We start from the raw sequence: 144179 nt of genomic DNA, 5'->3' as shown, positions 1-144179 counted from the left end.
CAATCACCTGAGCTTCATTCATTGCTCATAGGCATTCCAAAACCATGACATAGCATGTGAAATCAAGCATATGCATTGGTATATCACCCTAAATAGTCGATAAGCACCCAAGAAGCAATAGGCATGCATTTCACTAACAAAATGAGCTTCAACCCTAGTAATTACGGTAGCCAAATCTCTCTCAAAATGAGCAAGAATAGTGCTCAAATCAATTCCAAAAGGAGCTCAAAGCATAGGAATATAATTCACAAACATGGTAGCATCATATGTAGCCATGCGGCCATCAAAAGACCATGCCATTGATCATGAGACATTAAAGACAGGGGGCTAGCTTGTTATTATAGCCTATAAACTATAATGCAAAGTCAATATAGCTGAAGAATAACACTCCAATGGAGTGCTCAAGTAGCAACGGCCAATGCTAAGGGGTATGCCAAGGGTATAGAGGACCACCCAAAAGCTAGAGGGGCTACCAATGACAAAGGGGTTGCCAATGATTGTTGTGAGAAGCTTTCTAGATTGACCCAATCAGCAGAGGCTTGAGAGGAAGGGTTGCTCCATGTGTGCCATGACAAGGTTAGTTGGGGAGGGTAGGGAGGCACTTAGAGGTGCCCAAGAAGCCTTCAAGCAAGCTTGAGCAAGGGGGGAAGCAAGCCAAGCTTCAATGAGAAGTTGTAGGTATGGTTGCCCTATTTTTGCAAATTATCTACTATGACTGAGCTAAAATGTAGCTCAAGATCCAACTCAAGAGAGCTCACTAAAGCCCTATAGCATGTCCAAGCAAGTGGGGAATAGGGGAGGATCACAAATCATACCTCTTCAATCTGAGCTATGGCTACCATGAAAGGAACTACTATAGGTATTCAAAAGAGAGCTAAACGAACCAAGCTTGAGCTGACAAAGAAGAAAGCTCTGATATCAATTGAAGGGAGATGAGCCATGAAGTGGAAGCACAAAGCAAAAGGAAGAGCTATGGTGGAAGGAACAAGAGCAAGAGAGAGAGACACATGATATGGGAACTCCAACAATCACAATATGTGACAACCTTTATTCAAATATCACTGAAAGAATAAAAATTAAAGTGATAGTAATGGGTGCCCGCGCCACCTATAGTGTACATGTATGCGGGTAACTAATACACCATGCGGATACTATCATGTAACTAATACACATGCAGCTAGGCATAAGTGCCTTTATCCCCAACAAAGTGATCACATGTGATACGCATTCCAAGAATATATGAGGCATATCCCATGTTCTTCATCTCAAAGCTCTTCTTGAGCTGATTTTTCAAGGCATCTAGCTCATCATAAGCACTCCTGGCAATCAAGATATCATCGATATACAGGACCAAAATCATAAGGTTGTCATAATGGGCCTTCTTAATGTATAAATATAGATCCATATCACCACAGATTTATCCATGTGAATGCATGAAAGCATTGAACTTTGTGGTACCATTCCCTAGGTACCTGCGTAAGGCCATCAAGACTCTTTTCTCAACTTACACACTAGGTATTATGTGTCTTTTTCCTCAAAGTCCTTAGGTTGCTACATATAAATCACATCATGCAAGTCTCCATATAAGAAATTCATCTTGACATCCATCTAATAGAGGTCTAGATCAAGCTACACAATCAAAGCAAAACCAAGCGTACAGTAGTCATGTTGGTGATACGAGATAAGACTTCATTGAAATCAACACCATGCTCCTACTTAAAACCCTTAGCAACTAGTTTGGCCTTATAGACTAGCTTGGGGCATCCAGGGGTACTCTTTAACTTGTATATCCACTTGCATGGCACAACATGTTTTTCACTAGGAAAAGGAACCAAATCCCACATATAATATTTTAGTAGTAAGTCATGCTTTGAATCCATAGCCCTCTCCCAAGAGTGATTATCACCTCTGCATATGTCCTCATCGTAGATAAGAGACTCACCATCATCTATCACCATAACATAATCCATAAAGGGGGCAAACCGATTAGGCCGATGTCTATCTCTAATAGACCACTATAAAATAGGTTGTGGAGCCTATACCTCCTATCTAATATCATGGTCTTGGGCCATGGAAAGAAATAAAATACATTGCACCACCTAACGACTTACAAGGCATAGGTCCACAAATATCAAAATGAAAAAAAGCCAAAGAATCAACAACCAATGTATGTAATACAAGACTTCTTATGCAAGTTACGAGTTTGCCTACCATAGAGACAATGATCACAAGAATCAAAACATTTAAAGTTAAGGGATAGAAGATACTACAAATAGGTAAGCATTTTCATTTCCTTTAATGGCATGTGATCAAGGCAATGATGCCATAATGATACATGTGATATGCTAGCCAGTACCAAAACATGGTTGATAAATATGGATACAAGTAAGGATAAAGAGTACCAAACTTAGCACCTTGTGTCAGGACAAGATTCCAGTAGTAAGCTTCCATGTGGAATCGCCAAAAGATAAAATATAACATGTATCATGCAATTATCTAGCCTAAAGCAAGCTTTTTATCAAAGCCGAAACATGGCATACATGATGCAAAGTAAACATACTATCTAAAAAAATTACAATTGGACATCTCCAATACCAACAATATCCAAGGCCAAGTCATTACTATACCAATCTAATAGATCTTGTCATGCTACGATAGGAGTGAAACCATTCTTAATGAGAAATGGCATGAAATGAAGCCCCTAAATCAAGTAATCAATATTGAGCATAGGTAGATGAGATATTAGCCAATTGCAAAGCATAAAGATAAGAAGTTGCAAGTATATAGTCATCATCAGAATCAATCTACATGGCATTAATTTCTTCAATGTTGACACTAAAATAAAATGAAAATATGCACTCACATGCATTACACCGCCCTTAGGGATCCTCAAGTGGGATGCATTCGATGACCTTGATTGGTTGGCTTTATCTCTCAACTCCTAGCCCTTTTCCCATTTTTCCTCTACATTCATCCAAGGCACATCAAGATCAAGTTATACCCAGGGAGTTTTGGTTCATCCTAGTTAGCCCTATCTCCCTGAGTCACTTGTACTTTTTTCCTTTCCACTTCATTCATCCTAGTGCTAGAAGAAGAAAAATGGATTTTAAGTAGAAAAGATCCAATTGCATCAACTACTACATGTATTTGATCCAACAAAGAACCATGTGCTTCATCTCACCAAATGTATCTCTCTAAGATATTCATCATCAACAACTCCCTTTTTCCTAAACAAATCTACTTCTTTCCATCTTCATCAAGTTCAACATTCCTTGCTTCAATAGTTATCATCCTTAGAAAAATCCATGGAGTGGTCTTCTACCTCAGTAAGCACACAAAATGCAAAATGTTCTGCTGAGTGACTTTTAGAGAGCATATTTGCAAGATTCTTGTCAGCCAAGATCTTGACAAGCTCAACAGACTTATCCTCTACTATCTCCCTAATGAAGTGATAGTGCACCTCAATGTGCTTTGTCTTTACATGGAAGATCAAATTCTTCGCCAATTGAATAGCACCCATAGAATCCGAATGTTGTATATAGGAGTAGCAGTAATACCAAGGTCACCAGATGATCTAACCATAGGGCCTCCTTGCAAGCCTTAATGGAGGGTGCAACATACTTTACCTCACTAGTAGATAAGGTCGTGCATTTTTGTACCCTGGACATCCAAGAAACCTCGTCTCTAGCAAAAGTGAAGACATATCCAAAGGTGGACTTCCTACTATCTGCATATCTTGCATAGTTAGAGTGAGTGTAATCTATGACTATAGCATCCTAATCACCATAGCAAATGCTCATATCTATAGTGTCTTTCAAGTACATCATGATACCCTTCACAATGTCCCAATATCACAAGCCAAGTGTAGCTATATAGTGTGCCATTACTCCCGTTGCAAATGCTATGTTTGGATGAGTGGATATCATGGCATACATCAAACTAGCCATTGCAAATGCTTAAAGGATCTTGGCCATCTCACCCTTTTGCTCATCTGAATGGCAATGATCTACCTGACTGACCTTCACATGGAAGGGTAACGAATAGCCAATAGGCTTAACATCTTGCATATGGAAGCACTCAAGGGCCTTCTGTATATAGTCCTTCTATGACTACCCACTGCAAATGCATAAGGGATCTTGGCTATCTCAGTGTTTTGCTAATCGAAGTGGGGACGATCTACCTAATTGACCTTCACATGGGAAGGTAAAGGGTAGCCAATAGGCTTAACATCATGTATATGGAAGTACTCAAAGACCTTCTATATATAGGCATTCTAGGACAAGTAAAGGAGCCCCTTAGAGCAATCACACGTGATGTGCATGCCAATAATATGAGAGACATGTCACGTGTCATTCATCTCAAAGCTCTTCTTGAGCTAACTTTTCAAGGCATCTAGCTCATCATGATCTCTCCTAGCAATCAACATATCATTCACATAAAGTACCAAGATAATAAGGCTATTATCACTAACCTTCTTCCAAAGATACATAGATCCATATCACTATACATGTATATCCATGTGAATGCATAAAAGCATTAAACTTGTGGTACCATTCCTTGGATGCTTGTTTAAGGCCATAAAGGCTCTTTCTCAACTTGCATGCTAGGTATTTTCTGCCCTTTTACTCAAAGCCCTTGGGTAACTACATATAAATCTCATCGTGGAGGTCTCTATGTAAGAAAGTTGTCTTTACATCCATCTTATTAAGATCTAGATCTAACTATGTAACCATAGCCAGTACTAAGTGTAGGGTAGTCATCATGACTACAAGAGAGAAAACCTCATCAAATTTAACATTGTACTCGTACTTAAAATATTTTTGTAACCAATCTAGCCTTATATGTTAGCTTGGGGCATCTAGGGGTACTCTTTAACTTGTACACCCACTTGCATGGCAAAGAATACTTTTCATTAGGAAAAGGAACCAAATTTCACCTATGATTTTTCTAGAATTAGTCATACTTTGACTACATGGCCCTCTCCCAAGAGTAACTATCACCTTTATACATGGCCTCATCATAGGTAAGACAGTCACTAGCATTTGTCACTATAACGTAGTCTATGGAGGGTGCAAACCGATCTGGCTGACATCTATCTCTAGGAGATCATCACAAAAGAGGCTATGGGGTCTATATATCTTGTCCAACATCATGATCATGGGCCACTAGAACATTAGCTGCAAGCTATCTAGCTCATTATATGGTAACAAGAGGCTCCTCCTTAAATATCACTTTGCATACCTCAACTACCTACTCAAGGGGCCTATGCATCTTCTTCTCATGGAAAACAATATCATGGCTATGGATACCTCCCTAGCCTATGGATCCCATAGGAGATAGTACATCTCACATGTATCCCCATAACCAAGAAAGATGCATTTCACCGATTTTGGATCTAAGTTATTTCATTTATCCTTGGAAACATGGCAAAAAGCCTCACAACTAAAGATACACAAATGAGCATATGATAGACCATACCTCATCTCTGCAACTTGACAACTAATAGCAATGTATGTTTATCAAGTATATGGCAGTGGTAACTACATTATCCCAAAAACCTATGACGAGCTTGCTTGGCTAAGCATACTACCAGACTTTTTCCTAAATCGTCCTATTTATACGCTCTACAACACCATTCTAGAGTGGTTTGTGAGGAGCAATCAACTGATACTTAATACCCCACTCATCACAAAACTACTCAAATGTTGTAGAGACATATTCATCCCCATTATCTAACCTTAGGTATGTGAGCCTATACCTAGACTATTTCTCAACAAGAGCAAGCCAATGCTGAAAGATAACCAATACATTTGATTTCTACTCTACGGGATATGCTCAAACCTTATGTGAATAATCATCAATGAAAGTCACAGAGAGTACTTCACACCACCTAGTGATTGACATGGCATGGAGCCACATACATCAAAATGAACAAGAGCTAAAGGCTTAGCCATGGACATAATACTAAAATTGTTATGAAAATTATGTGTCTACCTGCCATAAAGACAATGATCACATAAATCAAAACATTTGTAATCAAGGGGCAGATAATACTACAAACGAGAAAGCATTTTCATTTGTTTTAAGGACACATGCTCAAGGCAAAGATGCCATAAAGATACATGTGGTATATTAGCCACACCCAAAACATGGTCAATAGACCTAGCTATAAGCAAGGGATAGAGGCTGCCAGCCTTGGCACTTCGAGCAAATATAAGATTTCTATTGGTAATCTTCCATGCATAATCACCAAAAGATATATGATACCCTGTATCATCTAACTATCCAAACAAAGAGTAGGCGTTTGGTCAAAGCTGTAACATGGTGTAAATCATGCAAAACAAAAGTGTTGCCTAAAGCAAAATGTAGTCTAAATTTAGCAATGCCAATTTCTTAATCTCACAAAATCTATCGTGCTTTGATAAGAATAAAACCAATCCTTATGTTAGGTAACATGAAAAGAAGCCACTGAATCAAGCAGCCAACACTAAGAAAAAGTGAACAAGGCATTAGCCAACTGACTAGCATCAAGAGAAGAAGCTACTAAGTTGTAATCATCATCAAAATCAAGCTCCATTTGTCTCCTCAATTTTCACATTGGACTTACTAATAGTAATTCTAATCATCAAACTTATCCTATACTTTACCCATTCCTTTTTTCCTTGTGCTTATCATCATGTATCTTATGGCATTGTAGCCTAATATGACCCTACTTCCCACAATAATGACATATAAGAGAGGTCTTACAACCATGGAACTTACTGTGTGACTACTCGTGAGATTGAGACTCTACTATGATGGTCATATTGCCCTTACCATCATGTCTACCTTAATAATCAATGCATTAGAAGTATGGGCTACATCCACATTCTTTCTATTTATCTCATCTGAGTAAGGTACCCTCAACATCCTAGAGTTTCAAACCATCCTTAGGCATATTAGCACACATAATAACATGGAAAGTGTCCCATAGCTCAGGAAGTGTCACAAGAAAGAACAAGGGAGAAAGATTATCCTTAAACTCAGTGCCCTACGAAGTCAAATAGCTAAAATTAGAGTGAAACTCATTCAAATGTGCAAACACACTGGTCCCTTCCTTCATGCAAAGGTCCATGAACTGTTTCAGTCAAACACACTGGTCCCTTCATTCAATCAATACATCTATGGAGCAAGACTTTGCTTATCATAAAGATTACATAACTTCTCCAATAACTGCCAAGCATTATGCTTAGGTGCTAGAACATTGAAATAGACCTCTTTTGATAATGAAAATATAATAGTGGATTTGCATAGCTCATCCAACTCATCCCAAGTATCCCGATCTATGCCTTCAGGCTTTACACTCTTGGTTTTCAAAGGCCTAGCCTGCTACTTATGAACTAGTACTGCTGGCCATATCTGTATCTTCTAATAGGTAAAGTTTATGCCATCAAGCTTTTCAATATAAAAAATAGCACTATCATTCAAAGAATCAGACATAATGTTAGTATACCAATGTAAAATCTAAGAGAATGGGCTATTATAATGGACTGTAAATCATATCTAAAACTAAACCAAAAACAAAGGAAAAATAGAAGGGAATACCAAAATATAGAGTTGTCCACCAACTACAAGTAATAGACTACAAAAGTATAATGTGTACTCTCTAAGACTATGCTGAAAAATTGTAATTATAGCAATGTTGAAATAAAGATAACTATATATGTTGATCCAACTGTGGGTAAATAGCCAAGAAAGCAAGCTTCCATTGCCAAGTACGTCCAAGTAACAACCAAGATACAAAAATGCAACTAGCAATGACTAAGCATAGACCATTGGTATAAGGATTGTTACAAACTCAAATTGTCCATAAGCTATACATCCCAAAAGCAGACACGTAATGGAAAAAGTGCTAACAAAGGTAGGTGTCGGTGTCCAAAGCATACAAACCCTCAAGCAAAGGTAATTGTATCTAATAGCATACACATGAACCAAGAGTCCCACTATCTCAAAGAACCAAGCTCTGCCAAGTAAGTACAAGAGTCTCTCCCACTAGAAGTAAATTCAAAATGTAAAAAGAAAGCAAAGCTCAAGTCATATACATCAAAGCATCCATGAAGCCCAAGCACATCACAATACTTTGAGGAGTATAAGTGTCAAATAAAGCTTCAGTACCTGTAAGTGACTAAGCATAAAAGCTCAAAGCAACTTATTAAAGCTGAAGTACATCAAGTATAGCTCAAATCCAAGTGTCAAATCATATCATAACAATATTGAGGCTCATATATCAATGTTCGACATCATTGTAGACATGTAGAATACCTGAAATACCATGTAGCCACAATAGACATTCAAAGTATGAAGCTCACTATTGTATGCTTGCTATCTAAACTATTATGATAGCAATAACCCTCTATAAAACTGAGCTAATCAAGCTTGAAATGATCCAAGTAGCATCCCAAAAGCATAACCATACCATCCAGGCACCAAAATAGCATCCATAAAGCATCAAAAGCATGCATTATGAAATATATCGATTGCTCTCTAAAGTAGAACTATTCTATTCTATATGAAACATAGAATATAAAACTACATAGAATCAACTCTATGTGCCTAAATCTATAGCTCTCATTGCGCTCTTCGTTTCTAGCTATAGAATGCTTGAATCCAATACTATATGCAAAAGTTATGGCTAAAATACAACCATGCTATGAAATTACCATAAATGTTCACGACTTCTATATGGTCTGTATCCACTCAAAATGGATAGAATGGTTGTCCTTTAGCTCAATAAACACTCAACAAGGCTTAGTTGAGCCCTAGCAAGCTCCTCAATAAGCCTGGAACAAGCTAAAAGAAGGGTAGACTCAATGTATATCTCCAATGAAACCTTAAGCTGAAGCTTTGAATCTGAAATAAAGCAAAGGATGAAGAAGCTCCTTGAATGGTTGGCTCTGATACCAATTGAAAGGTAGATCTCAAGTGGAAGTACACAAGAAGTAAGAGCTATGGTAGATAAAGAAAGATAGTAAGAGAGATATGTTGTATGTGGAAACTCCAACAATGACAATGTGTGATCAGCCTTCCCTTATTCAATAGTCACTGAAAGAATAAAGAATAAAGTGACAACGATGGGCTCCCACCAGCTGCAATGTATAGGTGTACAATTACATTGTGTGAAGTAAATATAGGAAAGTGTAAGCACATGTGCCTTTACCCTCAACACTTCCTTCTAGCCCTCGAGGGGAGAGGAGAGCATGTATATTATGGGATTAAAGGGTGGAATGACTTGAGTTACAGGACATACAAGATACTATGGGATTTGATATTATATATGAAGTCAAATTTTCACAGTTCCTAAATGCTTACTATTATTATGACTTACATCACTTCACGAGGGCTTGCCCAAAGAAGAATCAATTGAAGGAGGGGATGACAAAGGTGCTATGGGTCAATCAATTGAGAATCGGGATGAGCCTAAGAAAGGGATGACAAAGGTGCTATGGGTCAATCAATTGAGAATCGGGATAAGCCTAAGAAAGGGAGTTATTGGTGTGGGAAAGGTGAGGCAACAACATCCATGAGAATCAAAAGACTAGCAATGACACCCAAAATAAACATGGTTAGGCAGCAGCAAACAAATTAGAGAAACAAAAGTTAGAGTGGAAAAATGCAAAGCAAAATAGAAGTAGAGGCATAATCATGGTAGGGTTATTCCAAGTGTTTTTAAAATAGGAAATATGGTTCCTTGGAACCATGGTCAAGAAGGGAATGCATCTCAAACAAGTGATAAAGGGATAAAGGAAAATAAAGGGGTAAAAAAAAAGCTCAAGGATCTTGATTGGAAGATGAAGGGATTTACAAACTTATATGGGTTACTGAGAGAGCTAGATCCAAATATCTAATCAAATGGACAGAACATGAAAAAACTTTATAGTCATTAGTTTAAATGTAGAGGTCTATGTTCACCCCTAACAAACAAAAGGTGTGTCAAAGGATGATCAAGCTAAGAACCCAAGATATACTCTTAGGAGGCATGGCGAAGTAGTTGTCTCCTGAGATTAAACATATAGTACTAAGGAGTATACGATTCAAACCATTGCCCAATAATGATGACATGTAGAACTAAATGTGTGAGCAGGGCTTTCAAAAGCCTTCCTCCCTTTAACAGGTCATTTGAAAATTATTGTGGTTTTGTGAATCACATGAAGGAAAATTGGAAGACATTGTTTCAGAATTGTAGTGACCATGTGGAAAGGTGGAATTGTTGTGTTATTGCAATCAACAAATTGTGCAAGGAGCATGGAAGGATGTGAGCTAATTCGTCTTGAATCAAACTTTGAAACATTCATTAAGCTCAAAGACAATGTGGCTAACCACATTACTTGCAATCATGGGGATCCTCATCTTTGTCATCTCTTGCGAGATGAGAGATGAGAGTTTATAGGACTTTACCCATCGAGGTATAATTGAGATAAGAGATGTAGTCATAAGGGGGCATGTCATCAAACTTTATTTAAGTGTCTAAAAGTGAACAAAGAAAGGACACCATACAGTCGTTATAGAGGATGAAGGGGGCAGGTTGGTTAGGGAGGAAGATGAAATAGCTAGAGTTTTTGTGGAATGCCTATTAGTCATTATAGGCATTATCCTTTTCTAGTGGAAAGATATGAGAGAAGATTGATGGATATTTTGGATCCAACAAAAACTAGAGCTAATCTGGAGGTGGCACTTTTACTTAATAGATCATTCAATGAGGATGAAATCAAGTTTTCTTTGAGTACAATGAAGTATGATAAGGCATTGGAAGATAATAGAATTCAACCTAAGGTCTTATCAACATTGTGGGATGTTTGTGAATCGGATGTCTATGACATGGCTGACACAATTTGTACCTCAAGCACATGCTAAAGAATCATATGTAGGTTGGTAGCTTATTCTAAGGCGGGAGCAAAGAAGTAAGCTTTCATCTAACCAACCTTGGTTGATTATGTTGCATAGTTGGATTGGAGCAGCTAAAATTTAGGGAGGTGATTGGCTAAGATTCGATGTATGGGATATTATCAATTGGAAAGATACTAAGGTCAAAATAAAGTTGTTTCACAAATAGCACAAAAGTTGATGGAGTCATGGAAGAATGTCATGGCAACATTTGAATGGGGTAGAGATAAGAAAGGGAGAGTAGATGGATTGTTGAGCCGACAGAGTTGGTAACAATCAGCAGCCTATCAACACAACATGTGTCTAATTATAATTAATCTTGGCCTATCCAAACCCATTATTTGTATAACAGGAATTCAAAAATGGAAGGATATTTGGTGTCCAAGAGATCTAGCAATACACATCAAAGAACTCTTGAAGAATCAGCATGGCTTTGTTTGAGGACAAAGCCGATTGGCTATATGTAGTGTTGACAAAAAAGAAGGATGATTGCCTACTACACCTTGCAAAAGAAGGATGAATGGGCTATTACACAATACAAAGATCATAGAGATGCATTAAGGTGGTGGGTTTCCAAGAGAGGTAAACTAATCAATGCCTTAAAAAATAGAAAGGTTTTTTTATAGCTATGGAAATAAGTGGATTTTTGAAAGTTTAAAAGTGTTGGCAAAAAGAAGATCAAAGGGTTATGCCTAGGACATGAAAGAAGAGCTTGAAGGTAGAGTGGAAACCTACTCCCATCTATTTAAACTCAATCGCATGCTTTGCACAATAGTAATTAGACAAGTTCTTGACCAAAGGCAAGGCCAAACATGCAAGTATATCACCGCTATGCCAGTTTTTTCATAGTGCTGAAGAATCCACAAAACACATATTTTGGGATTGCATGTCAATTGGAAATCAAATGGTTTTGGGGGATAGGGGGAATTTAAATGACAAGTCTATGAAAGTATGGACAATCATTAGATCTAGAGCCATCAAGGTGACTAGGAATAATATTCTCTTTGGGAAAAGCATGAAGCTTGATCTAGCAAAAATTATATTTAGCTATGTTATAGAAGAATTGGTTGCCATTTTTGGCTTTTTGGGAAAATTTCTAGCATCTTCAAGCCTATCAAAAAAATGTTGCTAGAGCTTATCACATCTATATGATGCTATAACTATTCAAATATAATATAACTAGCTTTTTGCATTCAAGTATGTTATGTTGAACAAAATTCCTTGCATAGAGAATTAACGATGCAACTCTATTGCAAAGAAATTTGAATGATTTAGCTCCAAGTGGAGAGCCAAGGGCAATTGATGGTGTGAAAAGCACTATTATATCCATGCATATGCCTCCCACCAAACTTGATGCCAATCCCTCAACTTATTTTCCTTAATGCCCTTTGAGCCATTAGCCTTGCTCATTTTAAAAGTGTAAAAGGTCATCATTATTCCAACCTCTTGTTACATTCTTTGATGCTTGATTTCTCTTCTGAAGGAATATTACAATTGAATTTCTTTCGTGTGCGCGTGCACACGTGCACACATGTGCATGTTTGTGATAACAAAGAAACCATAAAGAAGACAAGTGCACAAGGTCATCATCATTACTCTAAACCCTACACATTCTTTAATTTTGTAATTCTATTATTAAAGAAAATTTGCAATCCAATAGATTTATTAATAAAGGAGAGCCAAAGATACAAGAAAGCTTTGGATTTTTTCCAAGCCTACATGGTTCTTGAACAATGAACCCCCCAAGATTTTCTTAAAATTTTATATTTCTTAATTGTTTTTGAAAAAGCAAGCTAGAAAGAGTTGATTAGCTTAGTAATAAATCCATTGCACATGTATAAACAACTTGGCATTGATGTGTTACATAGAATCTTCTATAGGTGGTGCATCAACCTCTCTCTCTCTCTCTCTCTCTCTCTCTCTCTCTCTCTCTCTCTCTCTCTCTCTCTCTCTCTCTCTCTCTCTCTCTCTCTCTCTCTCTCTCTCTCTCTCTCTCTCTCTCTCTCTCTCTCTCTCTCTCTCTCTCTCTCTCTCTCTCTCTCTCTCGGCACCGCCGCTTAAAACCCTCATTGTGCTTGATCCAGCTCTGACCTATCGAGACTGAGAAGTTGTGGAGAGTGTGTGATTGAGACTATCGTCACCAGCACCAGTGCTCAGGAGAATGCATAACTGAGACTGTTGTGGAGAATGTGCTCGGACTAAGAATGCAACCCTGTTGTCTCTCTCTCTCTCTCTCTCTCTCTCTCTCTCTCTCTCTCTCTCTCTCTCTCTCTCTCTCTCTCTCTCTCTCTCTCTCTCTCTCTCTCTCTCTCTCTCTCTCTCTCTCTCTCTCTCTCTCCCTGGCTCTTGGAAAGGACGTGGATAGCGTGTATAAGGCATGTGTAAGCAGAGAGGGTCTATGACATTGACGATATCTCCAAGCCGCCCTCAAATATATGATAAGAGGGGTGCCCTGGACTGCGCTGGTGCTTAAAGTCGTAACCCCATCCTTTACAGTTCAAAGCACGCTACCATGTCTTCTACAATTCATCTGTGCAAGTCTGTGGTTGTGCCTCGAGAGTTGGACTGTGTGGCAGCACTGACAGGGCTAAACTGCTAAGAAGCATACATGACTACGATTGGAAATACTAATGAGCGCCTTTCCTGGAGTGGACGATTTGTCGCATGCAGCAAAGCCAACTCAACAACCACATGTTCACCTCTCTCTACTAGCGTGTTGGAGCAACCATGTGTTGGAGAAATCTCACATGATGGGATATGGAATTTTTTGGCAGCACTTTAAGCATCATCAATGTAGAGAATCAAGAAATCACACACTTGGCTCTCTAGTGTCAAGCATTGGAAAGCAAGAATACACAGTTGGAATAGACTGTGGAGGAACATGCCAAGAGAACCACAGACTTGGAAACAAGTATGATGACACACACATGCCTGGAAACACCAAAAACATGGGCCAGAGTAATAGCACATACCCCCCCAAATGGAGACATGCATGTACTTCATGCAGAGGGTGGTGATGCAGTGGTAGATGATGTGAATGCAGGTGAACGTAGAGAAAGAGAAAAGTGGGCCCAAAACCTGGTTATTTGGGGATTTCCCGAAACAGATGATGAGAATGCACTGTCTCTTACTATGGAAGTCACAGAGTTTTTTGGTAAGCATTTTGCCATGGCAAATGTACCTATCTTTGGTACTTGATGTATGGGCAAGAAGAAAGATGATGGGAAGGCAAGAGCCATTGTATACACTCTATTGGATGCATGCAAGAGAACTATACTTTTAGACAGTAGTCGAGTATACCTCAAGGGAACACATTTTTATGTAAATGAGGATCGCACCCCCATGCAACAAGAGGAACGTCAGAAGCAATACAATAAACGAAAGAAATCTAGTGATAACACTTCAAAGGATGCATAGGGATGCGCGACCCATGGGAGTTGCACGCTTGTGAAGGTGTTGTTTTGGAATTGCGGAGGGTTTCCATGGCATAAAGGTGAAAGCATTAATGCTATGGTTGGTGATGCTGACATTGTGTTCCTCGCCGAGATATGGGAGCAGGAGACATGTAGAATTCCGGATATCCCAGGATACATATTTCATAGCGCATATCAGCCACATGTAGGAAAAAGAGGGCAAGGAGGAGTTGCATGCATATACAAATGTCATTTGGAAGGCATGATTGATGTATGTAAAGTAGACCAACATAAGCGGTACATATGGATTATGCTCAAGCACACTACACCGATGTACATTGCGAGATGTTACATTCCACATAAGGATTCCCCCTTCTATGCACGACATGAAGTGGATTCGCAAGAACCTTTTGAAGATTTGAGTATGGATGCATGCACATATATGCAACAAGGACATGTGATAGTCTTAGGTGACTTAAATGCATGTATTGGACGTATGCAATTTAAGCCCATAGCGCGTGATGAGCTAGATAAGGAAGAGTTGTGGATGTAGATGCATAGTCGGTGTAGACAATCTGAGGATATAGACATTAACGCTCGTGGATGTGCTTTGATGGATATGGTTAATGGTTTGCACATGCTGATATTGAATGGTATGAATTGTTCCCCCGATACTGAAGGATGCACATGCTATTCAGCTAGTGGAGGTTCTAGTGTGGTAGACTATGCAATGGTACACATGAATGATTTATGCATAATCAAAGAGTTCTGATTAGGTGGAAAACATCCAGAATTGGATCATATAGCTTTGGGCTTGACACTTGATATCTGCCACCATGTAGGACATGCAGGGGACACAATAGGTACTGGTGCATTCCGTATTGATATAGACAAGAAACAAGCATATTCTTATGAGCAATCTTACTAGGAGCACATGGGTTGATCTGAGAGATGCAATGTTAAATACATCTATAGAGGTTTTTGGGAAACCAAAGAGCAGTCACTAAAATATCAAAGGATTGCCATGCAAGAAATGGTTTGATGATGAATGTAAGGCTACACGTAGAAAGCTAAAAATCCTTCCCAAGGGACAAGAACGAAGTGAGGCAAAAAAACGATATAATGCTCTCACACGTAAAAAGCAAGGATGATATGTAGTGGACAAAGAAAGTGAAGATGCTAGGGAGTTTGAGAAATGTCAAAGGCAAGCATGGAGAAAATTGCAAACCAAATGGTCAAATGTTATGGGGGATCTTACAGATGTTGACATGCTATCGTATGTTGCAAAACTTTACATGCATAAAGGGGTACAACCCATCAGATGTGTACATATGGAACCATTTAGTACTCAGTTCACTTTAGAAACATTGGAGGCAGCCCTCAACAAGATGGCTAAAGGAAAAGCATGTGATACTTTGTAGTTGAATGTGGAGATGTTGAAATGGACAACAAAGGAGACAAGGCTATTTATGTTGCATGTGATACATCATGTTTTTGCATATGGTTTTCCCCAAGAATGGCAAGAGAATTGGGTACAACTGTTGTATAAGGGAGGAGATTGCAATTTGCTCACAAACTACCGCACAATTATGGTCAGTTCAGCCATGGCAAAGCTATTCAGCACTAATTGAGTAAATGGACAGAAAGTAATAACAAACGAGCTTATGGACAAGTAGGTTTTCACCCTGGTCATAACACCATGGACCATTTGGTTACTTTACATGTGCTTATGGATGAGAGTCAGCTTGAGAGAGCAACCTTGTATTGCTATTTTGTGGATTTTAAGAAGGCTTTTGACACCATACCAAGGGTTGGCTTATGGCAACGAATGCAAGAATTAGGGGTCCCAAATGATCTATTCATGGGAATTCACAGGATATATCAATGAGTGGTGTGCCGCCTCAGAGGTCGCAAAACGGGCTATCACAAGTATTTGAGAGTAATATGGGAGTCAAACAAGGTTTCTCGCTCTCCCCTACATTATTTGGTTTATAGCTAGAGGAAATACTTCTCACGGCTATGAATGAAGAGGAAGCCAAAAGCCCGCATATTGGTATGTTTGCCATCTTGCTCTTGTTTTATGCAGATGATGTGGTCTTCTTTACATGTACTAGGGAACGTATGCAACAGTTCATGGGGATTCTTGAGCGGTTTTGTCAAGATAGTGGTTTGACAGTGAATGTATCAAAAACAAAGCTAATGGCTGTGCGTACAAAGCAATCAAAGACCCCACCAAAAGTACATTATATGGACAGTGTATAAAGGCAGTATCTACTTTCAAATACTTGGGGATTGAGATACTTGTAGACCACAGATGGCATACATGTGTGGAGCAGTGACTAGCGACAGGGAAAAGCAAGTATTATCACTTTGAAAACGACTGCAATCGTACAGATACTAAATGCTGGAAAATACATTGTATGATTTTTGATGCATATGTTCTACAGATGGTATTATATGGAGTGGAAGTGTGGGGGGGGAGCATCTCCTCATCTGCATGGAACAACATTGAGAAGTTGCAAAAAGCTTTTATTCATAGACATTTGGGCATCAAAAGCACAACACCATATGTACTTATGCTTTTGGAAACTGGCCGTCGGCCAATTGAGGTACATGCTATGATCCAAGTACTGAGATATGCCACCCGAGTACGTCAAATGGATGACAGTAGACTCCCCAAATGGGCATGGGATGCTAGCACACACCTGCAGAAAACGTGGAAAAGTAAAGTGCTTTCAACAAGATGGGTGCTGGATATGTGAAAATGGTTTAAGGGTGGGGACTGGATAAATATCTAGAAAAGGCATCCGAAGATATATGCATGGACACATTTCAATCAGACCTCTTACGAACGTATCAAGTAAAACATCAAAGCAAGGGAGCAAATGGCAAACTTTCTTATTACATGCACACACGTAGGCAGAGGCACACACGCAGCCTACATAGCCAACCCACTCTCAGTGGTATTGTTAACCCCAACACGAAGAAAGCAGAAAGAAGTGGAAAAGACGCAGGGCAAAGGCGGAAAAAAGGTAGCCCGACTGAAGAAAGAAAAGGAGAAAAGGCCAAAAGCGCAAGGGCAACCTTAAAAGTCCAAGGCAAAGGCAAAAGGGGAAAGGCGCATTTTAAAATAAAAAGGCGCACCCTGAAATCTTGTAAAAGAGCACCGGGCTCTCACCCGTGCAATTTGTAAATGTAGACGGGCGGTGGAAAGGAAGCTAGGAAGATAGAAGGACAATGGGAAAAAGGGCCTAGGCTATGGCCGGCCATGTAAAAAGGGGAAAAAGGGGATGACCGCCCAAAAGGGATTTAGGGTTTTGTATATAAAGTTGAAAAGTGAATGAGAAGCTCATTCTTGTGTGTGGCCAAAAGTAGCTCTCCTCTTCTTCTTCTTTTTATTCTTGTTCTTGCTTGCTTGAGCTTGTGCTTGAGAGAGGGAGTGTGAGAGTGTGAGGGAGTGAGTGTGTGAGGGTGAGGGACTGAGGAGGAGAAGCTCTCCATCTTCTCCTCTCTTCTTCTCTTCTCTTCTCTTCTCTTGTCTTGCTCGCAGACATGGAGCTTGGAGTGTGGAGCTTGAGGATGGAGCTTGCTTGAAGCTTGCACGTGGATCGTGGAGCTACCGGAGTGCGCGGGAGAGGAGGTAACTCGAACGGCATCAAGGTAAGCTCACTACACCCGTAAGGTATGCATTGCGCGTCGGCTATGTGAGAGGTAGCCATTAGTGCTCGGCTTGGAATGCTTGAAACAATAAGCGGTCCGTGGGTCTTGGCGGTTGAGTGAAAGCTCCCACAGGTATTTAGACAGAGTATTGCACAACTTCGAACTCGATCACACACTTTATTGATCGAGACAGGTGCATGGAGTGGACAAGCAAGAGAGATGAGGTTATGCAAGCTGTGTGGACTACAGAGTGTAGAATCAGAGGAGCACATGATTATGACACACCCAGCATATGCACACATATGGGCTGACTTTGATATCCCTTTACAGGGGCCACTTCACCAGTTTCTGACCACTACTCCTATATCGAAGTTAGGGGCTCTCATTACCTGTATGTTACACTTTCAAGAGAACCACGCTGCATAGATCGCTCTTTCACCGTAGCTACCCTTTCCTACCATGGGAGAGGAGAATCATTGTATATTTGAAAAGGTCCCATGGGTCATAATTTAGCCTTCCGTGGACGATAATAAACTACCCTACTCTTCTCTCTCTCTCTCTCTCTCTCTCTCTCTCTCTCTCTCTCTCTCTCTCTCTCTCTCTCTCTCTCTCTCTCTCTCTCTCTCTCTCTCTCTCTCTCTCTCTCTCTCTCTCTCTCTCTCTCTCTCTCTCTCTCTCTCTCTCTCTCTCTCTCTCTCTATGCCATGATCAATTTGGTAATTGTCGATGTATACATTGTGTTAATGAATAGGCTCTTCATAAATCAATTATGGCAATTGTAAATTATCTCCTTGCTCTATCTTTGGCAATTGTAATTGTATCTCTTTGCTCTATCCCATGAATGTGAACTAATTCCAATTAGGAAAAACATTTTACCAACCCATTGATGGTGTCAATGGCAAAGGATTCAATACTATGGTTTTCTAAACCTTCACAATGAATCAAGGAGATATCTCTTTCCCTTTTCTAGATCACTAATAAGCTGTAATAAAAATTGACTTGACTAGTTTAGTTAGTCAATGCCTAGATGCCTTCCTTGATGAAGCATGGATCACATGGAATATGTGCATCAAGCCCAAGTTGCAATTAGACCAACTTGGGAAAGCATGAAAAGCTCTTCCCAATGGGTGCAACAGACCAGCACAAATAGCCAACTATATGGCTACCCATGACTTGCATATTCCACATGTTTAATGCATGTATTGTGGTGTTGCAAGTGTTCTATTAGGATCGATGCGAGGCTTTGATGGGACAAAGGAACCATCATGAGCTAGCTAACACAAAATGACTCAATAAATCATAATATGTGCCCTATTCAAGTTTCACATGATCCTCTGCTAGGTAGACCTATTTGCAAAGCATGAGATCTTATAAAGCATAGTGAATCCAAGAAGTCTTGAATTTTTCAATTGCTCATTGGAATGTCTAAGACTCAAAGACTACAAAAATACTCTCAACAAACTAATTAAGCTTAAACATGAGTCAAAGAACACTACTTTTTCTCTTAAGGCAGACTAGCGATCCCAACCATCATTCTTTGTCAAGCTGGCTAACCATGCAATGCATGGTTGCAAGCTTGCAAAGCTTGCAAGGCTAGTCCTCACTCGCTTTGCATTGATGTGAGAAAAGGAAAGAAATCATGATTTCCTATGGTCATGAAGAAAAAAGATGGGCATTGCACTGCACACAGTTTGCACAACATGACAACACACTTTGCTATTGACAACACACTTTGCACCACCATGGTTCAACGTTCACGTTAGTAGCAATAGATTATTACCATCTTGTTGTGTGAGATGAGTTGCTTTAGAGCATGTATGACATATCATCTCAAATCTAGTTACTAAGGATGACTTTGATACTTCTAAGCTTCTTGCAAATATTTGATCCATTAAAGGTCTTAATTTGTGCTTCCTCTAACTTAATGCATTGTCACATAGAAAATCTTCTTATATACAAAATGGGAAAACACAGATGGCAATGTGATATAAGTCACAAAGCACCATACTAAGACACACAAATGCACACACACACAACTTGAGTAAAGGAAGTTATCATGTTAATTGTTACACATGTGTGGTGTAGTAACACGACCAACATTTAAAAACTTTGAGCAACCTAAATGGCCAAGCATAAGAACCTTGCCATATGAATTTGGGTTATGTGAATCTATCCTACCTTTTAGAATTAGGTTAAATAAATATAAAAGACTCGACCCTTCTCTTTTCACCTTTGTGAGTTGCTAGAACCCTTCTCTCTCCCCAATCATGGCTAGTGTGCTTCTCCATCCTCCTACTTCCAATGTCATTGTCATGGTCAACTTGTATTATATGTAGGTAGCATGGCACTAAAAAAATACATTGGACAATGGTACAAGATGCATGCAACCAATGACTATGGGCCATGGTCCTAAACAACACCCACGCTATGCTCTCCTATGCCATGATTAATAAAAAATTGCAATAAAAGGACACTAGCTTAGAGTATGTCACATGTTGTTGTTATCCACATATGAAAGGGCCAATTTTCTACCCCTACATTTTGCTACATTACGAGTACATTACTAATAAATATGATTAATAAATAGTGTTGTGAGACAAACGGTCAATTTAAGCACAATAATGGTGCCATCATGCCGAGAATGTGATGTTCATCACCTAGCTATCATCACCATTGGTACAAAGCAACGAGAAGTGTGTTGTCTTGAGAAAATTAGCATCCCATCCCTTTGAATCTCCTATCAAGCCATAATTCTATGGATACGATGTAGTGAGGAGCATGATGAGTGAAGCTTTGTCATGAAGGTCCAGGATTTGAACTTCTTGCTCAATATTGATGCTTGATACTCGCACTTTAGTAGAAGTATTATTCTCATCATTGGGATCTAAATCTAAGTCAAGTAAGTAATTGAGCCATTGGGGTTTGATTTGGAACTATAATAGCCCATTTTGGTATTGATTTAGGTATCCATTATTAGTAGCTAGGATTGAAGCAAAACAATTTAGCTTTGGATGCTTGAAAATAGATCTTGACACATGATTTTATTATATGCAAGCATAGGGCTTGCTTAAGCAAGGAGTTAGCTTGCCTCTTAGAAGAAAAGGGCCTACTACAATCTCTAAAACAAAGAAAAGGGGAGAGAGAGAGAGAGAGAGAGAGAGAGAGAGAGAGAGAGAGTTGATGATTTGTTAAGATTGTAATGTCTATAAGCTATACGGCATATATTTTATCTCAAAAATCCTTTTCTACAACCTTTCTGATTAAGGTGAATTGAGCTAGAATAGTTTTCACATCATAGAAACAATATAAATATATTTTGTTCTTTTGCCTTAGATTAACAAACTGAAAATTTCCAAAAATGACTCCAAAAAGATTGATATGCATTGAAGAGTGCACAGGCTATTATGGTATCGCATTTATCATTCCAACGAGTACTTGCTTTTGTAGTTTTTTGGTCTTGTGGTTGACTATATCTTGGTTGTTTGGTATCCATTTGGGCTCTTGATTCTATTTATCCATTGTTTGCATTGTAGCCAATTGGTTTATTTTGAGTTTGTACTTGAGCATATCTTGAACATCTTGTATGTATCCTTTTTGGTTGATACTTTCTTGGTTACCATGGATAATGGCATGTCTCAAAGCTGGCTTTTGGATTTTGAGGCCTCGTTGCATGTTCTTCCATATAGAGAGTGGTTCTCTACTTATGATGCTAGCAAGGGAGGATGTCTTTACCTTAGAAATAACTATATATGCAACATTGTTGTCATTGGGGATATATACTTGTCAGTGCTGCCAAATGGATCTTTTTTTGTCTTATGGAATACACACATGTTCTCGACTTGACTAAATGTTTGATTAGTGTAGGAGAGCTCGATGATTGTGGTTACATAGTGATCTTTAGTGATTATGTGGTGGAAGATTTCAAAGGGAGCTCTCATGGTAGCCAAAAGGCCTAAATCTCGTACTTTTTATCCTTTGCATGTTTTTGGATTGAAAGACCATGTTGTAGTGTCACTAAACAACCATCAATTTCTCTATGACATCACCATTTAGGTCACATATCATTCATTAGAATGAAAGCTTAGTGTTGTTTGCATTATCTTCCATCTCTAAAAAATTTTGGTCTTTGTTTTTGTGAGCATTGTCTCTTTGGAAAGCAAACAAAAATGTTACATAAGAAAGATAGTGATAATAGAAGATTAGAATTTCTTGATTTGGTTCATAACGATTTATGTGGGTCAATGCCTATAGTTTCATTAGGAGGAGTTTTGTACTTTATCACTTTAGATAATGCCACTAGGAAGGTCTATGCTCACCCTCTTTATAAGAAGAGTGATGTGTTGGATGCATTTCAAAAGTTCATGGAATTTGTAGAGAACTAATCAAGCAAAAAGCTTATGTACTAGAGGATTGATAATGGTGGTGAGTACATTTCTCATGCCTTTATGGACTTTTGTGCAAGCCATGGTATTAAGAGAATCCTACTAAAAATGTGTGCTAAGAAGATAAACAAGACTATTTAAGAAAGGGTACGTAGTATGCTCTCTAATGTTGTTGGTCTCACTAAAGATTTTAGGTTAAAGTTGTGAAGGCAATAAAGTATTTCATCAATAGCTCTACTAGCAGGCCATTAGATGGTAAGATACAAGTGTCAAGATTGTGGGAGAGAAGGAAGGAGTCTCACTTGTAGCTTTCTTGCTTGCACAATGGGGGAATACACACAAAGGTGGAGGCTGAAAACAATTTTCCTATTCTTAGTTGTGTAAGCCAAAAGAACTCTAGTACAAAGAAATAGAAGAACCCTATATATGGGTCTCAACCAAACTCAACTAACTAAGGTGGTATACTAATTGAGCCACGAACTAGAGTAGATAACGATAGTTGTCATCTAGCTATTATTCATGGGCGGTGTACCAACCGCATCTGCAGCTAACAAGTCGGTGACATAAATGCACAACGGTCACCCTGGCATATCACGAGTGAAGCTCGATATCTCAACACTCCCCCTCGAGCTCAATCCCAATTCCTGCACACCAAGCAGGTCTCTGAACTTGCGCAGCTTCTCTGCATCCAATGCCTTCATAAATATGTCAGCTACCTGATCCTCTGTGCTGACATAAACTAGATCAATAAGACCTAGTAAAACCCACTCCCGCACATAGTGATAATGCACCTCAATGTGCTTTGTTCTAGTATGATAGACTGGGTTATTTGCCAAGTGTATACTACTCATGTTGTCACAATAAATGACAACTAGCCCATCTATAGGCTGATGCATATCATAAAGTAGCTTATGCAACCAAGCTACCTCACATGCAGCCATTGCTGTGCCCCTGTACTCAACCTCTGTGCTCGACAAGGCAACTGTAGGCTATTTCTTGCTGCTCCAGGTGACTGTAGCACTCCCAAAAGAGAACACATATCCACTGGTAGATCGTCTATCAGAAATACTACCGGCCCAATCAGCATCAGTGTATCCATGCAACTGTATCTGAACCCCAGTCTCATAAAGTAGTCCATACTGCAATGTGGACTTCACATACCTGAGTATGCATCTAGTCGCATCCAAATGCGGTTTCCTTGGAGCCTGCATAAACTGACTTACCAATCCAATAGCATAGCTCAAATCTGGCCTGGTAATAGTCATATAAATCAAACTTCCTACTATGCGTCTGTACATAGTAGGGTCTTCCAAAAGCTCACCTGCATCTGCGCTCAGCTTCACATTCTGCTCCAAAGGAACTGAAATAGGCTTACAGCCTCTCATCCTATATTTGGACACCATGTCCAATCCATACTGCCTCTGCAAGAGCCGTATCCCACTTGGTGATCTAATCACCTCAATGCCCAAGAAATAACGCAACTCTCCCAAATCCTTCATCTCAAACTTCTGCTTCAATAGCATTTCACATGAAGGATATCTTCATCACTGTCACCTGTCATAATCAAATCATCAACATAAATGACAATTAGCATAATACATTTCTCTGTTTTTCTCACATAAAGTGAAAAATCTGCCTTGGAAATCTGAAAGCCAATAGTGACAAGATACTGTCCTATCTTGTCAGACCATGCTCTAGGTACTTGCTTCAAGCCATACAAGGCTTTCTTCAACCTGCAAACAAACTCAAGATGAAAAGCATGCACATAACCTGGTGGTTGCTCCATATAGACCTCTTCTTGCAAATCACCGTGCAAGAAGGCATTCTTTACATCCATCTGATGTAAAGACCATCCCTTTGATGCAGCCATAGCAATGACTGCTCTTACGGTTGCCATCCTTGCAACCTGACTGAATGTTTCTTCATAATCAATGCCATATGTTTGTGCATACCCCTTAACTACTAATCTTGCCTTGTATCTATTCACAGAACCATCTGCATTGTGTTTCACCTTATAAACCCACTTACAATCAATTGCATTCTTATCTTTAGGCAAAGGTACTAATACCCATGTAGCATTTGCTTCCAAGGCATCCATTTCTTCATCCATGGCTTTTTCCCATTTTTCTTTTCCCATGGCTTGCTCAAAAGAAGTGGGTTCTGGTTCCTGTATCACTTTGATCATATATGCATAGTGAATGGCTGTAAATCCATCATATTTTAGCCTATCCACAGGATACCTAGCTCTGGTAGACCTGCGCAAAGTAGGTTCACTCCCAATTACAAACGTCCTATCCATTAAATAGGCCTCCTTCCTCTATAATTAGTTGAAGTGGTTCCATTGCCAAATCCTCCATCCCCTCAGGTTCTTAATTAGTAATTTCCTATTCCTACATATCTATGACTTGATATGGTAACTACATTTGTACTTTCCATATTAATACTTGAATTACATGTATCCTACAATCCATATCGAAATATTTACACTTAACTACAGGTATACACTTTTTCAATAATCGCATCTACCCCCTACTACATTCCTCATTAAGTCCTTGTCAACTTCATGATTCCTGTCTCCCATCTTACAACCTTGTCACTACATTTCACATATGTTCTGAGCCACTGGATTCACCATCCACATAAGAGTGACCTGCATTCACATCAAACATGGGCTGATCTACCTTCTCTTTTCCTTTTTGTGATACATGCATATCACTATCTGCATTGCTTTGAGAATATTCTCATGATCTCAATATGCCTGTCCATGGCGAAGAATGTGAACCACTGCTAGAGGACGCTCCAGGTCCACTAATATATTGTGACTGCTGCTGTGAATTCTGTGCAACATTACTATTTTGTGCATCTACATTATCAATCACATTTACTGGTTTATACCAGCTACTCATCTCATCAAAAACAACATCTATGCTCACTGTAAACTTACGAGTAGAAAGGTTATAGCATCTATACCCTTTTTGCTGTAGAGAGTAACCAATAAAGATGCACTTCTCAGCTTTTGGGTTCAACTTGGATCTCAACTCATCTGGCACATGAACATAGGCAATGCAACCAAAAATTTTCAAATGAGAAATATCTGGTTTCCTACCAGTATACCTCTCCTCTGGAGTCATGCCATGTATTGCTGCAGTGGGAGTCCTGCTCATTATGTAGACTGCTGTAGCAACTGCCTCAGCCCAGTAAAAATCTGGCAAGTCTTTTTCGTTGAGCATGGCACGAGATACCTCTCCAATATACATGTTTTTTCTTTCTGCAATTCTATTTTGTTGTGGGGTATGACTGCATGAATATTGTTGCTTTATGCCATGCTCCTGCAGGAACCTTGCAAACTCATTTGAGAGGTACTCTCCCCCTCCATCTGACCTTAGGCATTTTATTTGCAGGCCTGTTTCTTTTTCAACCATAGCTTTAAGAGTTTTGAAATGCCCAAAAACTTCACTTTTCTTTTTCATAAAATACACCCAAACTTTTTTGCTATAGTCATCAATAAAAGTAACAAAATAATGACAGCCTCCAAGAGATGCAGCTTTAGTAGTCCACATATCAGAGTGGATTAATTCCAATGGCTTCTTACTCTCTTGAACATGTCTAGGAAATGGTTTCCTTGCCTGTTTTCCAAATTGACAGGCTTCACATACCTTATGCATTTTTGCAACCTTGAATTTAGGCAATCCTGCAACAATATTTTGGATTTGCATTGATTTAAGTCGATGTACATTAACATGACCAATGTGTTTATGCCAGATATCAATATCTGCAACTACACGGTCCCATGTGCAAACATTGCTGAACTCAATTTAGGCATGTCTGCATCCAACGTAAACATTCTGCCCTTCTTCTTTCCTTTTGCTATCAAGCGACCTTTATTTTTCATATCCTCAACAAAGCATCCATGAGAATTAAATCTGACCTGCAAGCCCTGCTCAACCATTTGACCAACAGAAACCAGGTTCTTGGTGATATTCGAGACATGAAATACATCCAACAGGTAATTCTTTTTCCCATCCTGCATAGACAAAGGAATTTTTCCAATCTGCACAATAGGATGTGCAGTATTATCACCAATCTCCACAAATCATGGTTTTTCCATTTTCCTTGCATCCTGCATCCATTCTGCATGACCTGTCATGTGGTTTGATGCACCTGAGTCAATATACCACACATCGTTTCTTTCTTCTGCACTTGTCACAGAATTGGTTATGTGCTGCACCATAAACAAATGCTCATTTCTGTCATCACCATGTCTACTAGAAGATGCATAATTCCCTTGTTGCAATTTTCCATTCATGATGTCATTGTGCTTTTTATAGCAGTCTTTAGCCATATGACCCATTTTACCACAGTAGTAGCATTCAACATTGCTGTTTGCATTTTGGCCTCTTTGCCATCCACCACGACCTCTTTGGCTCCCCCTGCCTCTAGAGTTACCATGTCCTCCTCCATAGGACTGGTTTTTTTGAGTTTGCTGCATATTCTGATTTCTACCACGGCCTCTAGATCGGCCTCCTCTACCTCTGCCTCTACCTCTTCCAGCATTTGAGTAGAAGACAGCTTCTTTTGAAGTTCCTCCTGAAGAAGATGCACCACCATTTTTCTGCTCCTCAGAAATTAGAAGAGCAATCAACTCCTCAAAATCAGGAAATCTTTCACGGACGGAAATGGATGTTCAGAACTGTGCATAATCCTTTCCTAGACCATTCAAGGTCACAAAAACTAAATCATCATCTTCCACTGGCGACCCAATGGAAGCAAGTGCATCTGCAATCTTCTTCACCTTCATGTGGTAGTCATTGATGCTCATACTTTCTCTTTGCACATTGTGCAACTCTTGCTTGAGCTGCATTTTCCTGGCTTGTGTATTTGTGCTATATATTTTTGACAAAGTATCCCATGCCTCCTTTGGCGTACTTGCATCTTGAATATGCACAATCATAGAGTCTGAAATGCTGATAGACAGCCAGTACATAACTTTTCTGGCTCTCTCATGCCACGCTTTAAATGCTTGCATTTGCTGTTGATTGGGAACATCAGGAAGAACTGGTTCTTCTTCATTTCTTGCAACGAATTCCCAATATCCTTTTCCCATAAGGAAATTCGTCATTCTAAACTTCCATGCTTGGAAGTTGTTCTTGTCAAAGCTTTTCAGTGACAATCTGTGAAAGAGAATCAGACGCCATTACAGAACACTGCAAAAAATTCTGTCACTGCAAAGAACACAGCTTCAGCCTCACAAGGGCAAATATGCAAAACTGACGAAAGTGGTATTTGACCACACAGTCACTTGCTGGTGACGATTTTGCATCAACAGGCAACAAGGATGATTCTGTAACTCCCAATGTCTCTGCGCACAGGCATACGATGCAATTTCTACAGTAACTTTTCACCGACCTGTAGAACAGTGGTCGCACAACATAAAACAGGGCCTTTTCCTGAGTGCGTACAGAAAACTTCCGCCTCCAAAACAGGCCCCAAAATGGCCTCAAATAAAAAAAACAGAGCAACCGAGGGCTAAAGCCCTCGCCCGCAATATATACTACCCTCTTGCTACACTACGAAGGGTGTCTCAATCTGAGACAATGCACTCTTGCACTTTCCAGCTGTGCTACCTACATAGACTTGCTCCCAAAATAGAAAAATGAAAGCAATACTGGTCCTCTTACCAGAACACCGTGAACTTGGTTTGCTTTCTTGAGCTCCTTACCATGAACAAGGCTCTGATACGATGTCAAGATTGTGGGAGAGAAGGAAGGAGTCTCACTTGTAGCTTTCTTACTTGCACAATGGGGGAATACACACAAAGGTGGAGGCTGAAAACAGTTTTCCTCTTCTTAGTTGTGTAAGCCAAAAGAACTCTAGTACAAAGAAATAGAAGAACCCTATATATGGGTCTCAAACCAAACTCAACTAACTAAGGTGGCATACTAACTGAGCCACGAACTAGAGTAGATAAGGATAGTTGTCATCTAGTTATTATTCATGGGCGGTGTACCAACCGCATCTGTAGCTAACAAGTCGATGACATAAATGCACAACGGTCACCTTGGCATATCACGAGTGGAGCTCGATATCTCAACAACAAGATGAGTTATATTTGGTAAGAGACCAAGCTATGATTACTTGCATGCTTTGACTATGAGGCATTTATGCATATATCTAGGGGCAAGCGGATTAAGCTTGATCCCAAATCCAAGTAATATATCTTTATTGACTATGGAGAGTTAGGTGAAACGGGCTATCACTTACGAGATCGTAAATTTAAAAATATAGTATTCATCCACATGATGCCATTTTCAATGAGAATAAACTACACAAGCATCCCATTAAAATGGTTGAGATTTATTGAGTGGTATTTTAGGAGGATGGATATCTAGTACATGAGCATAATGTATGACCTATTCCACATGATGCAAGGCTTGAGCAGCTAACAAATGCTGAGATGAGAGTGCCATGTGATGTTGAAAAGTCTCATACATAGGTGGGATTGCTAGGGGCTTCTATTGAGCCAATTTTATGTAAGTCTATGAGGGTTTCTAGACCACTAGATAAATATAATCTGTCTCTAGACTATATCACACAATCAACAAATTATGGTGAGCCTTTTTGTTACTCACATGCTATGACTAGGGATGACAATCATAAGTGATAGAAGGCTATGTAATTGGAGATGGATTCTTTGGAAAATAATGCTACCTAGGAGTTAGTTCCTTTGCCTAAGGGCAAACATGCACTACCATGTAAGTGGATCTACAAGCTGAAGGCATCTCCATCTAGTGCATTATCTAAGTACAAGGCAAGACTGGTGGCCAAAGGATTTAAGCAAGAGAAGGGGATTGACTTTGATGAGATCTTCTCTCTAGTAGTCAAGATGATTACCCTTTGTAAGATCTTTGCTTTGGTTGCTGGAGAGGATATGGAGTTGGTTCAAATAGATATAAATATCACTTTCTTGCATGGGGACTTACATGATGATATTTACATGCATTAGCTTGAGGGGTTTGTTATGGAAGGCAAGGAGCAATTGGTGTGTAAGCTGCATAAGAGCTCACATAGTTCGTAATAGGTTTCCAAAGAATGGTATCATAAGTTAATACCTTTATGCATTATTATGGCTACACTAGAAGTGAGATTAATTACTACCTATATATTAGAAAGACTAGGGACGATAGCCTTACGATTTTGATCCTTTATGTAGATCACATGCTTACTATTAGGAAAATAATATATTCACTTTTATAGGTGGTGTAGTCTCTTAGGTCTCTTTATTCCGACCGTGTATGGCTTTATCTTCCCCCACTAAGGCAAAGTATATTGCAACCAACCACTAAGGCATGCAAAGAAGCTATATGGCTTATTTGCCTAATTGTGGGAGACTTAGGCATTGTAGGAGAGGTACCTCCATTGCACTATGATAGTTAGAGTGCCATTCATTTGGTATGGAATGCCTTCATTCAAAGATAAAGTACATTGAGGTAAAGTATCACTTTATCAAGGAGGTACTTGAGGACATGTACATTGAGCTTGTCAAAATTCATATGGGTGATAATGTTGCAGATCTTCTTATGAAGAATTTATCTTTGGAGTACTTTGCATACTGCAAAGTGTTGATATGCATTGGATAGTATCTTCACTTTCTTCTTATACTTCTACAAAGGTGCATTGGCTTTTAAGTGGAAAGTTGTTAAGGCAAATGGCCATTAGTAGCTGAGTATTGTATACAAACACATTGTACCATTCATTTTACACCCACATAAAATTATTGTGTTCTTCTCTCTCTGAAGTCTCTTGCACTCCTCACATTCCACCATTGCTTCCTTTTTAAGTGTATTTATCTTATAGTCATTAGGACTATATTTCCAAGTCTAAGATTGTTTATTGTATCTTAACATTTTTAATTGCCAACACACTTTACTATTCATTTCTACCATTCGGGAGTGCATATCCCAACATTAGACTTAATTCACATTTCTGATGTATTCTTAGTGCTTCAAATTATGAGATTGCAAAGAAAGAGGTGTATAAAGAGAGGAAAGCTAGAACACTTCCTAAACTTATTGAAAAAATGTATATGTTTCAATGGTGAAAGAAAAATGCATGCAATATGACTTATACAACTCAAAGAGATCTCTCAAAAGTGTTTTTAAAATGATTAAAACATTAAGATCTCTTGAACAACACCCACCACTTCATTACATGCAATACACATCCAAATGATATCAACTAGGTGAGAATAAGCACTAACATGACCACCTAGGTAAATGTCCACTCCTTCCACCACCTTCTACCAACTGCTTATACGTGCCACTAGCTTGAACCTTATTATTTATATATATATATATATATATATATATATATATATATATATATAGAGAGAGAGAGAGAGAGAGAGAGAGAGAGAGAGAGAGAGAGATTGAACATGCATATTAAAGCATATCAAAACTTATGGTTGGATTGGAAAGAGATTTAGTGGCCAAGATAATAATAAATGCTCATATACCAACCTTTTTCTTGTGATGTTTCATTATGCTCTTTTTCACTTGGGGCCGTAGTTTGAGTACTCACTTATTGTATTCATTCAAATTTAAGTGAACGATTGTTTTTTTCCTTTCCTAAGGAGATTTAAGATAACTGTCTCAGCATCCTTGTTTATATCATCCTCAGAATCACTTTTGAATATAATAACTTTTGCACCAACAAGTCCATTTTCTTCGCCATTAGACAAATCAATTAGGTGCTTTTCAAACAAATTTCTCCGTTCTAATATAGCTACTTCATCATCTTCTTGATTGTTTTTTATACACTAATAAAACTAGCATTCTGTGCGCGCTTCACGTGCACAGAACACTAGGCCGCTTCGCGGCAGCTTCACTGCCTCGAAGTGGCAAGCGAAATCGCATGGCAACTTCACTCAACAATCCATTTCTCATCTTTCTCTCTCCGCTTTTTCCTCTCTCTCTCTCTCCCCCCAAAAATTCCCTATGTCTAATTTTCTCTCTCTCTCTCTCTATTTCTTTGCCTTCTATTTTAGTTTTTTTTCCTCTCTTGGTTCTCTCTCTCTCTCTCCTTTTTTTCTCTCCCCTCTTTTCTTCTCTCTCTCTCCTTTTATTCTCCCCCTCTCTCCTCTCTTTTTCTTCTCTCTCTCTCTCTCATCTTTTTTTCTTTTTTTCTTCTTCTTCTCTCTCTCTCTCTCTCCTCTCTTTTCCTTCTCTCTTTCTTCTCTATTTTTTAAATTTTATCTTTTCTCTCTCTAGAATTCTCTCTACATGTTCTCTCTCTCTTCTCCTTCTTCTTTCACTTTCTTCCACCCCCCTCGGTCTCTCTTAAATTATGTAAATTTTATCTTTTCCTTATATATAATTCTCTCTTTATGTTTATATTCTCTCTCTTCTCCTCTCTCTCTCTCTCTCTCTCTTTCTGTCCCATTTTCTTCTTCTCCCCTTTCTCCTAATTTTCTTTTTTTTCTTCTCTCCTTCTCTCTTTTAAATTTTATATTCTCTCTCTCTCTCTCTCTTTCCCCCTCTCTCCTCTCTCCCTTCCTCTCTCTCTCAAAAAATATTTAAATTTTAAAAAGACTTTTCTCTATTCTCTTTTTCTCCATCTCTCTTCCTCTTTTCCTCTCTCTTCTTCTTATTCTTCTCTCTTTCTCTCTCTCCCCCTCTCCTCTCATTTCCTTTTCTCTTCTCTTTTTTTCTTTTTTTTTTCTTCTCTCTCTAATTTTTTTCTCTTTCTTTTAAATTTTATCTTTCCTTTCTTTATAATTCTCTCTGTGTTCAAATTCTCTCTCTTCTTTTTCTTCTTATTTTCTCTTTCTGTCTCTGTCCCCCCTCTCTCCTCTTTTTTCCTTTTTTCTTTTCCTCTCTCTCTCTCTCTTAAATTTTATATTTCCTCTCTCTATAATTCTCTTTCTCTCTATTCCCTCCCTCTCTTCTTTCTTTTTTGCTCTTTGTATATTTCTCTCTCTTTCTCTCTCTCTCTCTCTCTCCTTATTTATATTAAAAAAAGTTTTTTTCTTTTTTTTTCTCTTTCTTTTAAATTTTATCTTTCCTTTCTCTATAATTCTTTCTCTTCTTCTTCTTATTTTCTCTCTCATTTTCTTCTCTCTGTCTCTCTCCCCCCCTCTCCTCTCTTTTCTTTTTCTATCTCGCTCTTTCTCTCTCTTAACCCCTCTCTCTCTCCCTCCCTCTCCTCTTCTTTCTTTTTTGCTCTTTGTATATTTCTCTTTCTCTCTCTTAACCCCTCTCTCTCTCCCTCCCTCTCCTCTTCTTTCTTTTTTGCTCTTTGTATATTTCTCTTTCTTTCTTTCTCTCTCTCTCTCTCTCATTATTTTAATTAAACAAAAAGTTTAAATTAAAAAGTTTAGAGAGAGAGAGAGAGAAACTTTTGATTTAAAAAGAAGTTTGATTTAATTAAATGAGAGAGAGAGAGAGAGAGAGAGAGAGAGAGAGAGAGAGAGAGAGAGAACCTAGGCCCTACACATGAGAGAGAGGGGGGAATTTAATTAAAAAGGGAATGGGGTTTTAATTTAAAAAAAGGAGGTGAGAAGGAGAGGATTTAATGAAAAAAGAGAAGGAGAAGAGAAAATGAGATATTACACGTGAGAAAGAGAGGAGGGGAGGGGGTTTTGATTAAAGAAAAGAGGTTTGAAAAAGGGAGTAGGTTCGGGAAGCCCTCTGGAGGTTCAGGGATTTCCAATTCTTTAAGATAATTGTCTCAGCATCCTTGTTTATATCATCCTCAGAATCACTTTTGAATATAATAACTTTTGCATCAACAAGTCCATTTTCTTCGCCATTAGACAAATCAATTAGGTGCTTTTCAAACAATTTTCTCCGTTCTAATATAACTACTTCATCATCTTCTTGATTGTTTTTTATACACTAATAAAACTAGCGTTCACGCGCACAGAACACTAGGCCGCTTCGCGGCAGCTTCACTGTCTCGAAGCGGCAAGCGAAATCGCACAGCAACTTCACTCAACAATCCATTTCTCATATTTCTCTCTCCTCTTTTTTTTCTCTCTCTCTCTTCCCCCCAAAAATTTCCTGTCTAATTCTCTCTCTCTCTTTTTGCCTTCTATTTTAGTTTTTTTCCTCTCCTGGTTCTCTCTCTCCCCGCTTTTCTTCTCTCTCTCTCCTTATATTCTCCCCTCTCTCCTCTCTTTTCCTTCTCTCTCTCTCTCTCTCATCCTTTTTCCTTTTTTTTCCTTCTTCTCTCTCTCTCTCTCCTCTCTTTTCCTTCTCTCTTTCTTCTCTATTTTTTAAATTTTATCTTTTCTCTCTCTAGAATTCTCTCTACATGTTCTCTCTCTCTTCTTCTTCTTCTTTCACTTTCTTCCCTCCCCTCAGTCTCTCTTAAAGTATGTAAATTTTATCTTTTCCTTATATATAATTCTCTCTTTATGTTTATATTCTCTCTCTTCTCCTCTCTCTCTCTCTCTCTCTCTCTTTCTGTCCCATTTTCTTCTTCTCCCCTTTCTCCTAATTTTCTTTTTTTTCTTCTCTCCTTCTCTCTTTTAAATTTTATATTCTCTCTCTCTCTCTCTCTCTTTCCCCCTCTCTTCTCTCTCCCTTCCTCTCTCTCTCAAAAAATATTTAAATTTTAAAAAGACTTTTCTCTATTCTCTTTTTTTCCATCTCTCTTCCTCTTTTCCTCTCTCTTCTTCTTATTCTTATTCTTCTCTTTCTCTCTCTCTCACCCTCTCCTCTCATTTCCTTTTCTCTTCTCTTTTTTCTTTTTTTTCTTATCTCTTTAATTTTTTTCTCTTTCTTTTAAATTTTATCTTTCCTTTCTTTATAATTCTCTCTGTGTTCAAATTCTCTCTCTTCTTCTTCTTATTTTCTCTCTCTGTCTCTGTCCCCCCTCTCTCCTCTTTTTTTCTTTTTTCTTTTCCTCTCTCTCTCTCTCTCTAATTTTATATTTCCTCTCTCTATAATTCTCTTTCTCTCTATTCCCTCCCTCTCCTCTTCTTTCTTTTTTGCTCTTTGTATATTTCTCTCTCTTTTTCTCTCTCTCTTTCTCTCTCTCCTTATTTTAATTAAAAAGAAAGTTTTTTTTCTTTTTCTTTTCTTTTTCTTTTAAAATTTATTTTTCATTTCTCTATAATTTTTTCTCTTCTTCTTCTTATTTTCTCTCTTTCATTTTCTTTTCTCTGTCTCTCTCCCCCCTGTCTCCTCTCTTTTCCTTTTTTCTTTTTTCGTCTCGCTCTTTCTCTCTCTTAACCCCTCTCTCTCTCTCCCTCCCTCTCCGCTTCTTTCTTTTTTGCTCTTTGTATATTTCTCTTTCTCTCTCTCTCTCTCTCTCTCCTTATTTTAATTAAACAAAAAGTTTACATTAAAAAGTTTAAAGAGAGAGAGAGAGAGAGAGAGAGAGAGAGAGAGAGAGAGAGAGAACCTAGGCCCTATGCATGAGAGAGAGGGGGGAGGGGGAGAAGAAAAATGTTTAATTAAAAAAAGATTATTATCTTTCCTCTTTCTCCCCCTTCTCTCTCCGTCTTCTTCTTTTTATCCTTCTTCTTCTCTCTCTCTCTTTTATTCTATCTCTTTCTCACAGTGTGTGAAAAACTATGTTCGAAAAATTTTAAATAAAAAAACTTTTAAAATATTTAATTAAAAAAGTTTAAATTAAAAAGTTTAGAGAGAGAGAGAGTAGAGAGAGAGAGAGAACCTAGGCCCTACACATGAGAGAGAGGGGGGGAATTTAATTAAAAAGGGAATGGGGTTTTAATTTAAAAAAAGGAGGTGAGGAGGAGAGGATTTAATGAAAAAAGGGAAGGAGAAGAGAAAATGAGATATTATACGTGGGAGGGGGGAATTTAATTAAAAAGGGAATGGGGTTTTAATTTAAAAAAGGGAGGTGAGGAGGAGAGGCTTTAATGAAAAAAGGGAAGGAGAAGAGAAAATGAGATATTACATATGAGAAAAAGAGGAGGGGAGGGGGTTTTGATTAAAGAAAAGAGGTTTGGAAAATGGAGTAGGTTCGGGGATTTCCGAATCTATAGCTAAAATAATATAGTAATAAGATAAGATAAAGATTACCATGAACATAAAATAAACTTATTTATATATATGTACACACACACACACACACATACACACACACTCTCTCATATATATATATGAGAGAGATAGAGAGTATATATATAGAGAGAAGAGAGAGATAGCTAGATCTCTCTCTCTCTCCCTCTCTCTCTATATATATACTAGGCGCTCCGCGCGTAGACTCGCCTTGACGGGCGCGATTTTTGCGGGAGGGGCGGGTGCTGGATGCGTGGCACCCGCCCCCGCGTTCTCTTTTTTTTTTTGTGGGGGAGGTGGGGGGTTGCCGCGTGGCATCCACCCCTCACCTCTTGTTAACTAATAGTATGTATATATATATATATATGATACTCTCTCTCTCTCTCTATATATATATATATCTAGAAATAGATAGAGGGAGATATATATATATAAAGAGAGTATATATATAGCTCTCTCTCTCTATAGAGAGAGTAATACAGCCTAGAGATATAGATTCTCTCACGCATCGATAAAGGATCTGAAGGGTGATTTGCCTTCGGCAGGTTTAAAAAAGTGAGAAACACCCCCTCCCAAAAAGGAAAAAAGGCAAAGAATCAGCAAGTACGTCGTCGCTGTGTCTGCCCCCCGCCATAAAACAACAGCACTTACTCGTTCGGGCGGAGTCTTTGTCAAGCAGCGACATCAGACACACACACACACACTCACACAGACACACACACACACACACAGAGTCTCTCTCCATTCATAAGCTCAAACCCGTAGTTCTTCTCCTGCTAAGATAATAGCTCATAAGAGAAGGCAAGTTTGAGCTAAAGGAACAGCAAGTGTGGCAGAATGATGAAGCTGGTGAAGCGTCTAGTCCCTACCCTGCTTGGCTCTTCGCCTCGTTGCTACAGCAACCTTCCCCAGGACACTGTCTACGGTGGACCCACGCCCCAACTTCCTTCCAAGCGTGTCACCCTTCGTCACCTGGCATCCAAGTACTCCAAGCTTGAGCCCATCACCATGGTCACTGCATACGATTACTCCTCGGCTGTGCATGTGGACATCGCTGGCATTGATATCTGTTTGGTCGGTGATTCAGTGGGTAAGTCATTGATTTTTGTGATTCACATGCCCATCTACATAAGAGTATGAGATAGAGAAAATGCTTCAATAGTTGATGTTTGTGTATTAAAATTGAGCCTTCGATGGCGTGCCCAGTAGATTTTTTCAGAATTAGTGTTTATTATTATTATTATGTAGATATTGTATTCAATTTTGATGGAAGGTCATGTTGCTGATAGCAGTGGTAGCAAGCAAGCTAGGGCTTAGATCTTGTAGAATGTAGACTCTGTGAGTTGAAAAGTTGAACAGAGGCTTTCTCCTTAATGCATGTTTTTTTTTCTCTAATCAATACAATTCATTCCACTAGGCTCTCTGAGTGTTCTTTCTCCCCTCTCATACTCTCTCGTCACCTACACCCCTTGGAGGAGCTATCACCTAGCTTTAGAGGTGTCGCCCTACACTCTGGTGGTGTGGCCATGCTGCCCAGCCTGTCGCTAGTCTGCTGGTTGCTACCACTCTACCTTGGAGAATGTCACCGGTCCCTAGAGATCATCATTATCAATGCAGGCTTTGTGACTGCAGCTTGCATATTGCTGCTCTGGACGATAGCCAGCTGATGTCACCATGTCACCATGTTCTTCATCAACTGCTGATCATGGAGATGTGTTTCAACTAGCTGACCATTGCTTCTCAGAGGTCTGCATTTTTGCTCTTTCCATTGCTGTGGACAGGCCGCTGCCTGAAGGATTGCGTTTCGCTCCCTCCATTGCTGCCCACATCATCCCTTCTACTCTGTGAAGTCTACAGTGACATCCTATTGCTGGAGAACTGGGGTTTGCTCCCTCTACCACCCTTCATTAGTTGGGACAACACAGTTAACTTGGGCCACTTTGGCATCACCAACTCCTTGGCTCATGTCACCTCAGTCCTAGAGACCCAGAGGGCTGAGGTCATTGTATCTCATCCATCATTCATTTTCTGAGTTTCCAAGTTTATTTACTATTGGTGTTTGCTGTCTCCACTACAAACCCTATTGTTCCTTTACATGATCAAAGTCTTTTCCAAAATCATTATCCTGTGCATATTGCTCTTTCATCTCATCAAGATCACGAAGAAACACAACATAGATTGTTGAAACATGTGGCTTCCTTGACAAACCATCAGACACCAAGATTCTTATTTCCATCAACATGAACATCTAAAAGTGGAACATAGACAATAAGTTGGTCCATCTCATATGCTTCTTTAACAACTTGGATTGAGTAAGGATCTCAAATTGTATAAGTCGGCTCCAAGAAGAGAATACTTTTGAGTAGTAAGAGCATGGATAGCTGCCAAAAGCTCTTCGCTCGCAAGATTGCAGATTCTTTTCATCTTCATGCAAGATGTTTCTCTCATAGGCAAACAAATACCCATCTTGTATCAATAATTGCACCGATTCTATTCTCACATGCATCATCTTAAACCATGAAAATTCTATGCACATCATGTAAAACCAAAATAGGATCAATGGAAAGCTTTTCCATGAGCTTCCACTTTTTTCTATTCAACTCATTTACAAGGACTACTTCTTAATCAAAGCATGAAGTGGTGAAGCAATCTCTGTGAAATGGAAAACAAATCTCTTGTAATAGAGAACACAATCTTCTAACCTCATAGATACTCTTGAGAACAAGCCAATTTCTTATTGCGCGTATCTTTGCCGAATCCATCTTTACACCATCCTTAGACACAATGTGTCCTAGAAAGTATATCTCATCCAACATCTCTAAAAACCCTAGTGTGGCCTCACATATTTCTTATATGGGATGTTGGGGGTAAAGGCACCTGTGCCTAGCTGCCCGTGTATTACTACATTGACAGTACTTGCACCTGCATATTGCAGGCAGTGGGCACCCATCACTGTCACTTCATTATTTATTCTTTCAGTGACATTTGAATAAAAGGAAGGCGGGTCATACATTGTGATTGTTGGAGTTCCCACATCTTGAGTCTCTCTCTCAGACTCTCTTGCTCTCTTGTTTCATCTGTTATAACTCACACCTCTCTTGCTTCCGCTTGCTCGTTTTCCACTTGGGCTTCTCCCTTCAATTGGCATCAGAGCCTTCTTCTTCGTGAGCTCAAGCTCAATCTAACATTGCTTCAGCTCTCATTCGAGTTACCTACATTTAGGCATTCTATTGGATGTATTGGTGCATGACATTGAAGCTCTATGCTTGATTATGCTATTGAATGCATTTGAGCTTTGATTTGAGCTTAGGACATTTGACATTGGTTGTTAGTTTACTTCATTGGATGCTTCAGAGGTCTATGACCTTACGGGCTTGAAGCTTTTATTAGGTCTTATGCTCCTGGCTATGTACTTGGATGCTTGGATGCTACTCACATGAGGATTTGAGCTTTGTTTGCTCGTCTGGTATCTGACTTTTGTTTCTGTGGGAGCCGCTTACTTCACACTTGGATGTTACATTGAGCTTTGGATTTTATTTGTAGTTGAGCTTGAGCTACTTCAACTTTTGCTCACGTGCTGCAGGTTGTTTTGTATTTGTGATTGCCCTTGTTTGGCATTGATTTCTTACTGGTGTACCTCATTTTTAGTATGCTGTAATTGTAGACTATTGTATTATTTATGAGAGCAGTCCCCTCCATTTGATGCTATTTTGGTCATAGTTTGTGGACAACCCATTATTTTGTCCGTACCTCTTGTTTTCAGCTTGTTTTGGCAGTGGTTTTGGGGCTGCTTGCAGATCTTATAGCAGCCTATTTGGTCTGTATTGTGCCTCTTTTTCTTGCAATGTGGCTGGCCATTCAAATGATAGTGCCATCTTCAACATTGAAAAGTTGGATGGTAGCAATTATGTCTAATGGAAGACCCAAATTTGATAGGTTTTGGTGTAGAAATATTAGATTAGGCCGATCAAATGCAAGAGCATTAAGCCTAAAGGTCAAGATCAGGATGTATGGGATGACTTAGATGAGCTCTGAAGGTCCACAATTATCTTGTCCCTCAACAAGCAGGTTTATTATAATGCTGTCACAGAAGGGCAGTCTGCATGGGATCTTTGGGAGGAAATCCGTAATCTTTATGATAAGCAAAGCCCTGTTTCTCATTTGTATTGGCTAAAGCGGCTTATGGACCTTCATATGAAGGAAGGTACCAATGTTTCTCAGCATTTGAGTGAGGTTCATGCTATCATTGGCCAACTGTCATTGTAGGGTATTGACTTTAAAGACAATCTTCCACCTTTGTTCTTGTTGGTTACACTGCCCGAGTCTTGGGACACATTTTGTACTGTTGTGTGTATAAATATGTCCGAGAATGGGCCGATTGTCTAATGTAGAGGGTGCACTCCTAACAGAGGAGATAAATAGGAAGAATGTGGATACTTCTCATACTTCTCATGCTTTGACTGTTTGGGGTCGCTATGATGGCAAGAGTGGGAATGACCGTTGTGGTTGAAACTCGCAACAGTCTCATTATAAGTCCCATGGACGCAAGTCCGATTTTACATGCTATAATTGTGGGAAAGCAGGACATATTAGGCCACACTGCTATAAAATGCGTGATGACAAGCACAAGGAAAAGGGCAAAGGGAAAGCATAGGACAAGTCTGATGATCGCATCATTGTCCCTGCCAAGTCCAGTGTTAAGATCGAAGAGATCAATGTGGTGCAGTAATCTGACTCTGATGATGATTACATACTTGCAGCTTCTTCTTTGGATGAGTCACAACTGACTAAAGCCTCGCCTAGTTTTACTCAGTGTTGGTTGATGGATTCAAGGGCGTCCTTTCATGTGACCCCTCATAGAGAGTGGTTCCACTCTTATCGCATTATGATTGGATCTATCCGTTTGGGGAATGACTTGGCATTACATATAGTTGGTATTGGTGATATTCGGTTGTAGTTTGGTTCAGGCAGTATGTTTACTTTGCATAATGTTCGATATGTATCGGCTCTTACGAAGAGTCTTATCTCTACTGCCACACTGGATGATGAGGGTTACTTTGTTTTCTTTGGGGATTCTTCTTGGAAGATCACTTGTGGGAACCTTGTTCTAGCACATGGTGCCAAGTCTGGCACTTTATATCCCTTGGTTGTATCTGGATCCGTATATCATGTTTTGTTTGTTGTTGTAGTTCTATATGTATCTCTTTGGCATCATTGCCTTGGGCACATCTCCTTAAAGGGAATGAAAATGCTTACTCGTTTGTAGTATCTTCCGCCCCTTAACTATAAGTGTTTTGAGTCATGTGATCATTGTTTGTATGGTAGGCAGACACGTAGTATGCATAAGAAGTTTGACACTGTGCATGGGTAAGCCTTTGGCTCTTGTTCATTCTGATGTCTGTGGACCTATGCATTGATTTATAGATAATGGAGCCAATTCCATTGTGCATTTCACACTGCACAAGTCTTATCAATCCTTGAGAGCGATGGATGATGGATCGTACATAAAACAAGTTGGAAGTTAGAACAATCATCAATGAGTTGTTAATATTAAACAATTATCCATATTATATTTGTGGACAGAAAGTTGGTGCGAAGCAAGGTGTCACCAATTTTATCCATATACTCGTACAGGATGCCCAAAGTACTTCCCTTCATATCAGTGATGTGTAATACAGTGTAAATAGGAGTGAGACTTTTCACCAATGCCTTTATCTCAACCCACCAACTCTCATTTAAACATTACGCCTAAAAGCAAGAGCCATTGGAGATTCTCACTCCATGTGAGCCATTCCTAGCATGCAATGGTCTGTGTCAACTTTGGACGCGCCTATATCAACTTCTCCGATACAATAAACATATAAGTAAACCTAGTAGCAGAGGGCTTTAATAGCTCAAGTATGCCATTGGCTCAAAATATGCTTATGACGGATAACATTTTCTTCACAAATCTTACCATACTTATTGGCATCTTAAAGATGTCATCTACCCAAGATATTTGCCCAACATCTTCAATGAGCAAGTCAAGACAATAGGATGCACATGGAGTCCATACCACGCTGGGAATCTCCTTCTCAAGCATATGTCCCATGGACACAATTGATTCCATTATTTGTCACCACTTGCATTACATTTTAGACTCTTATATCCATGATGACTTGTTGCATGCTCCCAAATGAAAGCTCCTGTGATGGTAAGACTAGAGGCAAAGGTTTCGATGGCCTTAGTGAACATGGTGCCTTCATGCGAAGGCACCAAAACATTGTATATATTCCTTCGGTATATACCCGACCATCCTTGACATAAAATTGTGCATTCATATCTTACCCATGTCTCCTTCAAGGGCTCCAATTGAGCCTCTATGGATGCTTTTTTCTTTCAAAGCTCTCGTATGTGTAATGCATTCGTGGAAAGGTCTTCCTACTCACACCCTATGCGGCTCACTACCCTGACTTTTTTCTTCCATTGATGTGTAGCGGCAACATTGAAAGGTATGGCACATTGAATAAATACATGTGAGCTCCTTAGTTGCCTCCACAATATCTTTCCTTTGAAGTCTTGCATGGAGACTTGTACCATGTAAGGAGTCTCTTTGTCCACTACCACTAGAAGATGGCAATGGAGTTAAGATTGAAAGAAGTTAAGGACTTAGAAGATTGGAGGAGGAGGAGGAGGAGGAGGAGGAGGAGGAGGAGGAGGAGGAGGAGGAGGAGGAGGAGGAGGAGGAGGAGGAGGAGGAGGAGGAGGAGGAGGAGGAGGAGGAGGAGGAGGAGGAGGAGGAGGAGGAGGAGGAGGAGGAGGAGGAGGAGGAGGATGATGATGATGATGATGATGATGATGATGATGATGATGATGATGATGATGGTGGTGGTGGTGGTGGTGGTGGTGGTGGAAAGAAAGAACTTGGAAGGAGAAGAACTTAGAAGAGGAAGAGGAGGAGGAGGATGAGGATGATCATTATTATTATTATTATTATTATTATTTAGGGAGAAGGATGATGATGATGATGATGATGACTATTATTATTATTATTATTATTATTATTATTATTATTATTTAGGGGGGAGGCAGGGAAGGAAAGAGGAGGAGGTGGAGTCCAGAGTTATAGGAGGTAGTATGCTTGAGAGGAGGAGACAATTGTACAGAAGATAGGGGCGAAACTGAAAAAAAACCACACGTTTTTTCTTTATATAAGTGGTCTGTCCATTCGTTGCAAGGTGTCGAAATGCCATTTCTTTGTCGTAGTTTTGGTTTGAAATGACTGTTTCAATTTGGGGCCCCTAGAACGCTGTTTCGGGGTACTATGCCCCAGTTGTATGCCCACATCTCAGCTGGAGGGCATGTGTTGTTTGTACTTTATGTGGACGATCTCATCTTGGCAGGTGACTATCCTCAGAAGGCCAAGCAGATGAATGAGGCACTACACAAGGTGTCTGAGATGATAGACATGGATCTTCTTTATTTCTTTTTAGGTCATGAGATTTGGTAGATTCCGAGGGGATTTTTATCTTGTATTTATAGAAAGTTTGGGCCCTTCCAAGTGGGTTTGTGCTTATGGGACACTGAAACTCTCTAGGATCGTGTTTCTTTTAAATAAACTAGGTTTCTTCATTAATTAAGCAAGTTTTGGGATTGTTTAAGTAAAGCTAATGCATTTTTAGCTCAACACCCCCTCTTAGGTCTAACAACGGTGCCATGAGAAAGATCTTTTACCCCAAGGCGTCCCACCCCAAAGTAGCCAGAGCATCGGACAAAGGGTGCGCGTCGATTGCTTATCCAATGGCCTACTAAGACTACAGAGGCAATGGTTATCGTACCAAGGGAGCCCAAGTGATCACCTCAGAGAGGATAGGGCATCAGACAAAGGGTGCACGTCGGCTGCCCAATGGCCTACCAAGCCCTACAAAGGTGGATGGAATCAGCGATGGTCTTTTTTTTTTCCGAATTTGATAGATTTAGCATTAAGTGTGGGGTTCTAATTAGTTTTCGTCCTATTGAGTATCCGTGCCCCAAATGGGAGAGTGATAAAGGATGGTCAGCAGACCCAAGACCTTCACAAAACAAGCACACTATCCCTACCATTACTGGATGTCGATGAAGAAGAATAAGGCTAAGGTGTGGATATAGCAAATATGTGAAGCAAGCAAGGCAAGCAAAGCAAGTAAGCAAAGAAAAAACTGCCTTGGAGACTGCCATGGGTAATGCCGCAAATATGGTGGATCCAGAGTCGACCACTCCAAAAGACCGAAAATGGATAAATGCGCATAGATGCATATTTACATGAATAGAGTGCAAGTTCATGGGGTAATACAAAGGGTGATACAAGATATTATGCCCACGCAAGATGCAATGCAACGGTGCGACTTGAATAGTGCCCTCGTAGAGGGATTGTTCACTTGTCCAAGCGCCCTTTTACAATCATATCATCTTGACAGTGCGGATGAAGTTACAAATATCTATAATACAATAAATGAATGAATGTCTAAAAATTGTAAGCATCATCACTGTCACTATCAAGAGTAGAAACCGTCCCCTCTCAAACTCGAAGGGAAAGCAAGAGGGAAGCATCCTCTCCCCGTCAAGCTGAAGAAGTAGGGGAGGGCGTACCAAAACTGATCCTGGGTAACATGTATTGAAGAACTGGCCGGTTGACCGCTTTGGTCAAAATATTTGCAAAATTTTCGGATGTAGGCACAAACTCTAGGCGGAGGCCGGATAGTGCTTAGCTCAACCTACTCTTTGGAAAAATGGAAGTGGATTGCCACATGCCGCGTCCGTGGTGTAATGATTGGATTGCCCGCAAGGGCAATGGCACCTTGGATGTCGCAGTAGACAACGATGGGAGAGTGACATGGAAAATGAAGTGCCGTAAGTAAACTCCTTAGGTAGATGGCCTTGGTTGTGCCATCGAAGAGAGCCTGGTACTTAGCCTCGGCCATGGAAGCCGCCACCGTCTCCTGTTTACGGCTAGACTAAGAAATGGGAGCCGTGCCCAAGGTAAAGAGGCAGCCGCCATGGGAACACTGGGTGTCGGAATCTCTTGCCCAATCAGAATGAGTGTACCCTTGCAAACATAAACTAGAACCATATGTCAGGCCATAAGAATAAGTACACCGTAAATAACCAGCCCACAAAGACATGCAATCCAATGTGACATTCTAGGTGTTGTGAAATACTGACTGAGTATGTTGACTGAGCAAGCTAAATCTGGCCTTGTATGAATTAACCAAAGAAGTTTTCCTACAACAGAGCGATAGGTATGTGCATCGAAGGGTTGTTCTAGGGTATCCTTCGACTAGTGGACAGTAGGATCAAGAGGCATGTGTGTGTAGGCAAGACTCTGAAGTGGGAAATGACAGGCCGAGAGCCAAAAAATGCCTCTTACGGGGTCTTTTTAGGAAGAGCCGCAGTCGGACGCCGGTTGAGGATGTATACGGAAGTATTAACAGCCTCGACCCAAAGGCGCTCAGGAAGCTCTGTTGCGAATAGCATAGAGTGTGTCATTTCCATGACTGTCCAGTTCTTACGCTCTACGACTCCATTCTGAGAGGGGGAGCTAGTAGAGGTGAGCTGGGAAGAGATGGCCATGTTTAGTAGAAACTTGGAAAACTCGTGGGAGATAAACTCACCACCGCTATCACTTCTCATGCAACCAACACGACGACTAGTCTAGTTATGAACCAGTAGCACCCAAGCAAAAAAATATGTGAAAGCATTTGTGACTTATGCTTGAAGAAGTACACCCACATGTATCTAGAATGATCATCCACTATAAAAAAGTACATCAAGCCATTCAAGGCGGCAGTGGATGTCGGCCCACAAAGATCAACATGAATCAATCTAAGAGGCTCGTCAGCACGATGTGTGGACTATTGAGGGAATCGGGTACGGTGTTGCTTTCCGAGCTGACAAGCTTTACAGACATCGCGAGCTAGCTTTAGGTGGGGGAAGGCCCTCAACCAGCCGACAACAGGATAACTCATAAAGAGAGTCATAACCAATATGCCCTAAGTGAAAGTACCAAAGACGCTCATTGTTCGTAGGCTCCCAAGATGTGGCTAATGCCTAGAAGCTATGGAACACGGAGCCCTCGGTTGTCGGCTCGATTAGAAAGTGTGTCATGTGGTAAAGGCCATTAGGCTGTGCCTCACCGCGAGCAATCACTAAACTAGTCTAAGAGTCAAAGATCTCGGTCGACTATGTCAGAGTAAAGAAAACTGCTCGCCCCAACTAGCAAAGCTGCTGAACAGATAACAAGTTCACTCCAAGTTGGGGGACATAGTATACATTGTCCAGCGAAGCCAGATCTAGACCCTTGTCAATGGCAAGACTGAGGCTACCTTGAGCTTGAATCTTGACCGAGGAGTTGTTTCCTACGCGGACCCACCCGGCTGCAGGGGCTCAAGCACGGAAAATGTCCTCTATAGGAGTCATATGATGTGTAGCTTCAGTGTCCACAATCCAAACAAGAGCTGAAGTGCTCGGCTGATGAGTGGGCCTTTGCGGTAACCGCGTCGGGAGGCAAATCACACAAATGGATGAGACTTGCATTTGATGTCTCTATGGAGACGATGTGGGCCTCTGCAGACTAGTCAGACAATCCCTCTGGAGTTGAGAATGTTGTCGATTGAGATGGTTGAGTAGTGGCAGTATGAGTCTAACCTTTAAACTGCCCCTTGCCATCACCTTGCCTCCTCTACTAGGGGTTGTCCAACTGATGGGCGGGGGTCTGAGACTTAGATTGGGGTGCTGTGCCTCTAGCCTTTGATCGACACTTGTCGTCAAAATGGCCAGCCTTTTGACAACGTTGACAATACCTATTCTTTTTAGGTACATTCTGCCACCCTTGTTTGAGTTGTGACTGGGAGTTTCCTTGTGATTCCCCGGATTGATTTTGTTTTGGATTTTGAGTGGAGGCTGATTTTGTTTGCCCTTCCCTTGTTGCCCCTTCAGAGAATGAGCAACAAGAGCCCCCTCTGAGGAAGAGTTCATATAAAATTGATCGAACAACTGTGCGTAACGCAACAACTAACACTCAAATTTATAGAAAGTAGGCATGGTAGGCTTTGAAACTATACCTTCCACAAAATTGAAGTATTTCTTGGGTAGTTTGTTCAGAAACAATGTGACTTGATCATCAGAGAACTAAGGAGTCCCTGTAGTGGAGAATTTGGCAAGAAGTCACCGATACTCAGCCAAACTTGACTTTCAAGTCATCCTGGTCAGTGATTTTAAAGAGTTGGAGCTCATGGTCAAGATTTATACGACGGGTCCTATCCCGAGCCGCATAATGGTTGGTCAAGTGTGCCTATCGCTCTGGCGCTAAGTTAAAATGCTGAAGCTGAGAATGAAACTCAAGCAATAAGCCCTACAGTAGCTCAACAATAGCAGAGGCATTCCTAGGCTTCCATGAGCAGATAACCTTGAATGGAACAAGTGCGGGATCGGGTTGGGGTTCCAACCCTTGCACAAGATCCCATAGGTTCTGAGAGTCAAGGACATGTCTCATCAAGTTTGACCAAGTGGTAAAGTTTTCGATAAAAACGAGTCTTATCATTGAAAGCATGCTTGGTAGAAGATGAAGTGGAACCATGAGGTGTTAGGAAAGTGGGATAAGATGGAGGAAGAGGGTAAGATGGTGGTGGTGGTGGGTGTGTCTGATAGGAAGAATGAGGGGGAAAAGGTGGGTAGACAGAAATAGGCCGGGAGTATCCAGTGATTGCCAATTGATGCGGAGGCACTGGAACATGAATGTTTCCATAAGGTGCCGATGGAGGTGGAGGCACTGGGACATGAAAGCCTTGTCCAAAGCTTGGCTAGGGCACAACAGAATGACCGGGAGGTCCACTAGGTAATGCTATAGAGGCAAGCTATGGTACCAACAACTGATCCACACTCGGGAGAGACTGGGGGGGAATACCCAGGCTAGAATGATCCCGAAAGTGTGTGAGAAGTAGGTGGAACACCACCTATTGGAGGAAAGGATGATGTCCTAAAGGCGGTGCCTATGTTTCCATAATCCCCTGGTATAGTGTGATGCGCAACATGAGGTGTTTGATAGGGAATGTAAATGGTGTGAAGAGAAGTGGGGAAGCAACGGAAGAATGTGGTAGGATCGGTGGGTTTTGGATTTGTGGTGTGAAAGATGCATATGCGTTTTGTTCATTTTTACCATTTAATGATCGAAAATGAAATGATGATGATGATGATGCATCATGCAATGTAGAAATAGGAACACCAAATTCATTTTGATTTTGAGAAGTAAACTGAAAAGAAGAAAGGGTAGAAGAAGAGGTACCTTGCTTTTTCTTATAATCCCTACGACGTGTGTTAACATACAATAATTGGTCCTCAAGAGAACCTTTTCCGTAGTCAACAGATTGTACTCTATCTTCCTCATGATTTCTACCAGTATATTGCAAAGCAGAAGAGGTAAAAGACGAAGGAACAAAAGACGAATCTAATGTACCCTGCACTGGAGTGGACAGAAGAGGATGAAATAAGAGAATATACTCTGGATCTCTTTCTCCAACAGGGGACTCATCCTTGAGGGAAGTCTCGATGGCCCTACTATATCATCAGATTTATGCGCAACATCTGAAGAGAGAAATTCATGCATACCTTCATTGACTAGCTTCTCTTGAAGGGCAATCCTTCGCTTGAGCTCCTCAATCTTCTTTCGTCTAAAGTTCATGATCACATGATATTCTTCAGTGGAAAGCTTGTATAGGCTTTCTTTTGTGTTGTTAGAAGTGTCTTCCACCATGTCGGAACTTTGTGGAGCAAGCTGTTCTGCCCACTCTTGCTCGGTTCTTGACATAGGTTGTTCTGGAGACTGAATTGATGTTGATGTGCTCGAAGTTATTTGAACCATAGTACGAGGAAGTTTCGAAAATGCGGGAAACGGAAATGGGAAAAACCGGATTTTGGGCCAAATTTTGGAAACGGGGAAACGGCGTTTCAGATTGTATACTAAAAAAAATACAGTAATATGTGGGTGTGTAAAATTTAAATATATCAATGCCTACAACATGTTGTATTCAAATTTCATACAAAACTTTTGAGTCTTAATATCATATGATTGAAATCATGATTCATTACACGTTTCACGAGTCAGGACTCACGAGTGAAGATTGAAGAGTCAAGATTGAGGACTCAATGGTTGAAACTTAAGACATCTTAACACAATTAAGACTCAATTTTCAAAACATAAGGCAACAAAATAAATTAGAATTTATGACTCATGAATAATCTATGATCTAAAAAGCAGTGAAGACTAACATTAAGAACAATGGAACAAGAATCAAGATGCATAATAAGTGGGATCAAGATACAATGATAGTAACTATGTCATGTGAATAATTTGTCAAAACTTCAAAGTCCAGTGAGGCTATAAGTATCAACATCAATGAACAACCGACAACTCTAGTTTGGACTCTGCACTGCTAACCTGACTCCTGTATATCACAAGTCATCCGGACTCTGAGGATCTGTGCACTATCTCCTCGTCCGACTCCGAGGACCCTGATTGAGAAGTTGATAAAGCAGTCTTAGCCTCATCCTCAGACTTTGGCTTTGACTCTGCCTGTGATGCACGACTACGTGTGGTCCTCACTCTAACCCTCCTCTGTGCACGAGTCTCGTGCACTGGTGCTGATAGCTCCTCATAAAGCATGGAGTAGATATCCCGCTCCTGTGGTATGTGCGGAATGTCATGCACCTTCTCTATATCAATCTTGTCAACATTCACATGTAAAGGTGAACGAGACAAAGACATATTATATAAGAGGAGATTCAATATGTTCAATGTTTATACATATCACAATTTACAATCCAACTTCCAAGCAAATTTGCAATGTCAAGTGCCAAGGACTCAAGGTTAAAAAGTTAATTATATATAATACTAATCATTACCAATTTACGCGTGAAGGCTCAGGGGACATAGCGGTCCTCTCAAGAAGCTGGAGATTGCAATGGCAAAGCACTAAACGCTCCAACTGGGCAGTTGTGAGCTTGTTTCTGTTTTTGGTATGAAAGAGGGCCCATATGCTCTAGTTCCTCTCAGTAGGCCCTGAACTACAATCTTGCAAGAGGGCCTGAATGGCAATGCGTTTCTATTCAAATTTAAGATATTGAGGTTAAGTAATTGGCAATTGCTAATATGCATGTCACAAAATCAACATTTGAGTAGGCAATAGATTACAGAACTTGTTACCTAGGTGCATAATGCATTAAATAATCAAGATTCAAAATATAAGTCACCAGTCACATATCAAAGTAGGAGCACAATTGCTGTATTTCTCCCACCAAGAGACATGATGAAGCTGTGTCTCTCGAAGTCTAGCTGTCGGTCGGCCAAAATGAAGAGAATGATCGTGGAATGCCAACAAATCATCCTCTACTCTTCTCATCATATCTATATCATCTCTTATGAGGCACCTTATGTACTCCATAAAGCCCTTCTCTAACTCCTCGCTAGTGTACTGCTCCTCGCTCTACGCCAAATGGGATGCAATATATGTGCGACAACATGGATTGGTTTATGGAACCAGCCTCATCGTGCATTTCACATTGTACGAATCTCATCAACCCTATAGATAAAATAAGTTAAAAACTTAGAAGTTTGAATAATGATCAATCATCAAAGAGTCATTAATACCAAATAATTACATTTGTAAAGGTTAAACAAAAACTTACTTGTCTTGGGGCAAAAAGCTGTTGCGAAGCAAGGTCTCGCCAATTTTATCCATATACTAATATAGAAGCCCCAAAGTACTCCTCTCCATATTAGTGAGGCACAATACAGTGTAAATAGGAGTGAGACTTTTCACCAATGCCTGTGCCTTAACCCACCAACTCTCATTTAAAATATTGCGCCTAAAAGCAAGAGCCTTTGTAGACTCTCTCTCTCACTCCATGTGAGCCATTACTGGCATGCAATGGTTCGTATCAAATTTAGACGGACCCGTATCAACCTCTCCAATACAATAAAGACATAAGCAAATCTAGTGGTGGAGGGCTTCAATAGCTGAAGTGTGCTATTGGCCCGAAACATGCTTGTGACGGATGGCCTCTTCTTCACAAATCTTACCATGCTTGTTGCCGTCTTGAAAATGTCATCCACCCAAGATATTTGCCCAACATCTTCAATAAGCAAGTCAAGGCAATGGGATGCACATGGAGTCCATACTATGCTAGGAAACTCCTTCTCAAGCATACATTCCATAGACATATAATTGCTTCCATTATTTGTCACCACCTGCATCACATTTTGGACTCCTATGTCCATGATGACCTGTTGTATGTGCTCCCAAATGAAAGCTCTTGTGATGGTAAGACCTGAGACAGAGGCATCGATAGCCTTAATAAACATGGTGCCTATATATGAAGACACCAAAACATTGTAAACATTCCTTTGGCGCATATCTGACCATCCATCGCATAATATTGTGCATCCATATTTCACCCATGTCTCCTTCAAGGGCTCCAATTGAGCCTCTATGGATGCTTTTTCCTTTCGAAGCTCCCGTGTGCATAATGCATTTGTGGATGAACCTTTCCACTCACACCCTATGCGGCTTATTGCCTTGATTGTCTTCTTCCATTGATGTGTAGTGGCCACATTGAAAGGGATAGTACACCGAATAAATAAGCGTGGGAGTTTTCTAGTTGCCTCCACAATTGCTTGTCTCTGAAGCAGGGTTGCACTCGTACGTCAAACGGACAGGTTCGTACCATACAAACCGTACGGTATGTATCCGTACTGTTTTGTATGAGATTTTAGACATATTTTGACCACGTATCCTCGGGACAAGGCGAGCTATCCAGAGAGTTTCCGCACGAAACGGGCTGGGGAAAAAGGCGCAAACTGGGCACGATTGATCATTTGCGACACGCACACACTCTTGCATGTCTCGACTCTCTCCTCAGCCCTCCCTCTTGTCTCCAAGACTCCAAGGCTGCATCAAGCTCCCATCCCCTCCAAGCTCCCTCTTCCTCTCTCCTCTTCCCCTCTTCTCTCTCCTCTTCCTCCCATCCTCTCCCTTTTCAAAGTTCGTTCTTCTTCCAACTTTCCAAGTTTCCCCGATCCCCTCCCTCTTCAAGGCTCAAGCATCATCTCACTCTCTCCTCTTCTCCCCATCCCCTCCCTCTTCAAGCATCACCGCCGATCGGAGTGACAAGTGTCGACTCTTTTCTCTTCATCGGGCCTCTAGCCTCGCCTCAGCACCATGACACATGAGAAGCATGAGGCCTTCAATTTGCATGCCATCCATGTGGAGAGGGACACAAAGAAGTCCAACTCCCACAATTGGATATGCAAGTATTGCAGGAAGAGCTACACAAGTGGTGTGACCCGAATTCTCCAACATCTTTCCAAGACGGGGGGCCAAGTCGCTCCGTGTAAGTCGATCCCTCAACACATTGCGGGCGAGATTCTCGCCAAGATGAGAGGGGGATCCACTAGAGAAGGAGGTGGTGGATCAGCGGCGGCGGCATCTACACCTATGTCTACTCATGAGAAAGCCTCAAATGTAGGTCTATCTTCGACCGATGCGGGTGAGGCCTCCACCATTGGTGGTGCCGACTCCACATCCGCTTCGGGCTCCGGCATTGGCAAAAGGCAAAGGTTAGAGGCTCATGTGGTATCGGAGAAGCAATCCTCTCTCTCTCAAGCTCCCGGTCATACACGTGGATCGGTTGCCTTTCTTAGAGAAAGGCAACGACAACTCGATGTTGAGATTGCACGCACGGTGATCGAGTGCAATCTTGCATTCAACATCCTAAAGCATGAGCAATGGAAGAAGATGGTGAGAACCATCGCCAATGTGGGCCCATGTGAAGGATGGAGCAGCTGTCAGAGTGCAGCGATGCGGAAGCGTGGGACCAAGACTGAGAGAGAGAGTGAACACAAAGAGAGGAGAGAGAGAGAAAGAGACAGTGGAAGATGAAGATCTGCTGTATAAGGTGTGCTGTATACAAAGATATGCAGATATATACACGGGCGCAGTGCGCGGGACTGCGTGTCTCCACCTCGACAATGCAACCTGCTGTCCACCTCGAAGTACGCTGCAGTCTGCACTAATCTCCAGCGTGAAATCTGCAAACAGAAGTGTGGAAGAATGTGCAGAATGTCGGCTATAAATAGCCAAAAAGAATGCGATCAAAAATGGCAGGTCGGCTGCATTTAATGCAGCCGACCGGTACAGTCCGACTGGACTGCCACATGGCTGGCCGACTGGTACAGTCCGACCAGACTGCCACGTGGCTGCTTGCTCTGCCAGGGATTGATTGCTAACACCCCCTCTCAGAGCCTGGACGGGGCAAAAGCCTGAGGGATCGGACATGTCTCCGAAGCAGAGCCTGAGGAAACGCCTTCGTAAACAAATCTGCAAGATTGTCCTCCGTCTTGCATTACACCACCGCTATGGTTTCATCCAGAAGCTTCTCCCTGATGAAGTGGTACTGGATCTGTATGTGCTTCGTCTGGGCATGGAAAACAGGATTCCGTGCCAAGGCAATGTAACTCTCATTGTCGCATCGCAGAAAAGTAGGATGAGTCTGGGGGCAGGCAAGCTCCTCCAACAATCGCCGAAGCCACACAGCCTCACATGTGGTGGAAGACGTGGCCCGATACGCCGCCTCAGTAGATGAAAGGGCTACCGTGGGTTGCTTCTTGCTACTCCATGAGATAACACCTGCACCCAAGGTAAAACAGTAGCCTGTAGTAGACCGCCTGTGGTCCACATTGTCAGCCCAATCCGAGTCGCTCCAACCTGCAAGTACAAGATCGGAACCACCTGTGCCTGTTGGATAATGAATCCCTAAGTTAGAGGTTCCTCTCAAATACCGAAGTATCCTCTGGACAGCTCCGTCTGAGGTTCACTCATGAACCCCGCCAAGAGACCTACAGCAAAACAAAGATCAACACGAGTGTGGAGGAGCCAAATCAATGATCCAATCAACTGACGGTAGCGAGAAGCATCCGCCAAAGGAGAATCTGAATGTGAAGTGGCCTTCCAGTTCGGATCCATAGGAGTAGAAATGGTCCGACAATCCTCCATCGCAAAAGAAACCAAGAGCTCCTGTACATATCTCTGCTGAGAGATGAAAATCCCCCTTTGAGACTGATAAATCTCATGGCCTAAAAAGAAGTGGAGTAGACCCAAGTCCGTCATCTCGAACGTCTGATGTAAAGCTGCCTTCGTCTCTTTGACCTTCTGTGCATGATCACCTGTGACAATCAAATCATCAACATACAATACAAAAAGCACACAACCAGCCTCGGAAGTGTGTATATAAAGCTGCGGATCGGCCTTGGAACGCCGATATCCCAACTGTGACTGAAGGAACGAGTCAATCTTCTCGTTCCATGCATGCGGAGCGTGCTTGAGGGTATACAAGGCCTTCTTTAACCTGTAGACTTGCCCATCTGAAGATCCAAAGCCAAGAGGCTGCTCTACATAGATTTCCTCCTTCAAATCACCATTGAGGAAGGCTGACTTCACATCCAATTGGTAGGCAGGCCATCTGCTATGGCCAGCCAGGGCAAGAACAGCTCGAATAGTCGCCATACGAGCAGTGGGGGCAAAAGTATCATGACAGTCAATCCCGGGGCGCTGCGCAAAACCTTTAGCAACAAGGCGAGCCTTTTGCTTGTCCAAAGAACCATCGCTAAGGTACTTGGTCTTGAAGACCCATTTGACGCCAATCACCTTCTTATGCGAGGGGCGAGGCATGAGAGACCAAGTGCCATTCCTCTCAATAGCCTCCAACTCGGCTTCCATAGCTTTCTTCCATGGTGCGGACTGTAAAGCCTCCTTCACGGAGGTGGGCTCTCGATCCTGCATAACATGGGTTATCAAACAATAGTTAGAGCAAACAAGCTCCGTAGAATGTGCTTGGTGCCTCCGTGACCGCCGCGGACCATCCTACGGTCCCTACTCCTCAGGGACCCCCTCGATCCCCGAATCTCGGAGTGTGTCACGGGCCCAACAAGGAGGAGGCCGGACCTCTCCTTGTCGCTCTCCATCAGCTGAAGACTCTGGGATATCCATAGGTGGTAACTCCTCGGGGGTGACCGGTGGAACAGTAGACTCTGTATCAGAAACAGAATCGGAATCAACAGGCGCTGGCTCCAAAGGAACTGTCTTGGGAGCCCAACTCTCCCTTGGATCTCCAAGAACGGGATGCTTCTCACCCGCTGCTATGGCCGGAACCTCCACGAACCGCACATCGCGATTGGTGTACAGATCCCGCTTTACGGGATCATACAAGCGATAGCCTTGGGACTGAGAGCTGTAGCCAACGAACACCTGTCTTCGAGAAGCCGCTTCAAATTTATCACGATGAGTCTTGGGAATGTGAACATAGGCATCACACCCAAAAACCCTAAAATAAGAAACATCGGGCTTAGTCCCAAAGTAAGCCTCAAAAGGTGTCATCCCATCAACGGCCGAAGTGGGGGATCGGTTAAGGATGTGGACTGCAGTAGCCACAGCCTCGGCCCACAGAAACTGAGGTGTCTGTCGGTGCTCCATCATGGTGCGCGCCATCTCGATCACACTTCGGTTCTTCCGTTCAAGAATGCCATTTTCTTGAGGAGTGTTGGTATTAGCAAACTCCTGGTGAATGCCTTTATCTGCACAAAAACGAGCAAACTCATTAGAAACAAATTCACCACCCTTGTCGGAGCGCAAGGTCTTCAATTGCTGGCCCGATCGATTCTCCTCAAAGAGAAGCCAATCCTTGAAGTGGGAGAAAGCCTCCGACTTCAACGCCAAGAAGTAGGCCCAAGTCATCCTGCTGTTGTCATCTATGATCAACATGAAGTACGAGCTTCCTCTCAAGGACTCGTTTCTCATAGGGCTACAAAGATCCGTAGAAACAAGCTCCATCGGTGAAGTAGACCGCCGTGAAGCTTTGTTGGGAATCTCATCCCTATGCTGCTTCCCACGAATGCAGGAGACGCATGGCTGCTGGCTCACCACTATGTCCGGCAACCCTTGAACAAGCTGTCCACGTGACGCCCTCCGAAGATAATCATAGTTTAGGTGACCAAACCGAGCATGCCATAGCTCTGACTGTGTCTGAGAGGTAAGAAGAAGAGTAGAGAGAGCGGTAGAAGACGTCAATTTGTAGATGCCGTTCTCCTCATAGCCTGATGAGAGAACCTTCCTTGACCCTCGATCAAGGACTCGCACTGAATCACTGTCAAACTCCACCAAAAGTCCAAGGGAACAAATCTTATGAACCAAAAGTAGATGATACCCTAAATCTGGCACATGCAAGACCTCTGAGGTATGAGTACCACCACGTCCATCTGGAATAAGCTGCATCTCACCCCGTCCTGCAATAGACACCGAAGAGCTATCTCCGATGAGAATTTGCCCACGCGAAGGTCGCAACTGGGCAACACCGTTTGATGGAGTCATGTGCCGGGAGGCACCACTGTCAATGATCCACTCTCGAGCGTGGGGGGCTGTCATCGCAGCATCAGAAGCCTTCGGTGTAGAGTCCTCAATGACTGCTAGATGAAGAAACGCAGTTGATGAGGGTGCAGCCACCGCTCCAGAATCCTTCGAGTCCTTCTTGTTGGTGCCCTTCTTGTCTTTGTCGGGGCAATCCTTCTTCCAATGGCCGGTCTTACCACAAATATGGTATGTGGATTCTTTTCCTTGTCCTTCTTTGACTTGTTGTCCTCCTCCTTCTTCTTTGGGTCCTTCCCCTTCTTCTGAGAGGCTTGACCTATCAAAGCTTCCGACTTGGAAGCATGTTGTCCCTTCAGTTGTTCCTCTTGGTCCAAGACCATAGGAACTAGCTCTTCCCACCGAAGAGTAGACTCACGCCCCGAAGCAATAAGGGCGGAGTAGAAAGCACCGAATCGTGGCGGCAACTGGGACAAGAGTGTGATCGCCATGTCTTCGGAGGAAATTGGCTTCCCCGCATTCTGAACCTGCATCTGAAGCTGTCTAAGCTTGTTGATGTGCTCCCACAACAAAGAAGACTTGTTCACGGACAAAGTCCGCATTTGCACCTCCAAAGAAACCCTCTTCATAAGGGTCATCCGGTTATACATCTGGTCAAGCTCCAGCCATCTCCCGAGCCACCGTCAAGTGCTCGATGTGAGCTATTACGGCTGTAGTACAAGACAGAAAAAGAAAAGAACGAATCCGGGCATTCAGTTTGTCCCAGTGAGACTGGGCCTTGGCCAACTCCGCAGGAGCATCGGAAGAGAGTTTGGACTCATCTCTTACCGAGGGCTGGTCGATCTCCTCCTGTACAAGCTCCGCCAAATCACAAGACTCAAGGATGGCCAACATCATCACGTGCCAGATGCGGTAATTGTCGCCATCGAGCTTTTGATTTGAGGGAAGCCGGTAAGACAGGCACCTTCCGATCCATGATCGCCTGGAACTCCAAGTCAATCTCTGTAGACATCTTCACCTGTAATGCCTGCACAAATGCAAAAGCAGCCCCCTCTGACTGTGAAAACGCAGCCTGCTAGGGCTCTTTCTTCTGCGTCCCGAACCTTCTTCAACCGCCGGAGGCGATGAAAAAGTAAAACCTGCACTTGAAAGCTGAAAACACAGCCTTCCTTCTCTTCAAACAGCAGCAAACAGCAGCAATTTTACCAACTGGACTCCTTTCCCGCGCGCCCATGCTCGCTTCAGCCTTGTTCTGATGCGCAGCCCTCCCGCTCGCCCTTGAACGCTGGAAACGCAGCCTTGTGTCGCGATGGAATCTCCTCTTCAGGTAGGTTCTTCACTCAGTCAGCCCTTCTTCACTGCTCTGATACCATGTCAGAGTGCAGCGATGCGGAAGCGTGGGACCAAGACTGAGAGAGAGAGTGAACACAGAGAGAGGAGAGAGAGAAAGAGACAGTGGAAGATGAAGATCTGCTGTATAAGGTGTGCTGTATACAAAGATATGCAGATATATACACAGGCGCAGTGCGCAGGACTGCGTGTCTCCACCTCGACGATGCAACCTGCTGTCCACCTCGAAGTATGCTGCAGTTTGCATTAATCTCCAGCCTGAAATCTGCAAATAGAAGTGTGGAAGAATGTGCAGAATGTCGGCTATAAATAGCCAAAAAGAATGCGATAAAAAATGACAGGTCGGCTGCATTTAATGCAGCCGACTGGTACAGTCCGACTGGATTGCCACATGGCTGGCCGATTGGTACAGTCCGACCAGACTGCCACGTGGTTGCCTGCTCCGCCAGGGACTGATCGCTAACAGCGGCGTCTCATACAATGATATGAGGACGAAGAAGATTGATGAAGAGAAGGAGAGGATTGATAAAGCCCTTGATCCTATTCGGGCCGCATGGACAAAATACGGTTGCTCCATTCTCACCGATGGATGGAGTGACCGTAAGAAACGTGGTATCATCAAACATACTCGTTTCATGTCCACTTGGCACATATTTTTTGTGGGCCGTAGACACCGGCAAGAGGGGAAGAAAAATGACCGGCCCATTCATCTACCGCCACATTCGGCAAGCTATCATTGAGGTACACATTGTCTTTTTAAAGTTGCTTTCATTATTCATGAATCATAATTAGAATTTTCAAGTCATGATTCATGATTTATCTCTCCCTAAAGCTTTTATAATTTGTGCCATGTATGATGTGCTTGTAGGTGGGCCCATTGAATGTGGTGCAAGTTGTGACCGACAATGCATCCAATTGTCGGCGCATGGGCCGTTTACTTGAGGCCGAGTTTCCTTGGATCGTGTGGGCTCCATGTGCAAGTCATTGTTTCGACTTGCTCATGGAGGATATCGGGAAGCTAAAATGGGTGAAGAGGGTGGTACACAAGGCTACATCTGTTGTCACCTTCTTCATGGTGAAGGTGAAGGTGCTTGCGATGTATCGCGAGCATAGCAAACTTGAGTTGAAGAAGCCTTCTTCAACTTGGTTTGTTTATATGTGGTTATTGTTGGAGCGGCTTTATGAGGTGCGGTCCGCCCAAACAGCGGTGTCCACTCTATGGAATGAGTGGGATGAGCATGAGATAGAGGAGACGAAAGCCATGCAACGGCTGTGCCTTGATGAGCAGTTTTGGCAAAAAGTCTGTGCCATTGTGATTGCCGTGACTCCCTTGTATAGGGTGTTGCACATGACTGATTGCGAGGGATCCACCATGGGCCTTCTCGTTCACTTCTGCAGAGCGGCATTGGTGGAGGTACGGGCTTGCACGATGATCACAGATTCTCAGCGTGCATACATCATAGAGATAGCAGAGAGGAGATGTGCATGGATGCATAGGCCCATCCATGGTTTTGTAGCATTGGTGCATCCGCCCTACAAGTCGCCGACAATCATGGATGATAGAGAGCTCTGGTCAGATCAGCTTGCATATTTGACTTGTGTGGTCCTCATAGATGACCATAACATAGTCCTAGAGGAGCTTGGATGCTATGCAGATCAGAGAGGACATGTGGCATTTTCTTCTTCCACTTGTTGGAGAAGGGAGTCACTTGTAAAGCCTCTATTTTGGTGGCAAAATTTTGGATATGCGCTGGAGACTCTTCAGCCCTTGGCCATGAGAGTCCTTGCGCAGGATTGCTCTTCGGGTGCATGTGAGAGAAACTGGAGTGCCTATTCTCTCATTCACACGAAGATTCGCAATTGTCTTAGCACATGACAGTTAGAGCGGCTAGTCTATTGCCGCACTAACTTGCGCATGATGAAAGCCATGATGAGTATGGGTAGTCCAAAGTAGGTAAACACCTAACCATAAAATGATAAGTCAAGTTTAATTTTTAAATTTGTTGGTTTCAACTTGTTACTTTATAGTATTATACTCAACAATTTAGTATTTATAATCTATTATCTTATGTGCATTGTGTAGATGAATGTTGATACATTCAAGTTGATGGGCGACACTCTTGCGAGTGTACATCAGGAGGTCGATGAGGAGGAGCAGATCTTTGTAGAGCTCTATAGAGAGCTCATAGCAGCAGACACCCGCGACACTCGTAGTCAGCGTGCTTGTGGGTGAGGAGTTCGAGTTGCCAGCAGGGGCATGGTCATTCAGCGCCCTCCGAGATCGACGAGGTGTGGTTTAGGTGGTTTGCAGACATATATGAGGCAGGGCTCTAGTAGCTCTCATCCTCCCTGATGATGACATTCCCCCTTGCCTATAGCTAGATCGTCATTGCCTAGGGAGCCATCATTTGATGATGATGGTAACCTTATCAGTGAGGATGAGTATGAGAGTGTCTCTTCATTCAATGACGAGGAGTTATCTTCAAACTCTCTTGATGAGCACTCAGATGATGATGATGATGATGTTGATGATAGTGATGCCTCATGAGTCATCCTAGCCTCTAGGCCTCAGCTCTCTCGAGTCTCACCTTTTTGTATCTACTTAGTACTATCATTGATGATTGTATCCAGTTTCACTCATTGATGATTGTATGATGTATCCAGTACATTGTACCGTTGCCTGCATGTTTGCTGCTTGCATGTGATTGCAAGGGCTTTTTACCTAATGTATTCAGCATATTTTATAATGACACTGCTAGTTTCACTTTAAACATGTGTTCTATTATTTATAGTTTTTTAAAAATAAAGTTAATTTTTTTTTGTACTAATAACGTACCGTACCTTATAAAATCTTAAGGTACCATTTAGTATCGTATTTTATCGTACCGTACTGTATCGTACTTTTCGTACTTGACAACTATGCTCTGAAGTCTTGCATGGACACTTGCACGATGCAAGGAGCCCTTTTACCCACCACCACTAGAAGATGGCAACGGGGTTCTTTTTGCACTTGGATTCGATACGGATATGGATGCACTTCTTTTTGATGGGCCACTGGCACCTCCAATTTGGCTAGCGCTACTAGGCTCACTAGCCTCTCTTTGCTTCACTTGCGCTTCATTATCCCAATGTGGTGTTGATTCATCCTCTTCTAGCTCAATACCCATACGCTTTCGGCGCCAAAGATGGAGACTTACTGTCACTTCTGCCGGCACATTTCTGCAAGGCCCGATGTCTTTGTTGGGAACGCAAGTCAAGTGGTCTTTCACATGCGTTACACTCCCCGATTTCTCCAATCCACAATAGTTGCACCTCCACTTCTTTGATCTGCCAGAGCCCTCGTATCCTTTGATTGGAGTGACATGCCTCCAATATGGGTTCGGCGACATGATATGATTAGCCTTCAGGAGTCAGGACCTAGGTAATGGATTATAGGAGGAGGAGATTCGAGAAGAAGGAGAAGAAGGATAAGAAAGAAGAAGAAAGAAGAAAGAATAAAGAAGAATAAGAAGAAGAAAGAAAAAGAAGAAGAGCTTAGAGGAAGAGGAAGAGGAAGAGGAAGAGGAAGAGGAAGAGGAAGAGGAAGAGGAAGAGGAAGAGGAAGAGAAAGAGGAGGTGGAGCTGCAGGTCCGAGGAGGAGGAGGCGAGAGCTGCTAGTGTGCCATGCACGCGAGTCCGAAGTCGGGAAGGAGAGCGAGTTTCTGCGCTGGATAACCACTCGAAACGGGCCGTAGAATCGTGAAACGGCGGTCTCCCGTTTCCGTCTCGGTCCGAAACGGCGAGTCGGTTACATTGATTTGAACCTAGTGTTGTTCTTGCTTCTTGCGGAGAGCTTTCAGAGGCTAGGTTTCTCAGAGAGTACCAGGCTCTGATACCATGTAAAGAAATACTCTGACACAGAAACACAAATAACAATCGTACGACAAAGCACAGACTGATAAAAGAACTCAGTTAAGGTTAGGGTAACTCAGAGACAATGAACACAAAAAATAACTGAAGTGATATAACTGCTGAATATACAATGCTCATGCCGCAAAGACACTATGCAGTGAATGAATACTGAACCTTGAACTCCTGTATCTCAAGGATCAGGGCAGGGGTAATGAGCCGGAGAGTGTGTTGTACTCTGAACAGATCCCGAATCGTAGCAAGGAAGCCTTCGGATGTCGAACACCAGCAAACGCATCAGTGAGAAGCTGGATCTGAATATTATACGACTTTAGTCTAATTTATGATATATTACAATTCATTCTTGATTTTGATATTTTGTCAATTTATTTGGAAATGAGAATCATGATGTTGTAACTTGACTTAGTGTATATTATAGATAGGCTATTTACATGTTAATTTCAAATTTCCTTGTATGATATGTATGAATCATAATGTTTGAGTTCTAAACCATAGTATAGCTTGTCCAAAGACTAACTTTGACATAAGTGACAAGTCAATAATGGATCATGGATATGTAACGTATAATGTATTATTCTCAATTGACTCTATTATCACTCAAGCTCAATTAGCCATTCTTTGTTTAAGAAAGAGTTCCATAGAGGTTTAGAATCTCCTTCCCTAGTCAAATCTATTAAAAACCCCTATATAAAAAAACCCACGTTTCTTATTTTACTCCCTCTTGAAAGAACTTTACGAAGCACGTTTTTGACGTTTTGTTTCTAAACGTTTCTAACGTTTATGGCTGCTATGGTCTCAAATTTTGTAATGATTGCATATATGGAAAACATGTGTAGTCTCCTTATTACTCTGGTGTCATTAAGAAGTCCAATGCTCTTGATTTAGTACAGTCTGATGTGTGCACTGTGCGTGTTAATTCATACGGGGGTGCACGATACTTTGTTACTTTTATTGATGATTTTAGTAGACAGTCATAGGTGTATGTGTTAAAGAGGAGGAAGATAGTATACATTTGAGATGTAGTATTTAATAAGGCAAAGTTGCTGAAACATACTACACAGGATGACCTTGACAAAAAGAAGGTCAAATTTCAGCATGAACAGCCAGCCATTCAGCAGCCGTTAGCTGAAGATTTTGTTCCTTTTGACGCTCAAAATGAGCAGCAACCTATTGTGCTACAGTTAGGAGATAATGGACAACAAATAGAAGCATGGAATAGGACGGCAAGAACATCATGCTGAAAACAGGTTACAGCAGCAAGTAAATGCTGAAAATCAGTCACTAGGTGATGGTGTGTGAAACTAGCCTTCTTTCTTAGATAGGGTGGTAAATAACCTGATTATGCACTATTGAAATGCACATTACCATTTAATCTTGGACATTGGACATCCTGTTGTCTCCAAAACTGGTCCCCCTTTTGGTATTTATTTAACTTAATTAAAGAAGAAGTTGATGTACAATGGGATTCTCCCTATCTCTTTCGATATTCCAACTTTTCTTGCTGTCCAAAATGACCAGTGAGTCTTCAATCTAATTTGCCCCTTGATTCGGGTAGTCAATTGGTCTTCACCCATGCTTCCCGAGGTTGTTGCTAAACCCTAATTTCTGCTATTGCAGATTAGGGTTTACAGTAGAGAAATCTGAAATTTCTTAGCCTTTGGCGATCTCAATACTGTAATCTTCGAAGCAAGGCTGTAGAAAGGCTAGGAATTGAGAGAAAATTAAGACTCTCTTCGCGAAGAACTGAAGAAAATTTGTCATTTACTGTGCTGCCCTGTCTTAATAGCTTGTAGATGCAAAGAACTGAAGAAAATCAGTCATTTACTACTGTTGCCTTGTCTCAACAGCTTGTAGATGTTGTCACCTACTATTGATTGGTCTTCTCTTGCCCTTGGCTGCCTCAGAAGGTCCTGCAATGACTGCAAATTAGACTAGCAATATCTCCTCCCTCTCTCTTGCAGGTTGAATACACTAAAGTGCCTCTCTCTAGTCTCTAAAGATATTTTTCAGACTTGCATGGGCATTTTTAACAAGTGGCAGCCTTCCCAAATGGTTTTTTCAGTATTATCCATAGTTAAATATTAATTTTCAGTCTTTAAATATTGAAAATTAATCTAATAATCATATTAGTGCCTTGAAAAATAATCTGACTGGCCAATAATTAAATTGGCTAGGTAACTCCCATTCGTGAGTGTCTCTATGGTATCTTTGACCATTAGATTGGCGTTAAGTACCATTAAACAGCTTTTCTCCAGTGCCACCAATTGACACTTATGGCCAAATGAATGACCTAGGCCAACAACTAGCACCAGATACCACCAAGTATGTGTGCAACATAACTTACAACAACTTTTGCCTTTGACATAACATGATTTCCTCCTATCTCGGGCTCGTAAATTTACTCTAAACCCAGTTACACCTCACATGTGTAACATTTACTTATCCATGTGGTTAAAAATTAATCCACATGTTAAGCGAGGTTTCAAAAATACATGTCCTCATGTCAGTGTGCACATACTTGAGGATGTAGGTCCATTGCTTGACAAAACAGATCACTAGGTAAGAAGTGTGAAGAAAACTGCTAGGGTTTGCATTGAGGACACACAGAGTGTATGACCACGATAGAAATACAAAGAGACAGACACAGACACAGAGGGCAAAACTCAAACCCTAAACGCAAAACTCAAATCTCAAACATAGAAACTCAAACACAAATAGAAGAAGGGGGAGAGAGAACACAACTCTGAAGTGAATGAATGCTGTAAATGAATGTAAGAGTGTATAGTGTGCTCAAGGGCAGAGCAATGTCGGAGTGTGACATTCACCGGAGATGGATCCCAAGTCTGTGACCACTAGTCGAAGTGTAGGAGTGCTGAATAGTGAATGGCAGTAGACTGGTTACTAAAACTCAGCAGTCTGGAGGCTGGAAATTGGTAAATGCAGCAGTGTACCACCGATCAGAGACTGGAAACCGTGCACAGTCTGCTGTAAACAGCAAGCTGAAATAATGTTTGATGTGGCTGGCAATGACTGGATAATCAGATTGCAGCAGATGATGATGTTGCCAGCAGTTGACGTCAGCATGGATGAAGGCGCGAGCAGCAGGAGCAAACACGGATGGAGTGGCGGCAGTCTCGAGGGTTGGACAGCCACGTGGGAGGAGGTTGATGGCTGAAATCTGCACGTGGAGTGAGAAACCTTCACAGACGGAATAAGGCTGAATGGGGGCAGCGTGTCTATTTATAGATGTGGAAGGGCACCCCAAAAATTAGTGTTTCCATTGAACTCTCTCGAACCGCTCCCGTTTAGGGGTTTCCACTGAACTTTCTCAAACTGCTCCCCGTTTTAGTTTTTTACTTTAAAAGAGCATTTTTTAAGTGTGTTTTGGGACTGTTTAAGAGGCTAATCAGCAAGTAATGCATATTGTAGCTCAACACCCCCTCTCAGGCCCAAAACTGAGCCGAAAGGTTAGACCAATCACTGAGATGTTTATTGACCCCAAGGTGTTTGACTCCAAAGCAGCGAGGGCATCGGACAAAGGGTGCAGGTTGGCTGCTAAGTGGCTTGCCAAGACTATAGAGGTGATGATTATCTTACCAAGGGAATCCAAGTGGTCACCCAGAGAGGACAGGATCGGACAAAGGGTGCACGTTGGCTGTCCAGTGGCCTACCAAGCCCTACAAAGGCGGATGGAACTACATGGAACTTTTTTTTTTTGAATAAGTGAGGTAAATTTTATGGAATGCGACCGATTAAGTAATAGTGACCCAGAAGACAGGAGTAGGGAGGGTACACCCAACACATCACAAAACATCCACTCAAGATGTTGATGACGAGGAAAAATAGGTGATGAGGTATCCATGTGATAGAGGATGGTAGTGTGGTAACAATAGCTGCCGGTGGAAACAACTTAGGATTCGCTTAAGTGGTGCTCTGCACAATGAGATGCAAAGTATGCTACATGCTGAAGAATGCTCATGCAGTAGGTGCCACTTGGACACTGTCCCTCATGGGGAAATTGTTCACTTGCCCAAGTGTCCTAGTACAAAGATGATGAAATCATGCAATGCAAAGGGTAAGGTACAATAGGGGGGGGAAAGCCGAAGTCAAAGACAAAGTGCTGAAGCCTGCAGAATACCAAGAAGGGTAGGAACGCCCTCTCAACCTGGATGTAGATGCTGAAGAAGGAAGAGGAGCCTGATGTCTGTCTTCATATGGTGTCGAGAACCATAAGGAATGAAAGAAGATGAAGTGGATGAAGCACCTTGCTAAAAGAGCAAGGTAGAAGTCACTGCCATGATAGCATCGAGAGAGATGTTGCACGATCTACCTCGGGAGGGGAAACCGCCATGCTGGAAGAAGAGCAAGCACTCCTAGGATGATGAAACCATGAAAGGAACGGTGCGCATAACCATGTCTCTAGCCTAGGTAGGACCAAAGCAATCTGCAAGTTAGCGCTACACTGAAAGACAAAACCCTGCAAAAGAGATGAGAATCTGCAAACATAGAGGTTAGTGGTGAGATGCTCCAAAGCAAAACAGAATATAAAGAAAATCTAACTCAAAATAAATGCAATGAATGTATATGTGTGAGTAAATGCAACGGAAGACAAAAGAATGGAAAAGCTAAGGACAATGAATCCTATGGGCTCGACTCTAAGAGTGCGAAAAATGAATGTGAGACTGACCTAGGGTATCCGAAAGGACCTAGAGACATACTAGTCTAAGAAGGTGGCTACCATTGCGTACGTCTAGTAGTAGGGCTCTGCTAAGGGAACGAGTAGTAGGACTCTGCTAAGGGAACGCGTGCAAAGACTACCACATTGGCTAAACCTCTTAGACAAAAATTCAAGAAAGTAACAAAGAAAGGGGATGAAACACATTTGTAATGAATACACTGTAGCATAACATATGAGGAGGCGAAGGAAAATGTCAAAAAGAGACATATATGTGAAACCATGTACAAATCTCCCTTAAACCCTTTTTAATAAGTTTCATATAAATAGAGCTTCTCCTTTTTATCTCATTCTTTATCTCACACTTCCACTGTCTATCTTTTATTCTCCTCTTCTAATCAACCTCATGGCTTGTATTAAGAAGATTGTGTGACAACATTTGCTATCTAATAGGCCAAGATCAAGGCTAATATTCACTAGTGCATTATGGCTAGGCAAGGAGATCCCCAATTTAGCCCTTGGGAGATTGACTCCACCAACACGAATTTCTTGTTCGGTAGTCCTTCTTACATTAATCCAAAGGTTCAAATACCCTCCTTTAATCTGCCTTGGATATTTGGAAAAGAGCTTGAAAAAAGAAGACTCTTTTGAAGATAAAGAAGCATGCTAGGAAGAGGAACGTGACAATAATAACTAAGAGGATACAAACAAGCACAAACATCTCTTCCAATGATGAAGGTGATGATAATGATGGTGCCAATAGCAAGATTGGTGAGGGAAAAAATGGCGGTAGAGGTGAAGATTGGAAGGTAGGGGGAAATGACACTAACATGCCCAAGATTGGGATAGTTAGGCTTGAGGAGGCAAGTGCAACCATAACTGAAGGACACTCAATAGATGATAAGTGCTCCATGCAACAACTCAAGCTATAACCAAGCAACCTACAGAACCACCACCACCTCCTCCTCCTCCTCCTCCTCCTCCCCCTCCTCCTCAACTAGGTCTTTTGAAGACTCTCTCTTTGCTTTTGAGTTCCTTGTGCAGTGTTTTTTTTTTTGCAATGTTTCTCTTTCTCTTTTCTTTATCTCTTGTGTTCAGCAGTCTATTACAGCAATTTTCTATGTTTCCATCACTGCATCCACTTCTAACATGGTATCAGATTGCAGGATCATTGTTCCTGCTGCTATTTAACAATGATTTTCAGCCCGAGTGACCATCTTCTAATCATTTTCAGCCTGTTTTCTCAATGTTTTGTAGACTGCCATTTTCGTTTTCAGCTTTTTGGGCCTGTTTCATGGCTGGGGACCTGTTATACTGACCCTTCCAAATTTGCGTTTTGGTGTCTGCTGCCCGTGTTTTAGTGATCAGCACCTACGTTTTGGCTGTTTGCTCATGTGCAAGGCTGGGTGACAATATTTTTAGGCTGGTTCTGGTTCTCTTTGGTCTGTCTTCTCACTGCGTTGTACATTGCTCAGATTTAGAGAGGGTTCATGTGCATCCAGTTGTTGTGTTCCCATGACTATACTCTGGTTACTATTGATCTTTTCTCTATGTGTTTTCTTTACTGCTGGAAGTTGTGCAATCCTTGTGAGCTGTGTTGTTGGCATACTTTTCTCCCTGAAGATCCCTTACCGTTCTTCATGTTCTTTGTATGTCCCTCCTTATGGCTTCTCTGGCATCTCCTCCTGATGATGTTCCTGTTCTCAAAGAGGGGTGCCATACCGCCGAAGAAGAAGTCTCAGTGCTATTACTGTGGCAAGAAGAGACACCTTTAGAAGGATTGTAGGACATTAGCAACTTTACGACAGGAACAAGTGTAGATGGTTACGACGGGTGACGACTCTCTCGGCGAGTCTCCTCTTGATCTAGGTTTAAGCTTCATCTATGTGACCCTAACGATGGCTGTAGGGGCCTCCCTTCTAGGCTGCTAGTACAGGTGATGGGGTCATCCCTCACGACTCTCCAATGCCAGGGCGGGAGTGTGAGAGGGTAGTGAGATGGGATAGGCGAACCTCATCTATACAGGTATACAGGTGCAAGGCTCCCAGGAGGGGTTTCCTTGACGCATCGACCGAAATCTGGCAGATTCAAATCTTGAAGCTGGGATTGACATCGAGGTTCTTGATGAGCTGTTTATTTGATAGAGAGCCGGATTGGCTCCTAGCCTGAGCTCACATGAGGGGACACTTTGGCAGTTTGGCCAAAGGCAGGGAATCCATGGTCACATATGTTTAGAGGCATTTTTGACAGGATGGTCTTGTATGCTACTGCGAGACATTGTTGACAGATATTGAGAGCTGCTATGATTTTTCTCTATTTTTAGGTGCTAGTATGATTGACATCGACATCAAGTTTTCTCCGAGGCACCTTGGTGGTGGCTTGTGCACCCACTACTTGGGTATCCATGGTTCTACTTTGGTGGCCCTTGTTGTATGTCCTATGATGGGACATTATCATCATATAATGTATTGTATCAGATCACCCATGATTTGAGAAAGGGTGTTAGCAGATATACCAGTTCATGGTCGAGTATGTGCATGTCAGTGGGCTAGGGTACTAGGATATTATCTTGATTATTTAGGCATTCTTTAGGATGGCTATTTTAACATTTATTGCTGGCCGACCAACATTAAATGCTGGCGGACCTGACATTATTTATGGCATTATTTTTGCCTATTTATTTAGGCTTCTCTTCCACATTCATTGATCATTCATCACCTGATTGGTGCTGGTGGAGGGAGAGGACTAGGTGCAAGTGCCTTTACAGCTAGTGACTCACATTGGTTCTGTACTGTCTCATATCTTGGTATATGGATTCCATTTCCCAAGTATCTTTTTGCTTTTTGAGTTCCTTGTGCAATGTTCTTTTCTTTTGCAGTGTTTCTCTTTCTCTTTTCTTTGTCTCGTGTTCAAAAGTCTATTACAACAATTTTCTATGCTTCCATCACTGCATCCACTTCTGTCATACTCTTGGAGTGCTGTGATTTCAGCTCGGTTGTTTGTCTTCCTTAGATAGAGACTATTGCCAAGCAGTACACTTGCATTTGTCATCCTTAGCCTAGACATATCACGCCCTGACATCTAGCTTACTACCCTACTGTCTTCAGTCCTTTGCATCAGATTCCTACTTTGACACTGGTGGTTTACATTCGGGATGTGTTCATGGAGGACGACATGCTTTGGCACTTTCCCTCAGCCCGCTTCCATGTGAGAGTGTGGTTGCTGGACAACCTCTGCTCGAGTTCCATCAGATTGTATATCATCCTTGCCACCATTCATTCATTCATTCATTGGATTCTTGTTCTCTGTTTGCATTTTTCCTTCTTGTCAGACTTTAACTATGTGTTAGTTCTCTTTGTACACTTTCTATGTTTTCTCTTAAAACCCTAGTGTAACTTCACAAGGGTGTGATACAACAGATGTTCAAGGAGTGGATGGGTATCCGACAGCCACTATATCTTGTGGGAGCAGGCTGAGGGAATACTGGAGAGAGTAATCCTTTGGAATGAATCACGAGTTCTTGATGTAGATAGGGATGCTGAGGCTGAGAAGATGCCTAACAGCAGCAAAATGCAGTAGATCTTTGATGTTCTAAAGTCTAGCATAGCAATGTAGCCACCAATGTTAACAAGCAGCATAGGAGAAGGCAAGAGAGGCCAAAAGGCAGCAACTGGATGGTGTCAAGAGGGGGACAGACAGCAGGCTGAGATGAAAAACACAATAGTCATGTTATTGGCGATGGCAGGGCTCTAGAGACCTTCCACCAGCGAGACAGCAACACCTAGAGAGAAGGATGGCAGGGGGTAGCCGAATGAGGAGACAGATGATGATGATGGTACGGAGCGGTAGGAGAGTTAACACTGATAGGAATAAACATGGATGAAAGGGAAAATGACAATGATAATTCCCTTTTAGACAACTTTTATTTTTAGGAACTAAAACCTTAATGCAGACCAAGTCCATGTGGATGGCTGCTCAATTGTGAAGGCTGATCTCAGATATGCAGACATGTTGCTGTCACACTGAATGTGCCAGTGGTTGGTTGCATGCCCACTACAATAGGATCTCTGGCAAGAGATTTGAACTGCACAATGCTGGCTAACTGACACAGAGTACTGGTTGCACACATCTATGCTTGTGTTTCAGAGCTATTGTGCAGGGATTGAGGACTACTTGTGCAGGGTGAAGGTGCATGTTGCTGGTAGCAAAGGATTCCCATTTAAATACTATATTTTATGATTTTGGAATAAAGATTAAAGAATTACTACCAAGGGGTGTGACGGTTTTGGGTCAATGTGTTGTTGCGTTTGGGTGAACTGTTCACTCATGCAAGTGCAACCTAGCTCCACTTGCATTGATTTTTTTGATCTGGTGTTAATTGTTGAATTTGTACAACTGTACTACATTTTACTGCCTTTTATTTAGTAAAAGCTGGTTTCATTGCAATATGGAACCATGGTTAGAAATTGTTGTATAGTGGTTTCTGTCCTGTCCATCTGAACACCTTACTCTCCATAATGCAAACAAGTTTGGAGGGCCTGGAAAAGTAATCACTCTAATATTGTTGACCAAATGATTAGCTCCCACTTTTAAGTATTCAAATTGGTTTTCTAAAACCATTTAGAATGTCTTGAAGTTTGGTCAATTACATATCCATAATGTAGGAATCTTTTTGACAAGGTTTTACTCATTTTGTCGCCTAAATTATTTTCCTCTTACTGCTGTTACAGAAGATGCTGCTGCATTACTTGTGCTTTAAGCGTCTTCCCATTAGCTTTTTCTGTATATTGGCTTTTTCTATTATTGGTGATGTTAATTTGACTTTTCTTAGTAGTGACTTCCAGAACAGTTACTGTTTCAGTCTGGATCCAAGAATTGATATATGGGTGGTTTAGTTAATCTTGGTCAACTTTCAAACATTGGCTTTTCTTCATCCTCATAAAACATGGCAATTGTTTGTTTCTGTGAGGTCGTATACCTTTAGGTTGATTGGCCATGGCTTTTGAGTGTTAAATAGGAGATATTTAATTTCTTTTAGTTGATTGACAATGCAATAGACAATGTTTAGAGTTATAAATTTAAAACTAGTCCCATCTAAAACCTGGTAGTACTGTGTTGGTTCTCCTTTATTAGTCATGGATAGTGCTGGCCTTTTTCAGGCTGACTGTTCTTATTAGTCTTTGCAAATTTTACTCATGGTTTAAAGCTGATAGGGCTTTTTCTTAAAAACCATAATGAGAAAACCACTTTGTTTTTAACCACCTTTCTTTTCTTGCAAATGATGTTTCCACAGGTATGGTGGTGCATGGACATGATACCACATTGCCAGTCACAATGGATGAGATGCTGACTCATTGTAGGGCAGTGGCAAGAGGTGCTAAACGGCCTCTTCTTGTAGGTGATCTTCCTTTTGGTAGTTATGAGCAAAGCTCTTCACAGGTTTGGCATTCCTCTTCTATGCTTGTGTATACTTGTAATGCAAAGTGATACACATTACACTTGAGACCTGCATTAATGTCATGAATGTTACAATTACAAGCACATGATTTGTATTGGGGTATTGCACAAGAGTCACACTGCCTAGGAATAATTTGTTTTATCCTATGCTTTGTATCCATCAATAAAGGGAGTCTCCCTACACCCATTACAGCATAGGAATCCACCTTTTGCCACCAACCTTATCCACCTAGAAACCACTAGTAGAAAGGCACCTACCAAAACCACCATCCAAAGCCACTACCCTAAACCACCTATGTGTAAGCCTATATAAAGGCACCCTTTCTACATGAATAAACAAGTCTTTTTCATTGTACTTTCATTTTGGTTCAGTTGTATTTGAGTACTTCCTTTTCCTCTCATTTCTCTTTTGAATATTTCAATATGGTATCAAAGCAATGATAGGTATGGATTCTTGAGGCCTTGCTGCTGCCCACCTCTTCTTGCCCACTGCCATCACAGCCTTTGTTGTGTGCTGAAGCATGCTCAAATCTGAGCAGATCTACTCTAGTACGGCTGGTGCAAATCTGTCCATGTTTTATCCTCTCTCTGACAGACCATTGCCCACACTAATGAGCTACTGAAGAGGTGCTATTTTTACTGATCTATGTCAAAAACCAGTTGGAGTAAAAGAGAGTCAACTGCTGTGGTCCAGATCTGCACCTATTTTCCTGCTGGTCACAACTTCATCAAGATGAAAACATTGCTCATACTATTGTCCAACTGTGGGCTGTTTTCTTTCTCACAGTAATGACTGCATAACTCAGAACTGAGGTTATAACAGCAGCAGATCTGATGTTTTGAGTAAAGCGCATCAATGCTGAGCTGAATCTGTGCCTGTCCCTGGAACTGAAAACACGTGTTATCACTGCTGAAAATGTGCCTGCTGCAGTCACATGGGCTGCTAAAGTCTCACTGCTGTTCATACTGATGTTGGCTTCTCTCTCTCATCTCTCAGATCTACTGCTGTTCCTACTTTCAGATCACTGCTGAATCTGAGAAAGAATGAGCTGCTGGTTACCTCTATTTACTGTTGTTATTATGTATCATTGAGGCCAAAGATAAGTTCTCTGATCTGCTGCTGCTCTCTACCAATAATAAAATGCATCAATGTTGTCTTGAACCACGACCTGTCTCTGCATCAAATGGGCTGAAGAACTCATGACTGTGAGATGCCATAACTATGGTACAACAAGCTTATCTACTGATCTGAGGGAATCTGTATTCTGAGAATACATATATTCTTTACTGAGATGAGCTATCCTTATGCTACTCTTATATCTATTGATCTGCAGGAATTGTATTCTGAGAATACATATATTTTTTACTGAGATGAGCTATTCTTATGCCACTCTTACTCCTGTGTTTATAAACAATGTCATCTCTGATCAGAAAGCATGTTTTCGAATGGAGAAAATGGATCCACTAAGTTCAAAGGTTATTCATTTTACATATGGCAAACAAGGCTCAAGCTGATCCTCCTGAAGAAAGGATTGTGGAACCTTGCAAATGGAGAAGAGAAAAAGCCATGGGTAGCAACTCAAGTAGTTGCATGGGAAGTCCGAGATGACAAAGCCCAAGCCATCATCAAACTGGAGTTGGATGATACCTACATTTATCTTGTGGATGGATGTGACTGTGCAAAAGACACTCGGGATTAACTCAACAAGTTGTTTGGAGCTCAACCCAAGAGTTCCAAGTTTAGTTTATTGATTGTTCTTCCGCTTAGAAATGAAATCTTAGTCTTCTCTTGCTTCTCACTTGAATCATATGAAAGTTTTGTTAACTCAACCTTCAAGAATTGAACTTAAGATTGAAGACATTGCCATTGGTGTCTTACTTGAATCATTGCTGGAGGAGTATGACCATGTGGTTACTACTCTTATCAACATGCCCTCTCCTAGGCTAGTTGACGTTGAAGCCTCTCTTCTAGAAGGAGAGAAAAGACTAAAGTTCAAGCAAGAAATCAATGCAACACCAAAGCATGAGACCCTCTACACCAAATCCAAATTCAAGGGGAAGAACAAGGTCAATCACAAGAAAAGACTAAAGTTCAAGCAAGAAATCAATGCAATACCAAAGCGTGAGGCTCTCTACACCAAATCCAAATTCAAAGGGAAGAACAAGGTCAATCACAATGAGCCCATTATGTGTGATTTTTGTCGCAAACTTGTCCACAAGGAAAACTTGTGCTTTCACAAAAAGAGAGTTCCAAAGGCACTTCTTATAAAGATAGTTCAAGAAAGTGACGAAGAGGGAGAAGAATACAAGGATTCGGAACCAAAAGAAAAAAAGCATAATGAAGTCCTTTCCATGACCTTCGAGAAGAAAAAGGGAGCTAAGACGGCTCTTGTCATGGGGACATGAAATTTTGAGATGCTTTAATCTTACTGATAGTATTTGATTAAGTTATTAATCAAGTGTGCGAGGTTGTTTAGCACGTGTTTCATACGGTAGTTATTTCATGGTAACATGCCAAGAACCCCGAGGATGCAGTGGGTGTGAAAAGAAAAAGTTGTGATAAGTTATGCCAATTGGGATTTGGTGGTCAATTGGTGCTAGTTTCGACCCTAGGACAGTTGTTTGGCCAATAAGTGTCAGTGGTGATACTAGGGACTAGCATTAATTAATTAATTAATGCGAGTCTAAGGCTCAATAGAGGTTGAGGACCACTTCAGGTTGCAAATGGCCCAGCCAATTTAATTATGGATGAACACATTTAATTTTGGGTAGGGTCAGAAGGATTTGAAATTAATTTTGAAAAATTAAATGGTTGGATAATGCTGAAAAATGGGTTTAGAAGGCTTCCACTTTGCAAAAATGCCCATGCAAACTGAGAAAACGTTTTTTGGGCTGGATCTCAGCCATTAAGTTAGTTGGAGCCTATGGGAGAGAGATAGGAAGTTGGTGGTTTGATTTTTCTGCTGCCACTAACTTAATGGCTGGATCTCAGCCATTAAGTTAGTTGGAGCCTATGGGAGAGAGATAGGAAGCTGTTGGTTTGATTTTCCTGCTGCTATGGAGACACTCAGGAGGCTACCAATTGCTGCAGGAGACCCTGGTGATGCAGGTGACAGCAGCTGGTCACTTCCCCTGGCAGTAGGTGACTGCGATTTGGGCTAATTAGAGCAGGCAGCAGTCGATTTCAGCCATTTCCCGTGCAGAAATTAGAAATTTATCTCTTTTAGCATTCTCATCTATTCCAGCTCATTCTTAGGAAATTGCAGCATTTCTCAACCATTTGGAGCAGATCTCAGCCATATTTGGTGGATAACAAAGGGATTTCTACTATAAACCCTAAATTTATGCAGAAATTAGGGTTTAGTAGCCACCTCGAGAACCATGCCAAGAGATAAAGGCATCGTACATTGAAATTAGCACCTCCAATTTGTTGTGTTGTCAAGGATTTCAGATGCACAACCATCCATTGTAAATTTAGGGCAACAGTTTACCAGTTTGGGTCAAATTAGAGCAATTCCTGGGTGAAAAATCAAGAGGCAAATTGCCCAATTTTTTTGCTCATTGTTGAACCAACAAGGGGATTTTGGATTAGCCAAGGAGATTATGAAATCTCAGCTTGTAATCAATCCATTAGTAATTAAAGTTAAAAAATAGCGAAAGGGGGCGCCAATTTTGGGGCCAATAGGGTGTCCAATGTCCAAGATTATAAAGGTAAATTGTGCATTTCAATTTATGTTTATTTGTTGATTGCTATAATTAAGTGCTTGATTAGGAAATTACCACCCTCTCCAAGAAGGAAGGTTGGTTTCAGCTCCTTTTGATATTTCAACTTATGAAAGATTGTTTTCAAAAGTGTGCATTCTCTTTTGTGATTCTCTCAAGTCATATTATAAAACCATGGTAACTTTTACTGGTATCAATCTTTGCCAAAATCATATTGTCTAAAACAACAAGTCAACGAGCCTCTATGACACTCAAGAAAGAGTGGATATATGCTTGGTAAGTCATGTGGTGACCAAGCTATTGAAAAGATGGCCATGCATAAAGCTCTGTACATCATGAGTTTGAAGGGTGGTGTTAAAATTACAAACACATGATATATATTTGGGGGATTATGCAAGACTCACATTACCTAGGAATAATTTGTTTATCCTATGCTTTGTATCCATCAATAAAGGGAGAGTCTCCCTACACCCGTGACACCATAGGAATCCACTTTTTGCCACCATCTTTATCCACCTAAAAACCACTAGTAGAAAGGCATCTACCAAAATCACTATCCATATCCACTATCCCAACCCACCTGTGTGTAAGCTTATATAAAGGCATCCTTTCTACATGAATAAACAAGTCCTTTTCATTGTACTTTCAATTTGATTCAGTTGTACTTGAGTACCTCCTTTCCCTCTCATTTTTCTTTTGAATATTTCAACAATGGTGTTAGAAAAGTCCAATAGTTGGGCGAGTTTATGGGAGTTTGATTTCTTTCCAACCTAATCCTAGTATGGAAACTTGATGAGCAAGTGTTGATGAAAAGAAATTTTGATATCTTGTCCTTTTGGCAGAGATATATGGATGGATTGACCCATTTTTTTCCTTGTTTTTTCTTTGATTATAGTGTTGTTTTTGTGGTGCATGGAGATACAACCAAGTGGGGGGACTTGAAGCTAGGGGATCATGCCAATCTAGTTTTGTCTCGGTAAGTTGGAATAGATAGAGCTTGTGATTGATTAAACAAATGCTATGGTTACATTTTTCTTGAACCATACAACCATGCATGGGGAAAGTTTATAAGGCTATGGATAGAATGATTGAGCAGCTACAAAATTTCTTTCTTTTTGATGATGATTATGAGGATGGTGTAATGGCAGCGAGGCATGAAGAGATATGTACATTGGTGGAATAGTTATTATTCTCTTTTGCTTGTAGCTGCACATGTGTTGGATCCTGAGTTTCAAGACTGTCGTCAGGATAGAGATAATGAGATTGTAGCTGGTTGGATGATAGTCTTAAACAAGATAGTCAGTGACTTTGATGAGAGACGAAAAATTAGAGAGAGTCTTGCAAAGTATAGACATCATCATGGCATATATGGTTGAGGATGCACAAGATAACACATGAAGAGTTAGAGCTGTCTTATGGTGAAAGGATTATGGATCCGATGGCCATTGGCTTTGAGTTGTAGTCATTGGCTATTCATATTTTGAGTTTTGTTGTAAGCTCCTCTTGTTTGAAGCAGCTATGAAGCTTCTATTCACACATTACTTCAAAAAGTGGAATTAAAATGCAAAAGCATAGATCATGTGTTCAACGCAAGCAACATACTAGATGCCACATGGATAGCAAGAAATACAAGACTTGTTCACACCAAAGGACTCTGAGAAGTTCCTATTGGACCTTCAAAAAGGTAACTCTCTATGCCTTTTTTTTGCTTAATCTCTCTCTTTTCATCCTCATCTACCTCTATCTCTACCTCACCACCTTCTCTCCTTCTACCTCTCTCTTACAAGCTCTACTCTTCTCTCTCTTGCCTTCATCTAACTCTCTCCTACTCTACACATTTCTCTTTCTCTTCTATCTCTTCCCCTACGTCTAGCTCTATTTCTAGTTCCTTTTTCTTTGCATCCTCTTCTTTCCCTTCTTCTATCAGTGCCTTTATCTCTATGTTCTTTATCTCTATCACAATACCTAAGCCTCTTCATTAAGCCTTCACATTAAACATAGCTCACCTTGAGAAAACATCACGAATAGAATCAGTGTCTATTGATGAACTTGCTCATATTGTGTCATGAACCCAAAGAGTAAATTTCAAGTTAATAGGGCTACAATTAAATAACTACATAAAGAGAATGATGTTGGGCAGAGATGCCATTTTTAGAGACAGCTACATGGAGCTAGATGAGATTAACCCTATTGAGTCTCGCGTATTTGTAGGGGGCAATGATACACCACTTAAGATGCTGCAGTTGATGACAACATAGAAGTGGCATTAAGGACGTGAGGTATGGATCTATGAGTTCATCTACTAGAGCTACTCATGCTAGTGATGTGATGTAAAGAAATACTTGTCTACAAATAATAAACACAATTGTATAACAAAGCACAAACTAATAAAAGAACTTAGTAAGATTAGGATAACTCAGAGACAATGAATATTGGAGATGAATGAATGAATAATGAATAAATACAATGCTCAATGCAGCAAATACACAATGCAAGGTGAATAATGAACCTTGAACTCCCGTGTCTCTAGGACGTGGGTAGAGAGTATGAGATGGAGAGTGTGTGAAGAAATGCTCTAAACGCAGAAAAAACAAAACCAATTGTATGAAAAAGCATAGATTGATAAACTCAGAACACAGTTAGGGTTAGGGTTAGGGTAACACAGAGACAATGAACATAATGAATAATGAGGTGAATGAATATTGAATATACAATGCTCATGTAGCAAACACACTATGTAGTGAATATTGAACCTCGGAACTCTCGTATCTCTAGGATCAAGATAGAGGTTATGAGCTATAGAGTGCGTTGCTCGGATCTTGAATTGCAACAAAAGCAACCTTCGAGTATCAAACGCAGCCAAAGAAGGCTAGATCTGATGCAAACGACAGTGTAGGAGAGAGAAAGACTAAAAACGCAGGTACTTGAGGAGAGAAAATTAGCGATTGTGCAAAACAGGTAAACGCAAGCTAACTGTACTGGGTGACAGGTGAAAACTGATGGTGACAATGCAAATGCTGATGGTGACAATTGGAGAAGAGAGATTGATTGCAAACGCAAGTATGATGATGATGGCGATAGCTTCTTTTGATGGTGATTGGATGCAGATGATGGCGGCTGGTCCTAACAGCAGCAGGTGTAAATTCCCTGATATTGGCAATAGCTCCAGGAGATAGGCAGCCGGTACAGAGGTTGGAAACATGCTCATGATGATAGCAGATTGTGATAGAAGGCTCTGACTACGATGACCTCCGCGAACAGGGTGTAGGTAGTAGAGATACGACTCTTGAATCTTGCAAAAATGAGATTGAGGGAGAGTGGTGGGCTGCATGTCTATTTATGAAAAGTTTGGGGCACCCAAATTAGGGTTTTGCATGTGGAATACAATAACTCTAGGATCGAGTTTCTTTTTAAAATAAGAAGGTTTCTTCATTAATTAAGTGTGTTTGGGATTGTTTAAGTTAGACACATGCATTTTTAGCTCAACACTCCCTCTTAAGTCCAAATTTGAGCCATGAGAAAGAAGTCCGTGATATGGATTTTTCTTTTATCCCAAGGGATCCCACTCCAAAGCAGTTAGGGCATTGGACAAGGGGTGCACGTCTGTTGCCCAATGACCTACTAAGACTATAGAGGCGATGGTTATCTTACCAAGGGAGCCCAAGTAATCACTTTAGAGAGGCCAAAGCATTGGGCCAAGGGTGCGGATAGAATCAACAATGGACTTTTTTTTTGATGGTGCAGTTTGAGTTTGTTCACAAGATTTAGAATTAAATGAGAGTTTCAAATCATCATTAGTTCCATTGAGTCAATGTGTCCTGAACTATGAGAAAAGAAGAATGGATAGCTCCACTACCTTTATAAAATAGGCAAAAATAATGCCACACACTACTAGGGTAAGTGCCTAGGGATTCCCAAGGGAGTGTGTATATATACCAATCATATGGAGAATATGTGAAGAGAAAGGCGATACAACGGTTAAGCAAGCATAACAAGCAAAGCTAGCATGGAAGCATAGGGAAAAATTACCTTGGGAGATTGCCATGTGCAATGCCACGAGTATGGTGGATCCGGAGTCGACCACTCCAAGGGTGACCGAAAAGGGATAAATGCACACAAGTGCATGTTTACATGAGCAAAGTGCAGATGCATGGGGTAATGTAAAGGAAGATGCAAGTATTCATGCTCATGCAGAATGCGGTGCAATGGTGCCACTTAGACAGTGCCCTTGCAGGGGAATTGTTCACTTGCCCAATTTCCCTTTTACGATCATGTCATCTTGACAATCCGGATAAAGTTACAAATGTCCATAATATACAATACAAAATAAATAAGTGTTTGAAAGTGAAAAAATTGTAAGCATAATCACTGTCACTATCAAGAGAAGGAAACTGTCCCCTCTCAAACTGAAAGGAAAAGTAAGAGGGAAGCAACCTCTCCTTCTGAATCTGAAGAAGTAGAGGCGGGTGTACCTAAGCCGATCCGCAATAGAAGATGTTGCGGAACTAGTTGGTTGACCACCTTGGTCAAAATATTTGCAAAATTGTCACTAGACGGCACAAATTCTAGGCAAATGGTGGATTGGCCACAAGGGCAATGGCACTGTGGTTGTCGCAGTAGACAATTGTAGGCAACTCGTAAGAAAACTGTAGTGCGGCCAATTAGTTCCTTGGATAGATGACCTTTGTAGTACCATCAAAGAGAGCTCAATACTCTGCCTCATCTGTGGCTGCCACCTTCCCTTGTTATGGTTAGCCCAAGAGATGGGTGCCGTGCCTAAGGTGTAGAGGTAGCCTCCATGGGAACGTCGGGTGTCAGGATCTTCTGCCCAGTCAAAATTAGTATACCCATGCAACCATAAACCATGACCATAAGCTAGTCCATAATTATAGGTACACCCTAAATATCTTAACACACGAAAATGAGCAATCCAAGGAGACATTCTAGGTGTAGACTAATTGAGAATGCAAGATTTGGCCTAGTACGAATTGTTGGAGCTCAGCTGGGGATGTGCAATAGTTCGAGAAGTGAGAGAGACGGCAAGAAGGAGAGAGAGAGTGAAAGTACGATTAGATTTGAGTGTACCAACAATGTGTTGGTACACAAAGAATAAAATCTATTTATACTTGGGGCATATAAGGGTGCATTCACATGTACAATTGAATAGTGTGTGCGTACTATACAAGGAGGTCAAATGGGCTTTTATCCCAACAACCTCCCACTTAAAGGTCCGAAGTGAACCTCTAACCAACTCCCACTAGTCGTATGCAATGCTCATGCTGAGCTTTGCTTAACTTTTAGCAAGAACATCTGCAAGGTTGTCCTGTGTTTTGATCTTGGTCATTGTGATTAGACCATCTATATGCTTTGTGTATGAATGATACATGGCATTCTTAGCTAGATACACAACACTTTGGCTATCACATCCCAAAACTGCAGTACTCATAGACATGCCGAGATCCTCTGCAAGTTTGCTCAACCATATAGCTTCCTTAAAAACTTCAGTAGCTGATATGTATTCAGCTTTAATAGTACTCAGTGCGATGATGTTTTGCAACTTGGAACACCAAGAAAAAGCCCCACCAGCAACTGTAAAGACATACCTGCTGGTGGATCTACGAGTGTCCAAGTCACCTACCATGTCTAAATCACAATAACCCTACAAACTAAGTGCATCTTGCCCATAGCAAATACACTTTCTTTGTGTATCCTTTAGATATGGAAGAATACACTAGACAGCCTCCCAATGTGTTTTGCCAGGATTTGACATAAACTTGCTAACAACTCCCACTGCATGAGCAATGTCTCGACGAGTAGCAACCATAGTGTACATAAGAAAGCCACAAGCTGATGCATAAGGGACTCCCTTCATAGCATTTTCTTCCACGTCATCTTTTGGGCTATTGGCTTTACTAAGCTTAAGATAAGGAGGTAAGGGTACCCCAAAAGGCTTAGCTTCAGTCATGTTAAATCTGTCCAGTACCTTTTCAATGTATTTTTCCTGAGATAAAAACAACAATTTTTGCATTCTATCTCTGCGAATCCTCATGCCCAAAATATGCTCCGCATTTTCCAAATCTTTCATGGAGAAGGTTGATTTCAGCTGATTTTTGAGAGCATCCAAGCTAGTCTTTCTTTTCCCAGCTAGCAACATATCATCCGCATACAAAACAAGTATGATGGGGCTGCCGTCTGTATCCTTTTTCATATACAAACAATGATTTGCATGGTTGCGTGTAAACCCATGAGATAGCATAAAAGTTTCAAACTTTTTGTACCACTGCCGTGGTGCTTGCTTCAGTCCATATAGATTACGTTTTAGTTTACACACCATTTGCTCTTTTCCAGGAACTACAAAGCCCTCGGGCTGTTTCATGTAAATTTCCTCATCAATGTCACCATGCAAGAAAGCTGTTTTTACATCCATTTGATACAGCTCTAAGTCCAATACAACAGTGAGAGCAAAAAGCACACGTAGAGTGGTCATCTTCATAGTAGGTGAGAAGACCTCTTGGAAGTCAATCCCTTCCTTTTGTGCATACCCTTTAGCAACCAGTCTTGCCTTGTACTTGGGTTTCCCATCAACTGTCTTTACTTTGTAAACCCATTTGTTTGGAAGAGGCTTCCTTCCTTTGGGCAACGACACAAGATCCCAAGTATCATTTGCATATAGAGATTTAATTTCTTCCTGTATAGCTAGCTCCCACTTACTGCTGAATTCGCATGACTTGGTCTCTTTGTATGTAAGAGGCTCACCCTCATCTATAAGCATCTCATAATGCAAGGAGGGGTCAAACCTATGTGGTTGCCTTCTTACGCGTGTAGACATGCGTACCCAATGATCAACATTTTTAGGAATCGGGTCTCCATTTGGAGGTATGTTATTTTCAGCATTTATTGGTGGCTATAAGCCATTTTCAGCATGCTGTTCATGTTGTACAACACTTTCATTTTCATTATCAGCACCTGCATTTTCATAATCAGCAAGTCTATCTTGCTGTCCATGACTCCTTGTGCTCCTATTTGCTGTCCATCATCATCTAGCTCAAAAATAACCAGCTGATCATCAGTTTCAGCCTGTGGTACAACACTATGAGGCTGATTTTCTGAAGTAATAGGTGGCTGCAAATTTTGAAATTTGACCTTTTTCATATCTTCATTAGAGACTATACCTTTCTGCAAATTTGCCTCATTAAACACAACATTACAGCTGTGAATAATTTTCTTGGACTGAGGTAGCCACACTTTGTAGCCGAATCACCCTCATCACCATAGCCCATGAAAATGCCTTTGGTGGATTTTGGGTCAAGTTTGTTCCTCATCTCATCTTTAACATGCACAAAAGCATCACATCTAAATATATGCGTAAATGGTCATATGAGGCCAATTGGCCAGACCAAACCTCCTCAGGGATGCCATTATTTAAGGACCTGTTTGGAGAGCGGTTGCAAATGTGAACCACGGTTTTGAGTGCCTCTCCCCAAAATTCATGAGGGAGATTAGCAGTGGACAGCATGCACTGCACTCTTTCACATAAAGTCCTATTATATCTTTCAGCCACCCCATTTGAAGAAGGGTTGTAAGGAGTTGTGGGCTCCCTCTTAATTCCATGCAAGTCACAAAAGGACTTGAATTCAGTAGATGTGAACTCACCCCCATTATCTGTTCTCAAGCATTTCAGCTTTCTACTTGTCTGAGTGGCCACAAATGCATGAAAAGTATTAAAAACAACAAACACTTCACTTTTCTTTTACAACAGGTATACCCAAATCTTTTTGGAACAATCATCAATAAAGGAGACAAAATATGCAGCACCACCCAATGATTTCACGGGCATACTACATACACGAGAATGCACTAGGTCCAAGACATTGGACTTACGAGAGACACCAGCGTAAAATGAATTTTTTATTTGCTTTTCAAATTGACACTCATTACAAAAGTCAAGTTTAGAGCATTTTCCATCAACCCTCTTTAGAGAGGTAAGGATATCAAGTCCTTTCTGGCTTATATGGCCTAATCTCTTATGCCATAATTCCAAGCGACTGCCAATTTCAGCAACTGCAAGAAACTTGCCATTCAAAGCTTTACAATGCAAACAATACAAGGTGCCTTTCTTGGTTCCTTTTGCAATCAGCATGGAACCCTTTTTCACTTTCCACAACCCACCACCAAAGAGTGTAGTGTAACCATGCAAGTCAAGCTAACCAACAAATAGTAAACTCTTTTCAATGCAAGGCACATATCTGACATCTTTCAACACAAGCTTTTTCCCATTGTCTAAAGACAAGTGTACAGTGCCAATCCCATCAGTGCTGCAAGTATGGTTATTTCCAATATACACCTTTCTATAACTGCCTGCATTGAACATAGCAAAACACTCCAAGCAATAAGTTACATGGAAAGAGGCACCAGAGTCTACTATCCAAGTCTGAGTAACACCATCATCAACTAACAAAAAGTGCATCAATCACATCAGCCTTGGTAATCTGCATATCCTGCATGTGACATACAAGGGTATCATAGTCAAATGCACATAATACATTAGCCTCTGTATCCGAAAGCTCCTCTATGACCACATTGGAGGCCACATTGGCATTTTCCTTGCCTTTGGCTGTCTCAGATGCATCAGTCTTATCCTCCTCCTTTTTGTCTCCTGCATTCTTCTTTCTCTCTTGTTCCTTCTTGTAATACATGCAATCAGGTTTCTTGTGGCACTTCCGACCACAGTGATAGCAAGTAATGTCACTCTTTTCCTTCCCTTTGCTCTTGCTCCTGTTTCTTTGTCATGCATTTGCATTTTTGTTTCAGCCCTGCTCTTATAGTATAAGCTAAGCAAAAAAAGCTCTCCCGTCACGTCACGAGCTTCCCTCCCCATTCCTCGTCACGTCTGATCACGCCCGCCCAGGTCGTTCTCATCGCCACATCAGCTGGCCCCCCGACAGCTTGCGATTGCCTTGCGCATTGCCTATCCGTCTGTCCCCCCCGCCCTGATAGTTTGGCGCCCCCCCCCTCCCCCTCAGGTAGCACCACAACGTGATTGGTAGTTTTCTCAAAAGGGTTGCGCAATGGAAACCTCTGGTCAGACGCCGGCACACTCAGCGAGTGTCTCCAAGTCAAACATCTTGCGTGTCGTCCTCTCTGAGGAGCAGCTCTTAGCCGTCCGAGCCATGGAGCTAGAGCTAAAGGAAACAACGATTTATGGTCAGGTAGTAGGACATTCCCCAGCCAGGGCCTAGCTTTGGGACTGGATTCATTCCACGTTGTGCATCAGCACAATGCAGATCGTAGTGGCAATCCTAATGGGCTAAGGGATCTTCATGGTTTAGCTCAGTTCGGGAGATGTAGCTCGCGAGTTACTTGCCAGTTCACCATATGCGTCCACGAAGGGGGTCATATACATGGTCCCTTGGTACAGTGGCTTTACTATGGAGGCATTTGTACTCCACAACAAGTTTCTTCGGCACTCGGTCACTCTTCTCTTCCCCGGCATGGTGATAGAGTATTGCAAGTTGGTGGAAAACTTTGGACGGCTCTTCGGCATTGTCCTTCCCGCGTCTTTCGCGGATGCAATGACAGCTGCTGGAGTCCCAAAGATATGGGTGGCAGTGAAAGAGGTCAAGAATATCCCACAGTTCCTAGAGATTGAGACGAGCGTGCACTCCTTTAGGCAGCAGGTCATTGTGACGGGGCAGCTAGGGCAATGCTTGCGCTACCACAACTTTGGGCATTAGGCAACAATGTGTTCGCGTTTCGGAGCCAAGGTGGCTCCACCGACAGGCCCGTAGGTGGACGCTGATGGCTTCACACAGGTCCAGAGATGACAAAGAGGGAGATGATAGGGGGGGCGCAGCTAGCTTCTCAGACGACCCAGCCTCGACAGCAGGGAGCAAGTGGGCGAGTAACGCCCCCTCAGTAGAGCACTCCACAACCCCCCCTTGCCCGCCTCACCCGGCAGGACCATAGCCCCCCACATCCACCACCTGCGCCACAGACTACCTCACCTGAGATTCCAACAAATCTCCCCCCCCCCCCCCCCCCCCCCCCCCCCCTCCTTCCCTATCGAGCATCCCCCTTGATCCGCACTCGGTACAGGGAGTTCCCCGCAAACCCACCCCCCCTTCTCCCACATGAGGTGATGAGCCATACACACCTACATCCTCCCTGTACTAGTAGTCTTCCCCCTCCCATACAGCCACCAGCTCATCTGCCCCTGCCGCCCGTTACACTTTCTTGAGACAGGCACAGTTGTTGCCACAGGAGTTCTTCCACAGTGGCCCATGGTACTACCTGAGAGTTGCGGAGCGTGGAGAGTTCCCACTACCTCTGGAGGTGGGGATCTTCGTAGTTCGTAAGTCAAGGAGGGGCAAGGTCCATCTACTAGCAACATCGGATGGACCAAACTATACCTTTTTTCTTCAGTCCTCTTACTCAGGGGAGTGGACGACTACACAGATAGAGGAAGAGTTGAAGAGTCAGGTGGCAGACCATATCTCCTAGTTGATGGGAGAAGAAGGACTAGCACTGTTTGCACATCAGTGGCCTGGTTGCATGATGGACATTAACTGGTGGACTGGTGTCGAGGTCCCACACTTGAGCATTATCTTTCGAGCCCCTCCACTGTGGAGAGCTGGGAGGGATGTGATCGAGTGGCCCCCGGCATAGGCGGCTCGTTTCTACCAGTGTACAGAGTTACGACTCTCAGCATGGGTGATAGATGCATTGATAGTACCACCTGGAGCATCCATCACCCCTATGGTCCGGCCAAGGGCCACTATGGGGAACTGGAGCTCGCCGTCCAGACCGGCGCCAAAGCGTGCTTGCATGCCTCATAGCTTCTCCTCTTCATCAGCAGCCTCCATACCGAACAGATGCCTGTTCAATCAGTCACAGGTTTCTCCATGAGCTTACACCTTGCATCTTGGAATGTGAATAGTCTCCACTACAATGGGGCACGTGGTTCCAAGAAGTTGATCGTCCGACAGGAGCTGCAGCCTGTCCTTGCCGGCCGGATCAACATCCTACTTCTACAGGAGCACAAGCTAACCCCCGCCCAGGCCCAGCGGGTTGGGAAGGTACTTCCGGGCAGCTCGCACACTTACTGGGAGCACGCTATAGGCGCCCACGGCAGGAGTGGAAGCGTATGCATCTCTATCGGTCCAAGTCTCACCGCCGGTGTACGAGACCACGGGACGATAGTGGCAGGGAGGGTTCTATGGATTAGATTGGATATTGGGGACTCGTGCCTTGGAGTCCTCAATGTCTATGCCCCTATGGAGGTTAGGGCACGCAACAGGCTCTGGGCGGAGATCACGGACAAACTCCTAGAAGTGGACTCCTGGATTGTTGGTGGAACAACAACCTGGAGGCTTTGGAGGACTAGCAGGGCAGAGGCAGAAACTATCAGGGCATGCCTGGGGAGGAGCAGGAGGCATGGGAAGACTTTCTGCTAGCAATAGGAGCATGAGAGCACTCCGGTGGGACCTGGCAGCCACGCAGAGATTATTACAGGAGGCACCAGGGGATCCCACCCTCCACACACAGGAGATGCGCGCACGAGTAGCCATTGTTGGCCTAGAGGACAGGCGCTCAGAATTCTCCTTCCAAACCTTAGCAGCCTTCTGGGCATGGAAGGGAGACACGATGTGCAGGGAATTCTTCTAGGTGCACTAGCCTCGCACCGCAGGAGAGCAGATACGCAGCCTTCGGGATCAGTATGGGAGGACTTGTTCTAGCCCAGACGAGGTGATGGAGATTGCCACTGATTATTACACGCGCCTTTTCTAGCAGGAGACAGCTTCAGCTAGAGGATAGAGATGTAGATAGCAGGTTTGGGATCACATCCTGTCCCTCGTCACAGAGGAGATGGGACGCTCCCTCCTAGCCCCCTTCACAGAGAAGGAACTAGAGGAGGCTTTCCATACACAGGATGGGCAGAAATGCCTGTGAGAGGATGCCTCTCTAAGGCCTTCTTCACTACCTATTGGGAAGTGGTAAAGGACCCCCTACTGATGGCTTTCTAGGAGATTTTCACTTTAGGACAGATGCCAGGGAGTCTTTCGGTAGGCCTTATCAGTCTTCTCCCCAAAGGGGGAGACCGGTTGGAGCTCTTCCAGTGGAGACCGATCACCTTATTGTCAGCGGCCTATAAGGCACTGGCAAAGATGTTTGGTAGGTGACTACGCTCCGTGCTTCTAGACATCATCCATGACGCATTGATAGACTTTGTCCAGGATAGGAGCATCCTTGACAATGTATTTACCTTCTTTGAGGCGATAGAGTGGGCTCAGCACAGTGGGCAGAGACAGACCGCACTTCTCTTGGATTTCGAGAAAGCTTATGATAGGGTGGATTGGGATTTCCTAGAGGGCACCATGGTGAGGTTGGGATTCCCCCAGGTTTGGATTCGTGGGGTCTCCGCCCTTTACAGATCGGCCACCAACAGGGTTCTCATAGACGGAAGGCGAGGGGAGGAGTTTCGGCTGGAGAGATTGATTAGACAGGGTTGTCCCCTAGCCCCATACCTGTTTCTACTCTTTGCAGTGGCGATGTCTCACTTCCTCAGGTCATGTGTGAACGAATTACGTGGCCTCTGACTTCTAGTGAGAGAGGAGACTGAGTTGTTAGATTCAAAGTATGCAGGTAATATAGCACTCTACATAGAGAACGATGAGTTGATGCTAGAGAGAGTGAGATTGGCTCTTGACGTGTTTTGTTTTGTAGCGGGAGCGAAAATCAACTGGTGAAAGTTGGTTGGTTTCCTCACAGGCCCGGACTCTAGCATGGAGTGGGGGGTCCATCTGGGATTTAGATGGGTGAGCAGAGGACAGACCGTCCGGTAACTAGGGTTCCAGGTGGGACTTGACATCACTCTTGCCCAGCAGTTTCTTCTTGTCCTTGATTCTATTAAGAGGAAACTGACCTACTGGAGCACAGACCGCCTCTCACTGGCCGGCTGAGCCCTGGTGGTTAACCAGATCCTCCTAGCAACAGCCTGGTACATTACCTCGTGTTGGTGCTTCTTCTCATCATGTGTAGTGCAGCTTCGCCACCTAGTGCGGAACTTCCTTTGGTCAGGATCAGATGGTTCTAGGGATTTCGGGGCCAAGGTGGCGTGGGCGACCATCATACGGCATCGGTCAGAGGGATTGGGATCATAGACCCAGAGTATCAGAGTATAGCCCTCTTGGGCAAGCTAGTTGTCCGCGGCCTTACACCAGGCGGGTAGACCTGGAAGGTCTTATTACAAGAGGGCCTCTAGGACTGTAGATCGAGGGTTGGTGAAGAGTGGAGGCCGTCCCTGAAATGGATCTTCATGTCAGCCCAGATTATCCCTCCCCCCCCCTAGATCACCTTTTCTACGTAGCTTACTCCGCGTGTGCCAGGGCCTCCGTAAGGCCCTAATCCAAAGCCCCCCAGGCTACAAGGAGGAGATAGACCGTCAACTGGTGATTTAGAACCCCTAGGTCAAAGATTAGGTTGGGGCACAAATCGGCAAGCGCCCCCACATCCAGTGGGTTGGTTGGGAGGCCGGCTCGGCTTGTACAATCAGGAGGTGGTGGGAGGTGTATAGGATGGTGGATGAGGAGGTGCTGCAGCGAGTATTAGACTGCTCGAGAGGAGTGGAGTTGAGGAGACGGGAGATAGATGTAGGAATACTTGTGGAGTGGCTTGCTCCCCCGATATGAGAGCCGATAGAGCCCGAGGAGATATGGGCAGCTAGGTTTTCACCAGCAGGCATTCCCCTACAGGTGGTAGGCAGAGTAGGCGGCACCCCGTAGGGGACTTTCTTCGCCGTTTAGGAGGGGGGGCATCTGGCCCTTGATAGAGGGCAGCAGGATGAGGTGATAGCCGCCCTTTCGTGGGAGAGGATTTGGGTGGTGGGCCTTCAGGGAAAGACATGGCGACTGGACCGCTATGTTTTATGGAAGGTGCTCAGGGAGTGGCGCCTTTGGATCTGGGAGGGCAGACCACTTGATGAGCTGTAGTGGGACCCAGGAGAGTGAGTATGGCCGGCCACAGCGGTTGCCAAAAAGCCATCCAGGTTCCTGGAGTACACTACCAAGATTGGCAGACACGTATTGATGGAGGAGGATATGGATTGGGCGCCGTCACGTAGCAGGCACTGGGCGGAGCATAGCATCACGGAGCCTTTCCGACAGACCTTCTGGCGCTGGCTATGGGATAGGTGGAGGCCGAGGAGGGTGTCGTATTTCTTATGGCTGGTGGCACATGGAGGGTTGACAGTGGGAAGTTGGCTTGCCCAAACGCAAAAGGAGGGAGGTTATTAGTGCTGCACACAGCAGCCTCTAGAAACACCAAAGCACTGCCTTTGGTCATGTGAGGAGGCACAGCTCATGTGGAGAGGAGCATGCCGCATCCTTCGCCGTATAGCACCCAGCCTTGGATGTATCTCATAGGGAGCTTTTTGTTGATAGGCAGTCAGCTAGGGCCGTCACCTTCTGTATGAGGTCGGGATGCAAGACACAATATTCATTATCAAGGCAGGGTCATGCGCAGTGGTCGGTTTGGAGGCTCTACCCATCCGCCAGGTACTAGAATCCACAACAGACTGCTCAGAGGTATGGGAGATCATAGGGAGTCTAACTGGATGGCATATCTGGAAGGTGCGGTGTCGGATGGCTTTTGGCGGAGAGAGACTCTCAGTACAGGCAACCTTAGCGGAGCTCTGGACCTCCATTATCCACTCCCTGTGTGGCCGATGGGACTAGGTGCAGGGCTCGTCCAGGGTTCGTCAGGAGCTCCGTTGTCATTTCATGTGCACTCGGGGCGGCCAGGACTTGTTCTTTGTGATGCAGGCCAGCAGCCCCAGTGGGCCCCCCCCCTCTCCACATGGCTTCTTACCCCCATCCCCCCTCGCCTTGAGAGGCTTGTATACATGATGTAGTTGTGACTTTGCATCAGCTCTAGCTAGTCTGTTGAGCATGAGCACCCCATTGTAATCAAAATTTTTTGAGTAATATAATCAGCCACATTTATTTTGCCAAAAAAAAGAAAAAGAAAAAAAAAGCTGAGTTGCTGCCTTCTCTACTAGACATACGTCTAATTTCTTCATTCAAGATTGAACCCCTCACCCTATCATATGAGAGATTTGGGTTATTGCTGAGAGAAATCTCCAAGTTCTCCCAAGAGTCACATAGTGTCATGATAAAAAAGATGGCCCTCAACTTATCATCAAAGTCCAAATTTGCATCCTTGGAGCTGATTTAAAATGCCAGTAAATGCACTCAAGTGCTCAGCTGCAGGCTTTGACTCATCCAGTCGCATATTCACCAACTTGCGCATTAAATGCACCTGATTAACAGGTGTGGTGATCTCATAGGTAGTTTTCATCTTCTCCCATATAGCATAACATGTATCTAAACCCTGAATGTCTGTCAAGATGTCATCAGTGACACCCATCTTAATGTAAGCCACAGCCTTTTTGTTTACTCTAGTTCAATCTGCATCAGACATTAGTGCGGGTTTATCTTCCTGCAAAGCATCCTCACAATCTTTTAGAAACAATATGCCTTGCATATGGTCTTTCCAAAGGTCAAAGCCATGACCATTAAACTATTTGACTTCCATCAAAATCTTGATGTCTAAACTGGAAGAAGTTGCAGCCATTTTATCATGAACACAAGAGTAAATGCCCTGGACTATAAAAGCACAAGCTGAACCAGCAAACACACTGTTGTTATTCCTCAAATAGTAATAAATCTTTGTTGTTTGTACATGAACCAGCCACCACACGGGCCCCAATTTTTTGGGATTCAATGTCAAGAAATTTTACTCAAAAGAGTGAAATTCTAACAAATTTGGCAAAATCCCCAACTTAATTTAGGTCATCATACGCATGTCTGCAATTTCTGACATGAATGTCGCTGTCAGGCATGAATGACTTCAAATTTGGAAAAAGCCCAAAATTTACAAGCCAAATTTGCACAGATTTAAGGACTGTGCTTCCGTGCGCCAACCCTCTGTTAAAAGATGACGTACCAACGAGACAGTAGGTTTTGCGAGGAGGAACACGGAGTGAACTCGGTAAACATGGAGAAGAGAAGAAAGAAGAAACTTTGATGAATGGAATGATGAATTTCTGAATCATGGAGTGAATGTGATATAAGTAAACAAGGGTGCCGTAGCACAAGGAAGATGATGAAGACAGCCACGGACCACAAACCGCAATGTCTTTCTAAAGGGGTGTGAGGGTAGTAGAGAGGCTAGAGAGAAGAGGTGACGGACTGAATGAATCAGCCGTGAGGAATGAATGAGAGAGTGGCCTATAAATAGGCATAATCAATCTAGGATGGCGCCCCTTTTTGGGGCTGCAAACCCTAAACGCAAAACGCTGAAACGCAAGAACGTAAACTGTGGGTGAAGGGTTTCTCAACACCCCCTCTCAGGCCCAAAAAGGGGAACAAGAGAAGAGTGAGGTTGAGATGCAATGCTACATGTTGAAGAATGCTCATGCAACAGGTGCCACCTGGATAGTGTCCCTCGTGGGGATATTATTCACTTGCCCAAGTGCCCTAGTACAAAGATGATGAAAACATGCAATGCGTAGGAGGAATGTCGGACTTTGTGTGGTGCCAAGAACCATAAGGATATGCCCGTACTCAATCTCGGGAGGTTGCTCCATGCTGACCAAGTGACCAAGGCAAGAAGAGAAGAGGAGGAAAAAGATGTAAAGGATCCCTAAGATCCAAGATTTCCACCTGAAAGGTAACCTGTAGTAAAGAATAGTAGACAGAGTGAACTGGAGAACCCGAAACTCAACCTTGAGAGAAGCCACTCGCTGCGTGCATCCATGCTGGAAGGAATACAAAGGCCTTGTCACCAAGTCACGGCTGAACCTCGGAGGTCCCGTTTTAGATGGTACCTGAAGATCCTGGGTATCAGTAGAAGAGATGACTGGTCGAAGATAGCCACCCCAAGAAAGTAGAGGATGGATGGAGAACTTCATGTGGAGTAGGTTCCTCCTCTGAGGTGGGAGGTGGAGGGGCCCCCGCTGAAGTCGAAGAAGTAGATTCCCTCTCTGAGGGGGCAAAGAAATAACATCCCCTTCTGAAGTAGATAGGGAATCCAAAAACTCATGGATCACTGACTCCGAAATGTCTGATGACGAAGAAAGTGCCGCCGGTTGTGCCGAAGAAGATATGTGGAGTGCCGAAGAGCTCCTAGAGGTAGCCTCTCAAACCTAAGTAGTTGAGGGTGGGGAAGGGTGGGGCTCAGAATGAGCAAGAGGTGGGCAACAATCGCTGTCTCTCAGTGGAGCGGACTAGGTAGCCGAAGAAGAGGAAGGAGTTGAGCAACCACTGTCTCTCGAAGGAGTGGACTGTCGAGGAGACGGTATCAAACAATCACTGTCTCTTAATGGAGTGGACTATAGGACCGCAAGCCGTGGTAGCCACTGTACCCAAAAATAGGTGGGAGAAGATTGCCATTGGCATTGTGACGATCTCCAAGAGGTCGTAGCACCAATCGATCCTCCATGTGCTCAAAAGGACTTAGTGCGCATCGGATGCGTCTTATTGCCTTGAGCATAGTACTCTGATAGCCGATGTAGAACGTTCTTTGTGGCCCAAAAAGGAGAGGTGGCACAAGGAGTGCCCGGTGGAAGATGCATATACTCCGGGGGGTAGGGAGCAAAGGTCGACGTCGACAAGCATCGGTGGTGTGTCCGGTGATGCCACAGTAGGAGCACCCAGTAGTCTGGTTATCTATTGGTAAAGAAGCTAGGGATACCAGTGTGCCTAGCTGAAGAAGGAAGAGGTCAACCACGAACCATAAATTGCAATGTCCGCCTCAAGGGCTAGGGAGTCAGTGGAAGGGCTGGAAGTTACTTGCTAGTGGGAGGAGGATGCGACTAGCAGTAAGAGGTTGCAACTAGTAGAAAAACGCAAGTGAGGAGAGAGAAAGACCCAAAACGCAGGAAAAACCAGCAGCAGCAATCAATATGCTGAAATCAGCTCTGAACAGTGTGTGATAGGCTGGAAATAGGCGCTAGATTGTTGTAGACAACAATGGCCAGCTTGGACTGGTATGTCCTCCGCGTCCGGGGTGTGGGCAGCAAGCTGAAATGTCAACAGCTGAAGCATATGGTATCTTGGCCATTTCAACCGTCTCATCATCAGATGTAGGGCTGTCCTCTGAACTGAGTTTCATGGAACCCCAATCGTTTTCCCCCCCTCCATATTGAAACACTACAAAACCTTGGAGGTATACTCTTGCTGAGATAGATAGAGTAGTCCTTTTGACCTATCTCTGAGTATTTGCATGCCAAGAATGTGATTTGCATCACCAAGATTCTTCATGTCAAAGCTGCCATGAAGGCTTTGCTTCAATGAGTCCAAGGCATGAGTATCCCTGCCAGCAATCAGCATGTCATCAACATACAGAACCAAGATAATCAGGCTGCCATCTGCTGCTTTCTTGGTGTATAAGCAGTGATCCACTTGACTTCTATGGAAACCTTGAGACTGCATATAAGTATCAAACTTATGATACCATTCTCTTGGTGCTTGTTTCATCCCATACAAACTCCTTTTGAGTTTACATACCATATTCTCTTTTCCTTTTTCCACAAACCCTTCAAGTTGCTGCATATATATGTCTTCATGCAGATTACCATGTAAGAATGCAGTCTTTACATCCATATGTATGAGCTCCATATCTTCAGCTACAACCAAGCCCAAAATGATTCTTAATGTAGTCATCTTGACTACAGGAGAGAAGATCTCATCAAAGTCAATTCCATGTTCCTGCTTGTATCCCTTCGCAACCAATCTTGCTTTGTACTTGGGTGAGGAACGAGAAGTGACCTTCATCTTGTAAATCCATTTGTATGAAAGTGTTTTTTGCCCTTTAGGCAAGTGTACCAAGTCCCAAGTGCCATTTTTCTCAAGAGATTCCATTTTTGACAACATGGCTTTATACCATTTCTTGCTGTCATGTTTGTCCATTGCTTTCTTAAAGCAAGACGGTTCAGCACAGTCTGTCAACATGACATAATCAGCCACATTGTTTGCACCAGGAATGAATCTATCAGGTTGTCTAGTAGCCCTAGATGATCTCCTAACCCAATAATCATTGTTTGCTTGCTGTCCTGGCATTTCAGCCTGCAAATTAGCATTAACGGCTTGTTGTCCTGGCTGTTCCTGCACATGTAGTGGCTCATTATCATGGCCAATAGCTGGCTGATCATTTCCAACATTATTTTCTGCATTTACAGGTTCATTTACAACAGGTATTTGTTGCTGTACAGTGGGCACATTTTGCTATCCAAAAGGTATTTCTTCCCGGAATACAACCCTACGGACCTCCTTAGTCTTTTTGTGTTGTTTATGCATGCGATCTTTCCAGAAGATAACATCATTGTTGCATACTACTTTTCTTTTCTCGAGATTCCATACTCTATACCCCATTTCACTCTCGTCACCATATCTTAGGAAAATGCATTTATAAGACTTTGGCTCAAGTTTGCTACATTTTTTTTTACGAATGTGCACAAAAGCTTAGAAAAATGGCCCAGCCCACATTTTTGGTTGGGCCGAGAAACCCTGCTGGCTCCAGTTCTGAATAACCAATCAATATCATAATTTGAATGAATATCTTTGAATTCCTTCTTTATTCTCAAAAAATTGGGGGAATATTAGGTATTCACCTGATCAAATAACTTCGCTCGTTTCGATATATCACAAACAGTTTCTGTTGTTTTAGCCCCCCGCTGTTTTTTCCACTCCACCATGATTTATACATTTCTCAAAGTTTATTTTACCAATCTTCAATAGATTTCGAAAAGTTCAAATATTTTCAAATAGACTCTGTTGGATTTCTCTATACCAAGCTTCTCAGGAGTTTTCTATTCTTCTTATTCCATGAAGAGCCAAACACTTTCAGGTGAGCATATGAAGGTGGCTTGCCCGACCATGCTTCTTGGGGAACTTCCCTCCCTCCCAAAAAAGACGTATTTGGTGACTGATTGATCAAGTGTACGGCTGTCATAACAGCCTCGGTCCAAAAACCATGAGGTAATGCAACATGAGACAGCATCGTACGGACCTTATCCTATATGGTCCGATTCATATGCTCGACAACTCCATTTTGGGGTGGATTATGAGGGGCAGTGAGCTTCCTCTTGATCCCTTTGTTGTCACAAAATGCCTGAAAGGCCTTGGACACATATTCCCCACCATTGCCAAAGTGAAGACACTTAAGTGTCTTATCAGTCTGATTTTCAACCAATGAGAAGAAATTTTTAAACTTGTCAAGCACTTCATCCTTGCTACGAGTAGGGTAACCCCATATCTTCCGTGTAGCATCATCGACAAAGGTGACAAAATATTTCTTTTTCCCTAAAGATAATCTTGGCATCTGACATATATCGAAATGTACTAACTCTAAAGGAGAAGATTTCAGCGAAAGAGACTTTTTATGAGACATCTGTGCATGTTTACCATAAACACAATGATCGCAATGCTCAAAATCAGCATAACGAAGACAAGGCAAGTAACCCAAATGAGAAAGCACTTTCATTCCAGTTTGACTCATGTGTCCCAACCGGCCATGTCACAAAGAAACACTTGGCTGCTCAGTTACGGCAATAACATGATCACTCACACTAGATACATGGAGAGGATACAAGGTATTACTTTTACAATCTCTGGCAATCACTCTAGATCCCTTACAGATCTTTCACTTCCCATCACCAAAGGTGGTATGAAATCCATCGCCATCTAGCTGCCTTGTGCTAATCAAGCTCTTCTTGAGATGAGGTACATGCCGTACATGTTGAAGTGTGAAGACAGAACCATGCTGAAACTGCAACTGCACATTGTCAATCCGTGCATTGTCACATGCATAGTTGTTCCCAAGATGGACAACACCATATCGACCCCCTGTATAGGCAAAGAATCACTCACGATGAGGGGTGACATGAAAGGAAGCACCTGAATCGAGAATCTAAGTATGCATGTCATCATCTGTATCTGCAAGTAAAGCATGTGTACCAAAGTGTGAAGAGACAAAGAGTACGTCATTCCCACTGTCATTGTTATGAGTGACTATATTCACCTCTTCAATTTTGACATTGTTCTTCTTAGACTGATTCTCTTTCTTCTCTTCCTTGCTATCATCTGTCTTCTTGCCCTTTCCTTTCTCTTTCTTCCATTTGTAGCAGTCACGTTTAAAGTGACCCTTCTTGCCACAATGATAGCATTCAACATCTTTGCCATGTGATTTACTGTGTCCCTTGCTATTTGATTTGCCTTTTTGCTGTGATCTGCCCCTAGTATGCAAAGCACTGGAAGACTTAGTGGATGCATTGTTCTGCCGATTCATTTCTTCCATGAGTAGAGCACTCTCTATATCAGCATATAAAAGAATCACATTAAAATTTCTCATAGCAGTCCTGAATGTATCCCAACTCTCTGGAAGAGTGCAAAGCAAGAACGTAGCCTTAAATTCTTCATCAATCAAGAACTTCAAGGCAACCAGTTGGCTGAAAATGGAGTTAGACTCACTCAAGTGAGTAGACATTGTTGTACCCTCTTTCATACGCAAATCCATAAGCTTTTTCAGCCAATACACTTTGCTTGTAGCACTCTTTTGTGCATACAGTTCTTCCAGTCGAGTGCAAATAGCATATGCAGAATCCAAACCTTCGATGTTAAACAGCAAGGCATAAAAAATCGATAGCTCAATGGTTGAGCGTGCAAGCTCATTTAACTCATCCTAATCTTCCTGTTCCATATCTGTGGGCTTTGTCCCCTTTGGTCTTAATCGGCTTTGCCTACTTCTGCAACAGGATATGTAGCATTGTTTTTGCCAGACTGCAAAGTTATATGCTCCTTCAAGCTTCTTTATGTGCATGAGATTACTGTTGTCACTGCTGCCAGCCATGATTTTCAGCCCAAATGTGACCAGAAATTCAGCAAATGCAGGCCCAATTTGTCACACAAGTGACCAAGGTACAAACAAGTACCAACGAGCAATAAATGACCACGTAGAAGCAGAAATTTCAGATCTGTAAGTAAATTTTCAGAAGTACCAAACCATGTGCTACAGCATTCCACAACTGATTACAGCTGTTCTAAGGGCAAATAAATCACATTACATGAGAAGTCCCAAATTTTAGCTGCAATTTCTGTTGTACATGTACCCACGGGCATAAAATTTGACATGCACGGTCAAAAAACCCCAAAATTTTGTGCTCAAAGTATCAACCATACATTTGCACTGTCTTTGACATGCATAGAACAAGCTAGTTTTGCCAAAATAGAGCAATTTCAGCAAAACCTCCATGTTTCACATACGGATTTGTCCCGATTGCATTAATACATGTTTCCAAAAGCATAAAACGGGCAAAATTAGCAAAATTTCACAAAATTTTGCAAAAGCCCCAAATTTCTCCGGTTCAAATGTGCACCAATGTCAACCAATCTGGCTCAACTAAACAGAATTTCACCAATACAGTAAAAGCCCCAAATTTTATGGGTCCAATGTTGAGAAATTTCACTCAAATGAGCAAAATTTCAATAATTTTTTCGAAATCCCTAATTCAAACGCGCACAATGTTTGCAATTTTTGACGCAGATGCCTTAATTTTGCATGAACAGTACTCAGTCTCTAGAGAAGCTTGAAGTTTCTGGGCCAAGCTTGCACAAATCTAACCTTTTGTGCTTGCGCGTGCAAAACCCCGGTAAGAAGGAGAAGTTTCAAAAAAAAGATTTTTGAAGAAAATAACGTTTTTGGATGACAGGTCTGTTGACCCGTCAAGATTGTCAGTGCCCCGCTGGTCCCATTCGTCGTACGCCTGTCTGACACCTGGTTTCCGTTGTCAACGTTTGTTGCCTGTCAGTTGCGGCACCGTTGCTTTGTCATGCAGTACTTTTGCATCTAGCCCTGTCATGCGTGGCTCTTGTCGACGTTTGTCAGCGCGGCCGTGAAGTCATCACCATGCTAGTGAGCACCCTGTTGCATGCTGTTGCACGCCTGCTCCTCCGCTCGACTGGTCGTTAACTGTCCACGCCTCAACAAGTCGATTGCCCGTTGTACCTGTTGACTGTTGATTGCCTCTCTTGCACATGAGCCTGCTTGTGACTCCCTTGCACCTGTCACTGCTGTTCATCAAGTCCACCTGGGACTCCTGCAACACCTGCCGTCCGCTTCGTCCCGAGAACCGTGCACTCCTTGCCACTTTGATACCCGTTTGTCGAGTTCAGAGGATGCAAAGATCGAGACACGCAGTGCTTGCTAGCAGTAGGGAGAATGAGAGAGTGTGTAGAGTAGTTAGAAAAGTGAACACGATTTTTTGGGTATAATGACGAGTGTACCACTTTAGGTTTTTAGATAGATATATATATGAAAGTACAAGTGCTAAGGGTGTGTTCACACCCGAGCACATTTAAAAGGCACGAGGGCCTTTATTCCCAACACGCTGGTCGCCACAAACTCCAGCCGTTGCCTGCATGTGGTCACGCTCGTCGCCAAGAACTCCAATCGTCACATCAACTGGTTATGCTGACGACTGGTCTCCACGTTGACATGTCGCCAAGTCACTCGCTGGACTGTTGCGTGCTGCACAGGCCTTTTGCCTGCCCGCTACCTGACTCCTATCGCCTGTTGATCGTCAACTTGTCAGCTAGTCTCAGCTTCCGCTTGGGCCTGCTCACTGGACATCAGCCCTATCAGATGCTAGTCGGCTGCATCTTGATCTCGGAAAGCACGTAGAACCTTAAGCTTTGATACCAATTGTTGGAGCTTAATTGGGGATGTGCAGCAGTTCGAGAAGTGTGAGAGACGGCAAGGAGAGAGAGTGAAAGTACGATTAGATTTGAGTGTACCAACAATGTGTTGGTACACAAAGAATAAAATGTATTTATACTTAGGGCATATAAGGGTGCATTCACATGTATAACTGAATAGTGTGTGTGCGTACTATATACGGAGGTCAAACGGGCCTTTATCCCAACACGAATCAACTAGAGTAATTTTCCTACAACAGAATGATAGATATGAGCATCAAAAGGCTGAACCGAGGTATTTTTATGTAGATGGATAGTGGGATCTAGAGGTATTACATTAATAAATGTAACATATGGGGAGAGAAGCGCGAGGGATGACCGTCCGGGGGCTTTGGGCGCTCGTATGGGGTTAAGGGGAGCTTAGGAAGTAAGTGAGTAATACTAAAATAGTAGAACTCACCAAGTAATGACAGTTGGTAGATGGGCCATGACGGGGTGGCACTGGGAGAACTTCCTAAGCGTGGTCGGGAGGAGAGAGAGAGGTCTCTCTAGCTTGTTTTCCCATAACAGAGTTGTTCATCAGCAGAAGATAGATCAGATCAAACGATATACTTACTCAGAGCCATCTAATACTGGTATCAGAGCTGTCGGGCCACGTCGTGTCGAAAGGGTATTCGTCCTCGTCTTCAGCCGCTTCGAAATTCTTACCGAAGCGTGAACGAGTCCTGTTTTCAAACGCTTCCATGTTGGCGTGGACGGCAGGATTCGAACCTGCGCGGGCGGAGCCCACATGATTACTTCCGTGTTGGCATGGACGGCAGGATTTAAACCTGCGCGGGCGGAGCCCACATGATCACTTCCGTATTGGCGCGTGGAAGCGTTTGACGCTTCCGTATTGGCGTTGCTTGAGAGATTTGAACTCTTGCGGGCAGAGCCCATGTACTTAGCGAGTACGATGGAACGGCGCAAGTTGGCGGGCGAAGTCCGTTGGGACGGTGCAAGTCGTGCGAAATCTTGCTTCCAGTTACAACTTGGTCACAGATGGTTCCCACGTGACCTGGCGAGGGGGATGGGGGGTGTTTAATTACATCCTTACCCAATGTCCTGCCTGACAGGCTTTATTCTTGCGTAATCTGCACACAATTAGCGCAGTTTTGAGGAAAGCTTCACCGTTCTTTGTGCCCCTCTGTAATCAGGAAAGTACATTTTCTTTATATACAAATTTCTTATATTTGCTTTCTAAATTCCAGTGTATTAATGGAGGGGAAAGAGAAAGAGGGGGTAACCGAAGGCTCTAGTTCTGGGGACCACCCTATGGTGAATCCCCATGAAACGGAAATACAAGAAGAACAATGGGAAGAATTTTTTGCTACACGAGAGCAATTTGATGATCTAACTACTTGTGTGCAAGCACAGGGGGTTACTAACTCAAGCACTCACTGAAATAAAATCCCAATTAGCCTTATTATTAGAAAGGGATAAAGGTAAGGTAGAGACCTCAGATATTCCATCTTCATCGAAAGATCTAGATGTGACTATGCGAGACTCTAGGGAACCCCACCAAAAGCTGAGGGATAACCCAGTGTTAAAAGATATGAAACCCCCTCAGTTTCATGGGGAGTTAAAAGACAGAAATAAAGAATAGTATCTTTAATATCCTCCAAAAATGAAAAGATTTGCACAAATTAAAGAATACTCTACCACATTTCCAAGCGCTTGAGGCCAGTCTAACTTTGGGGCCGAAAGCATATAAATGGTGGAGAACTTTAAAGGAGGCAAATAAAATACATGAATCTTGGGCTCAATTTGAATCAGTCTTTTTGAAAGAATTCCTTCCTGAAAATAAAATGGAAAGAAATTGGGAAGATTAGGATTTTGTCAGACAAAAGGGAAGACCTTTGCTGACATATCTCGAGGAGTATCGTGAGATAATCCTTAAATTGGAAGGAATAGATGAATTTCAAAAGACAAGAGGATTCATAAGGGGACTAGATAAGGCCTGTAAAAAGGAAGCAAAAAGGAGTTCTCCTAAGACGCTTGAAGAGGCAATTAAATTTGCATTAATCAATGAAGATAATACGCGTCAAGGTGCACTCACTAGTCTCACTGATATGGAGCCTAAGACTAGGGAATTTGAAGCCTCAAAATTTGTAGGTAAATCTAAAAGGAAAATGCCATTCCTTAAGGGTAAGAAACAACCCTTTGAAAAGAAACAATATGTAAGGCCAAAGTTAAGTCAAGATGACTTTGATAAGGCCGAAAAAGAAAGGCTGTGTTTCAACTGCCTATCTCCTAACCATGCTGCTTGGAATTGCCCTCAAAGGAAAAAGGGGGAAGATAAAGGAAAGGATAAGGACAAGGGCAAGGGAAAATAGAAACAAATCCATGTAGTGCAGACCTTGGAATTAAAGTGGCATGAAAAGTATAAATCTTTAGAGGTCTTGCATAAGGATGTACAACACAGGTGTTGTATGTCAACTTCTATGTGGCAGCCTACCTTTGGGCCACATGATTTAGTTAGAGTGCATGGATTGATAGCAGGAAAGAGGATTAGAGTCATGATTGATGACTCTGCCACCCACAATTTCATAAATTATGCACTTGTCAAAAAGTTGAAACTTCCCCAACAGAGTGAGCATCAATATGTTGTTTGTATGATGCAAGGTCAGGATAATAAAATATGGGATACAATGGTATCCAATTTGGAAATCGAGATCCAAGGATATAAATATAAGCTTGATTTTCAAATTATGAATATGAAAAGAGGCGATATTGCTGTAGGGAGGGAGTGGCTATGGGGATTGGAACCATCCTTAAAGCGTAGTTATCGTCATAATACACTGGAATTTGAAAGGGATGGTAAGACTTTTGTGATTCAAGGTGAACATGAAGTATCTGATAACCCTTTGATATGTTTCCTTGAAGTTCAGAAGCTGATAAAGAAGGAAGCTTGTGAGGTATATATATTATGGTCCCTTCCTGTACAGAACACTTTTACTTTTTGTAATATTAAGCAACAATTTTCTTATGTTTGTGAGTTGAATGTAAATAATGAATTAAGTGGTTTGTTAGATGAATTCAAAGATGTGTTTCCTTTTGATTTACCAAGTGGCCTTCCACTAGATAGGGGTGATGTAAATCACCCAATTGATATAGATAGGGATACACACCCTCTTTCTAAACCACCTTATAAGCTAAGTGAAACAGAGCACCAAGAAGTCGAAAGACAAATTAAGGATTACCTTGATAAAGGATTTATACAATCCAGTAATTCACCTTAGGCTTCGCCAATTTTATTGGTGAAGGAAAAAGATGGTTCTATGCGACTTTGTGTTGATTATAGAGCACTTAATAAAATAAGGGTGAAGAATAAATTTCCTATGCCCAGAATGAAAGATCTTTTTGATCAATTACAAGGGGCAAAATTTTTCACAAAGATTGATTTAAGATCAGGCTATCACCAAGTAAGAATTAAGGCCCAGGATGTTCCTAAGACGGCATTTTGTACTAGATACGGGCATTATGATTTTTTGGTGATGCCTTTTAGCCTCACTAATGCACCAGCTACTTTTATGAAGCTGATGAATAGTGTATTACGGCCCTATCTAGAACACTTCGTAGTAGTCTTCTTGGATGATATCTTGATTTTTAGTAAATCAAGAGAAGAACATTTGGAACACTTACGGTTAGTATTCCAGCTGTTAAGAACCCATTCCCTTTATGCGAAGAAAACTAAATGTGAATTCTTCGCACAAGAGGTCTAATATTTGGGGCATATTATCTTGAAAGAGGGAATCAAGATGGATCCAGAAAAAGTAAGGGCAATTATTGAATGGCCATCTCCAAGGACTTGGAAGAGCTGCAGATATTCCTAGGTTTATCTGGATTTTATCGTAGATTCATTCGAGATTATGCCAAGATAGTTGTTCCAATGATGGACCAACTTAAAGGGAAAGGGAAGATTTTTAATTGGGGAATAGACCAAAATGAAAGTTTTCAAAAACTTAAGGTAGCTATTGCTACAGCTCTAGTACTATTAATTGTGGATCCCAATAAACCATTCGTGGTTGAAGCTGATGCCAGTAATAGGACAGTAGGCGTGGTCTTATTACAAGAAGGTCGACCAGTTGGTTTCGAAACCAAGAAATTAGACCACACAAAACAGAATTATTTTGTTTATGAGAGGGAGTTGTATGCAATAGTACATGCAATGAAGAAATGGAGGCACTATTTGTACGGTGCTAAACTTTTGATCTTGTCGGATCATGAAAGCATTAAGTGGCTTAATGACCAACTGGATCTACAAGGGCGTAAAGCCAGATGGGCCAAACTCCTCCAAGAGTTCGACTATGAGATAAGGTATAGAAAAGGAAAGTATAATATAGTGGCTGATGCACTCAGCAAAATGCCCATCATAAATGAATTGAGTTTTACTTAGTTCACTTCCGATTTACTTGAATCCTTGAAAGGGAAATGCCAGGTTGATCCGGCATATTCCAACATATGGGAAGCAATAGAAAATGGGGATCCAAATGGAAAAGCCTCCATTGAGGAAGGAACATCCGAGGATGTTCAACAGGGAAATGGAGCATCAGGGGTTGCTTAAATGGGATTCAAGTGAAAGAATTTTACCATTGATAATGGTTATTTACTCTACAAGGGTAGGTTATGTGTTCCGAAAGATGAAGAAATAAGGCGCTAGATACTCTTTGAGTGTCATGATACCCCTAGTGCGGGACATCCAGGAGTTAATAAGACTTATAGTCTTATTAAAAGGCAGTTCTATTGGCCTGGAATGAATAAGGACGTCCTTGACTATGTGGTCAAATGTAATAAATGCCAGGTTAATAAAGCTGAAAGATTGAAAATGGGAGGACTTCTCCACCCATTAGAGATTCCTTTGGGAAAATGGGAGAGTATCTCCATGGACTTTATTGTCGCATTACCCAGGACACAGAGGGGGCACGACTTTGTGTGGGTGATAGTGGATAGGTTAACCAAAATGGCTAAGTTTATTCCAACTTCAACTGATGTTAAAACACCAGAATTGGCTAGATTGTTCATAGAGAACATATACCGACTGTATGGCCTTCCGGTAAATATAGTTTTTGATCCGGATAGAAAATTTGATAGTCAATTTTGGCGTGCTATATTTAGGAAATTGGATACTAAACTTAGGATGAGCACGGCGGAGCACCCGCAAATAGATGGGCAAATTGAAAGGGTTAACCAAATCCTTGAAGATATGTTGAGAGCATATGTAAGTAAAAGGCAAACTAATTGGGAAGAGTATTTACCGATAGCAGAGTTTGCATATAATAGTGCCAAGCACTCTTCCATTGGATATAGTCCATTTATGCTAATGTATGGGTTTCAGCCCAAAGCTCCTCATGCAGTAGGACTGCACAAGGAAAAGGTTCAGGCAGCAAAGGATTTTCTGGAGGATATGAATAGTATGTTAAAATTTGCTCAAGAAAATATTAAGAAAGCTCAAAATCGAGCTAGAGCTTATGCAGATCCTCACCGAAGAGACATCTCCTTTGAAGAAGGGGAACTGGTCTATCTTAAGGTGCCTGAACAAACTAAAATCATGAAAACGGGACGATGTCCAAAGCTGTCACCTAGGTATTGTGGTCCTTTCACAATACTTAAAAGGGTGGGAGAACAGGCTTACAAGCTCCAACTACCTTCTGGTAGTAAAATACATTCAGTTTTCCATGTAAGCAAGCTAAGAAAGAAGCTGGGTGATATGGATAATCTAATCTTAAATGATAACATTGAGGAGCTAATAGATGACCAATCTATTCCACACGAACCAGAAAGAATTTTGAGTGTTCGTAACAGACGAACGAGGAATACTATTTATCAAGAATATCTGGTAAAATGGAAAGATTATTCAGAAGAAAGCTCAACATGGGAGCGAGTAAGTACCTTAGGGAAAAGGTTTCCCAATTTACAGTTGGACCTCCGAAGCATCGTTTTCAAGGACGAAACTGATTCTTAAGGGGGAGGAAATGCTACATTAATAAATGTAACATATGGGTAGACAAGCGCGAGGGATGACTGTCCGGGGGCTTTGGGCGCCCGTACGGGGTTAAGGGGAGCTTAGGAAGTAAGTGAGTAATACTAAAATAGTAGAACTCACCAGGTAATGACAGCTGGTAGATGGGTCATGACAGGGTGGCACTGGGAGAACTTCCTAAGCGTGGTCGGGAGGAGAGAGAGAGGTCTCTCGAGCTTATTTTCCCGTAACAGAGTTGTTCATCCGCAGAAGACAGATCTGATCAAACGATATACTTATTCAGAGCCATCTAATAAGAGATGTGGCCACTGGCCATGTCTAATTAGTGCAATACTATTCCACTAGTTGTAGGGCGTACTTCTGCTGGGACAGAAAGAAACTTCCCTAAGATCTTATAGTCTCCATCCCCGAGAAATAAGACAATAATCCTAAGTCTGTATCTCGAAGGTGGTGCAAAGTCGTGCCTTAATTTCTGCCAAAGCCATAGAATTTGAGCTAGTGAGTAGTATATCATCAACATATAGGAGGATATAACTAACCCCCGCGCTAGTGTTGTGCATGTATGGATTTGGATCATAGGGGGTGGAATGGTATCCATAAGTCCGTAAGAACTCGTCCATCCTATGGTACCAAGACCTCGGTGCTTGCTTCAGCCCATAAAGAGCTTTCCACAAGCGAAATACCTTGTCAATCCATCAACGGAAGAAAAGTTGGGAGGGTGCTCCACATAGGCTTCCTCCCCTAAATAATTGTTCAAAAACGCACTTTTGATGTTCATTGGATAGATCGGCCAATCGTGGTGAGTGGCAAGCGCAACCAACAAACGAAATGATGTCAACTGAGCAGTAGGTGCGAAGGTTCTTCATAGTGTGCCATGCTTTTGCTTGAAACCTTGCACTACAAGGCGAGCCTTGTATTTGTCTAAAGTACCATCAGTCTTTAGCTTGGTCCTAAAAATCCACTTCGTCCCAATGACCCCGAGGACGATCCATCAATGTCCAAGTCCCATTTTGATCAATACTATCTAGTTCCTTCTCCATGGCCTCACCCCACAAAGGGTCTTGGAGAGCCTCTTGCTGTCCGGCTCAGAATGCGCAATGTAATCAGCTGTGAACAATGATGCATATGAAGCTTGAGGGGCGCATTGAGCAAACCTTCTAGGGTCCTCTGGAGTGAAATCCGATGAAAGGATCCCTGAATCTCGCATTAGTGAGGTAACAAGTCTGGTGGAGGAGACTTGGGAGCTGAAGTATCTACTAAAAGGTTAGGAGTGGGCAGTAGACTCGACTCAATAAGTATGATCTGGAATGATGTAAGCAGAGATAAGGGCGAAGAGTCCATTGGAGAAGATTACACGATGTCCCTTTCATTAAAGATGACATCCCTTGTTCGTTCGAAGATCGAACAAACAATAGGCTTTTGCTTCAGAAGAATAGTCCACAATGATAATGAGATTTTCTTGAGGAGTAAGCTTTTCTATCTTGTCATTAGGAGTGTGTATAAGCATGACTACCGAAAACTTTGAAGTGCGAAATAACAAACCGAGAGCCAAAAAATGCATCGTACGGAGTCTTTTTTAGAACCGCTACAATCGGTTATTGGTTGAGGATGTACATTGAAGTGTTAATAGCCTTGACCCAAAGGCACTCAGGGAGCTCTACTGCAAACAACATAGAGTGTGCCATATTCTGGACTGTTCGGTTCCTACGCTTGAAGCGAGATTTGGACCCAGGTCAGTGGGAAACCTGATACGACCTTGGGCCAGAATCTTGGCCGAGGAGTTGTTTCCTACGCGAACACTCTCGGTTACAGGGGCTTGGAAAATGAAAATGTCCGCTCTAGGAATCATGTAATGGATAGCTCCACTGTCCATAAGCCAAACAAGTGTTGAAGTGGACCATGATGACTGATCGGTGGCAGTGTGGATATGGCCTTGCCAGGAGCAAGCTCTACCTCTGTACATGAGTCAGAGAAGAAGAAGTATTCTCCATAGCTGATGTACTTGCAACAATCTACCCTCATCCCCTGAAAACTTCACTCTTAGATCTACCCCTTTTGCCTATTATGTTTTTTTAAATGCTCTCTCTCTCTTTTGGGAATTTGTGCCCGAATTGTGACACATGATATACATGTAACAATTTTTCCGTTTAAACCTTTCGGTCTAAAATTCTCCATGATCGGTGCAAACTTTGACCTTGGCACAGACCTGAGAATTAATCCTTGTGCAAAAACGAGGATAATGATGTGAATAGATTCCAGGGTTCAAAAACTGTAGCTTCCTAAATTTTAGGGATGGTGACCCCTGCATTCCTCAAGTTGTTCTGCGCAACTTTTATCATTGCAACCACATCAAAAAGTGTAATGTGGCTCAGTTGTGATGACTTTTATTCCGTGAGCATTCTCACATGTGCATTTTCTGTCTTGGCCAAGCTCATTGTCCTGCACCATCTCCAGTGGCTAAGCACACAGTCCCAAACCATTGCCATTCTATTCTTCAATGCCCATTCAATATGGAACCGGTCCCAAGGCTCAGACAAACCATTAATCCAATTTGTCCCAATGGTTGCCTCTTCTGGCCATGCAAAGATCCGAGCTTAATCCAAGAGAACTATGGGGGTAGAGAGCAACAGGAACTAAAGAAAAGAAAAATAAAATATTTATATAAGTAAATAAGAAAAGCAACTACAAAAAGTATCACCACCTGGTGACAGACACAAACACTCGTGTAGCATTCAAGGAAACTTTTGGTGCTAATTGAGTTTTGGGGCTGTAATAAAGAGCTTATCAGTTTATGATGACTATCTCCTTAATAATAATGATTTTGGTGCAGCCTCATGAGACTATCATGGGTCTCTTCTTGGTTATTGGTTTGATGATTTGTGTGTTATAAGCTCTTACATGACAAGTCCTAGACCCTCTAGAGTCTTTTGTTTAGTGCTACACTTTTCTTATGTATTGTAAGTGAGTGAATCAATGGCAAGTTAATACTTGCTACTTGTCTAGGTCTCTTTTTTGCTCACATATGGGTTCTTGAGAATTGATTAATGATATTAGAAGGTGAATGATTACTTGTTAATGGTCGTTCTATTTAGATTTTATATAATGGATTATGAATCATCATATTGAAGCAAACAAGCGTAAAGTTTATATGCAACACATTAATCATTAATTTTTAATGACCACACAAAACACCATATTTTATTTGACATTTTTTGTGTACGTTTGGTATTGTATTAAGTCCACGGAATAGACGGATCAGATAGGTCATACCTAAGTACCCTGACCTAAATATCTAATGCCGTGTTAGAAGAGCAAAACAAGCAGCAGAATAACGGAAGACACAAGATCAATGAAAGAGACAATGAACAAAATGTAATTGGGAAAAGGAATCCGCCACAAGATCAAGAGTACAATGGTTGAGTGCCGGCTCACACACTCCACAAGCTCCTGCTCTCCACACCAAGTATTTGCAAGTATATGAATGAATGACTGTGGCCAGTCCCATCTCTTATAGACAAAAACAAAAATTTTATCCTATCATAAAATAGGCTGGCCAATAACTAAATAACCAATAAAGATGCTGCCTTCCATGAACCTATGTTATGACCACTTCTAACAGCCTCCACCTTTGAATGTCACCTGGTGTCACTCAAATCATTGTAGAAAAGACTCCCTTAGAAAGAATGCTTGCCAAGCCCACCTACCCATCTCCACAGCTTGACATCAGGGCTGAAAATCCCCTCTCCCATGTGGAGATAACATCTAGAAGGGTTAGGGGATTGAGGACTGACAGATAACAGCTAGAAGGGTTAGGTCTGAAAATCCCCTCTCCCATGCAGACAGATGACATGGAACTGACAAGTGACAGTGGTGGGAAGTTTGTTAATTATGGTTTTGGAACACTTTTTAGAGGAGTGGTATTCTTCATTTCTTAACACCTCAGAATGGGGTTATTTAGCAGAAGAACTAGACAGTTGTTCTGAGATTTACAGTGTATCGGTCATTTGTTGCCCCTACAATGATTGGTCATGTGGAGCTGCAAGGCAGGCTTCCCACCGAAAGTTTCATTCTAACTCATGATCTTTGTTGTAGGTTGAAGATTATAGCTTCCTCAAGATGGGATATGGAGAGAGGGAGGGAAGGAAATTTTGGGGGCTAGCTCAGGGCAAGGGGAAGGGCAGTGAGGAGGCTGAGATTGGGTATTGGCCTGTACTCATCACATTAAATCTTTTATAGAGAGCTGCATCTTGCTTTTCTTCAAATCCAAGCCTGTACATATGTCCAATCCTGATCGTATGATGTTTAGCTTGCTTAATGATAGGACTTATCAAGTCCAATTTGATTTAACTAATGCTTGCTAATTCTAAACCCAAGTGTTTTTCAAGTGCTTGGCAGCAGTTGTTTTACTGTATCTACGCACCATTTCTGCAGCATGATAGATGTATATTTGCAGTCTGTGCAGCAGCTGCTGTTGTTTCTGTCGTTTGAAACTGTGAATGGACCTTTTTGACCCCATAAAAATATTGTGCATAATCCATCCATTACATACCAGACTGTTTTAGTGGTTACATAATGTACCCAAAAAACATGTAGAGTATGTGTTGTATCAACTCCTTTCATATGCTTGAAAGATGGAACACAAGCTGCTACACTCAGTTGACTTTGTCGTTTGAAACCACAAATGATGGACCTTGTTGATGCTGCCATACAAATACTGTTCATGATCCATCTGTCAAGTACAAGACTTTTGATGATTACTTTATCTACCAAAAGGGTATGTAGAGTGTTTGTTGTATTGGCTCTTTCATATGCTTGAAAGATGGAACACAAGCTGTTACACTCCGTTGATTTTGTCGTTTCAAACCACAAAAGATGGACCTTGATGCTGCCATAAAAATATTATATTGTGCATGATCCATCATTGAAGTAAAATACTTTTTGAATGATTATTTTATGTACCAAAAGAACATGTAGAGTGTGTGTTGTATCAATTCCTTTCATGCCCTTGAAAGATGGAACACAAAGCGTTACATTATACTGGCTACAATACAACTTGAGGCATACAAGTAGGAAGAACTATGGAAGCATTTTTGCTCTGTACAGGCCGTTGAAAGTGCAACACGGATGCTTAAAGAAGGTGGAATGGATGCAGTGAAGCTTGAGGGGGGTTATGGTTCTCGTGTTACTGCTGCTAAATCAATTGTGGAGGCTGGGATTGCTGTTATGGGACATGTTGGTCTAACTCCTCAGGCTATCAGTGCCTTGGGTGGATTTCGTCCACAAGGTCAAACCTCTTCTAGTGCTATTACGGTAATGCTGTACTTGGTTTCTTTGGAGCTGATTGTGACTTTACAGTATCTTGTATCAAACTTGCAACACATGTACAGGTTCTTGAGAATGCACTAGCTCTACAAGAATCAGGTTGTTTTAGTGTGGTTCTTGAGTGTATTCCACCTCCAGTAGCTGCGGCTATAACTTCTGCGCTAAGTATTCCAACAATCGGAATCGGAGCAGGACCCAATTGTAGTGGCCAGGTTCATTTTTTAAAAAAATTCTGTTTCCTTTAACAGTACCTTTAGTTATCAAAATATAGTTTTCCTAGACAATGTTGGAAGTTTGCTTTTGAATAGAGCAACTGCACAAGTCATTCACTGAATGTCTTTTTTCCATCCAAATAAACGTTTCTTGTTTTTTAACTTCAATAGACAAACACCTTTCGGGGTTCGATATAACTGTCCTCAAGCATGCATGCAATCTATGTCTGGAACATCTCACAACTTTAATTGCATGTGAATTGAAATGTAAGGTTCACTTATGGCTCAACCATCATCACTAAAGCTTCTAGTTGGAAAACATTCATCCTTGTTTGACAGGTCTTGGTGTATCATGATTTACTTGGTATGATGCAGCACCCACACCATGCCAAGGTGAATCAAATTCTATGAGCAGGATTTGACTTCTTTGAATTGTCAAAAAAGGAAGTCTAATGATACTTCTTTATTGAATTTCAGGTTACACCCAAGTTTTGTAAACAGTATGGTCAGATTGGAAGTGCAATTAACAAAGCATTAATGGAATACAGGGATGAGGTGCTTTCTCATTCTTTTCCCTCACCTTTGCACTCACCATATAAGATGGCCAGTGCAGACATGGACTCGTTTCTGAAAGAGCTTCAAAGCAAAGGTCTTTCGCAAGCTGCAGAAGCAGCATCTGCAGTTGCTGAAAAGCACATCCTAAAAAAGGATGCTTGTGTAGAAGCTTCAAAGTGAAAAAAATGGCCTATATTCTGTACCAAACTGAATCAATTGGCCTATCTTCTTTTTGAAAGTGAATAAATTGGCCTATCTTCTGTTCCAACACACTGCTGACTGCTAAGCATGTTGAGCTTGAGACTTCAAGAATTTAGATTCTACCAAATCAGCATTAACATTGTGTGTGAGTGAGTGCAAGCATGTGTGCTCACTGCTTCCCTGTACATCCATTCATAGTTGGATGCACAGAAACATGGCCCATATTGGTTCATTATAGTGTGTAAGTGAGTTGGGGAGATCTTTTCTCCTTTTCTTTCAGAGGGTGGGGAGATCTATTTGGGATAGGGCTGCTTCCAAAGTGTACATTACCCTAAAGCAAAGTTTTTCAAAACTGGGCTTATGACAGTTCAATTTTATTAATTGATTTATGACAAGTAGTTCACTCAAGTGCTAAGATGACCAAAGCTTTTATACATGACAAGTAGTTTACTCAAGTGCTAGGATGCCCAAAGTTTTCGGTATTATCTCAAGTGTGTTGGTTCTTTTGTCAGCATTCAACAAGCTACTGGAGAATTTGGTATACTCACCAAGATAATGAAGCAACCAAACATATAGCTAACATTAAGATGTTGAAAGAATGCTTCTCAGCTTGTGTTTTTGTAGCGTTTTTAATTTCACCTTCAATTTTTGCCACTGTTTTACCTATCCAGTAGTAAAATCCTGCAAGTAAAGCAAAAGCATTACATTCTCTCATTGAAGAGCTACTATGGGAATTTGCTTCTACTGTCACTTCCTCTAGCTACTAAAATGCTTCAGCTCATCAGCCTGTCCCTTCCCTATCGGTTGTAGGAAACTCTATTGCTAGGGCATTAATGAGGTGATCATTGTGTGTATGGGATGCCTAAAAGAATGCATTTATCCAAGCTACAAATGTACAAGATGGGAGAAAATTGCCACCGCATTTACATTGCATTGTAAAAGTGAAAAGTTCATGTATTTGATGGAATGTTCTACAATATTCCTTTTTTGAATTTGTTGCCCTTAACGTGTTGTTTTGATATAGTGTTATTCAAAATAAACATTAAATTTCTCCACTATAATTATCACTTGAAAAATATCGAGCTTGGTATTTTTATAACCTTGATATTATCCCTTGTTTCTATGTTTGCATTCCTAAATGTTACTACAACATCTTCAAGGTAATCATGTAACAATATGTCAAAGACTTACACATTATGTATCCCAAAGGAGGATGATATGTGGAAGTTGATGACATGATGACTAGATGATAGCCAAGTTAAGTGAACCAAAAAAGTGAGGCACAATCTGCAATTTCATTAATTGGAAAGTGTACATTTAAGGTTGGAAATTTTATCGAAATACTAGAATTTTGTGGAATATTTCAAAATGTTGCTTGAATTTGAAGCTATTGAAGTGTCCCCCACTTTGGTATTCTCCATACTGAAAACCAAGGAAAAAGAAACAGGAACAATAAGAGCAACAAAGCATAAATATCACCAATTCATAGAATCTTCAATGGATGTGGCTTCATGATCACACCTATATTTATCTTCATCATCACAACAAAGCCCATGCCAAGAGCGAGAAAATAGCACAATGGATCCAAAAGAATCCTCTCAATTGCATTGCATTTTCTTCATAAGTTTCATAATCTTCATCACACAATCTCTCTTGTCCAAGTATGTGTTGAAGGATTTTGGCTAGCTTCTCTCAAAGGCATACATATATTAATAGAATGATATATTTCTATCTCGTCTTGATGTATCGCAATTTCATCACATACACAATAAAATGCTACATCAATCTCTCCTCTTGATTGTGGAGACACTTCCAAATAGTTGTATTTTGTTTGAAAGGGCATTAGTGCTACTACATCACTTCATAGCTCTTCGATCTTCATTGTCACTTGAGTCTTTAGTAAAGTCTCCCCAAGAGTTTCCTCTTGATCTAGCTAGCTAGAAAATATCCTAAATCCATACTTTTTCAAGAGGAAACAACATTTCAAAGCTAATCATCACACCTACAGAAGCATATACAGGCATATAGTTGGTTATAGAAGTGATAGAAGTCAAACATAAGATAAAAGAGCTCATAAATAAATATGAAAAACATATAAATAGTTCATTCCACATCAAAAAATCAAGGATAAAACACACACATTCACTTTAGTTCTACCCTTTACAAATGATATTAGTAACTTAGCAAAATCTTATAGAAGCAACTAGAGAACTCCAAAACCATACATAACCACATAAAAGAAATAAATATGCTAAATTGAGCTCCAAATAACAAAGGTAAACACTGAAGCTCAAAATTTACATTTTCGAGAAAGAAACAACAAAAAATTTCATAAAATTCAATCGTTTTAAGCACTCAACATATCCCCACACTTAGCTAAAGAGCATCCTTGAAAACATTGGGAATTGTTCTAAACCAACTATCTTTGCTCAACAACTTTGTCTTTAAACAACATGAACTGCAAATAAACCATGACCCAAACATGATCTTTAAAGTATCCAAAAGCACTCCACAACAACTAGATTGAACTTTTGCAAGAAACCTAGGTCTTAAACAATCAAGAAAACCTAGTTAAACATTGAATCGTCAACTTGGATCATTGAAATATGAAATACATTGAATGGATATAAGAGGGGCTTTGTAAGCTCTCTATCTTTTGCTTCTTTGTGCCTTCAAACACTCTCTTGTCAAGTCATCACATCGCCACACTAAACAATCCTATGAAACAAATTGACCATGATCTACTAACCCATGCAATTGATAGCTTCATGTGATGCAAGACAAGCAATCTCAAAGTCCACATAATCAAGCACTCTAAAATATACAAAAATATAAAAACTCCATATACCCAAGCACTAAGCAAGATTGACTCACGACTAACTACTGACTAATAATGGAACAAGACAAGACAAGAATGAATCATTGATGTGCTAATCCAAATTATCATCTCATGTACGAGATTAGACAATGCTAGTGAAACATCAAAGGTTGACGTAAGGGGTTTGGGCAAAGCAACTACAAGTCAAACCACAACCAGGTTTATTTTTCTCATCTTTCTTGTTTCCTCATTTTTTTTCTTTAACTGTTTTCCTTTTTAAGTTTTCACTTTTTCTTTTATGTATTTGAAAAGTTTGAATTTTTTGAATTAAAAAAGAAGAGAGAGAAAGATATGGAAGTTGTTTTGAAATATCCTTTAATAGATTGGAAATTACAAAAAAGCAAGAGAGAAGGGATGGGGACATTATGTTTTAAAAAAAAATTAATTAAAAAGTGCAAGGAAGGGAACTAAATCATGAATGGGAATGCAACCGTGAGAAAAAGATGGAGGGTGCAAGCGAAGCAACTACAAGTAAAACCACAACTAGGTTTGTTTTTCTCCTCTTTCTTGTTTCCTCATTTGTTTTCTTTTTCTATTTTCCTTTTAAAGTTTTCAATTTTTTTATGTATTTTATTTTTTATATTTTTTTAATTAAAAAAGAAGAGAGGGAAATATATGGAGGTTGTTTTGAAATATCCTTTAATAGATTGGAAATTAGAAAAAAGCAAGAGAGAAGGGGTGGGGACATTATCTTTTTTTTAATACATTTTAATTAAAAAGTGCAAGGGAGGGAACCAAATCATGAACGGGAATGCAACTGTGAGAAAAAGATGGAGGGGTGCCAACAAAGCAACTACAAATAAAACCATGACTAGGTTTGTTTTTCTCCTCTTTCTTATTTCCTGATTTGTTTTCTTTTTTTGTCTTCCTTTTTAAGTTTTCAATTTTTCTTTTAAGTATTTGAAAAAAACAATTAAATTAAAAAAGAAGAGAGGGAAAGATATGGAGGTTGTTTTGAAATATCCTTTAATAGATTGGAAATTAGAAAAAAGTAAGAGAGAAGGCGTGGGGACATTTTTAAAAAAATATTTTAATTAAAAAGTGCAAGGGAGGGAACCAAATCATGAACAGGAATGCAATTGTAAGAAAAAGATGGAGGGGTGCCAGCAAATCAACTACAAGTGAAACCATGACTAGGTTTGTTTTTCTCCTCTTTCTTGTTTCCTCATTTGTTTTCTTTTTCTGTTTTCCTTTTTAAGTTTTCAAATTTTCTTTTATGTATTTGAAAATTTTGATTTTTTTAAATTAAAAAAGAAGAGAGGGAAAGATATGGAGGTTGTTTTGAACTATCCTTTAATAGATTGGAAATTAGAAAAAAATAAGAGAGAAGGGGTAGGGACATTATGTTTTTTAAATATTTTAATTAAGAGGTGCAAGGGAGGAAACTAAATCATGAACGGGAATGCAACCATGAGAAAAAGATGGAGGGATACTAGCAAAGCAACCACAGGTGAAGCCATGACTAGGTTTGTTTTTCTCGTCTTTCTTGTTTCCTCATTTGTTTTCTTTTTCTATTTTTCTTTTTAATTTTTCAAAATTTTAATGTATTTTATTTTTTTTAAATTAAAAAAGAAGAGAGGGAAAGATATGGAGGTTGTTTTGAAATATCCTTTAATAGATTGGAGATTAGAAAAAAGAAAGAGAGAAGGGGTGGGGACATTATGTTTTTTAAAAACATTTTAATTAGGAAGTGCAAGGGAGGGAACTAAATCATGAACGTGAATGCAACCATGAGAAAAAGATGGAGGGGTGCCAACAAAGCAACTACAAGTGAAACCACAACTAGGTTTGTTTTTCTCCTCTTTCTTGTTTCCTCATTTGTTTTCTTTTTGTACTTTCCCTGTTAAGTTTTCAATTTTTCTTTTATGTATTTGAAAAGTTTGATTTTTTAACAATTTAAAAAGGAAGAGAGGAAAGATATGGAGGTTGTTTTGAAATATTCTTTAATAGATTGGAAATTAGAAAAAAAGCAAGAGAGAAAGGGTGGACACATTATGTTTCTTTTTAAATAATTGAATTAAAAAGTGCAAGGGAGGGAACTAAATCATGAATGGGAATGTGACCATGAGAAAAAGATGGAGATGATCCAAATATGTGAGCAAAGAGGCGAAAAGAAACAAAAAGAAAATCAACTTGGAATCACTCATAACCACAAATTACGTAGAGGGACACGTAGACAAAGGACATCCTTCATGCAACCGTATTCAAAACCATTGCTTGGATTGAGGAGTGGAAGAAAGTTGAAAGGCTCTAGTTGTCGAGCAAGAAGCTAGTGAAAAGAACAATGGGTCATGAAAACCAAAGAAAAATAACAAGGGTGTGTAAATAGGTGGACAATTTATGAAAAAAATTTCAAAAAAGTAAACTATAAAAGTTAGATCATTGGGATATAAAAACAAGGAATGTCTAGTTCGAAGGGATATACAAAGCAATGAGGTGAAAAATCAAAACCAAAGCAAAAGTAAGGCATTTGTATGGAACAAAAGCTAAAGTAAAACAAATAACAAACAACGAAGAGGAATCAAAAGCTAAAGTAAAACAAATAACAAATAACAAAAGCTAAAGTAAAATCAAAATTGGTTGTGAGATACCAAGAGAAATTGGCAACGTAATGAGGGCATTCAGAACTAGAAAGGGATTGTTCTAATGGGATACATATTTAATGTAGAACTCTAAATAATGGCCAGTCAATGAAAACACTTTTGCATTGACTGACAAACATTAGGAAGAAAAGGAATTGGATCACCAAAATTGGTTAGGATGTCCACACACAAATCAAATTTAAATACATATATTATGAGAAGTGCATCCCCACACTTAAAGCTTGAATCGTCTTTACATGGAAAACATCTAAAGACTAATATAAGAGTATACATTACTAAAATAAACATCCTCACACAAGTCTTTGACTACTAAAGTTAGGGATAAAAGAACTTAGACCATAATTTTGTTGGTTGTGATTGCATGAATATGTTACAATAAGCACATTAAGTAAATTGCATGCCATAGTGGAAGGGACCACTAAACCACTAAACATCCAATAAGCAAAAAGGAAATTGCACAAAAAAAAGAAGTAATGAAATCTAGTTACCAATCCCTATTACATGCTCAACCACCTCATTGTGGAGTCTAGGTTTTACTAAATTCAGTGTAGTGGAGTGGTTAGATTTGGAGCCCACTCTAAATGTTCTCTAAAAGGAAAGAAACTTCCTCAAGGATCTAAAAACTAGAAAATACTTCTTATTTTAGAATCAATATCATCGTTGATGCAATCATTGAAGACCTTTCAGCCTCATTGGTCATTCAAGTGATCACATCAACAAGCACTCAAAGTTTCCCCCTCCCTTTAGGACATCACTCATCAAAGGAATTGGAAGCAATCGAAACTCACACCCAAAAGAGATGGGTAAAGGGGATATACCAAGTGAGTAATTGATGGTGCATCAGTGTGTCCCACCCCATGTTGGCATAAGTGTGAGAAATAGAAAAGTAGGGACCCTTGTATTGCAGTGCGCTTGATGTCATGTGGTTGACAAGGCTCATCCCATGTCTTCATAGAAAGATGATAGCCTAATTATCTCTAGTTGTTGAAACATTGCTCAATCCTCACATCTCAATTGATTAAAAGAGATTTGTCGCATCCAACCTCCCAACATCTTAGATTCTATTGAGAATGTCTTAAGACCAATGCAAATTTTTACACCCAATAATTAATTATTGCATTTTCTTGTGGAAATTTTTGTATACCTTGTGTGCAATTGAAGGTGCAAGAGTGTGTCCTACCTAGTGTTGGGGCAAGCATACAATATAAATAGATAGAAGGTCAAGGAGCCTTATAGTGTAGTGCATAGAACAAGAGGTGCATTAGTGCAATGAGAAGCCCATCTTGTGTGTTCAACGTCATTGATCACACATCTCACCTCTCATTGAATTTACGGATATTGGTCTCTTGCACCACCCTCTATCTTGCTCTCCTTGATAGATACAAAGGGAAGCCCATATCTTATTACACATCTCGCCTCTCATTGATTTGAAGGTCTCTTGCCCCACCCTCTATCTTGCTCTCCTTGATAGATACATAAAGGGATGCCCATATCTTATCATTCCATTTGGTTAGAATGAAGCTCACATTACTCAAATTTTTATCAATGGAAACCTTGTTATTGATAAGGAAAGTTGTCAAAGGTAAGGCATACTCAAGGCAACCAAATGGAATTGAAGATACCAAATAACACAATGTTCTAGGAAATAGTAGGTATAATAGTTTGTAAACATTTGGTACACCAAGGGAAGTGTAGAATGATACAAAGGGTTGTAGATAGTTACCAAGGGGTACCATTGGTGTATATAGTGCACAAAGGAATGTGAGATCTTGTCTAAGGGGTGTGACGATCTTTTCCTTAGTTAACTTTCCACCATAAGCTTAGGGTTAGACTCATTATGACAAGAAATTCTTCAGTTTTCTCCTGTAATAGTTTTTAGGCTTTACTTTTAGATTTGTTTTCTTTTCTTTTTGGTCCTATCTCTAGGGTGTTTCAGACTTTTCTTAGAGTAAGGACTATCGTGGCGGCGGCAGGGACCACAATCCTTCTCTCCATAATAATTGATGCATTTTTTGTTGGCTTGCAATGCCATCCATCAAAGCCATTTGTGACATGTTTGTAGCACATGGTCAAGTCACGAGTGTTGAATATACAATTATTGAGGAATTGAATTGCACATTTAGAACCACCAGAAGGGCTACTAGCAAGATAAAAAAAATGATTAACATGTGTGCTAATTGAATAGGGGTGCAAGATGGTTTGATTGTTAGGAATTCCATGAAAGTTAATAGATATTTAGGTGATAGCCATGGAAGAGAAAGGGATCTCTTGAGGGATCCAACACTTGAACTAATACACAACCATTAGGACTAAGTCAACACATTTGGCATGGCCCAAGCCGTTATGACTAGAGTTTACTCAGAACTTTCCAAAGCACAAAGCATAAGCCAAGGTCAATTCTCCTTGAACCCCTTTGGCTAGAGAATCCACCATGGTAAGCTTTCTAATGGGCCTAAGTAACTTCCATATGTGTGCAAATCCATCCACCTAGTCTTGTCTAAACATTCAAGGTGTAATAAGAAATATTGAAGGGATTATTCATCTCCTAGTCACTCCTTGGTAGCTACTTCTAGAGAAGGAAACTCCAGTTTGAGATGAAAGATAGCTTATATCCCATAGACAAGTTAGAAGGGGGTTTTGTAGAGGCCAACCACCAAGATCCACAGACCACTTATTGTTCAAGCATTTCAAGCCGAGCACTAATGGCTACCTCTCACATCGCCGACACGCTATCTATCTTTAGGAGTGTAGTGAGCTTACCTCCATGCCTGATCGAGTTGCCTCCTCTCCCGAGCACTCTGATAGCTCCACGATCCAACTGTAAGCTTCAAGAAAGCTCGATCCTTAAGCTCCACGCTCTAAGCTCCATTCCCGTGAGCAAGAGAAGAGAAGAGAAGAGAAGAAAAGAGAAGAAGATGGAGAGCTTCTCCACCACGGTCCCTCACCCTCACACGCTCTAAGCTCCATTGCCGTGAGCAAGAGAAGAGAAGAGAAGAGAAGAAGAGAGGAGAAGATGGAGAGCTTCTCCACCACGGTCCCTCACCCTCACACACTCACTCCCTCACACAGCTCAAGCAAGCAAGAAGAAAAAGAAGAAGAAGAAGAAGAAGAAGAGAGCCACTTTTGACACAAGAATGAGCTTCTCATTCACTTTTCAACTTTATATACAAAACCCTAAATCCCTTTTGGGTGGTCACTCCCTTATCCCCTTTTTTACATGGCCAGCCATGGCTTAGGCCCTTTTTCCTATTGTTCTCCTATCTTCCTAGCTTTCTTCCTACCGCCCATCTACCTTTACAATTTTCACGGATAAGAGCCCGGCGCTCTTAAAATAAATCATGGTGCGCCTTGCGATCTTTTACAAAAGTATTGACGTGCTTTTTCTTGTGTACCTTTCTCCTTGATTTAGGACTTTTCTACACTTCTTGTGTTTTCATATTTTTCTTGGCGCGCCTTCGTCTTCCATTTCACTTTTGCCTTGGCCTTGTCTTCTGCTTTATATTTTCAAGATTTTCCACCTTGTTTGTCTGAGGGTTAACATTACCCCCTCCTAGACGAGTACTAGTCCCATGGAACTCTCCGTCGTAGGTAACAGGCTTTGGCATTCACCAAAGCCATGGTTGAAAGGGACTGTTTTGGTTTGCCGTGGAGGAGTTGTGGTGGTGGTATGGATGAAGGTCATTGGGGATACTTTGTTGGTAGGATTTGATGGTGATAGGGTTGTTCTTTGTTGGGAGTTGCACTCATGGGTGTCACACGTGTTGGTGTTCTAGGGATTCTATGTGTACGATTCTTTGGTGGGCATGCATGATGATAAAGGATAAGAATTCAAAGTTGAGTGTTGATGAAGAGCTAACGACACTTTCATTGGAGTCTTCAATACCTGCAATTGAAAACCTCTCATATGTGGTGTCTTCTTGGGGTTAGTGCTAGCATTCTTATCGTGCACAAGACGTAGTTTGATTAGTTTGGGAGACAGGTCAACTCTAAGCAAGTTGAGAGTGTTGTCCTGCACTTGAGGACCCAAACTGTGCATAGATTGTGGTGTAGATATTATATGAATGCATGTGCATATGTAGATAGTACGTAGTTAGAAGACTATTGGTTAGGTAGAAATTGTGGACGAAGCAAGGGTTCAATGGGGTGGAAAAAATTGTCGATGTTGAGAAGATGTACATTTAAAGGCTTCTTGAGACATCATTTGTGATTTTGACAACATGACGTAGCATACTTGAGCTCATTGATGGCTTAGCTTTTTGTAGCTAGTGGCTATTTGTAGTGGTTGAAGAGTACAGTGTACTTTCCATGGCCTTCCATGCCTTGCTGGCCACTGGTATGTCCTGCCCTTGATGTGATAGGGTGATGGGTCTAACCATAGGTGAGACGAGCTCCCTAGGTATGTCCTAGCTGTGATGTGCCGTAAACAATTGTGGGGAATGCGTAAAGGGGTAGGGGATCATGGATGAAGCCAATCGACCAAGGTCACTTGTCGTACCTAATTTGAGGACCCCTAGGTGTTGTGCTGTGATCGTGAGTACTTTTTTATTTTCTTTTCTTTTTGGTTTTTCCTTTCTCTCTCTCTTTTGAGAAAATGAATACAACAATTGCAATATGTTGAGGCTATCAGTCTTTCATTTGGATTGAGAAATGTTGAGATTTAAAGGCTGTGAACAATGGATATCACATGATTGATTATGTTACTAGCCTCAATGCTAGAGGAACACTTATTGAGATGAAGAGATACACTTCAGATTTTGAAAACCTCTTTGTAACATGTGACATATCTGAACAATTGAGGTAGCCATTGCAGTGAGCCAAATGTAAAGTTTGGCCACAAGAAAGAGAGAGTAGCCAATGACTATGCTTTGGGCCATGCTCAAATGCAATGTGTGCTTTCTGTAGGGTGTGATTCCGTCATGGCTCTTCGTTCTTGGTATTTCTATCGCTTTTTCTGTAATGGCTCTTTGAGGGGTTGGTGGTCTTGTGGTGACTTGGACATTGAATGCATTCGTACAGAGACTTGTGCCATCCTGTATCCCCTTGACAACTCGTGAGAGTACATGCAAATCATATACTTCAATCATAATGAACAGGTGCAGCTCAAAAAGACATCACTTATCTGAATCCCATCGTGTTGACTTTGATGCATATCACCTGCGATTGATTATCATTGCTTGTATGTGTGCTAACTTTGTTTTTTTTTGTATTATCTATATAGTCACAAAACAAATTGTTTATTTATATACACGTTTATAAATCCAAGTCACTTCGTGAGGATAAAAACCAATTGTAGAACTCAGGATTATAGTAGAGTGTGGCACCTGCATCTAGTACTCGTGGCAGCCTACTCAATAACAACATATATTTTGCAACATCGAGTAACATGGTACTTTGTTCGAGTCTACTCGCAACATGTAGCTCCTCCTTAGTGAGAATTTTATCAATCAGAGAGTTTTCTCGACTAGTTCTGGCTAATAGTTTTGGCTAACTCCATACCCCGAACGGTAGTCAGTACTCGAAAGGAAGTTTGCACCACACATAGGTCGGGTCTCTTTGAGACCGCCATTTGGCCAGTTGCTCCTCTGAGACTGTCATAATCTAGGCTCCAAGTTCGGCCATTGTAGCACGGTTTTCAAACCAATGTTTTTCAAATTGACTTTGACCCTCTGATTGCCACTTTACTTGCTCTATCTCTAGGAGATTTGGTTGGCAAAGTGCTTGAATGTCACAATTAAGCGTAGTTCGTCAGCCTCCTCATTAGAGATGAGTTGTATGCATACAAGAGCTTGTCATAATGCTTGTTAAGATATTCTTGCTCTTCCTAGGATAGCGGATATGGCAAGTATTCCTCAAGCTGCTCCCTAGGGAGTGTGCCCCATGTCTGCAAGGATGTAAGCACATGAGAATAATTTTAGTTTAGCCTCCAACTTGATCAAACACTCTGTGACACTTCTATATTCTATGAAGGCATGTTGGGTTGCTATCTCATGCAAGGTTCTGGGAGTTTCCCTAGGCTTTAGCATAGATGGGGGCTCAAGCCTAGATGAGCAAGATTGGTCAATGCTAGGATTGCTCATGTTCTCAGGGTTTTCATGTCTCTCCTAAGGCTTTGTTGCTATTGTGTCATGGTTCTCCTCAAATGTGACTGGTATAGTTTCGTCAACCTATTGTGATAGTGTTGTATCCACTCTTGATTGGTCAATGTAAGTTCTGTTGTCAGTGGATTGAGTGTTGTAAGCAACCGTTGATGGTAATGGTTGCTTTGATTTATCAGAACACATGGATATGTCTGAGTTTTCACCGTTGTTAGGAGAGATGGTAATGGGTTCCTTGGTGGGTGAACTCGATGCTTTATTCCTCAACTCTTCAGCACTCTTGGTCTCAATCTTCTTGGTATCTACAACCACTTGCAACTGTTGTTGCTGTTTTCATTGTTTTCTCCTCTTTTTCTTAGGCAATCGAGGTGTATCCTTTGAACACTCGGGACCTTGAACTAGGTTAATCGTTGATGTGCTTGATTGGGCCTCAGCATTCTCTTTCTCTAGTGTGTCCTCATGGGACATAGCTGCAGCCTACTGAACAGCCTCGCTAGGTTGTGAGGGTACAACTACCTCTCTTTTTGGAGAGTCTAGCTCTTCATCTAATTCCCCTCCATTTAGCTTCTCATCTGATAGCATTGGTAGTTGCTCCTGGTTGGGCATTTTCTCTAGACTCTTGTGCTTACCCATTGGAACATACCTCCATTACTTCTTATCAGAGCGGGTGTTGTGTTTAGAACTTTTTTCCTCTTGCTCTGGAGAATTGGGTGACTCTAGTGTAGAACCAAGAGATGGTTTAGGGTTCTAGTCATGTAGGCTTGGACGGAACCAGATGAAGAAGTCAGGGTTGTATTGATGGAAAGCATAGAGATCTGTGAGGCAAAAGACATATGCACTAACATCAAGAACCATGCTCCCTACTCCTAGCTTGCTAGCCACATGTAGATCTTCTTCTAGAACCAGTTTATCGTACAAGGGATATTTTTGGATAGTGGCAAAAAGCTGGACCTCATGGACCATTGCCAACACTTGTAATGAGGTTGGGGCAACGTACGTGGGATTGTGTATTGATGTCCAAAGGGCTTTCCTTTGCTTAGCAAGTGTCATTAGTCGGTGGCCAATTTTGGCTACCAAACTTTGATTGGAGTACCATTTCTGCACAAAGTTACCTTGTCCTTTCCCTTTTCATTTGATTGCTTCGAGATTTTCCTTGTTTGTCACACATTGAGCAGCATAGAGTGAGGGTATCAAGCACAATTCTCTAGCTATGGCTTTTGGGATGTCCTTTATGACTTCTTCAGTGACATGTTGTTGCTCATCCCAAGTTAGGGGTTGGGATATGAGCTACATAGCGGGAGCAAACATGTTGTTGCTCATCCCAAGTTAGGGGTTGGGCTATGAGCTTTGTGTACTCTGGTGTTGGCCTCTCGATATCCACATGGACGTACGTAGGTGTGATGGCTGTCAGCTTGTGATCAAGCTTTATCATGCACTTCATCTCTAGTTCATTAGTCAAATGTGCCATCTCCTTGGCCAAATCTTCGAGAGATTTCTCCTCAAGCCTAGGCTTTAGGTTCTTTGAAAGTGCTGGAGGTGTCAAGGATGTTGGTTGCGACATCTCTTCTTCTGCATGTGAATTGCTAAGGACACATTCCGCAAGGGGCATCGTCACGGCCAAAGGTTGTGACTGTTGTGATTCCTGATTGGAAGTAGTAGCAGCTAGTTCAGTGGACTGGCTATTGTTGGTAGACTACGGTGTAAAGTCCTTAGGCGGATCAGAAGTGGTCGTATCTTTTGTTTCCCTTTGAGCATTCACTTGTGCACATCGAGCATCAATTGAGCTAGCCACGATGGATTGCATAGGCATATCCCTAGGTTGAGAATTAGGGGTGTTGTCATGTCTTGCACTTTGGACATTTGGAAGCTCAGATGGAGATAAAGATTGGGCAGCTTGACGACTACTGTTGTGTCTCTCCTATGTTTGTTCAGGAAAAGAGGGTGTAGGAGATTTGGGACTCCTAGGTGGACTTGGCACTGACTGGAAGATTTGCTCGTTGCTAATTGTCGATTCTATACTTTTTTGAGCAATCAGCCTTATCATGAGCAACGTTGTGCCTGTGCAGCACTTATCCTCTTGGGAAGTTAAAGGCTCCTTGGGCACTAGTGGTCTTTGTGCATATTCGACGGTTACATCTGATATCCTCTTGTTAAGCATGCTAGGCTAAGGATCTACCTTTTGAGCACTCATGTTTGGTTTCTTGATTTCAATCATGAGGGGCTCAGTCACTCCAACCTTGTTGAGTGAAGACTTGGATTTTCGTTTAGATTTCCTCATGCACTTCTTCACTTTTGATACAATCTTCAGCTCTGATAGAGGTGGTTTAGCAAGGGGTTTTTGCACCCAAATCCATCGATTATCTGTGTAATACCCTTGAGCATGTAGCAACACTTTGGATATCCATTGTGGCATTGTGGTGGCTCTCCATCGATACCTTCATCTATAAGGCTTAAGCTTCTTTTGTGGTCTTCTGCGATATTTGTAAGCCCAAAGCTTGTCCTTCGCATTGTCTCCTGACCTTCTTGTTTCAAGCATGGCCTCAATCACTGGTTCTCTCTGTTCAACATGCACTTATATCAACTCTTTCAACAAGTCCTTGCTCTCGTTATTAGGCTTGCGTGGTACGTCAAAATATTCCTTGTCTTTCCCTCGAGGTTTGATGAGGTCACCCTTACTAAAATTGTGATTATCCTCACACCTGGTAGTGTCAAGTGTATCATCTGTGCTACATAGTCGGCCTCTTACTTCGTCGCCCTTTTGAAGGGTCTTTCAAGGAGGGTTTCCTTTCCACAATTAGCACTATTTGGAGAAACATGGAATAGGATAGGAAAGCTTTCAATTTCAATAGTTACAAGGATTTTGCATTTCCCTATAAGTGCTTATGGGTGTCCCCCGTAAGGACTAAGAGTTGCATTAGTTGGTATTGGCCTAGTAGAGTCCATGCTTCATAGGTCAAGGTATTAAAATTTGCTCCTTCATTGATGAGAGAATTGACACTATGCTCTATTTTTGCGATGAGTTTGACCCTAAGATAAGGAGGCGGTACTATGTCTTCATCTTCCGGGTCTTGGCTTATAAATTCAAGTTTTTGATACATACATTTGAGTCCCCAACTGCACAACCAGATGTGGATTCTCCACTGATGTCTTGGGTCATTTGTGCAATGCTGTTCAAGGTGCATCTATTGGTAGGATTGTCATGTCTATCATCCTCGCAGTTGTAGCTTGATGTTGTTGCATTCCGCTTTGACTAGATGCAATTCAAATGCAACCTATAGATGTTTTTGTGGTGTGGCCTTTTTGCCCTTGTTGGCTAGATTGTCCCATTGAGGTTCTAGAGTCTCTATTTTTCTTTGTTCGGGTATGGCCTTTTGGTTGTTGTTTTGCAAGTGAGAGTCTATGCTTGTGTAGAGCCATTACTTCACTAGGATCTAATTTGGAGGATCTATCATGGCGGGCATTTTCTCTCTAGCCTACTTGGGGGAGGTGCGGAGGGGGCCAAAGCCCTCTCTGTGGGGATCCGAGGGGGGCAATCCCCTCGATCGGCAAGGCCGTTACACTAAATACCATGCTTAATTTGAAGGACCATTCATAGCCAAGTTTTGAACTACTTGCTCTAGATTTCAGCCCAGTGATAGATCTCCAACTTACCTTTCCAAATCCAAAAACCCAAAAAACTTACTTGCTAAGGAGATCGAATATCTCTTCTAACTCCCTCACTTCCTACCTATCTACCTCAAGCACCAGTTCGGGGAAAACTTTACTTCAATGCTCGATTTAAAGCGCGCAAGCACTCAAGGCTTGAATCCATTGGTCGCGGCAACGAAACCAAAATGTAGAGGCGAGCTCAAGCTCAATCGCCAAGACCCATGGACCACTTATTTTTTAGGTGTTTCAAGCCGAGCACTAATGGCTAACTCTCACATAGCCAATGCGCTATCTATCTCTAAGAGTGTAGTGAGCTTACCTTCATGCCCAATCGAGTTGCATGCTCTCCCGAATACTCCGGTAGCTCCACGATCCAAGTGCAAGCTTCAAGCAAGCTCGATCCTCAAGCTCCATTGCCACGAGCAAGAGAAGAGAAGAGAAGAGAAGAGAAGAAGAGAGAAGAAGAGAGAAGAAGATGGAGAGCTTCTCCACCACGGTCCCTCACCCTCACACACTCACTCCCTCACACAGCTCAAGCAAGCGAGAAGAAGAAGAGAGCCACTTTTGGTCACACACAAGAATGAACTTCTCATTCACTTTTCAACTTTATATACAAAACCCTAAATCCCTTTTGGGCGGTCATCCCCTTATCCCCTTTTTTACATGGCTTTAGGCCATTTTTCCCATTGTCCTCCTATCTTCCTAGCTTCCTTCCTACCACCCATCCACCTTTACAATTTGCACAGGTGAGAGCCCGACGCTCTTAAAATAAATCATGGTGTGCCTTGCGATCTTTTACAAAAGTATTGACTTGCAATTTTTCTTGTGCACCTTTTTCCTTGATTTAGGACTTTTTTGCACTTCTTGTGTTTCCATATTTTTCTTGGCGCGCCTGTCTTCCGTTTCACTTTTGCCTTGGCCTTGTCTTCTGCTTTAGATTTTCTGGATTTTCCACCTTGTTCGTCTGAGGGTTAACATGTTTATCAACTAGTGATTTCCTTGTAGGAGGTTTTGTATATCTAGAAGGAGTCTGAAAGTCGATTGTCCCAATTACATCTATGTGGTCCAATGTTTTTTTGTGAGAAAAGAATAGAGAATTTAATTGGTAACTTTGACTTGAGTCATTGGCTCTAGGATGGTATGGGGTAGACTTATGATGCTTACTCTTATATTGAGACTAAAAAAATATGCATTTAATTTTCTAAAACCTATTAAGAAACCATCATTAGAAGCCTTGTAAAGATGGAATCTATTCAGCTATTGAGATGTAAATTTGGAGCCATTGTGTGAGAGGTATGGCAAAGAAAGTCCTAAATTTGTGGAAACTTTCCAAATTCACTAATATTTGTTGCAAGCTCTTGATGATTTTATCGACGAAATAAGGACTATCAAATCACATCATGCAATGGCCACTTTTTTTTCACCATCATACTTCAAAGCTTTGGCTTCACACTAGTTTGTCACACAATTAGTGCAAACAAGGATATACATTATCTACTTTCTACCATCAAAGTCAATTCCCCCTTAAATGATGGGGAAGCATCTTGTCAAGAGGTGGTGATTTCTATGCCACAACCAAAATGAAAATCATTCCATTCAAGCCCCAATGGTGTGAGAATAGTGACAATCCAACATAATAGAAAATTCTAGTAGAGTAGATTCGAAAAGGAGATAACTACCTTAAATGAGTGATGTTTCTATCTAGAAGTGATTTGAGGGACATTCATTAGAGAAGTGGAAGGACAAAACTTGGTTAACCCTCATTGCATCGGACGACAGAATTGAATGCCACCTCAAAGTGGGATGGAGCCTACCTAAATACGAGTTGATGGTCATGTGTGACCTCTTGTAGGGGAACCTGGATGTGTTTACATGGCCATACAGGATTTCAAAGAGATTGATCCCACTATTTTTGCACACCACATTGATTTTGAGCTTGAAACTATGCTAATATGCAATTGCTACCATCTAATGAATCCAAACTATATTGCCCTAGTAAATACAAAGTTACTAGAACTCTTGAATAAACTTGACTTGAAAGAACATTTTTGTATTCCCTTTATAGAGCAACTGTTGGATTCCATTGTATGCCATGAACTATATTCTTATTGGATGGATTGAGTGGATATAATCAAGTGCAAATTGTGGAGAAGAATAAGTTGGAGACAACCTTCACAAAAAATGGAGAACCTATACCTATAGGGTGACACCATTTGGATTGTGCAATGCATTAGGTACCTTCCAATGAGTGATGGTGGCCGCATTTTTGAACCACCTGCATGAATTCATCAAATTTTTTCTAAATGATTTTTGTGTTTTCAATCCTTAATTGAAAATGGAGGACCTATGGTCATACAGGGTGACACCATTTGGATTGTGCAATGCATCAGCTACCTTCCAATGAGTGATGGTGGCCACATTTTTGAATGACACATGAATTCATCAAAGCCTATCTAGATGATTTTTGCATTTTTAATCCTTGATTTAATCACTGAAAGCAACTTTAGCAAGATTTTGATTAATGCCAAGAGTATGGAGTCTCTCTCAATGCTAAAGTGTCTTTGAAGACTCTTCAATAGTCTTGTTAGACTACATTGTATGTGCCTAAGGCATAACAATGGATCCACCTATTGGAAACATTGCTACATTGTAAGCACTCAACCAACTTGAAGTAATAGAGAGGTTACTAGTCCATGTGGGTATATCATAGGAGTTTCATTGCTCATTTTACAACTAAAGCAACTCCCTTGCATTAGCTCTTGAGAGAAGATATAGAGCATGTATGGACTTCTAAATGTGAATATTCTTTCAATACACTCGAGTAGTGTCTGATTGAAGCACCAATCCCTCAGCCTCCAAATTGGACAAAGGAGCTTCATTATGCACACATATGTGTAGGTAGAAGGATTAGGCACAATTGTGTTTTAGAAAGGACCTTCATAGTTAAATCAATTGGTCTACATAAGTTACAAGATAATTGATAGAGAAAAGAGTTTTATAGTGACTAACTTGGAGTGCCTTGCAGTGGCTTCTACACCAAAGAAGTTCCATCATTACTTTCTATCCACCCATTTCAAGTTCTATGTGGACCATGACAACTTGTCTTTCTTAATATAGTGGTTACTCCTCTTCCAAGAGTTTGGTTTTGTGGTGGTGGAAGATCCCAATCCCTCTCATATTCTTGTTGATAATACGCATTGAATCCCTTAGTCCAATGTAGAGGAGGAGCACAAACGTTGCAAATACTTCGGCAACCCAACAATACCTCTTGGACTACCCAATAGAGAGAAGAAAAAGCTCTTATTCAAGCAAGCCCCTTCACCCCATTGCACAAGAAAGGAAAAGTTGAGATACTTCAAAGATGGAGATAAGATCAGTGTAATCATGAAAGCATGCCATGATGAGGCATATATAGAACACTTTGCAAGAGAATAAACACCATAAAATACTTTTCTTGCCTATTATTGATATGCCGACTATTTGTAAAGATGCTTATGACTATTGCAAGTGATGTGATGTCTTATCAAACTACCAAAGCCACAAGCATGCTACTACAATCCATCTTTCCTCTAAAGTCATTCAAGACATGCAACGTCAAGATTTTATTTTCATCTCTGACTAGTGTGTGCTCTATGGCATGATAGATTGTCATCATCATGTCTAGGGAATGGTTTACCATGCTAACATGAGTGACTGGTAAAAAATATTGTTGGTTGGATCAATGGCCCCTTATACATTTACTGCATAATACGAGGGCCATTAATTAGACCATAGGGTATTGGCATTGTCCTATCATCAATTTGGGATCATCCTCTTGGGTCACTATGGCCACTTTGCACTATCCACCCAACTAGAAGGGGTAACATCATCAATGTCAAAATCATCTTCTGTAAGCCATCCTTCGTTGATTTCACCTCTGCTTCTAATAGGGCTCTATATGATAAGTACATCCTCCTTGCTTCTAAATCTTTCTCTCTAATGTTGTAGGAGGATAGCCATGTAGCAAGGAGAGTAGTGCACTCCAATTTGAGAGCTAGAATAACCTTCAAAGGTAATTGATGAATCCAAAAGAAAATATCCATCCATGCACATTGACTTTTCTTCAAAATGCAAGCGTTTATGCTCCAACTATAAAGGACTATCCCTTTGTGTGCTTTGAGAAGGTTTTGCTTCACTGCATCATCTTCTACAAAGGTTCCATCTTCCATCTCTTTGGAGGAGTTGTAAAAGATTTGTAGGGTGATATAACCATTATCTTTTTTAGATCCATACATCTTCAAGTTTACTTTATGTACTCCTCTTCCCAAGATTGGGATTCCTTTGAACCAGTCTATACCCTTTCTTGAAATACCCAAGGTCTCTTTGATAATAATGGGTACGAGTGTCATATGAATTGGGTTTTACTACCAAATAGGTGAGCCAATAATCTTTTCTAGGGAGGGTGGTCTTCACACAAGGGAGGATGTCCAAATCCACACTTTTGTCTTTGGATTTCCTAGATCTAGAACGGTTTTGTTGCACTTGTAGAGCTAGAAATCCACAATCGAGATCTCTTAGACAGAATATGTTTAATCTCATTCTACGCATTAGGGAGAGCATTGGCTCTATTTGTTGTAAAATTGACTTACGAATGGGGGCAACACCCCATGTTCATTTTTCCCCTCTCTTTGAGAATGGGTTACAAGGTACCTTCATTTAAAGTTTGTGATGTCTTCACCTCTTCTACTCTTGGACATGTTGGTAATCTTTTTTAACTATATCTTGCAATTCATGCCACTCTAGATTGTCATGTATTGTACTACACTATGGGTCTATTGGAAGTTTGATTTTAATAGCCTTGGCTAGTAAGGGATTTTCATTTTGGACTATTGTTTTCCCTTTCACAGTACCCATAATAGTAGCTACTTCCAATTCTACTAGATTAGATTGGACTCTTGGACCTTTGGCTAATTGTCAATTTGGCATTGGACTTGGACAGTCTTTTGTCATGTGGCCTTCTCCTCTGCAATGATTGCAAAACGGCATCCATCAACTTTCATGGTCTTTAATTGCTCGATTAGGGCATACATCAACTCCCTTTTTATGTTTGCTATTGATTTAGATAAACAATCCTTAATACTTTTGCCTCACATTTGTAGTGGAATTTTGAGAGCATCTCTATCATCCCAACATAAGCTGGTTGACTTATAAAGAAAGGATATCTACTTTGGTTTTGATTTAGGAGTCCTTATTGGATTCCATTTGGATAGGTTCTACTATTGTTATTGATTATCCACTTGTGAAATTCATTGAGGTCATAGTTGCTACTATGGTGGATTCATATGCAAGCATTGTGTGGGACCATTGGAATGCATGACCATATTGAGGCATTGTTGGCGTCTCCAAGTATAGATAGGTGATAGTACTCTTAAAGAAATTTATTTGATGTAGTTCTCTTTGCACTAAGGCAAGCAAGACTCCTCTTCCTTGTTCCATGGCTAATCTAGCCTCCATTTCATCATACAAGCCAATAGATTCCCCTCTTTGCTACAATTGACTCAAGATTTCTCACTGGATTCTTTGTTGATCCTAGTTGGATAGTTTTGAGTTTTTTGTTGTTGATTCACCATTTGTGGAATTCATTGAGGCCACCATTGCTATTGTGGGGAATTCATTACAAAAAGCATTCCATGGGGGCATTGTTGAATTGGAGCATTGTATTGAGGCATTGTTGACATCTTTGGATAAGGATAGGTGATAGTTCTTAGAGTGAAATTTAGTTGATGTATTCCTCCTGGCATTGAATTAAGCAAAAATCCTATTCCTTGTTCCATGGCGAATCTAGCCTCCCTTTCATCATATAGTCTAACACCTTCCCTTACTTGTTATAAATTTGCAAGTCTTCTTGATTCCATAAACGTTCTCACTTTTGGCTACAATCCTTGACGGAAATCCCTTTTGGATTCATTGATCAAAATTGAGGTTTGACCATCCCATTAATATAGATTCCATTGTGGTGACATACAACTCAACTCTCTTTCCAAGCAAGTGATTTAAATCATTATTTCTTCTCTCAACTTCTCTTCAAAACCTTTACCTCAATTTAGTGAGGAAGGTGTCCTTTGGTTCATTCGAGGTGCCAAATAGTTGAGTTGCTTGCCTCTCATACCATTAAAATGTTATGCCTTTGCAAGGAATAACTCCAACCAATGCTCAAGGTTTCAGGTATTATTAGCCACACACACTACCATGAAGTTTGTTACATGAAGAAACTTGGAAAGGAAAGTATTTTTGCAAAACAATTGTCCACATTCCCAAGAGAGATCTAACTAGAAGAGGGCCTTGATTCTCAACTTAAGCCATTCGGATTTCATTAAAGACCTCTCCAAAGGTGTCAAAGGATTCATTGACAACTCCTGTGTTTGCTATTTTTCCTTACAATCTTTTACTAGTTGTCTTTTCACTTCTTCTTTATTGAACACCTTGAATTTAGATTTCATTCCACTTCATATAGGAAGGTGGTTTTAAAATCCTCAAATGATGCTGAATCTTTCCAATTCATGATGGTCAAACAAAAGAGGTGTTGTGCCAAGGTCATGAAGAGCATGATGTATACAAATTGAAGAATGCAATTGCTCTTTCTCATTACCTCCTCATTTCTTCTCACTTCGTGACTGATTTGGCATGCTCACTTCAGTCACCTCAACCATGAGTACCTTTGGAAGGTAGCTCATGAGAAAATGATTCATGGCTTACTAGAGAATGGAGTGAGCCAAACCCCATGCACATTGCAACAAGATTCTATTTCCAACAAGGCATCTTAAAGGGCCTAGAAGCCATTGGAGTTGGTATTCACAAATTCATGTGGACCTATGTGACAAGTGTCCCTCAAAGGAAATATATATCTTATGATGATTGTTGATGATTGTAGGAGACATCTAGATTGCAAAGGACGGATGCTTTGTGGAGTCTTTTGCATCAAAGGGGGGTGAGAAGCACCCTATTCTTGTCTAGGTGACAAATAGTTGCCATGGCTAGTTTAACATCAACTATTAGAGATCGAGGATCTAGAGGAGGATGATCCACCCCTATTGGCTTCACAAATTAGTGGGGTTGTTCAAAATCTAGTTTCCAAGTTTGTTGAATGGAAGGAGTATTGGCCTTCTCTCTAATGGGCTCATCAAACCCTCAGAGATGCAAGTATTGTGGATGTCCTAGAGAAGTAGGAGTGGTAGGATGGGCCACGATGATCTTTCTAGCATCAGGCCCATTCAAAAGAGTTTTTGCACACCAGCTACAAGTCAATGAATCATGCTACATTGAACAGGGACCAAATAGTAGTTGGAGAAACTTTACAACATGACCAATGGTTGAGAGCCATGGAGCAAGAATTAGAGGCCATTGAGAAAAATGATACATGGAAGCTAGTGCAAGAAGTGGGCCTTGAAAACAAAACATCACAACAACAACTCTTTGGACAACCACAAGGCTAGATTGATGGCTAAGTGGTTTTCTCCAAAGCCTAGTGAAGATTTTGATGATATCTTTGCCTCTACCAACACATGGCAACTATTACAGTTGTGCTTGCTCTAAGTAGCCATAGGCAATGGTCAATCTATCAACTTGATGTGACATCGATATTTCTTAATGAAGGTTTGAAGTAAGAGATCTATGTTGAGCAACCTCCAAAGCTCACATGGTTAGATGCCAAGGGATAGGTGTACAAGTCACAGAAGACTCTTTATGGGCTAAAATAAGCTTAAGTGCATGGAATGAGAAGATCGACACCTTTGTTCAAGATAGAGAGATTGAATTCCAATCCCAATCTTTGTCCACAACTTTGGTGATCGAATAGCTATGTTTAAGCTTTATATGGACAACCTCATTTTGAAAGGAGACCACATTCAAATGGCACAAAAGACCAAGGATGTCCTCAACTAGGTGTTAAGATGATAGATATGAGGTTGTTGCATTTCTTTCCGGACCATGAGATATGGCCAAATGAGAGTGGAATTTTTCTTTCTCAACAACACTATATTCAAGAATTACTGGTGGCCACTTTTAATATGACAACAATCAATTTCTACTCCAATGGATCCAAATTGGAAGGTGATAACTTATGAAGATTCAGAGGTGGTGAATGCGCCTAATTACTAGAGGCTAATGTGTTCTTTGATCTAGCTTCTTAATATGAGGCTCAATCTATGCTTTTTGGTTGATCTTCTTGCAAAGCTCATAAGTGAGCCCAAGAAAACTCATTAGCACACAGATATGGGGATTTTGAAATTCCTCGAGGCATGCCAAATCATAATTTGTTCTTTCTAGCAAACAAAGGTGGTCCCAACATCGCGTTGCACGAATAGACACAAGAGATGTCAACCATTAGAGGTCAACTATGAGCTAGTGTTTCTTATTGAATTCAAGTGTTATTTCATGTATCAATAAGAAGCAACATATAGTGGTCCCTTTCTTATATAGATATAAAATATCTAATGGTGTCTACTACCACGTGGCTTCAAATATAGTTAGGTGAGCTTGGTTGTCCTCAAAGCCACGCTACTAGCATTCTGTTTGACCAAAAGAGTTGTATAGCCATTGCTTGAAACCCAATGTTTCAAGCATATAGAGAGTGAATATTATTACATTTGAGAGAAGATATTGGAGTATACATTCACAATGGAGTATTATAAGATTGAGGATAACTTGGTAACACATTTAAGATGGAATATTATAATATTGAGGATAACTTGGTGACCTATTCACCAAAGCTCTTCCTTAGGTTGCATTAGATTTGCACTCTAGATCCCATAGTCTCATGGCCCCTCCACAATTTGAGGGCTTGTTAGAGGGTCAACTCATATATGGCAAGAAGGTAGATGGACAACCTTGATGAGTACACAAGTAGACAAACAAGCCAGGAAAGTGAGGTAGGTTGTCAACTCGCAAGCAGTTTGGGCATGCTAGGGCAATGAGGGGCAACTAGAAAAGCAAGCAATTTGTGAGCAACAATCAACCAATCTAGGCAATAAGTCAAGCAAGTCAAACAACATTTGTATCACTCAAGTAGCAAGTTGATTCATTTCAACATGTTGACCTAGCTAGATTTTGAACTTATTTATAGGTTCTCCTTTTATGGTCCAACCATTTAGTCGACAAAAGATTGAGAGGCCTTCAAGGTATCCGCATGACACTCTCTTGTAAATACTCTCCTTTAGATTTCAATATTCAACATTTGTCTTCTTCCGCAACCCATGCAACCACTTCCATATCGCTACATTTGAGAAAAACATAGGGCAGTACTATAAGTCTATCTTGTAGCATCAATGATCACTATCCATCTTCTCCATATTCAAAACCAAGGAAATAAAAGAATATCAAGAGCAACAAAGACCCTAAGAACCACACAACCTAAAGATCATGACTCCATAAAATCTCCCATGGATTTAACTTCATACGTCACATATATTCATCTTCATTATCCCAACAAAGCTCTTTCTAAGAAGTAAGAATACATTGCAATGAATCTAAAAGAATCCTCATAATTGCAAAGCATTTCTTTCATAAGTTCCATACTCATCTCACAATCTCTCATACAAGTATAATGTGATGAAGGATTTTGACTATTGTTTCTCATGCTATCACACACACACCTGATTCTTGCACCATAAGTACAATGAGAGTAAATATAATGTTGCATCAATCTCTCCTCTTGTTCATGTTTGGTTTGAAAGGGCACCGATGCCACTACAACACCTCTTTGTGGCTCTTCAACCTTCACTATCACTTGAGCATTCAATAAAGTTCTCCAAGAAGCTTCTGCTTTGACCTAATTGCTAGCAAATATTCTAACTCCACCTGTTTTTAAGAGGAAACAACATCCCTAAGCTAATCATCACTCGTACAAATGCATACACAAGCATATAAATGGACACAGAAGCTAATAGAAGTAACCAAAAGCTAACAAAGCTCATAAACAAGCATAAACACCACATAAGTCAATTGTCCAACATCAAAGGATCACAATTCAAATATCAAACACAATCATTTACTTTAGCCCAACTCTCTAAAAAAGATATCAATAGCCTAAGAAAACCTTGTAGAAGCAATCAAAACACTCCAGAACTATATAAAACCACTTCAATCTATAAGCTAAAATGCACTCCAAATACCAAATATAAACACTTTCAACCATTCCACAACTTATCAACCATGCCCAATCATGTCCAAAAAGGCTAAAAAGATCTCAACTTAACTAATTAAAGCTCAAATTTTACATTGTTCGCATAGAAAACACCAAAAAGTGACTTGAGATCAAATCATTCCTAGCACTTAACACATCCACTAATTCAAAGTATAAGAGGACTATGATGTCCTTTGGTTTAAATTGTTTTTCTACAAATTAAACATTTTTGTTATTTTCTCTTATTTTTCGATAAACTAATATAAACAGTGAAGTTTCTCACACATATGTTCAAATGTTTTGCACTTTGAATTTGAACATCTTCTTAATTCTATGAAAGGATAAAAGAACTTCCAATGTCTAACCTTGATTCACTTGTTTAATTAGGAGATGCCTACTAATCAACTTATCAAGCATTCAAGTTCAAGAACGTCATAGATATTCAAAGTTCCAATCTTCGTGAAGGACTCTCCAAAGTATCTTTCTATTGTGTGACACCCATTCCCATCTACATACCCCCATTCCACAAGTTCTACCCCATCACCCACCATCTCCTTTGGTGGTTCCCTAGTTATCCCCATCCCTTTAGAGAAGGATGATCTAGGAGATGTGACTATGGGTTCCCTAGCGCTTCTTGTTTCATTGGGGAATTTCAAGGATCATGAGAGGCATCTTCAAGGATTCTTCATCAAACCTTTCTTTCATATAGCCATCTCTTTCCTTCATCATTAACTCACTATTCCTTGCTTTGATATGTCCATCCCATGGGCCTTGGACCTTGATGCTCTTTTTAGCAAGTTATGGCACCTTCCATAGCTTCTTGCTATCATCTTGCAATTGGGTGAGTGGCTTGGCTCACCCATTCTCAACTAGATATTAATGACATGACCTATTCAAGGCCTCTCCACTCCCATTAGCCTTTGGTCACCTTCAATTGTATCAAGCTTTCATTTGAAGAGAGCATCATACTCCTTGGTTGGCATTCATCATTGACAACAAACTTCAATGGCAATTGCACTCTTTTTCCCACCCTCATTCCTTCCATCTCATTTGGCCTTCCACCACATCCAAGCTTCAAGAGGGGATGTTAGGAAACATGTGTCTTGTATGGTCATCTCTTGCCTATGAGTATCAATCTAAGTCAAATAAGGATATTAAGAGATCCTACATATTCTTTGTCTATCAATTTATCTCTACAACACATGTTAGATACAAGTCCTTTTGTTCAATGGCATTTCCTCAACCCTTGTGCATGGCAATGATAGCCAACAACATTGGGCAACTTGATTTTCCTTATTCCAAGTAAGCTCTATAATGACGAGACAAGTGGATAGATTGATGAGCAATGAGCAATGCTAGGTGGTACTTGTATGACCAGGTGATTGGTTTTTTTTATCAATACAACCTGCATTAAATGCAAATTGGCTAGTTTACTCAAGTCGACCAAATTTCCATGTGTCCTATTTATTGTTACCCTCTTCTCCATCATCTCATTCATTCAATTCTTTTAGATCATTAGCCAATTCCCTCATCATTTTGTCACCATTCTCTTGCCACTATCTAATACCTTCACTTTCGCTCCATGCTACATGTAAGGGCTGACTGTGGCAATCTTTTACTTTTAGTTTCAATTACTTGTGTTCCATCGATTCCATTGTGTTTCTCTTGTCCACATCTCCTATTCTCACTTTGTGTTCTGTCAAATTAGTGTGGAGCAATGAAACCAAAGAGAGGGTGATGATAGATCTACTGTAAACACAAGGAGCACAAAAGAACAAGAATAGATTTAACTTAGAAAGAATAGACTAAAAAAATGGAAATCCATATACCAAGGCTCAAGAGTGTGTACGATGGCATAATGGGCTAAGAATGGTACCTTGCCCAACATTTAATACAGCCCAAAACATCAGTTCGCTAGCATTAAACACACTTGACTCATAAATGAAATGCACTCTCTCAAGAGGTCCTAGTAGCCGAGTCATTAACACCCTCTTATTAAGCTGAAAAAGGAGCATTTCTCATCAAACCTTTAGCTCATTTAAACAGTCCCAAAACTCAAATTTTAATTCTACAAGCAATCTCTATTCCCATAAGCAAACTCTCCCAATTTGGTTTGTTCCTCATCTATAAATAGATAGTGTGCTTAGCCACCTGGCATCCTGTTCATTCCAACCATCAACCCATGCATGCAAAACACGGATCAATCACTTAAAATATAAAAAATATAGGCTAGAAAACATGCCACCCTATGGTTAAAAACTACCACCTAGCAGTAGGAACTATCGTCCACACCTATCACTTCAAAACAACAACAAATGCAACTCCTTGGAGCAATATGTGTGATTTGACTTGAAAACAACAGTCAAACATAGCAACCAACACCAAAACCAAGAGACACGTGCTCTCATACCATGTCCAAAAAGTGTGGAACAGTGGAAGCAAAGAGAGGGCATTGATAGATCTACTGTAAACACAAAGAGCAACAAGAACACAATGAACTCAAAACGAACAGACTTGGAAAATGGAATCCATATGCCTACGGCTCAAGAGTGTGTACAATGGCCAGTAGAGTGCAACAGTCTCCTCTCCAATGAAAGCAATGTGCTGAGTATCTGAGCAAATAATGACAATGGAGGGGAGAGTGCTTATAAATAGGCAAAAGTAAGTATACCAATAATGACCAGACAGCCAACATTAATGCAATTCAAAATACTAGTCAGCCAACACTTAATGCACCTAACTCAAATTAAATGCACTCTGACAAGAGGTCCTAGTGCCCAAGATATGTACTCTGCTAACATGTTCTTGTTCTTTTCTGCTGGCTCTCTCACAAAACCAACCCTCCAATTCCTTGATGGTTTTCCCTTGTGAGAGCTGACCCATTGCAAATCCTTCTAGCAGGTCCTTAGACATTCAATAGGGGCTTCTGAAGTCACAATAGTGGATCCGCACTTGGAGCTCAACATAGGACCATAACACGAGTCACCCTACATAGCATGATTACACGATTACAAAGGAGTACTTGAGAGCACAAAGGGCAAGCACAAGAGAGAGTAGAAGGCATAAAAGTAAGGAAGAGAGCTTGTATTAATATGTTTTGTATGGCAAGCCAGAGGTACACGTAAAATCAGGACACAACAATCCTCTGCCTAGGATTGTGTATAGATCAACTCAAACATACTGGAGTCATTGTTAGTTGCATTGATCAGACAGGAAAACACAGATCTGTGTGCTATAACCAACCTCCTATGTACCAAAGCACAAGTTGCAAGAGTAGACATTGGGTGAGACTAAGCCAATTATCCCACTACCTGATGAAGGTTGCAAGTGGATTCTGATTGTATGGTACAAACTATGAGTCCAGGGTGGGAACAGGATTAAAAATGTAACACTCTACTGCCACAAACAAGGGCAGTTGTTAGGATAAGCAAAAGTGCAACTCGCTACTGCAATGAAATCACCAGATATGGTAGAAGCACTGAACACTGCTAGCAGGCTTATCAAGTACAAAAGGTACGATATGATACGGTACAATAAAATACGGTAAAAATTAGTACCTTATGATTTTATAAGGTACAATACAATATTAGTACAAAAAAAAAAAGAACTTGGTTATTTTGGATTATAGATAATAGAACACATATTTAGAGCTAAAATAGCAATGTCACTTGAGTTAATAGGATGAATACATGAGGATAACAAGGAAAAACCTCATGCACAACATGCGCAATGCACTACTAGGAAGACAGATGGAAGTGTATACGTAATACATCAAAGAACAAAGCAAAGTTTAGGGTGGATGGACAAGCAGGCTCTTCATTCTTTGTGTGTGTGTGTGTGTGTGTGTGTGTGTGTGTGTGTGTGTGTGTGAGAGAGAGGCTTGGCAGTCAGTTTGGAGAGAGAGGGGGGGGGAGGGATGCTCTTGGAATTGCATACTCATCTTGGAAGTTGGGAGAGAGTGTGTACAAGCGACTTTAGTCGTGAGAAGATGGGTCCAAACAGCAATACTCTCGTGAGCAGGAAAGATCACCTTCCACAAAAGCTTCCATGCTGAATACATACCATGTGCTCCAACACCATCATGGAAACAGAGGTACAAAGGAGCGTGTACAATGAAAAGAGAGAATAAACACAAGAGGAACAAGGATCCCAAACTAGGGCTTCCATGCACAAAAAAAAAAGAGAACTAGAGATAACTGAGGGGCATAATGGTGAAGCATAGGAAAATCTGAGTGTCCCAAATATGCCAGCAGTCCTGTGAGTGTCAACATGTACATGTATCATGGGCATCATGCATTGGATGGGAAAGTGTGGCCTTAATAGAAGCATATATTTGTCCTTTGTGGCTGATAGTGTACTAAATGTCCTTCGGGTCTGCATCTATATCATTATAACGACCATCTTGACAATCTTGTTTGTCCTTATGTTTCAATGCTTGAAAAGGCCTCCACATTATGCATAAATACACAAGTTCATACACACATTCTATGTAGGGTTTCATGGTGTCCTGATCAAGCACAAACCATCTCAAGGACTCAAGTGTCATACACAGGCTAGCAAATCAAAGAATATGTGGCTGGACTCAAAGAGGCCACCTCATATGACTTAGCTCCAGCTCTACTGTTATGCCAAACTCTTTTCAACTGCAAGCATGCTGTTGGTGTTTGTATTTCTGAGTAATATAATTACAGTTCTGTGTTGAACGAATCTTACACTTCTAAGTTCTGCTTGAATGCTGTTGTTTGCTTCATCTTGCATACCCCATCATGCTTTGCTCAGAGTCTACTAGCATATTTTTGCTCTTCAACTTGCTACTGATCTCCACCATAGGTGTGCAGCTCTGTCCTAATCTAAGAAGTAACCTCTCCTAGATGCTTCCAAGTTTTAGACTTTGATGAGACAGACAGGTACTTCCAAGTTTTAGACTTTGATGAGACAGCCATGCATGTTATTGAGTATGCCTGTGCATGATGCATGTTAATAATACTTCCTTCTCTGTGGTGATAAGAGTACTATAATTCCTTTGGTCATGTAACATGTTGCTAACATTTAAATTATACTAGACCAATTAACCTTTTCTGTTAACAGGACTATAACAAAAGAAAAGTTGTCCAATGTATTAAACTCACGCATGTACAGCACTGCCATACTTGTCTGCATGTCACTTCTGAGTAGGAGCATCTTGAAGTACACAAGAAAACAACTGCTGTGCAAATTGATATTTTAAGTCCTTCCAGTGCTACTTTGAATAAAAATGCAACTGATGTTATCTGAAACAGAGCTGAAACTCCCAGCACATTCATAAGATACACCTCCTCTCAAGAATAGACTTAGAATTACATACTAAAACATAAGCAGTGTTGTAGAAAGCCCGACAATCAATGGTTCCATAAGAAGCCGGCTGAGAAAATAGAAAACAACCCCAAGACATATAGAAATAGGAAGAGCTGGCAAAGCTCTTCGGGCTACAGCTAGCAGTATCAGAGTGAATCCAAGCCCTGCAATTATTGCCAAGTAGCAGGCATAGACTGTCATGAGATCATACATGGCAGCTCTACCTACAAGAAGACTATAAAAGACAAAATCGCCCAGTCCCAGCTTAATGGCACCAGACGCAGAAAGACCAATTCCATCCTCACTCTCGTTCTCCAATCCATCCACCTCACTGCTCTGTCTTAGGATCTCTGTAGGCTGTAATCTGTCAGCTGCAAATGACGTAGACAGAGACGATGTTCCATCACTAATCAGAGGTTGCGCCTCATCACCCTCCCTGCCATTCGGTTCATCATGAGCATGCAAGCTAGGTGTTTCTGAGCTGGATTGCAAGTCACCTGCTGGGTTCACATGCACACTTGCACCTGAACTACTAGGATAAGAGGGGGCTTGCTGGCCAATAGCTACTCTGTTTGGAAGCCTGTTAGCAGTGCTTGCACCCCTAGGCTGTAACTCTGTAGAGTGAAGAGCATTCTCTTCTCCTACAGGTGATCTACTACTGTTCCTCCATCTTCTTGATCTACTCCGGTTGCTGGATGAAGATCCAGCTGATGAAGAGGAGCCTGAATTTTGTGGCAGAATGCTGCTATGCTTGGGAACTGAGATAGGCCGAGCTTCATATATCAAGGCTGGAATTTCCTCATCTCGTGACATCGCCAGCTCCACAAGCAGTTTCAAGGGTCCTCCAGGAGCTAGGACGGCTATTAAATCATACAATGCCATCGCAACAAGAAGCATCCACGTAGTCCATTCTGGGAGCATAGTGAACCAGAATGCCACAAACATCCCAATCATTACCAGGTAAAACTGAGTGATGACGATTGGGATGCCATTCATGAAAACGGAAAGGACCCCCACTACTGTGAAATTGAATAAGAAAAGGGAGAAGGATACAACATCTAAAGGGATAGACCAGGCATGGATGAGTTGAAAGAAGACGGCTCCTCCCATGTAAGCCAGCACCAAGGCTGCTGAAGCGCACATATAGTACTTCAAGAACCGGATGCATCTGTAATAGTAGAGCAAAACCAGAAGGAAGGTGACCACGGTTATGGTGGCGACAAAGACCAGGGAGTTAAGAAGCGCACCCTCGAGCTTCTGAGAGCTGGAATCTGTGGGCTTCTCCATGTAGACCAGGGTTGCAACGGACTGGATCGAGGTGTCAGCTCCGTTGGGTGTGAGGCTGCGCACAAGAAGGACCACGAGAAGCATGCATATCGAGACAGGGACGACGATAGCCATCATCTCAGCCCCGACGATCGACAACAACGTCACATCCCTCCCTCCCTCCTGCTCCTCCACCATCTCACCCCCATTGGACCGCCGCCTCCAGCCATCCTGCCCCTCCATCTGTGCCTAGCGATCGTGCAGGATGCAGTGGTAGATCATCGAAAGGCCGCAGCAGAGGTGAAGTCTCCTTGCATTGGCCTTGAGTAGAGGGGTTTGCTGCTGCCGCTAGGTTACAACAAAGCCCCAGCTTCTGTGTATTAATTCAAGGGAGCTCTGTTGCAAGATGTGCAGCAGCATTCAAATAAACAGTAACAGATCCCCAGCTTCTCTGTATTCGATCAAAAGCTATGTTGCCAGATCTGCAAGGATACTGTGAAGAATCAACAACAAATCTTCAGCTTTTCTGCATTCAATCAAGAGAGCTCTGTGTATCAAGATCTGCACAGGCATTCAAGGATGATCAACAAGTCCCCAGGATCTCTGCAATCAAATGTGCAGGAGCTTTTTCTTGCAAGATATCCTACTCCCCCAACTCAAGGCGATGCTTGTGGCATTCCTTCCAGGGAGGAGGAGCTTGGCTTCAGTAAGTTCGAGAGAAGAGGGCACCTCCTAAGGCCCAGGTTTGTGGTGGTGCTTAGGAACCTTTGGTAAAGGCTATTGATCTATTAAGGTGTTTTTTTTGGAAGTTTGAATCCTTCGTTGTCTTTCTTTATTTCCAGTAGGCGGCAACCCAATGCATTTTTCCTTGTCCACATTGTGAAACTTTTGTAGTCACACAAGACAAGTCAGTCGGTCAACAACGCGGGCGGATGGGCAAGCTCAAAATGACGTTACTTTGACCCACATTTTTTAATATTAGGAACATAGCAACCATGCAATACTGTCCTTTTTCTTTTTATAATATGAGAAATTATGCTTCCTTCACTTCTATATCCAAAGTACATCAAAACCATATGAGACTTTGTCATGAGCGGATTGTACCCATTGTGTAAAAATAGGCTCAATAAGAATTTGTTTTTATGGAGTTCCAAGCTAGCATGACATCGTTATGTACGTAATGATCTAGAA

At 41.4% G+C, this 144179-nt stretch overlaps 1 protein-coding gene and 3 pseudogenes across 1 annotated transcript; 2 read left to right on the top strand and 2 right to left on the bottom strand.

The window, feature by feature from the left end:
- The first annotated feature begins 35922 nt into the window (after positions 1–35922).
- LOC148018587 (3-methyl-2-oxobutanoate hydroxymethyltransferase 1, mitochondrial-like) lies at positions 35923–111431 on the top strand. Its single transcript, XM_087661262.1, has 6 exons — positions 35923–36493; positions 71057–71202; positions 109819–110025; positions 110103–110249; positions 110589–110642; positions 110727–111431. Exons 1-6 carry the CDS (start codon positions 36241–36243, stop codon positions 110982–110984), a joined length of 1065 nt encoding a protein of 354 aa, XP_087517388.1. The 5' UTR covers positions 35923–36240; the 3' UTR covers positions 110985–111431.
- Positions 37484–60568, bottom strand: LOC148018588 (uncharacterized; annotated as a pseudogene).
- On the top strand, positions 58069–59727 carry LOC148018589 (uncharacterized; annotated as a pseudogene).
- A 30275-nt stretch (positions 111432–141706) lies between the features above and the next one.
- LOC148018586 (presenilin-like protein At2g29900 pseudogene) lies at positions 141707–143777 on the bottom strand (annotated as a pseudogene).
- Between the last annotated feature and the right edge of the window lie 402 nt (positions 143778–144179).

Source organism: Lygodium microphyllum, chromosome 21 (assembly GCF_053477565.2).
Source record: "Lygodium microphyllum isolate KBCC chromosome 21, Lygodium_microphyllum_v1.1.10, whole genome shotgun sequence".
In the NCBI taxonomy this organism is placed as follows: domain Eukaryota; kingdom Viridiplantae; phylum Streptophyta; class Polypodiopsida; order Schizaeales; family Lygodiaceae; genus Lygodium; species Lygodium microphyllum.
Note: the sequence above shows the minus strand (reverse complement) of the source record. Positions and strands in the feature narration are given on the sequence as shown.

Coding starts and splice junctions, on each gene's coding strand:
- LOC148018587 (XM_087661262.1), top strand. CDS start 36,241: ATGATGAAGCTGGTGAAGCGTCTAGTCCCTACCCTGCTTGGCTCTTCG. Junction 71,203..109,818: donor ATGAGCAAAGCTCTTCACAG/GTTTGGCATTCC, acceptor TGCTCTGTACAG/GCCGTTGAAAGTGCAACACG. Junction 110,250..110,588: donor GACCCAATTGTAGTGGCCAG/GTTCATTTTTTA, acceptor CTTGTTTGACAG/GTCTTGGTGTATCATGATTT.